At 34.7% G+C, this 124418-nt stretch overlaps 7 protein-coding genes across 9 annotated transcripts; 3 read left to right on the top strand and 4 right to left on the bottom strand.

Moving 5' to 3' along the window:
• Window positions 1–14775: 14775 nt before the first annotated feature.
• On the bottom strand, window positions 14776–36975 carry LOC111504421 (putative serine protease F56F10.1). 2 transcript variants are annotated; one of them, XM_023158967.2, is made up of 7 exons: window positions 36817–36975; window positions 34442–34682; window positions 34202–34386; window positions 29805–30040; window positions 21353–21805; window positions 15126–15428; window positions 14776–15032 (listed from the first exon to the last, which is right to left on the bottom strand). In XM_023158967.2, the coding sequence occupies exons 2-7, from the start codon at window positions 34655–34657 to the stop codon at window positions 14923–14925; spliced, it is 1503 nt and encodes a 500-aa protein (XP_023014735.1). In that variant the 5' UTR covers window positions 34658–34682; window positions 36817–36975; the 3' UTR covers window positions 14776–14922. The 2 variants fall into 2 exon arrangements, with proteins under 2 accessions (XP_023014735.1, XP_023014736.1); XM_023158968.2 differs by lacking the exon at window positions 36817–36975 and adding an exon at window positions 36450–36472.
• Window positions 36976–37268: 293 nt separating this feature from the next.
• LOC141483545 (THUMP domain-containing protein 1) lies at window positions 37269–38342 on the top strand. The gene has a single exon (XM_074178218.1). The coding sequence runs from the start codon at window positions 37415–37417 to the stop codon at window positions 38225–38227; it is 813 nt and encodes a 270-aa protein (XP_074034319.1). The 5' UTR covers window positions 37269–37414; the 3' UTR covers window positions 38228–38342.
• Window positions 38343–42645: 4303 nt separating this feature from the next.
• On the bottom strand, window positions 42646–45911 carry Urm1 (Ubiquitin-related modifier 1). Its single transcript, XM_023158963.2, has 5 exons — window positions 45726–45911; window positions 45097–45164; window positions 43075–43156; window positions 42833–42881; window positions 42646–42778 (listed from the first exon to the last, which is right to left on the bottom strand). The coding sequence occupies exons 1-5, from the start codon at window positions 45746–45748 to the stop codon at window positions 42710–42712; spliced, it is 291 nt and encodes a 96-aa protein (XP_023014731.1). The 5' UTR covers window positions 45749–45911; the 3' UTR covers window positions 42646–42709.
• Window positions 45912–47344: 1433 nt separating this feature from the next.
• On the bottom strand, window positions 47345–49765 carry LOC141483544 (uncharacterized). The gene is made up of 6 exons (XM_074178216.1): window positions 49319–49765; window positions 48867–49130; window positions 48645–48716; window positions 48445–48513; window positions 47699–47794; window positions 47345–47634 (listed from the first exon to the last, which is right to left on the bottom strand). Exons 1-6 carry the CDS (start codon window positions 49457–49459, stop codon window positions 47347–47349), a joined length of 930 nt encoding a protein of 309 aa, XP_074034317.1. The 5' UTR covers window positions 49460–49765; the 3' UTR covers window positions 47345–47346.
• Window positions 49766–50137: 372 nt separating this feature from the next.
• TH1 (negative elongation factor complex member TH1) lies at window positions 50138–58741 on the top strand. Its single transcript, XM_074178215.1, has 11 exons — window positions 50138–50369; window positions 50498–50720; window positions 50983–51200; window positions 51272–51421; window positions 52618–52748; window positions 52802–52989; window positions 55460–55712; window positions 56102–56312; window positions 56370–56510; window positions 58406–58535; window positions 58589–58741. Exons 1-11 carry the CDS (start codon window positions 50313–50315, stop codon window positions 58621–58623), a joined length of 1737 nt encoding a protein of 578 aa, XP_074034316.1. The 5' UTR covers window positions 50138–50312; the 3' UTR covers window positions 58624–58741.
• Window positions 58742–61092: 2351 nt separating this feature from the next.
• On the bottom strand, window positions 61093–77986 carry LOC111504419 (uncharacterized). Its single transcript, XM_023158966.2, has 6 exons — window positions 77461–77986; window positions 76160–76855; window positions 69893–70525; window positions 67122–67290; window positions 64450–64648; window positions 61093–62154 (listed from the first exon to the last, which is right to left on the bottom strand). Exons 1-6 carry the CDS (start codon window positions 77602–77604, stop codon window positions 61866–61868), a joined length of 2130 nt encoding a protein of 709 aa, XP_023014734.1. The 5' UTR covers window positions 77605–77986; the 3' UTR covers window positions 61093–61865.
• Window positions 77987–79048: 1062 nt separating this feature from the next.
• Window positions 79049–97765, top strand: LOC111504418 (probable RNA helicase armi). Of its 2 annotated transcripts, XR_012466148.1 has the most exons (6): window positions 79049–81678; window positions 84277–84474; window positions 88528–88769; window positions 88824–89072; window positions 94299–94499; window positions 97334–97472. XR_012466148.1 is itself a non-coding variant. In XM_074178214.1 (5 exons), the coding sequence occupies exons 1-5, from the start codon at window positions 79326–79328 to the stop codon at window positions 97655–97657; spliced, it is 3366 nt and encodes a 1121-aa protein (XP_074034315.1). In that variant the 5' UTR covers window positions 79049–79325; the 3' UTR covers window positions 97658–97765. The 2 variants fall into 2 exon arrangements, 1 of the variants encoding a protein (XP_074034315.1); XM_074178214.1 differs by lacking the exon at window positions 94299–94499 and having other exon boundaries at window positions 97334–97765.
• Window positions 97766–124418: the final 26653 nt, after the last annotated feature.

The raw sequence follows: 124418 nt of genomic DNA, 5'->3' as shown, positions 1-124418 counted from the left end.
CCCGAACACACCAACCTGGTTGGTGAAACACGCGTCGAGAAGAATATTTCATTTCTGATCATTGGGAAAAGTGCTTGTTTTGGATTCATTCTACGCGATAGGTACAAAAAATCATTTATCAGTATTATAAGTATTTTACGATGATGCATCAAAAGTTAAGCTACAGAACAATTTAAAAAATAAGCCCTTGCGTTAATAATGTCAGGGAAACCGCTTTCCTATTAAATGAAAAACACATCAACTTTACAAGAACAAATTGATTTTTTTAATCATATGTGTGGCATATGTGGCAGCCAGCATTTTTGATACAAATCAGTCCAGGCCAATACATGCAACAATTCACTGTGAGTAGGATTTATAAAACGTTACAAATCTATAAAACATAGTAAAGAAGTGTGCTTGGATGTAGTGGACAATGGAAAAAAATTGTTATCATCCTATGAAGCTGAAATTTGGTATATGAGCTGAAAATTCTATTTATAAAAACTTTTTCCCATAACTTTTTTGGATTTTTCGAAAAATAGCCCCACTTTCAGATTTTTTTTGCAAAAAAAAAGTGATTGACCTTCAGTAATCCAGGACGACAATTCGAGAACCCTGGTGGAGACTGACCTATAACAAACGGTGCGTAGGATGGAGAAAGAACTGGGCTCGCATGCGGTTTTTGATGGTTCAAAACGTATTGGAAAGGTCAAAAAGCTCAAAAAGTGGCTGCCCCACGATTTGAACCATCGACAGAAATTGTCACGTTTCGAAGTAGTTTCTTCTTTACTTTGGCGCAACCAAAACGATCCTTTTTTGGATCGGATCGTCATGTGTGATGAAAAGTGGACCCTCTACGAAGTCTACGGCAACAGGAACGTTCACATGAGCCACCCAAGCTCATCAGTGTCCAACCAAACCGTTCGAGAATTAAACAAAATGAGAGTTCTGCCTCACACGTCATTTCGATAACTTCACTAGCAGCAGGAGGTTGCATATATTAATAAGGATCTAGAAGTGATTTCAAATCACTGTGAAATCCTGTTTGGATTTCAGCTGTTTTATGGCATAATATGCTCTATTTAGCTTAGCACATATCCTATCCCAATTTAGATTGGCGTCTAGGTAGGTCCCTAAAAATTTTACTTCTTTAGAAGTTTGAATATCATAGCTAGAGCGTCTACCGATTGGAATATTTATTCTGAAGTGGAAGTTACCACTGATCGATTTTGAAGTATTTAGAATAAGCTTATTTCTTTGGCACCAGATACAGAACTGATCAGTAATGTGTTCAAATTTGCTGATGAGTTTCTCAGCTTTATTGCCTGCTATAGTTATCGTTGTATCATCAGCAAACATTGTGACGGAGCCTCCCTTTAGATGCTGAGGAAGATCATTGACATAGAGAAGAAACAGTAGAGGTCCCAGAACAGAGCCCTGTGGCACCCCTGAGTTTTACCGTCTTTGACTCTGATGTCGATCCATTGCAGATTACAACAATTTCGATGATTGTCATATAGGATTGTATCCATTTCATCAAATTTCGTGGAAACCCAAGCATTGACAGTTTTTTGATGAGAAATTCCGCACTCACTGTATCAAACGCTTTTGATAAGTCGAAAAATAATGAGATCACATAATTTTTTTATCAATCTCTGTGAGATTTTCTATAATGTTATCCAGTTTGGTACTGAACAGCCTTGGGGCAAATGTCTTAAGGCGAAACATCGATGTATACCAGTGAGGATGACAGTGTTCTATGTAAGTGCAATTTGTTACCATTCATTTAAAGTAGAACTCATGTGAATGATATCTGATTTTTATTCCACAATTCAATGTTCATATGAAAGTAGCTGTTTCAGGAGGACTTTCATTCAGTTTGTGTCTGAAAGTTACTTCTTTGCATGATCTACACATCCATGTATAGAGTTACTTATTTTCAAATTGATTACTTCCTTCCTTTCTTTGGAAGATTCCCTCATCCTTTTTTTGTATCAAGATGGAGTAGTAGAAAGCCAAAAACTTTATTTCCCAAAAATTAATCACTCCTAAAAATATAACCCTTTCAATTCAAATTAAAAATATATAATTTTTCTGACAACACTATAAAGTTGATCAACTCATACTAAGAAAACGATTTCAAACTGTGAAAGTGGGCAATTCTCTATCAACAAGAAAAAAAATTACAACTGGTGTACCGCAAGAATCTATTTTGGGACCTCTACTATTCATAATTTTCATTAATGACCTACCATATCGTGAGAACTCGTTATCATATATTTTATATGCAGACGATACTACAATCCAAACAAATGCTAAAACTCTAGATGAGGTACTTATATTATCCTCTAAAGCACAGTCACAAACTGAAAGGTGGTTCAAAGCAAACGAATTATATCTGAATAACAACAAAACCCAAAACATGGTATTCACTCTAAGAAATATGGAAAATTACTCAAATTCGCAAAGTAGTGTGAAATTTTTGGAAATTCATTTTGACAGTGAGTTAAAATGGGATCATCACATAAATGAACTATCAAAAAAGCTCATGAGAAATCTATTTTTACTAAGAAACCTCTCCAGACAAATATCAAAAGCTACTCTTCGAACGGCATATTTTTCCTTGTATGAATCCATTATTTCTTATAGTATTGTCGCCTAGGGACATGCAACAGATTGTGATAGAATATTTCGACACCAAAGGAAAGCAATTAGAATATTAGACAATGTCGACTACAGAGATGAATGTCGAAATTCATTCATTACATTAAAAATACTAAACTTTTCTTCTCTGTATATCATGGAAAATTTAATATACATAAAAAATAATCTATCTCAATATGAAAGTTATGGTGTGAAAATGTGCACGACCACAACACTAGGCATAAAAATGATTTGAGTACAAACCACTGCCGCTTAAAAAGATGTCAAAATGGACCAAATTTTTGGGCTGTGGAATTTTACAATAAATTACCACAAAAAATAAGATCTCTACCTATTAACATATTCAAAATAAGGATAAAACATTTTTTAATGAAAAACGCCTTCTTCAGCACCGAAGAATTCCTACAATGTGATATAAGTTCCTTAACCATATAGGCCATTTGTCGTTATTTTATAATACCCAATTTTGAATTTTACTGCTTTGTTTTTGAATGTGCTCGACGACATAACTCAGATATACTTATAAGATATAAATATTTTTTATAAAAAACCCTTGTTCTATGAATTGTAAGCATCTATTGTTTATGTAAATATTTTTTATAAAAAACCCTTGTTCTATGAATTGTAAGCATCTATTGTTTATGTAAATATTAATAGATGCCGGACATATGCTAATTTTATTAATATGTATGTATTGACTTGTGTAAATACTGATGAATGTATAAAATACCAATAAATTATCTATCTATCTATCTATCTAAAAAAGTCGATTCATTACAATGTAGGAGAACGTCATCGGTGATTTGAAAAAATTGTGATGGAAAATTTCGAGGTAATATTTTTCAGTAAACTGATATCCTCAATATTCGTACTGCCTTTATTCAGTACGTCTTCGAAGAAAAAAACTCTCTGTATTTTAATCATGGCTAAGATCACTTGGATTACGATAAAAGTTGATGTAGCATGGAAGTAGGCACCACCATACTTATAGGTATTTTTTTATTATAATACATATTAGACGTACACGAGGCTTTCTTTTTCCATACGGGTAATAACCAATAAATGTGAAATTCTAATGAAGAACACCGTGAAATTGAGCTTTTAATTATTGTTGTTAATGATGAATAACATATGCGCTGACTAATTGTTACCGGCATTCCCAAACTATGCGATTATCGTAATAAGGCCAAAAGTTTCAACCTTTTTTTAAATGTTTCGTTGTATAGCAGGTGTGGCCTCAAAACTGATAATCAATCTAGCGCATTTGTTTGATTAATTTATCATTCGTCGTTATTTCTTCCTTTTAAGTAGTTTTTGATTAATTCCTTCCAATTAGTAAGAAAATCATCATTAAAATTAGTAGTGAAACCTATGACACCGATGAAAATTGCTTTTTTTGTAACTTTGTATTATATATGATGTGTATTTAAAAAAACACTTTATTGTGAGATTTTCACTAAACACTTTTACAAAAACGCTACACGTGTTTCGCCATACAATGGCTTCTTCGGGCGTGTCTTTACAACAATATTCTACATATTCAATGCTTATTTACAAAACTACTTCTATGATCTTTAATTCTTTGGGAAAATGTTCTCCCTGTTTGGCCAATATACAGTTTTCGGCAAGAGCCGCAAGTCAGCTTATATACTCTTGATCTATCCGACACCGAAGTTCTGTCTTTAAATTTACCTAGACTATTATTCGTTCTGTAAGCTGTAAGAATGCGTAAACAACGTAGCTTTCAGAACGAATAATCTGTTTCTGTTTAAAATTTGTTTTTCCGTTAATCAGCTGTCGCCCCTTTACGAACGACAACTCTCAAAAGTTGAGAACTTGTGCGAGCTAAGGACTAACGAGGTCTTACCTTTTAACGTGTGATTCCTAACACGGTTGCAGAATCATTCCAGCTTCAACCAGATAAATTCTTTCGAGAAAAATATCTGGTCAAGGCGGGAATCGAACCCACGATCTTCCGATCGTGAGTCGGGCGCACTACCACCGCGGCCAATTCCAATAATAGTCTAAGTAGATATATTAACAACAACAACAATAAAGACAAAATTTCGGTATATTGGCCAAACAGGGAGAACATTTTCCTAAAGAATTAAAGAGAACAGAAGTAGTTTTGTGAATAAAAAGACCAATTCCACATTTGCAAACCACCTTTTAGCAAAAGGACATGAGTTTAATCATGAATACGACGTATTACATTTAGAAGAGAAAAGTTTGAAGCTCAATCTTCTAGAATGTTTAGAAATCATTAGATTCAACAATTCGGGTAATTCACTGAATGATCAATTAGAATTGAATAATTCCCCGTTACTAAATATTTATTCAAATGTGGAAACTGGGATATAAGCTCATATAATTTAATTCAATACAACTCGGTTAAAACTCGGGTACTTGAAATGTAGGCACTTCAAATTTTAAAATTAGGTATAATAAGCATTGAATATGTAGATTATAGTTAGTAAGACACGCCAGTGTATATCATTTTGGCCAACTCCATTCAGGTGGTAGGTGCATTTTGAGCATTTATATCAGTCCTGAGAGTTTCATCGTTCCACCTCGAATATTACGGAAAATACGAGGGCGTTTCCATAAGAAGTGAAACAAATTCGGATTTTTCAGGACTGAAATTAGTTCAGGAAAAAAGTGTAAACCTAGTAAATTGGTAGTCCTGATCACGAATCCGAAGGAATTTCGAGCCTATTTTGCTCCCTAATATGTTTTACCGTAAAAATGGGGTGTTCCATCGCGAGTGGCGGACAGTGTATATCACTTTGGCCAACCCCATTCAGGTGGTAGGTGCATTTTGAGCAATTCCATCAGTCCTGAGAGTTTCATCGTTCTACTTCGAATATTACGGAAGATACGGGGGTATTTCCATGAGACGTGAGACACAGTATATACTACATGTATAGGAATCGTCGAATTTCACACATGATTATTAGCTTACGCACAATAGATGTACATATATGTATATATAAATTAATACTTATGAATGATTATGAAACTGAGGATATATAAAACAGATCACTACAAAGCATCAAACAATCGTAAAACTACATTTACAAACGTCATACATTAAAAAAATAAAAAACTCCAATTAAGTACCTTAAATAAATTGTGCATTTATTATAGATAAATATGACCCTTAGAGCACGTAATTTAAATGAATATTTTCTAAGATATTACAGATTCAAAATGCAGGGACATAGCGGTTGCGGCGGTACCGGCCGGGGGCCGGCTACATGTGCCTATAAATAGCACTTTATGATTAGCAGCGATCGCAAGCGTTTATATGTATCTAGTTGATGATAAAACTTAAAAACTTTAAATAAACTTTGAGATGAAGGAGTGAAGGCAAAAAATGTTTGATACGTTTTACATGACAATGCACTGGGCTTTTCGAAAATATTTTCTGTTATACGAAGTATAACAGAAAATATGAAAACATGGTGTATCGAATTTAGATTTTTTTCAAGTTATGTCATATTGCTTCTCATATTCAGATTCCGTCAAAAAAGTTCTTTAAAAATATATATGATATGAGTGTATACAAAGCAATTTTGAAGTTATTCCAATAATATCGAGAGCTGATTTAATGAATCCTCATCACTTTCATTAAAATCTGTTTTTTATGAAGATAATTCCAAAGCATAGTTTTTTCATTATTGAATAATGATTTGACTACAATCTTTTTTTCTCCAATACTATACTCCTAAACATTTTTTTTGATTGTGACTTTATCGAAATTAAATAAATAGTTCCAAAAAAGTTTTCTACCGAAATGGCAGAAGATTCGTTATTCGTTATGGCCTAAACCAAAACTAGTACTGTTCCCAAACACGAAAAATGCAACACTCTTCTTGACGAAGTTGTCTTCTTCCTCTGTCATATTTTTCATCGGGAGAGTAGCAGTGTGATTTTATTCAGTTGCAAATGTCATCAAAAATTCTTGTGATCATCATTGATTCTGTAAGATGTAAGACTCTCTTCTTTCTCAAAGTGACTATAAATTTCTTCATTCCACTTTGTTAAATTCTTCTTGCTTTCTTTCTCAGCTTTATTTCTTGTATCTGCAGTCCCTTGTTCATTTTCATGTAATATTAATTTTAGCTTTTTTTTTCACGATCTCGAAGATGTCGGCTGCTTTCAAAATTACTTTCAGTTGTAACTTCCACTCTGCTTAATTCATTGTAACTCGATAAGTTCTGCTTCACCCACTTTACTTCCCAGACCTCTTGCCAGCCGACCACCATCTTTTCAGACTTAACTGAAATTACATGTTTGATCCAAAATATAACATCATATTATTGTTTTAATGTGATTAACAATACGTATCGATGAATGTTGGAAACTTCGAACTGTCATTGTCTAAAAAAGTGTTCAAAAAATATATTTACAAAATACATCTGCATCCCTGTATAGGAGGTATTGATATTTCCCAGTTGCGTGAAAGATAAAAGTGAATAGAACAAAATAACCCATTTGAGTAAATAATGTAAAAATGGTATTACAGTATTATTGCAAATATGGCTCTACCCCGAAACTAAATTTTACATACATCTCTGACCTCATCAGTCAAGAAACCGGAGGAACCCGAAAAATATTGCACAAGATATCCAAGTGAACGCCAATGTGTCTATAACATAAAGTATTATGTCTAGCCGTTTAACGCAATAAAGTAGATCAAAATTCTTGACAGTTTAGCTGAGTTTGGTGCCTCACTTAGAACAGACACGTACTTTCTTGAAATCAATACTGCCTACTTGAAATTAATACTTTTACTCAATACATTAAAGTCCAGTGTAGGAGCACACTTAAAATTCTTTTCGCTCTTGAATCTTAGAACCGAACGCAGTGGCAGATCTAAGGTGATCTTCAGGGGCCTATGTCTCATTGTTTTTTCAAGGATAAAACACAAGCAGTACGGGAAAATCGTTAAGGCGCAGTGCCTGTGCGAAAGTAGCAATTCACATTGGATTTGAATCGCTGGAGATTGACTCCATTTGAAAAAACGTTCTTAGGAAGTTTATTCCACATAAACGCACTTCTCCAAATTAAAAAATCTTAAACAGTGAAGTTCGAGCTGAACTGAGTTGAACCTCAAAACAATGAGGAACCATAGTCCGTTGCCTATTTCTGATATGTACCTCTCTTGGTGGAATCAAATTTGCCAAGTCACTTGAACACTTCCCGTGAAAGTATCTATAGAAGAGAGACAAATCTCCAACCTTTCGTCGATGTTCCAAGGTTGCAAGTGATGTTCGTGTCTCCAATCACGCGAATAGTTTTTTTTTCCAGATGGAATCTAGCAGCTTCAAGGTATGCTTGCTCCATACATGTGAACAATACTCCAAAGCATCAAAAGTTGCTGAGGTTCACACAGTTTTCTGGTTCGGAACAGTGTTCGAAGCTTTTGAGAAGAAGCCTTTACAATTCCAGCGACATGGTGGTACCACTGGTGTCCATTTTAACCACCCAACAAACTTATCGAAGCAGAAAGCGGAATTGTCTGTCCTGACTTTATTATATGCGTTTCGGAGATATTTGTCTTTTTGGAGAAAACCGATGCCTGGGTTTTCGTGGCATTGAATTGAACCTGGTTACTTTCACTAGTAAATTATATCCATTTTGTTTTCATAGAAGGATTAGTTGGGTAACAGAGTCACTTTTTCTAGAAAAAATAATTGTTTTTTTACAGCGCCACAATCCGTCGCGTATTTATGATAAAAATGAATATCTGCGAACACAAAAAATAAAAAAAAACATGGTTACTTCCTTCAATGCACAAAAACGATGGAAAATTTGAAGGACCATTCAAGTATTAATATCTTCAAAACCACACCTTTTACGGTAAAAACAGAAACTCTACCGATCGTTCCGAAATGATCTGAGATAGCTTTGAATGTTCCACGTTATTCCTAAACATTCTACCACATTACAGAATGTTCTGAAACTTTGTAGATTGCTCTCGAACACTCTCGAATGTTCTGGAATGTTCTTCGGATAAAAACGAGAACCTTCTTCACGGATGGAGGTTACAGAGCTACCACACCATATAATTCCTTTGATCGTTCTACACAGATTTGGGATGTGCCGGTACTTTCCCGAACATTCAACAGTGTTCTGGGATGATATGTGGAATGCTTTCGAATATTCTCGCTTATATCTTCAAAAGAAAGCCCTTCGGGTAAAAACGAGAACATTTTTCATTGACAAGTTGATCTGACACGATTACAATCCGGATTTGTTCGTTAGTCCAAATAATAATGTCTTCACTCTACTGAAGAGTGAAGACATGCCCGAAGAAGCCATTGTATGGCGACATACAATGGCTTCTTGGGGCATGTCTGACATACACATGTTCAATGATTTTATTAGATGAACATCTAAAGGTTTTGGTAATCCCGTATCACATCGCGTCTTGCATTTATAAGGTTTGTTTCTGACTATTTTTCGTACAGTTGAGAAAGGAATTTCGGTCAAATCTGATGTTGCTTGTAATAGTTTGTTTCCCTAGAAACCAAACTTGAAATGCAGATTCTCATATACGTTGAAACATAATCTTTGTGTTTCAATATTCGAATGCATCCGAATCTTATTCACTGGTATCTCTTTTTCGCATTGTTCACCATCGCTATTGGAATCACTACACAGGAAAAAGTATGCGTTTAAAAAAAAAAAATCTGTTTTTCCGTTAACCAGCTGTCGCACCCCTACGAACGACAACCCTCAGAAGTCGAAACTTGTGCGAGCCAAGGATTAACGAGGTCTTACCTTTTAACGTGTGGTTCCTAACACGGGTTGTCGGTAGCAAGTGAAGATCGATCGTTCAGACTAGGGCTTGAACCACCGACCAGCACGGCAGTCAATTCGAGTGAGTGAACAAAGCACCCACACCGAACCGCTTGGCTACCGACTGACCGTTGTTATCACACTCGTTATTACTATTAGTACTTGTCCAAGGACGCCACTTTTTGAACAGATTACAAAAATTTTACGGAATTATAACTGTACCAATATTGAATTTCAACACTCAAATCGCGATCAGTTCCTGAACTGAACATTGGCGACACAACGGCGATACTCATCCCCAAATTCTATTTGTCACCGTTACATGATTTCAAATTTAATTTTATAACTCTTCAGCCAATCATAAAACTCGGTCAGTAAAAATTATCCAATACGAGCTGCCAAGTCTACAGTCCACATGGACCAGTTCGCTGCCGGTTCATTCCTATGTATTGTTTTTTTTGCCTTTGAGAGTGCCGCCAACTTCAAGAGTACACATTATCGTTTACTTTGACTATAGTAGTTAGGCCACTAGCATATAAAAACACTAACATACTGGTAAAATTTAGTCACAATGATCTCCTGAGGACGCTAACTTGTTTAGCGAAACACGCGTCGAGGGACAGTAATTTTTGTTGTGGGGTTAATAAAATGTTTTCAATAGATAGCCCCTTCAATGTTTTCATCGTTTTTATGCAATGAGAAAAATATTCAAATTAAATTCACTTCTAAGAGTCAATAAAAGAAAATTACACCCTAGAATATCTTATTTCTCCACTGACAATAAGAAATCTTATTCAAAAGTCAAACACTACCATCAGTTTAAACTTTAAACTATCACCTAACTGAATTTCGTAAATGCTTAATTTCGCTAGCTAACGCTGGCAACACTGTTCCGCGGCTCGTGAAAAATATCAAATAACAAGACACCTCCTAACAAGGAAGATGGTGCATAGGCGAAGAAGACGGAACGAAAATCTAATAGCTCGACTAGGTCGATATCGGCATCCTGTGTAGTTTGGCATTTCGTGTTCCACCTGTAATTATATGCTGGGATTCCGAAAGGTGAAGCTTGGATGAGCACGGGCGGAGCGGATGAAGGGAAACGGAGTGGGTAATTGAGCGGATGGGAACGTTTGAAATATTTGTTTTAGTTCTAATTTGAAATTATGTTCTCTATGATAGGGGTTAACATACCTACGATTGTGAGAAAACCTTAATGTGGGAATTGAAGAAACTGCATTTTGATTAATGTTTTTGCTTTAGATATAATCCACAGTGTGTCCTATTTAAAATGAAAGCACCATTATAAAACATATATTTCTCATACGATTGAAATGGTTTTTATTTTCATTAGGTAGATTTTCGACAAGCGTATTAAATCACCAAATTCCTCGAATGAGTTTTCGTTTTCAGGGCCAACTTTTATTATTTCTCAATGTCAAAAATGGAAAAAAATATTAGCCATATTTATGAAGAATCTGGAGTACGAAGAAATGCATTCTCATTAGAACAGCTATAGGGACGTAAAGTCTGAAAATATTGCCATTTATTCAAAAATTCAGTTTTGAAACTTTCACCAAAGTTCTAACTATTCACTGGATTCGGCAGGTTTTGGTTTATCACTGGCCAGAATTTCACCAAAATCTGTCCATCACGTAAAAATTTATAAGCAAAGACATTTTGAAAAATATGTCATTTAAATACATTAATTGATGTAGCCGTTACTACGTGGTAGGAGATCATTATGAAAAATGAGTTACAAATGCAAGTGCTAAGAAACACAAAAAGTTTTATTTATCATCATAACAAAAATATATAAATATCTGTACAAGAATGTGAAACCTTGAATGTGTAGTAGTACGTAGTACACATGCAACGATTATGGGCATTGCAATTTTATATTATTAGAAGCAATGGGCTAGTGAATTGTGGAGTTCATATATTCTTCTATTGAGTAGAAGCAATGTTCAGTCAATGTTATTTTTCTTATGAAGGTACATGCTGAGATTTGATAGGCCTTCACTGAGTTTATTGTACAAATTTGAATTTGGAGAGTTTAAGGAAGATATTTTCAGTCTGAACCTGTTTGGCCTCAAATGTCGATTATTTCGGGTGGTATAGTTGTAGAAGTTGAGTTCAACTTTAGATTTCCCCTATTCCTGTACAATTCAATAAGAGTTTGACATGAATTAATGCAAGGAAGTAGCATTATTTGGTTTTTAATGAAAAGTGGCCTACAAGTTTGGTTGTAGCGCGTAACTTCGATTATTCTCAACGCCCTCTTTTGCAACTTGAATACTTTTGATGCCTGACTAGAATTTCCCCATAAAATGGTACCATAGCTTTTATATGCGAATGAAAGAGAGAGTGGTATGTAGTCAATAGCATATCTTTGTCCACAATATTACGCAACAAAAATAGTTGGGTACACAGTTTATTGCAAAGATGGTTTATGTGGCTATTCCACTTTAATTCATCATCGAGAGTTATTCCCAGAAGTTTAACAGTGGAATCATTCGATCCATGTGCTGGGTCTTATCGATTCTCATTTTAAGTTTATTTGTCGTAAACCACAGTTCGGCTTTAGATGCAGTAGTCGCCATTTGTTTATCGAGTACAAATCGACTATAGTGCGAATTTTCAAAAAAGTGTCATCATAAAAAGCAATACACATGTCCGGAGGCAAGTAATGGAATATATCATTGACATAAATGGCAAAAAATAATGCCCCAAGGACGGATCCTTGTGGCACGCCATGATCAGTATGAGTCCGTAGCGAAGTGGTTCCGTTGAGCGATACCACTTGGAGATTAGTCAAATAGGACCCCTGGGGTACCCCTTATCCCATAGTGCTCGAGCTTTGCCAGCAGCAGCTCAAGGAAGACACTGTCAAACGCCTTAGATAAGTCACAGAGTATAAGACCTATTAACTTCCCAGTATCAAGGTCCTCAACTATCCCTCTCACGACTCTGTTAACTGCTTGGACTGAGGAGTAGTTTGTCCGAAATCCATATTAACAATTGTGAATTGTGTCCTGTTCCAAAGAAACTAGTGTCCGACCGAAAGTTCGGTTTCGGTCGAGTTTCGGTAAAAAAACGGGCGTCAGTTTAGTCATGTTGTGATACTTTGTGATTTACTTTGTTTATTACATAAATATTAAGTACCTATTGGTAACAACTTAAATAAGTAATTTTATGTTATTTTTGAAAAACCATTAATAATATTCAAAAGAAGAATCTACACTTACTCAAATAAGCACCTCACCTATTTTAAGTATTTTTCAAGTGCAATTAATATATTTTTCTTAAATACGGGGTTGTTATGTTGATTATCAGTAAGTGAAAATGTCGAAGACTGCATAACGTTGTGATTTAAAGATAAAAAAATAAACACTGACTGATTATAATAACGTTTTTCTAATTTTTCCCTCAAAACATAATTCTTGTAAGGAAGTTTCGGTTTCGGCCGAAACTGAGACCGTTGCCGAAATTTGGTTTCGGTTTCGGTCGTAAAAACCAGTTTCGGTCGGACAGTAAGAGAAACAGTATAACCGATTTTTTTTAAGACGGTGCTCACATTTTGAATGAGTCACAATAAAAATAATGAATTTATATTTAAGAAGAAAGTAATACAAATCATGAAACAACAACAAAAATTAATTGGCGCTCCGGGGCGTCTTCATTGATTCCAGTGGCGCATTTGCTTTTTCATCTGCAGGAAAACCCTGAAAAACTTGCACCACATCATCTGTAGATCTTGATCTACCAATGCCCTCTCTTTCATAAAACACAATGTAGGGTGTCTCCAGAGGCTCCAATAAATTCAAGGCATCGCCAGAAAACTTAGTGACACGACTATCGTCAAACCTAAACCAGTCCGTTTCGTCTTTGACCAATACATAATAATGACCAGATTCAACGCCAAAACCACAGTGAACAATGACTGTATGAAGATTATAGTAGTGGTCTACTAGATAAAAGTGTTCATCTATTTCGAACCTTCGTAAGAGTTTGGTGCTTCCGTCAGAGGTCGAGACATGTTTGAAGATCATCAATGTTATTATTATATTGACTGGTCCCTTAGCCATAGTTGTTTTCTTATAATAATTAGTCAGTTTGGCAATATAGTTAATCGTCTACCGTTGAAAGTTCCATTTTCTGATGATTTAACAATAAGCTTTGCACGAACTGGTTATCAGTCATATTAGGAAACGCTAGTTGGAATTTTGTATATAATTTGTGATAAGTAGGCATTTGTGTAATAGTACTCAATTTCAGAACTCGGTAGTTGTCCAGAAAGGATCTACATGATACACTTTAAAAAGATGCTGAACAAATAAAAAACTGTAATAACTTCATGAAATTCAGAATATTGAAAAAAATTATTCTTCAGGAACCAAATGGAAGAAAATTAATATTTGTGATCAAAATTTTTCATAGTTGAATATATTTTTTTATTTACAATTTTTTTCTCTTTGTACTTTTAATATATTGGCAAGTGAATGATCTAGTCGTAAGTCATCAAAGTCTTGATTTTTCTGCTGTGATGAATTAGAAATGAGACAGTCATTTGAAAAAAAAAGTGCCATGTATACCTGTTTTTATTAATGTTTGTCTTGTACGTAATTTTAGGTGTTTATTTACTCTAATTATTTTAAAATCATATATTTTATGTACCACGACATTGACTGTATACATATAATCGGGTGTAAACCTGTTTGAAATGCAGTTTAAATAAAATCTATCTATGTTTTCATTTATATTAAATAATGAATTAACATACAATAGTTTTATACCAGCATAAGTGTTGTTTGACTATTCATGCCATGATAGGAAATATATGGTCTATAGACATGAAAACTTTTGTTATCGAAACACATTTTGTAATGTTACGTTCTGTTATCTAATGTTCCATACACATATGTACTATGTATATGTAATAATATTATATTATAATGTTACTTATACGGCACTTCAATAGATTGATAAGTCCAATAATCCGGCAACCTATGCCCGCGTCTCCCTCGCCCCTCTATACCTATGCGCTCGGTCGCCAAGACGTCGTCTAGCAGTCTAACCTCAAAATTTATCATTAGCACGTGCGTACGTATTCACCTGTTATTTTGAAATGAGAAAAGTGTGTAGTTGAAAATGTCAAGAAAACGGAAACACAAGACACAATTTTATTTATTATGATGTTTTCTCTATGATCCGGTAATCCAAACATTCCAATAATCTGGCACCCTCTGATTTTTGATAGTGACTCTACTGTATTTCGAAGTTTTTTAAAAGTCAGGTTTATATAATACATTAAATATCAAATATGTTTCGAAAATAATATTTAATAAATTCTCTATAACAACTGATCACAATATGTACTCTATGCCATGGATTTATTGTCCTTTCTTATGAAACTCCAATGTAGAAAAAAAAGGAACCCTACAATGGAAATTAACAAATACTTTTATCTTACAAATCTAACCACGATCCAATTAGCTGCTGAATTTGAACTCTAGCAGCTCGCAATTGTGGGGTATCGTTTTCTGACTTGGGATACATATTAGAACAATGTGCACCACCTAAAAAAAAATTTGTATTATCAATTTTTGAAGACACTACAAAATGAATAATGATTTGATTTCTGGATCAAAACTGAAATTTAATCGTCATACCTTCAATGTAGATAGCTGGAGCTCTGTTCTCTAGTGTTTTCGTGATTCCCAAGGCATGCCAAGGATCCACAGATCCATGTACGAAAACAACATTCGTAACATCTATATTCAGCGCGCCATACATAATATTTGTTCTTTCTACAGCATCTTGTAAAAACGTGAGGTTGTATCTGGGACCGAAGATGTCTGTACATTGCTGAACTGAGAAGTCTAGAGGGAACTTATCTCCAAATATTTGTGGCTTATAATCAGAAGTTTGATAAAATCCAAATTCAGTGCAGGTCTGATATGTCCATTGCCTACCTGTAATTTCATAGTACTATAATTACTCTTTGATATTATCAGACAACTTGAATGAAACAAAAATTTAACAATACAAAATCTCTAAACAAAAAAAGGGTGGAAAAATTAGAAGAAGCATACAATGATTATTATATTTGAAAATAACAATATACAAAACCTTAAAAAATTAACGTAGAATTGTAGGAAGCCTAGTTTTTGTGTCATAGTTGCTAAATATGGTCGAGATGCGTTTCTGGTTGTAAGTAGTTACTAATTAATGAAATAAAATTACTTTTTTATCTCTTGGACTCTGACATATACTTTATTAGTTTTTTTCTGAATTAACTCTTGTTATCAATTATACGATTCAATCGAGAAACAATTAGATTGGAGTGAATAACTCTAATTGACCCTAATGAAATATAGTTTTGTTCCTAACTTTATGAAGGGAGCTTCCAAACACACAAACTGATGGACATACTCACAAAAAAGGAAAAACATTATAATAGAAAATCACATTTTATTGAATCACTTTTCAAATTTTCTTTAATGTACTATGATGCAATATGTCTTTGTAAATATACATCTGTGGTTGATGTCACACCACATTATGGATTGAAAAAAATATACTTATGTTCAAAAGTGTGGCTGATTCATTTTCATCTATGTAGTATGCATTATATGTACTGTTTTTAATATGTATCCATCCAATATGTTTTATCTTTTGTGTGAAATTGACTATTGTTAATGTGTTTGTACTTGTTGTTTGTTTTTCATTTTTTTGACATATCTCATGTTGTAAGAACAACCTAAAGAGACAAATATATTATCTATCTATCTATCTATCTATCTATCTATCAAAGAAATGTGAAATTTGTCTGATAATCTGAAAAAAAAGGCAATAAATAAAATGAAGCATCATCTTAGGCAGATATTGGAAAAAAAACCTACTATAAACTATAGAAACCTTTTGAAGATAGTCCTCTAGTTTATATGTTATGTACCATAGCTAAAAACACATTTTAATGTGTAATCTTAGTTCATAAGCTATCAGATTTCCCTTTTTGGGTTTTCTTTTCATTTATCTATAATCTGTTTATATTGAACAAACAAAGAAACAATGAAACAATAACAAATAAACAAGCCCATTCCTTTTCGTTGTATCAGTAAGTTAACATTATATAGTTTTAATCAAATGAGAAATTCTGTTTTGAATTAATTATGCCTGTAACAATCACAATACAATATTCAACGAAAGTCATTTTTTGTGGAGGAAAAAATCAGTTTTTTATCGACCTTTTTTTGGGTATTTGTTACCTTCCACAATCTAAAAAATATAAAAATTATAATGGAGAACTTTATACAAGTGTATATATCTTTGCTGTTTGGAATAGAAACCATAATGACCTGAATGCTTTTTTGAACTATATCAATGAGGGGGGCCAACAATAAAGTTCACAATAGAGATTGAACAAGATGGTCGACTCCCTTTCCTTGATGTAATGTTGGAGAAGTCATCAGATCAATTTAATACAAATGTTTATCGAAAGAAAACACATACAAATAGATATCTTCACTATACATTAAATCGACATGCGAGTGTTAAAAAAGGTATAATAAATTACTTTTACAAAAGAGCTAAGACGATATACAATTCAACTGAAAATCTCAATAAAGAAATATCATTAATTGAATCTGTTTTGAAAGATAGCGCTTATCAGATTCGTTCATAAATTCAACGATAAATGCAATAGAAAATAAAGAGTCAATTAAAAACCAAACCTCTTCAGAAATAGACCGTACTTGGCTATCCATCTTGAAAAAAAATTTGGGTAGTGGCGAAATGGCAACAGACTGATATTGGAGAGTACCTTGTATTACATCGAATGTGTTTCAGTTGTCAATCAACAACATGACATAATTTCATATTTCAAACCTCCTTTGACATCTGTCGAAGAAGTAAAGAAATATATGCGAATATATATAATTTTTTGTCCATTTCTGAAGATGGAGGCAGATTTTGCCCTTCGAAAAGTAAAAGATAAGTATTGTATTATTTCTTAAGAAATTTTTTTATAGGCAAAGTTGTTAAATACGACAAGTTACTGATAAATAGAAGATTTTTCTTAGTGAAAAATACTTTGACTTTTACGCAGTTTGTCCTTGTACACTTGTATAGAGTTCTCCATTATAATTTTTCAGATTGTGGAAGGTAACAAATACCCAAAAAAGGTCGATGAAAAACACAATACATTATTTGTAAATTTTATATATATTTATTTTTCACATTTAACCATTTTGATTTTTACATTATTTGTATAAATAAGTATTGCCAAAGTTTATACAAAAAAAGAGAATGAATGTGTTTATAAAAGTCCTTATCTGTAAGTCACTGGACCACATACATAGGCGTAAATTGAAGGAGGGGGTAGAAGCCACATTATACATATATATTGTCACGTCAAAAACGACTTCTTTTATAACTTGAACCCCCGATAAACTTTGCCACCCCAATCGAAAAGCAGAATTTACGCCTACGAGCCTATGGGTTGTGAACTGGCAATTCTATAGAAGTTTTCTATTTACTTGTCCGGACTTCACAGCCATTGGGGGATGTGAGAGAACTGGCGAAAAGTGAGCATGAAACCATAAAATATAAATGAAATCAATACCATATTCAAAATATACACATATCGCCAATATTATTGGACCCCCTTATTTTTGAATATTACTGGAGTTTTTTCCCAACACCAAATCGTTATTAAAGATCAAGATGGAAGATCTTCCTCTTGAAGATGATCACTTGGTGATCGAAACGCGTGTCGAGATGTTAAAAATAACGATTTGGTGTTGGGAAAAAACTCCAGTAATATTCATTACTACACCAAAGGTTCCAAACAGTGCATCATAAGTACCCCTTATGTTTGTCTAAATGAGACATTATTATCATAAGTCAAGAAGTGTATTACAAAGTACATTTATTTTGGTTATGTAACCAACTCAAATTGGCTGAATTTAATTTTAACTGAACAAGAAAAAAAATACAAACAAAAAATAGTGCATAATAAAATGATTACCAGAATCTGAAATGTAGAAGAAAACCATTTTAGAGCGAAATAAAAAATGCATTAATATTCGGTGCGTCTTCCCCTGTTCTATAGTAAGGGGTAACTCGCCTGTGCATGGAAACAATAAGGGCGTTAATGGTATCCATTGAGATGTTGTTCCATTCTTCTTGGGCCGCTAGTGTGAGTTCCGGGAGGGTGCTAGAAGGATTATTTCTGTTTGAGATTGCTCGTTTAACGAAATGCCACATGTTCTCAATGGGATTCATGTCTGGTGAATTTGCTGGCCACGGTAATCTTTGAATATTCTCAACGTTTAGTGCATTTTGTACTCTTCTCGTGCGATGCGGCCTAGAATTGTTATCCACGAAAATTAAATTGGCTCCAATTTCATTTCGGAGAGGGTTCAATGATGTTTCGAACATATTTATCCCCTGTCATAGTATCTGTAATGGGAATAGGCTGTATACGACGACCATGCATTATGCCTCCCCAAAACATTACTGATCGTACTTGGTATAGAACGACTTCTCTAGCAAAAGATAGACTTTCTTGTCGCCCTGGCCCTCTCCAAACTCTGTGTCGTCGACTATCACTAACTAAACCAAATCTGGTTTCATCCAAAAAAAGGACATTTCGCCACTGAGCTAAAAGCAAATCTCTCTGTTCCTGTGCCCACTGTAGACGAGTGGCTATGTGTCTGGGAAGTAGCCTGGGTACTCTCAATAACCTCCTGGATTGCAAATTGGCTCTAGCAAGTTTCCGCCGCATTGTGGTACTGGAAATTATTCACCAAACGTTCTTCTTAAATGAGTTCAGACTGCTGAGACTGTTATGGTCCGATTCCGACGTACATATCCTGCTAGATACCGATCTTTTCTTGCATTAGTTACCCTAGGACGCCCAGTTCCACGTCTCTAGTCAACACTGTTAGTTTCCTGGTACAAATGCACTATTCGGATAACTGAAGCGTGGGAAATCCTTAGTCTATCCGTGATTTGATGATTCGGCAGACCCTTATCATGCAAAGCCACTATTCTTGCTCTATGGAACACTTGAATTCTATTGTCAGGCATAATTGTTTATTTAAAAGGATTTGGGAAAGCTGAATACACTTATTTGAATTAATGAATCGAAGAGGTTTTGTATTAAAGTGTATATTTTAATATATTATACACTTCAATACAAAACCTCTTCGATTCATTAATAATTGTTTATTTATTTACTTTTTACTCCTACAAACACAATATTGAATTGTAATTAAAAGTAAGAGAGATAAAACTAAAATAACAAAATAAGCTTAAGAACTACTAACTAAAATAAAACAAAACAGTAAATATAAAAGGAAACAACAAAGAAATCAAATGAATTATCACAATTTTTAAAATGTATACAAGTACCTATAAATTAAGTTACCCAATACCTAGAAATTAATCCGGCTGTGAGAAAAAGTAGGCCCTTATCTCTTTGGCATTTGTTTCAGTAAAAAGATCCACGGTGCTATTTTCAGTTAAAATGTTGCAATGATTTAGCATACGGGTGATTGGCGAGTTATCAGAAAGGCCGATGAAGAATGTTCTCTTGTCCTGTCTACGCAGGTTTACCTTAGGCACCAACAATTTTACATAGTTGACCAGAGATGATCCCTTGTACTTTACATTATTAATTATATAGTATACAAAAAGAACATCCTGTAATGCACGCCTGCTCTGTAAAGTAACAATGTTAAATTCCTTGAGCATGCTTCTGTAAGACACCATAATGGGATAGCAGCCATAAATTTTGACATAAAGATATCTAAGAAATCTTTTTTGAACTTTTTCAATCAAATCTGCGTTGGTCTCTCCCTGTGGTGACCAAATAACAGAAGCATACTCAAGATGAGGTCTAACTAGAGCATTAAATAACTTTACAATACACCCAACATCTCTAAAGTTTTTTGTATTTCTAGTAACAAAACCAAGAATCTTATAGGCTTTGTTGACAATATATTCATAGTGAGTGTTGAATTTGAGGTTACTTTGAAAATAAACACCTAAGTCCTTACACTCAGACTTACGCATAAGTGGAACGTTTTCTACTTTGTAAGAAGCAGAAATATAGTTAATTTTCCTTGTGAATGTTATAACTGAGCACTTATCGATATTTAAGAACATTTTGTTACTTTCAAACCACCTGCAAACCGAATCAAGATCTTCCTGCAATTTCATGCAGTCTTCTAGGCACGTTATTAGCTTAAACAGCTTAAAATCATCTGCGAATATAAGGCAAAATGAGTGTAAAATGCAAAGAAGAACTCAACAATCACTAAAACACGCTAAATCGATATGAACCACTTTTTAAACATTGGTATCTAAAATTAGAGAAAATGGTTTTTGTAAACATTTTTGCATACCCAGCACAGGTGAAAGAAATAAAGATGAAATGTACAAAAAACCAATTTACGAAGAGGGTCCAAGAATTTTGGCGATGTGTGTATTTTAGCATATTTGCACCCACTAAAATAATTAGAACATTAAGGAAGTCGAGAGTCTAGAGTTCAGAACCCTGAAATATAAAATTGGACTGTGATAAATTTCCAAATCTGGAGTGACTTTTTTGTTGTTTTTATGCTCTTTGATTTCTGATCCTTTTTCCATCTTTCATTCCATCTCAATCAACGAAATATTTGGAATTGAGTTGTGAGAAACTGCTTGTCAATTTTTTTTAATGTTGATGATTTTCAGTGGAAATACTAATTTTGTTCATTTTTAATGGAGGACAAAACCAAGACATCACAACCTAAACCAAAAAATTAAAAAATAATAAATATGTTGGAGAATCCGTGAACATCATCATACTGTGTTTATGAAAAGTAAATAGAAAGAGAAAAAAACTTACCCCCTTCAGATGTAATGCTGTCCCAGCTGATGTTCCTCAATTCCGAAATCATCTTATCATACTTATAATCCAGGCACTCCTGATTTGTTATACTCAGTATAAGATTGTTTACAGCACTCAATCTTGTAATCTGAGGACCAATAGATTGATTCACCATTATATTACACAACACATCTAGAGTGACATTGTGCTGCCTATTGGATTTTCTGTTGTCTTTGTTATACTGAGCTATACCAGCGAAGTTTCCAGCAAGAGTGGAGAAGAAGTTAGAAATATCCAGTGAATTTTCAACATTTCTGCCAATGGGATCACATAATTTGAAGAGGGTGTCCAAATTCCTCTGACCGAGCTTATGTTTCAGAAGAGTGTTTACCTGAATTGTGCCCTCCTGAACCGCATTCAAACAATCGTCACTGTATAGCCTCAAATCATCTTCAACGACTTTGAAGTATTCTGAAAAATATTTGATCTGTACCACCAGAAGGGTTACTTAATCATTTCATCAATTATAAAAATGTTTGTGTTCTTATCTGTTCAGATATTGAAGGCTAGATGATGACAGCACGACCAGCTGTCGAAAGCGCTCGCATATAATTAAATAGGAGTTATAAAGCTCCCACAAACAAAGTTTGAGGGTGCCTAGAAGATGACAGTACTACCAACTGTCGAAAGCGCTCGCAGATAATTAATAGAAGATATAAAGCTTCAAATCCTTTTTGTAGAATTTAATGAAGAACATGATGTAAAATTCATTAGATAATTAATTTAGGTTTAATTTAATTTGATTCAATTCAGGCAGATTCATTGTTTACTGAGATACTGGCGGATAAACTCCTTGAGCTTTATTTCATAATAAAAAATATGTGTTAGGTATTTCATAAAATCATAAACATTCATCTGCAGTCCCCTACATCAATCTGTGGACCCCGATGCCAGCAATAATGACATGGCCCTTCCCTAGTGACAAATGAAAAATCTCTGAGTACTTAGTAACTACAAGAGTGAAATGATAACTAGTAGTTATCATCTACTACATTATTGGACTATCAGTGGACAGACAACTGTTCAATTATATTTTGAATATTACATAATATATACATAATATATAATATCTTTATCATTTTTCATCACAACCCTTTAGAGACGCTACCAACAATAAACATCAACAACGAAATGGTAAGAAGCAGGCAATCAGTGAAATACTTGGGAGTTACCATTGACCACAAAATCAACTTGAACAGCCATACAAAAATGATTAAAAAGAAATACATCAACAGAGGAAAAGACTTTCGGAGTATGACATTTAAAAAAAGAGGAATCAACACTAAAACTGCAACTAACATATATAAAATGATCTGTCTTCCACTTCTAGAATATGCACATGTAATTTATTTAAGTTGTCGTAATCCTGCATTAAAAAATATCCAAACATCTAAAACGTCTACACTAAGGAGTATTACCAAAATGCGTCACCCTCAGAACATACTACACATTCCCTCAAACGCACTGCTATATATATATATATATATATATATATATATATATATATATATATATATATATAGATTGAAAACAGCAGCGGTCCTGATATTGAACCTTGTGGTACACCAAGCATAATATCTTGAATATGTGATGCAGTGTTATCCAGAGTCACAACTATTTTTCTGTCAGATAAGAATGACTTGACTGTTGAAACCATATATGCTGTTGGTATCCAAATCATCCAGTTCAGGCATGAAGAAGTTGGTAATCATCCACCTATAGTGCCAGCGATAGCCAAGCCAACGTCATTCTCAAAGAAATATGAACCGGTGACGCCGCCAGCCCAAAATCCACAATAACCAGTTATTTTTCCGGGATCCATAAGACGCTCTTAGATTTCACATGGATTGGTATCGTCACATATTCAAAAATTTTGTTTGTTCATACACCCATTCATTTCACAATAAACCCTCGTGGGTTGCGGTGGAGGGTCGAATAGACCCACTCACATTAAACCTGACCCATTCATTTTAGAAATGGGCCTCACGGCGGAAGATGATTCATCGATGAAAAGTAGAATCAGTCGCCAACTTCTTCAGAACCCATTCACCGAACACACGTCGTTGTGGTCGTTTACCTTCAGTTCGTGGATCAGTTGAATTTTATACGGTTGCAAGCCCAGGACATAACGAAAGTCATTTTTGTGGAGGAAAAACCAATAAATTACATTTATTATTGTTTATATAATATCATAATATCAAGGTCGGACAAAGTTTACTTAAGATAAGAAAAACAAAGTGTGGAAACAATGCCCAAGAATACGGTTCACCAAATAATTGTGCTCATATCCTAGCCAAACCCCTTCAAATCATCCTCAATTCTGCATTAAAAACAATCACCTTCCCACAGGTTTGGTAAATAAGTAAAGTCGTTCCCATTTTTATAACAGGTGAAGTAAATGACATGGAAAACTTTCTACCCATCACCTTGCTGTGTAACTTTGCCGGAGGGTTTTGAGATATGTATATCTCCCAAAGTACAAAATATAATAATTTCTAAATAACATGGTCTTACCACGAAAAGTCTACTATAACTGATCTAATAACATTTATACAAACGATAAGTTGTGCTTTAGAAAATCAGCTTCAGGTAGACACAATATATATATATATATATATATATATATATATATATATATATATATATATATATACAGACTTCTCAAAGGTCTTTAACAAATTGGACTACACCTTAATCATTTCATATCAATGAAATTGGTTTTGATTCAAATCTGCCAAAATTCTGTCATTCCTGTCTTATGAATCATTTTGTTGAATACAGAGGAGATAACTTTAATGAATATAGTGTTACCAGTGGCGCTCCACAGGGAGGCAACCTAGCTTCCCTTCTATTCTCCCTGTTCATCAATGACACAAGATTAAATATAGATAGTGAAATTCTATCATTTGCTGATGTTCTGAAGGTTTTTTGGTCATAGAGTCACCTAATGACAACCAAATATATTACAAAATGATTTGAATTAGCTTTCTGGTGTTCTTCAGACAATATTCTACTCAATTTGAGTAAATGTAAATGTAAATATACCACCTTTTGTACCATACATACTGAAAAAAAAATGTTGGAGCTTATATTTACAAATTATAAAGGTTTCGAAAACATGGAAAGTTTTATAACTCTCTTCAACTCGTTTATTAAATCCCAGTTAGAATGTGGCTGTCTTATACCTATATACACTTATATACACTACTCGTACATACATTCAATCGCTTAAATCTGTCCAACGACGGTTTATGAAATATGTTATCTACAAACTAGATGTCTATTATTTTCTATCTCTTGCTAATTCATAGACAAACTGGTAAACAATCTTGTCAACTCACCAAAACTACTGTCTCAACTACATTTTCATGTACCAAGAATCAGCAGTAGAACTGAAGAATGTTTTTTCCTACCAACACCGAGAACCAATATTTTATTCAAATCTTCCTTATTTGCAATGTGCTATAAATTAAATCAAGTCAGTCAGAAAGTAGACATATATCACATCACAACAAAGTTTTAGTTTCGGGGTTGAAATTAGATGATTTTAATGTATTTCCACGTGTTAAAACCGAAAGTGACCATAAAAATTATATATTAGCTCTTGTTTTCAAGATATAGTATCATTATATTATATATATGTATATTGAGTTTTCAACAAATGAAATATTTCATCACCAACAGTTGGTACACATGTTTGTTTACATAACACCCCTCTCATCAGCTGTTCTTAAGTAGTAAACATAACCTATGTGAGTTTGTCAATTGTACGCACGTGGTTGCTATTGAAATTATCGTGTGAAGTTGATTTTTAAATTAATTTAAGTGCTGATCTGAAATGCCTCGAAAGTGTGTGAATTCTGTCGATAGCTTTTGCTATATATGTGGTGAAATAACATTTAAGGCTCAGAAACGTAAAATGACACCTATCGTTAAGACAGCCTATGAACATTATTTTGGTGTGAAAGTTGGGGACCAAGATAAATCATGGGCTCCTCATATATGTTGTAATTCTTGTTCCGTCATATTGCGAGAGTGGCTGAAAAATAAAAACCGGGCAATGGCTTTTGCAGTACCTATGGTTTGGCGTGAGCCTACCAATCATACAGACGACTGTTATTTCTGCTTAACTCCTCCCATTAAGCAAGGTTTATCTATGAAGAAAAGAGGAACGGTTAAATACCCTAATCTCCCATCTGCTCTTCGGCCTGTACCACACTCAGACAATTTGCCAGTCCCTTCTCCACCCCAAAACTATGAAATTTTAGAGGGAGGTGATGAAGACTGTTTAGAAGGAGCAACCTATGACCCTGATTTTGAGGTAAGCGATAGGTCTAGTGATCCGCACAGAATTAGTCAAGCAGAGTTGAGTGACCTTATAAGAGATCTTCGCTTGTCTAAGGAAAAGGCTGAGCTGTTAGGGTCAAGACTACAACAGTGGAATCTTCTAAAACATGATGTGAAAATATCTCAGTACAGACAGCGTCAAAAAGATTTGCTTCCTTTTTTTGAGAAAAAAGAAAACCTCGTAGTTTGTTCTGATGTTAATGGTTTGATGGACTGCTTGAATTTGGATCACACTCCATCTGAATGGAGACTGTTTATAGACTCTTCAAAACTAAGCTTAAAAGCTGTACTTCTGCATAATGGAAATCAGCTACCCTCTATTCCTATAGGTCATGCAGTTCACATGAAGGAAACGTATATAAATATGAAAACACTTCTCCAATCAGTCAAATATGAACAACACAAGTGGCACATCTGTGGTGATCTGAAAGTCATTGCTATACTCCTAGGAATGCAATTAGGGTTCACCAAGTACTGTTGTTTTTGTGTCTGTGGGACAGTCGGGATAGAAAATCTCACTATAAAAAAATGAACTGGCCTACACGAGACCTAAACCCTAATGAGAAAAATGTAGTTTACGAGCCTCTTGTAGATCCTAAGGATGTTCTCCTTCCCCCATTACATATTAAGTTGGGACTAATGAAAAACTTTGTGAAGGCCATGGACCAGGAAGGACAAGCTTTCAAGTACTTGAGAGCAAAGTTTCCCAGGTTGAGTGATGCTAAAGTCAAGGAAGGCATCTTTATTGGGCCTCAAATACGTGAAATCGTAAATGATCCTGCTTTTGACATGATTTTAACAGGAAATGAAAAAAGAGCCTGGGAAGCCTTTAAGGGGGTTGTACATGGGTTTTTAGGTAACAAAAGAGATGATAACTTCACAGCATTGGTTAAAGAGCTTCTTCAAGCTTACCACCAACTTGGATGCAACATGTCCTTAAAAATTCATTTTCTTCACTCTCATCTTAATTTCTTCCCACAAAACTGTGGAGCTGTGAGTGACGAACATGGAGAAAGATTCCGTCAAGACATTGCCTTAATGGAACAGAGATATCAGGGCCGTTGGAATGAAGCAATGCTTGCAGACTACTGCTGGTCTGTGTGTAGGGATGCTCCAGAAGTGTTTTATAAAAGACAAGCTAAACGACAGCGATCTTACAATGAATCGGATGGACTTAATTGAAATTTGGTGGAACAAACTTCTTTTATTTGTCAAAACACTAAGAATAATGTTTTTTTTTATTAATTTTGTACTTAAAATATTCTAAAAGAAACATAACAATATTGTTTTATGTAATTTCACTTTTCACGTATAGTATAACTACTCTTTAAGAGTAGTACTGTGTATCTCAAAAACCAGAGCTAATGAAAATTTTTCATTGTTATTTTCGTTTTTATCACCCCAAAATTAGTAGAATTTGACTAATTTAGTGTAGGAAACATTCAAAAAATATTTTTTTGTTGTGTTGTGTCAACACCATTGAATATATTTAAAAAAGATATAAAAAAACATTATGTTTGCAAAGCAACAAATACTTTTTTGAAATTTGTTTTTTATTCCATAAAGATATTACTATTACGATATGTATATATTTCCTATATTGAACACTTTCATCCCAAAATTGTATACTGCGTCCTGTAATTGGGTCTAGTGCCTGTTTGGATTTTTTTTGTCTGCCTGTCCACCGGTTTCTATAATCAATATCCAGCCACTCTTGAACCAGCCCGTCATAAACGTAACTTCCATTGAAAACTCATTTCAATCATAAGCCTGAAAAATTTTTCAGCATAGCCAAATACATAGATCAACAAAACATCAAGGCAAATCGAGACTCATCGGAAAATAAACAAGGATGAGTCACAGGAACCTCCAGACCACGTATCACAAAATGAAAATATGGATACTGATGATGATTTTGAAAGAGTACAGACAAGAAAGTAGAAACGAAACCAAAGACTACCACCAAGTAAAACGATTGGACAAGGAGAAGAAATTAATACCCATGGTTTCAAAGCAGTTTTACCTACAGGGTGTTGCCCGAAGTCGAAACAACTCACATAAAGAGCTACCTGAAGGAGAAGTTAGGAGAAGATGATTATGTAGTGAAGGAGTTACCATCACAAATCCGCAAAAAATGCTTCATGCTAGGCGTAAAGTTGTCCAACAAGGATCAGATATATGTCCCAAGCTTCTGGCCCAGAGGGGTTGGCTTCAGACGTTTTGATTTCGCCAAGTACAACTCTTATATTCAGCAAGACTCCTCATCAAATTTTATGTAAATAAATATGACATACCAAATAAACAACACATCAAAACATACAATCCCTAGGAAATAGTGTAGATAAAATAGACACATTTTTAAAAAACAATGAGACATGCCATTTTTTATGTGCAACTGAACATTGGAAAACTGAGCAACAATTGAAATATCTAGGATTAGAAGATTTCAAATTAACATCATAAGTCTGTCGAGAAGTAAATGAACATGGCGGATCGGCGATTTATTGTAGAAAGTACACCCAATTTAAACCAGTGAGTATGTTAGTAAATCTTTCAGTAATACGAGAATTCGAATGTTCACCAATAGAAGTAAATATTGATAAAACTCATATCATAACTGTATCATTATACAGACCAAGTGAAGCTTCTATGGATATTTTCTGGGATCGATTTGAACGATTGTTGATTTTTTTACATAGTCAAAATAAAATTGCATTTATAGCAGGAGGTTTTAACATAGAGCTTAAAGATAATATTTTCACTAATTACCATGGAAAATATGAAACTAAAGTAGTCGAAAACTATGTATTGGACCATACTGCCCAAATAATCAGTTTCTATATAGACCATCAGAATAAAAGCCAATATCAACCATACTGAAAAATTCATTGATCGCATGAAAGTCCATGATTGGACATGTATATATAGTATAACGATGAGATTGGAACCTTTGGTGTGAAAGTTGAATAACTTTTTTCGAGATCAATTGCCGTAACACCAAAATGCATGTGGAGCATTTGTTCTGAAATAACGGGAAGAGTTCGAAATGAAGAGTGTTGCATAAAAGGTAACCCAAACGAAATAGTTAACGATTACAATAAATATTTGGTAGACATGGTACCTCAGATACTAGCAAATTCCTCAAATATTCCATTTCAATGTGATATCCCAGTAAATATGCAGTCGATGTTCGTGAACTTCGAATCGGTTGCTCGATACGGAATTATTTTTTGGGGTAGCAATCGAAATATCGCAAAAATCTTCATAGTTCAAAAAATAATAATAAGAGGAATCAACAATTTAAATTATAACCAAACTTGCAGAACAGTATTCAAATCCACCAATATAATGACAATCTACGCGATTTATATCTATGAATGCCTAATGTTCATTTATAAAAATTCACACCTCTTCACTGAGAATATACCTGCTCATAAGTATCCCACTAGAACAAATGAATATATGTATCCCCTTTATAGACTAACAGTAACTGAAAAAAGCGCCCACTATATGTCAATCAAGCTTTTCAACCATCTTCCTGACAGATTAAAGTGAACTAAGAAAATTGGAGTTTTAAAAAGAGAACTAAAAAAACTTCTCATAGACTTAGAGCCCTATGATTTGAACGAATATCTCACTGGAACATTCATTTAAAAATATTTAGAACAAAAAAAATCTGTACTTTCTTGCGTCTTTCATTCTATGTTACCGACCTTTTGAAATAAAAGTTTGTAATCTACTCTGAAATAAAGCTGTTTATTATTATTATTATTATTACAAAGGTCTGTATTAACATCTGAATTATTTTTAAGCCTGAGCAAAAACGTCTGACTCTACATAATAGCATGTAGAGTCCTTGATAAAATTTACAATTTGAGTTTTATGTAATAGTAAATTCTCACTTGAATTCAAAGCTTTGCAGCTATAGTATTCAATCAGAATCAATTTCAACAAAAAAAAATCGTTTCAAAATATTACCGATTCTCATCTGACTTATTGAAATGTGGATATGTGAGTATTCAATAACATCAGTCTAGATCTATTTCATTTATGTATTACTTACGATCAAAATTCAATTCTGCCAATAGAGGCCCACTAGCTGACATAGCGCCGTGAACTAAATGAGGATATTTTTGCCTCAACCAAGCTGCCAGAGATCCAGGATAAGATCCTCCGAATGCTATCCACTTGACATCTGGAGACAGTTCATACTGTATGTTCATATTTTCTATGAAATATGCCACGTCAACAAGGGCTTGTTGGCTAGACAAGAACTTCAAATTTTTTGTACGAAGATCTCTGAAAGAAACAGAAATCTACTTGGTAATTCTTGACGAAAACTAGTTGTTAACAATTTCCATGTAAGTTTACGAAAGATTTTCTATATAATGAAGATGAATAAAGCTCAGTAATTGTGGAACATTTGTTGATTGTATTCACTTTCACACAGTGAAACAGTGGAGCTATTGAAATTGAAAAATGTCCCACCGTCTTTGCGAGAGGATTTACAAAGATTGCCGCATATGTGGAACTGTCCCGATCCACATCTCACAACTTTACAAGTCACACCTCGGCCCTCACTTTTAATCTTACCTTTGTTGCAACATATATAAATATTATATGTATGTATGTATATGTATATATGTTGAAGTGTCATCCCGAGTGTACATCATTTCATCAATGACATTTCGGCCTTTGCCACTTGCCCGATGTTTGCACTTCTAGTACAGTATTCGTGGACCTCATGATCAAACTTGATGAATTGTTTGAAATAAGTTGGCATCAAACCATTGACAATTTTAAAAATGGAGATCATTGTTGAGAAAGTCAACCTTTTGGTTACTGATTGCAACTGTAAAGTCTCTAACATATGGGAATACATACATATGTATGTATACATATGGATATATGTTGAAGTGTCGTCCTGGGTGTACATCATTTTAACAAAGACATTTTGGCCTTTGCCACTTGCCTGATGAAACCCAAATTATGACTGAAATATGTCGACGAAATTTCCATAATTTGGCCTCATTGACATAAAGAACTGATGTACACCCATGATGACACTTCAGTATGTGATACCATCCGTGAAGGATTACGCCAGAACAGGAATCGCCATCTTATACAGCTTAAAAAGTGACAATGAGAAATTGTCGAAATTTCGATTTTTTCCAAATATCTCCAGCACTGATTTTTCATTCAAATAAGGTCTAAAATAGACAACTATTCTTTTATTGTTTGTTAGAACTTTTATTTTCATTCCACTATTATGAAAGTACTCAAAAGAAAAGAGTCAATGTTTGAATGAATACTATCAATATTTAAAATGAATGGGTATATTTTTAGGAGACATTGATTTTTTAGAAAGAAAGGTTCTGTATTTTTGCTTATCCTCCATATTCATACAAAAAATATGGGAATCTTCCAAAGAAAGGGAAAAAGCTATTAATTTTAAAGTGAACTCTTTACGAAGATTTGTAGATTACATACTGTCATCGATGACATGACTAGATTTAATTCATTCGTGACATAAAGTCGTTATTCAATGAATTAATTGAGTGCTTCATCTGTAATGTTATCCAAATTAGTGCTGAAGATGCAATAATGCAAATGTCTAATTTCGAAACATCGATGTCCGCCATCGAGGATGACAGTGTTCCATGTAATTGAAATTTTATCTCTTTCATAAACTATACTGTGTAGGAATCCTGTGAATGATATTTGATTCAATCCCATAACGAATTTTGGAGTACAAACTGAAAAGGGAAAAGTGTTTTTTGTATAATTCAATGTCCATATAGAGATTGAGAGAGAGAGAGTATGTACTTATTATGAAAGATACATGACCTTATTGACAAACACTGGTAAAAACAGAACATTTAAATAACTACATCCAGATAAATATACAATTATATAATTACATGAAAATAATACATTCGAATAATCACATCTAGGTAAAAGTACACATATATTATTACATGTAAGCACCGTCAATTTCATATTGTTTCGTCATTAAAATATTCTGTCAGATTGTATTTAGATGCCAGTCTTTCATGCAACTTTTTCCTAAAAGTTTTAAGAGAATCCACATTCTTTATATCTTCAGAAAGTGTATTATAACATTTTGACACCAACATAAATTATTGAGTCTTTGATTAGCGTGGATTTAGAAATGGTTAATGATAAATTCATTGCATTCTGTGCAGTGCGATTATTATTTTCATATAAAGATTCATTCTTGTAAATGAGACATATAACTTCTAAAACAAAGATTGAGCTTAGTGTCAGTATTCCGTGTTTCAAGAAAAGAGGTTTGCAGGAACTCAACCTATTTACTTGACACAAATACCGCACAGCTTGCTTTTGCAGCAAAAATACAGTCTCAAAGAGTTGATTACTACACGAACCTTAGACCTGGATTGCTTATCTCAAGTTTGATTCAATGAGAGCAAAATAAACATTTTTTGTCACAGCATAACCTTACCCTTTATCTGTAGACCTTATGGCAAAACAGCCGGATGATAATTTTTTGTTTAGAATGTTAATATGATTTGTGAATTTCAAATTGGTATCTATATTAAGTCCCAAGAATTTTATATTGCTGTAAGATGATATAGAGTCAGCGCCTAATGCTATATCCGAAAGAAAACATTTAAATGTAAGAAATTTTGTTTTATTGAAATTTAAACATAGAAAATTTGCATATCGCACGACTTGATTTTTTGTAGGTCTCTTATAATATTTTCTCAAAGCAAATTCACATCTTCAGAGTGCCATAGAATGGTAGTGTCGTCGGCAAATAAAGTGAAGGAACCACATATATCTAAGAGGGAAAGATCATTTATATACAGAAGAAATAGATATGGACCTAAAACTGATCCTTGGAATACTCTCCAACTAACTTTTAAGAAATTTTGTTTTATTGAAATTTAAACATAGAAAATTTGCATATCGCACGACTTGATTTTTTGTAGGTCTCTTATAATATTTTCTCAAAGCAAATTCACATCTTCAGAGTGCCACATAATGGTAGTGTCTTCGGCAAATAAAGTGAAGGAACCACATATATCTAAGAGGGAAAGATCATTTATATGCAGAAGAAATAGATATGGACCTAAAACTGATCCTTGGGGTACTCTCCAACTAACTTTTAGTAATTCGGATGTATGGTCAGTTTTAACCAGTTGGTTTCGTCCTGTCAAATATGATTCCATCCACTTCAGGGACGTGTCTCTTATACCGTGGCAGAGTTTTTGCAGTAATAATGTGTGATTGACACAGTCAAAAGCTTTAGTCATATCACAGAATGATGCCGCCACGTTTTTGCCTACATTGATGCTGTTGTATGCCATTTCTAGACAATTAAATATGGCATCAGACATATTCTTGTTATTTCTGAATCCAAATTGTTCATTGCCGATTAATTTGTTTGCTTCAAGATATTTTATCAGACGAATTTTTACGAGCTCAGGAAATGTGCCCTTTATAAACCCATCATTAATCAGCATTGAAAGTACTATTAAAGCCAGGAGAGGAAGTTTTTTGAAGATTTTTATTGACAACTCATCATAACCCACAGCATTTTGATTTTTTATCGATTTGAAGACTTCAGTCAAATCTGATGAAGTGGTGTAATAAAATATACAGGACGAGACAGTTTTTTTTCCTAAGATACAAAAGAGGTTTTTGGTCAGGGTTTAGGTCGTGTGTTATTGACTGCGCAATGTTGCAATAAAATAAATTGAACTAATCGGAATCTATGGACCAATGTGGTTCCTTGTGAGGAGATTTTCCTTTTAGTTCATTGACTATACTCCAAGTTTCTTTTTTGTGTTCTTCACATATTTATTGTAGTAGTCGATAAAGAAATCATCATTATAATACTTTCTAATGTATTGTAATGCCAACATGTTTTTACATGAATTTCTTATTCCCTTCGTTATCCATTGCTTTTTAGATTTCCCCGAATTTTTTGCTTGGGAAATGAACATTGAAAAAAAATTTTTATATTCTCATAAAATTCGCGAAACGGGTCTGCTGAAGACATAAAAAAGTAACTGTTTTAAAAGTTTTTTCCTTTGTGTAATTCAATGTTTATATGAAAGTAGTTGTTTTTGGAGGGCTTTTTTTTCCACTTCGTGTCTGAAAGTTACTTCTTTGCATGATCTACACATTTTTGTAAAGGGTTTATTTTGAAATTAATTGCTTTTTTCCTCCCTTTGGAAGATACCCACTTTAATTTGTATAAACATGGAGAAGTTGAAAACCAAAACCTGTCTTTATCAAACTATCAATATTCTTCTGAGCTACAAGAATTTGGGTTGTTTTTCAATGGTTTTTAAGATTGCAAAATACTTTCCCAAATCAATTACAGTATTGATGAAGGCTAAATTTGTTCCTAAATATGAAGGTCTTCAACCTTCAGAGTTTATTAAAAAAAATCTGTGAATGAATTCTCACTCTGTAGGATGACTTTTTCCATAGTATCTATGCTCCAATTGGAAGCAGATAGGTTTGAATTCTTTGGCATAGTCGATCCAAGCTCCACTCTCCATCCAGTCAGCAGAAGCTTCCCCTTCTCCTCCAATCATGAGAAAAGCAATGTTTCTTTGTTTATTCACAAATTCATCATTCACATAGTATCTCTAAAATGAAAGATGTAATTAGGAAATTACTAACTCAGAGGAGTTTAGTTTATACCTGTTTCCAAGTTCTTTCATCATTGGGGTTGAAGTGGTCCAATTTTTGAGTGAACCATCTTTCATATTTGCTAGGAGAACTTTGAAGATTCCAAGACTTTGTGTTCTGATAGTCTTTGTCGACAACTCTACCATTGTAGAAAAATCTCCAACAGTGCCCTGTTTCAACAATGCAAAGTAACACTGCTATGCTAATCAATACAAATAGTTTTGTCATTTCAATTCTTATTCCTGCTATAATTCTGAAAATAAAAAAAAAAGTTGATATTTCCAAAATAATTTCTGAAGTCGATAAGAATTCATTTTTCATTTTCAAATTATTACTTCACTGAATTTGGAAATCAATTGATAATGATTTGATTGAACATTTCTAGTTCAACATTTTATTTATTTCATTCAATCCTCACGTATCCGCAATTTCCATGTTCAATAACTTTCACAAAATTAGGTTTTAAGATTCAGTTACGAATATAACAATAATTCTATCTGATGGAATCGGCAGATACTTGATGAAAATCCATAACATATTCAAGAAACACTTTACTGTGAGATTTTCACTGAACAGTTTTACAAGCAGTATTTGTTTCGCTATGCGATATCTTCTTCAGGGGTGTCTATAATGACTAAAATCTACATATTGGCCAAACGGGGAGAACTTTTTCCCAAAGAATTGAAGACCATAGTAGTTTCTTGAATAGAAAGATTAATTTCACATCTGTAAACCATCTTTTAGCAGAAGTACATAAGCTCAATCATGACTATGACGTGATACATTTATAAGAGAAAAGTTTGAAAGTCAAATAGATAAAAGAATTCGGGTCATTTGCTGAATGACCAAATAGAATTGAATAACTCCCCTTTACTGAATATTTTTTCAAATTTGGAAATTGGTAATTAATTGATAGATAAGCTCAGGTCATTTCATTCATTAAATGTTTATCTATGTGACTTTGTACACTTTCTCTTCTCCTCTTATGTTAATCAATCCATTCTCAAATTCAGGTAAACATTTTTTACACTGAATAGGTAGGTGAAACTCAGGTACTTAATATTTAGTTACTTTGAATTGTAAAATATAGGTAGATTTTAGTTAGTATAGACATGCCCGAAGAAGCTATTTTGTTGCGAAACACGTGTTGCGCTTTTGTAAAACAGTCCAGTTGAAATATCACGATGAAGTGTTTCTTGAATAGAATAATTCCAATTCCTAGCTGAGAATTTTCGATTTAGCAATGTCAGCAAAATGTTTCACGATGAAGAAAAATTCTCTTATAAACTGGAAGACTGTTGTTCCGGTTCAAATATTTTTCTCCAACGAGGGGCTCTTGACACAATGCTCCATCCTCATAATGTGAGTAATGTGTATAATTTGATTAGTATTTGATGAACCAGTTAACCTAAAAACACTTTTTAGAAATGAATATTTTATTTGAATCATTTGTTTCAGTCATGTCCATGATTTAACTTTGTTTTTGAATTTCAGTCAGTTTTATTTTTCAACAAAAAATTCACTTCATTTTATTCTGCTACCATAGAAGTGTTGTCATATGATACATATTTGGCATGTTTCTTTAAAAAGCACCCATAGAGATGTGACAATGTTTGTTAAAAACACATAGATCTGCACTAGGAAAAAATCAGCTAGGACATAGAAATAATGAAAACAAATATCTGTGTTTAGTTTACTCTCCAGAAGAATGATTTGAATATCCTCCTATGGGCATAAGTAAACATTCGTGTAATAGTGTTACCTATACATCGTGATTAAATGTCCTTCTAAGGAATGTTTCAAGAATAAGGTTTTAGGTTGTCAACAAGCAAAATCTTACATATACGATGGAACTGGCCGATACTTGATGAAAATCCATAACTAACGTATTCAAAAAACACTTTATTGTGAGATTTTCACTAAACGTGAAGTGAAAATCTCACAATAAAGTGTTTTTTGAATATGTTAAAATCTTACATGTTTCGTAAATTATTATTTGAATAAAAAAAAATTAAATTACCATCAACATTTAATAGATAATAAAGCCAGGTAACAAACCCAAAAATTTCTGCAGAAAATATCTTAATTATTAAGTTAGTAAATTTGGAAAACGTATGTTCTCTAACTTCATTTTGGAATGTAGTTTGAAGTTTGTAATAAAATGATTGCAAAAAAGTACTTATATATTATTTGTGAATAGGGTGATAATTCGCCCTCTTGTCCTTTGGCCTCAATTTTCCTTTGTGTTCTTATCTAAAAGTAGCTAGGAATTAATTCTTAAACAAACAATATACTTATTGTCAACCTGTAATATGAATAGGTTTAATTTTTTTCTTTATATTATTTCCTAGGCAATATAATTCTTTCTTGAATTAAATAATACTTACCAGAGGGATGTCCGAAATAAATTTATATGAAACTCAGAAATAATATTTACAAAATGAGATAGTTTTAATCTTTTCAAACTGTTCTCGGTGACACGGAACACTTTTTATTATATAGCATATAACCTATAAGCACAAAACAACATAATATGAGAACCCTTTTACAACAGAACTCTAAACACATCTATATTTTATCTGTGAACTCGTCTTTCAAGTCTGTAGCCAAAACATTGATCGAAAATTCTGAGAAAGTATTCACCATCCTCTTAATAATTATTAATAAATAATAACCTCATTGCTGCTATTTATAAATTTGACAACACAATACATATCTTCATTACACCCTCAAAATAATAAAAGGCAATATTACTCTGAGATTACACCATTTCTTTGAGGTCACAGAATAATATTATTCTGTGCTCACTGTGCTGAGGTTTTGTGTATTGTATATTATTCACACATGTTGACATGTTTGCATTGCATGGTTACTTAATTTTCATTTTGTCGGCTTGTCACTTGCGGTTATTTGTAGATTTGTAGATCAATATTATTTGTTGTGGGTTATCAGAAAACGTCGCACCCGAGAATATAATATTAGAAAATGAATAATATGCAGAAAGCAAAATATAAATACAGCAATCGAAGTAAAAACAACCGAAAACCAGGGTTAGATATCGGTTTGAAAGGTTTTTTATGCAGTTGCAACAATAGAGAAAAAGACTGTGTAAGAGAAGCATACAATTTGTTGAATAAATATGCAGACATCCTTTATCCCTCCCAGAAAACGGAAGCCAGTGAACCTAAAAAATGTATAGATGGTGAGGAATTGAATATTGAAGAGGAATTAGAAAATGAATTACTTGAACTGAAATCTGAAAAAAAAAATGTAAAGAGATTTCAGGTAATAGAATCAGGTGCTAAGAATTTCCTGTTCATCAAAACTACAATGGAAGATCCAGTTCATCTAGCCCATTCCCTGATTTCAGATTTGCACTCTACTAAAATACAACAGACCCGATTTTTAATCAGGTTGACACCTATAGAAACTACGTGTAGGGCATACCTAAAGGATATTGAAGTGGCTTTTCTACCTCTTGCAGAAAAATACTTCAAAAACTCTCCAAGAACATTTTCCATAGTGTACAATCATAGAAACAATAATAATTTGAATAGAGATGAAATAATTACAGCTGTGGCAAATATAGTGGCTACAGTTAATAACAATAATAAGGTAGACTTAAAATCTGCGGATGTCTCAATAGTTATTGAAGTGATTAAAGGCATTGTCTTGATCGGTGTTGTTCCTGACTTTATCAAATTCAAAAAGTATAACTTGCTGTCAGTTACTGAAGAAGAAAAAGTGTGTGAAACCAGTATTGAAAAATCAGCAGACAGTGATGAGAAAACAACTTAAAACCATGGCATGGTTGTATGAAAGAAAAAAATTATATTTGAGTGATTTTGTAATACCAAAACTATTTGGTAGCAATTTGATGACTTGTATTAAAATTATTTAACAGTTACAATAACTTTTGATTTTTCCATTTATCAGAATCACTTCTCTTGTAGAAGTTCTGATAATTTTATCTTGAATTTTTATGGCCTCATTAGCAGGGTTTGATTCACTGGGGCGCCGTGGAACTTTTACTGGGGCGACGTGGGCCACGGGTGAGTCTCAAGGTACAACGTTTTACAACATAGATAACTGAGAGTGGAGGTAATACGTCGGTACCTATTGATAAAAATCTTCTGATAATATGATAACATCGGTAACTGCAAAATGCAATCCGTTCAGACAACTACCTACCTATTTTTATTAATTAAATATCTAGTGTAGTCTTTACGTTCGGGGCGCCGCGATAACCTTCAAAAAATATAAGGGAGCCGTGAATTCGAAAAGTTTGAGAAACACTGACCTATGGAATATATGTCTAGTCGATTTCTATAAGTGGGTAATATTTTGAACAGTTTTCAAACTATCCAACTATGTTTTCACCCAAACATTGTAAACTGATTTTTTTATCAACTTCTTTCAACTAGCTCTTTGATTTTTGTTTCACATCATGATTATTTTGTATACGAATTGAAAAAAGTGATTTTCATGAGCTCTGGAATAACATTTGTATTTTAGAATTATTAAAAATTCTGAACTTTAAATAAAATAATATTGCTGTATTGTAATGTACACTTTAGATTTCACAAATTCCCTCAAAAAATCTAAGGGCGTCATATCAGGTCATTCTGAGGGACCACATTTGCCTCTCCACCAGTTTGGTTAATTGACATCTAGCTACTTTTGAGCCAGCCTGTCGTAATATAGAGGTACCTCATCTTTCTGAATCGTAACATCAGTTCAAAACTGTTCACTTGATATGAAGCCTCTAGATGTTTTTGAGCAGATATGTGACATCTGAATAATAATATGATATAATAAAAGTGTATGACACCTAACCAGAGTTCAATCCAGAATTCATAGATAGAATTCGCAGGAATATTTTGTAATGTAGGAAATACATTTGTGATTGGACTTCATTATTGTTGGATAGAGAAATGAAATATCCATCAAACGAGTTTTCACATGATCCTTCTTTGCATTAAAAAAAAAATTGGTATTACCCTCTGCAACAAATGAGATGCAGTACAAAAAGTACTTGAAATGATAAATTTCGTTCCATTCTTAAGTCAACGGGGGTGGGAGACTATTTATGTCTGTTCTGTATATATTGCATTTTCGTTTATAACGTTATTTGAACGAACTTTCTCGCCACATAAATATGAAAATGTTTATACTTATATGAAAAAGTCCACAATCCACAAAAAAGAAGTATCACAAGGGTGATCCAGGAGAAGTTGTGGTCTGAGGTATAAACACAGTAAAATATGTGAGGACTACAAAATACCTAAATTAGGTTTATTTTTAACTAGCACTTCTGAAGTGGACTGCATACAATAGAAAGAAAGAAAGAAATTTTATTGACCTCAAATTACAATTTCTGTTACATTAGAAAATATCTGCAATAACAAAATTTGCTTAGGTACCTCATACTGAAAATATAAAAAATATACAGAGTACATAAAAAAATCTCACAATAGTTATGACTCACAATATAAATACACATATATAAACACATATAGGTACATATATTAGGTCCACTGACAATTGAATACCTCATCAATCTTATAGAAGCCTTGGTTGACAAGTGAATTTTTTACTTTGAACTTCAATTCTTTGATATGAAGGTCTTTCCACTCACTAGGCAAAGTGTTATATATTTTTATGGGAAGAAATTCCGTTTGTTTGGCTGTGTTTTGATAATGCATCTTCGGTAACCTGATGATATCTTTGTGTTTTGTATCATAATTGTGAATGCTGGAGCCACTATTATATTTATTTTTATGTACAAACAATACTGCTTCTAGTATATACATGGAAGGTAATGTAAGTATGACCCATTTTATGAAGATTGGTTTAGCATGGGTTCTGGAATCAACTTTTTCTAAATCTCTCATCTTTTTTTGGATAATGAATTCTTCACTTGCATGTGAGGATGCACCCCATATCGGTATTCCATAATTTATGTGGCAATGAGCCATGCCAAAATATGAAGTTCTCAGCCCCTCGTTCGAAACTAAACTCCTTAGTCCTCTCAATGTGTAGCGACACCTTGAGAGTTTTTTACATAATGATTTCGTATGTCCATTCCAATTTAATTTGTTGTCAAGGTGGAATCCTAATAGACACACCTCTTTGTCACCGTCAGACATTTGGGATCTATTTGCAATGGTTATTTCCTGAGTCTTATTTGCGTTCAAGCATAGAACATTGGCGCTAAAGTATGTTTTGCATTTTGCCAGTGTTTCACATGAAAACTGATTTAGTTTTCCCACTTGTTGGTTACTTATGACAAAAGTTGCATCATCGGCATATAAAAAACATCTGCTGTATCAATATATGTAGGAAGATCATTTATGTATACAATAAATAAAAGGGGACCAAGTACGGATTCCTGAGGTACTCCATGCTCATAATACGTATTTTTGAAAAGAACTCTTCTGGTGGGATCTGAATATGAGAAGATATATGACATTTTTTTAAAAAATCTAAATTCGTTACACCACGATTTCAAGCTCTTATTGTAAGCTTGATATGGCAAACACTGCATTTTTTTAAGTTTTATCATCAACTAGCGAACCGCCCAGCTCCGCGCGGGTGTAATTCTGATACTAAATATACCTACGATCGTTGCTATAGGGCGAAGCGCGGCCTTCGACGCGCTATTTATAGACAGGCGCCGCCGGTACCACCGCAACCACTATGTCCCTGCATTTTGAATGTAATATCTTCGAAAATATCCATTTAAAATTACATACTATAAAGGGATAAGGATTAATACTGTATTGCTTAAAATCGCTTCATAAATAAGCCATTATTTCTCGAGGATAAAAAATGGATAAGAATAGAAAAAATAAAAAAAGAAATTAACGAAATAAATCAAAAACTATGTTTCAGCATTGAGGAAGAACACAACTCAAAACTTAACTACCTGGACATAACCATAGGATATAACCACAACAAAACACAATTTCAAATGGAAACCTACACAAACAAGCTCCACTATACCCGAAAGTTCAAACCATCTACCATCACACAAAATGGCTGCCTATAACACATTCATATGCAATGAAGCCCGAAACAAAGAACGGAAAGTCATATTATATCAAATAGCGAACGAAAACGGATACACCCAAAAGACAATAGATAAACTAGAAAACAGAATCAAACAAAAAAAAACAGAACAGGGATCAAGCCACCCCAACAGACAAAACAACACAACGATGGACAGCATTTACGTACGTAGAACACCAAACCAAAAAACTAACAAACATCTTCAAACCACTGAACATCAGCATCACATACAAGCCGAACACGAAGATAATACAAAAAATAAACAACTATGAAAAAGAAGAAGACAAAGACCAAAACGGGATATAGAGTATACAATGCTCGGACAGCAACAAATTCTATATCGGCCAAACCAAAAAAAAACTGATCCAAAGGTACAATGAGAACAAAAAGGCATACATAAATCCAATAGTATATAAATCAAACCTCGCAACACGCGCCATACAAAACAAACATAATTTTCCCCCACCAGAGAACATAAAACTCGTAAAACAAGTCAACAAGGGAAACCGCATGGACATTTGGGAAAACTTGAACAACCATAAATTTAACAGTCATAAATCACTTATCGAGGAACGAGTACAAATCAAAACACAAGACCTCACATTCAATATATTAAACAAAACCATACACATTCCTAGAGAAGATCTAACACAAAGAAGAGTAACTGATGCAGTACAAATACAGGCAAATTTACCTAAAGTACCTGAATATCTGAGTTGAGACGCTCTGAGGCAGACGACAGGATGACAAGTTCAGTTTTAGGAGTGCCTAGAAGATGACAGTACTACCAGCTGTCGAAAGCGCTCGCAGATAATTATTAGAAGATATAAAGCTTCAAATCCTTTTTGTAAAATTTAATATTGAAATATATATATACCTCCCCCATAAATCACTACATCTATTCTAAAAACCCGCATCAAAATCCGTTGCCCAGTTTTAAAGATCTGAGCATAGATAGGGACAGACAGCAGGAAGCAACTTTGTTTTATACTATGTAGTGATTAGATATGAACTTAGCATTATGAATGAAATTTTTGAAAGCAGAAATCGTAAATAACTTCAAGTCACAAACCTAGAAAGTTAAATTTCACTTTGCAAATAGTGTTTCATGTATGAATAGAAAATAAGCAAATGAAATGTAAACATAAATATCAAGTTTTTATTAAACATAAGTTACATTAAAAAAATAACAAACTTATATAGTAAATCTCATCCCCCATGTAGAGTTGATATGAATATTATCCTATCATTAGGTTGTATGGCATAGTTGACAGTATCCTGAAAATAAAATTTATAATATGGCATGTAATACTAGGCAGAAAGTTTAATTACCACCAGTTCCCAATCAGTATCATTAACTAAAACCAGTATTCCAGGACGTCTAAAAAAAAAACAATATTTAATGCATATTATTATAGTATTCAAACAAAAAAAATCGCCGAATCCTAATTAACGGGCTTATGAAGTACAAAAAAAAGTTTTACCTAAAATCCACACAAGCATTTCAGCTTACCATTTTTACAACTACTACAGTTTTCTGATTCATTCCACATTCTCATTTTTATACTACTTACACCGACTTATCCTGCAAAAACAATTCTGGCCTCTCTTTCAACATATTGTCCTTCATCCACAATAATAAATCGCCAAGTATCCCTAAAAAAGATTCAGTATTTCAATTGTGACTTATAATATTTGAATAGCAGAATGAAATTATATTTTTCTGGATAGTTTTAGAAATCCTTTCTTAGGGTAACTGGCAAGCACAATAAAATTCAAATCCCTCATTACTCCAGCAAATTCTACACAATTAGCTCAAGGAAATGACTGTAGTATGCTAGTCATAACATAACAGACATGAAATGTCTGTTATGACTAGCCTAAATATAAACTACAAACATATAAATGAAGACATCATTTATATGTTCCTCCTAGGTGTGCCTTCCTTGTATACACCTCATTTCATCCAGCTACAGGAATTTTTCAAATTCTAATGAACGATTCCTTATATATTGATTCAAAAGTATGACTCACAATGTTCCCTGCAAGGCAACTAGTTGCAATCTTGTCCAGAAGATCTTCCTCTTGAAGATGATCACTTGGTGATCGAAACACATGTGGTGTTAAAATAATGGTTTGGTGTTGGGAAAAAACTCCAGTAATATTTGTTAGATCAATAATCGAATACAACTCTACAATTTGGTGCCCCTCATATAATGTAGATATTGATATGCTTGAAAGTGTTCAAAACAATTCTTCCTCTTGAAGATGATCACTTGGTGATCGAAACACATGTGGTGTTAAGATAACGGTTTGGTGTTGGAAAAAAACTCCAGTAATATTTGTTAGATCAATAATCGAATACAACTCTACAATTTGGTGCCCCTCATATAATATAGATATTGATATGCTTGAAAGTGTTCAAAACAATGTTTAAGGTACTCTGCATATAAACTGAGATAATATATTGGTATGAATATTACTGGAGACATCATTTATATGTTCCTCCTAGGTGTGCCTTCCTTGTATACACCTCATTTCATCCAGCTACAGGAATTTTTCAAATTCTAATGAACGATTCCTTATATATTGATTCAAAAGTATGACTCACAATGTTCCCTGCAAGGCAACTAGTTGCAATCTTGTCCAGAAGATCTTCCTCTTGAAGATGATCACTTGGTGATCGAAACACGTGGTGTTAAAATAATGGTTTGGTGTTGGAAAAAAACTCCAGTAATATTTGTTAGATCAATAATCGAATATAACTCTACAATTTGGTGCCCCTCATATAATGTAGATATTGATATGCTTGAAAGTGTTCAAAACAATTCTTTCTCTTGAAGATGATCACTTGGTGATCGAAACACATGTGTTTGTACTCTGCATATAAACTGAGATAAAATATTGGTGTGAATATAACAATGAAATTATATTGGATATTCTTATCTTGAATACTCTGGCTCATAGAAAATAAGAATCAAATCTTACACTAATTCACAATATTTTGTCAATGGTAGCATTAATTCCCCGGAACTTGTTGAACTTCTAATTTTGAATGTGCCTGCATGTTGTCTTGAGTTCATTCAGGTTGGAGCCCAGCTCCCTTACCCTTATAGCTGATTTTTGTTGAAGAGGGATAAATGGGTTCATGACTGAGGGGGTATTGGCGGTATGAAGTCCTCAGACATCACTAACGCCTTTCACGGTGTACCCCTACCTGGCTGGGGTGGGATAGATGAAAAATCTATTTGTACGTTAACAAGGAATTTTGAATGTGAGTCGAAAGAGAACAAGAAATACAGAAATATTCAGAGTATCGTTTTATCATACCAACCATGGCCAGAATGAGTCGTAGGTAGAATTTTTAATTCTTTGGTATCATTTAAAAAGAATGAAAAGATAGTAATTGACTGGCTTATTTTTGCTTTTTTTATTTTTTTCCAACATCTAGCTGATAGGACGCCCTAAATAAATAAATAAATGTTTGCCACTGTTTAAATCTAGGTTGGCAAAACTGTAGATGAGTTGAAATATATAAATCCAGAATTACTAGTATTTACTGCAAAATAAAATATATAAATATTTAATATTCTTACATTTCTTATCATCTTGAAGATCAATATCATGCTGCTTTTGGTTGCCAAATAAAAGTTCTGCTCCTCCTCTGTAATTGAGAACAAATAATTATTGAATGCAAGTCCATTTCTAAGCAATATTGAGGATAATACACCAAAGTTTGTCCAAGAACTTGCTACGACAATCAGACTTCTTAATAAGTTTGGCCAGACTCTGAAAACCTATATAACTATTTTAAGAATACACAAAAGTACCGTGAATTGTATGATTTTTGGTTTAGTATTATTTTGGTATTAGTTTCATTTTTGTGAACATTGTGCACTGAAATGAATTTGACTTTAATTTTTCCTAACAAAAATTGAGTTATTCTCATTGAAAGAATATTGTTAAAAATTGATATAAAAGTCATAAATTTTTGTTGCATTTCTGAAAAAATTCCAATCTGCTATAAATATAAACAGGAAAAGCTTAACATGATCAAAAATAATATGTTATCTACAGTTGTGGTGTGTGATAAAAGTGTTGAATTTTATTATAAGCCAAAAATATCTTTCAGTCAATTCAACCTCAAAAATTGCTGCAGGCCAGATTAATTTTCAAAATTAGAAAGATACACAAAGTTAAACACTCAAATAATTGGAAATCTCACCCTAATTCAATATTTACTTTCATTGTGAGTTAGACGGTGTCTGGTTTGTACATAAAATTTCAATAAACTACTGTGCAATACTCCAAAAATTTCCTAAGATAATAAAATTTTGGAATGATAAAAATTGAAAATAATTTTTTCAATGGATCCTAGTGTTGCTACTGTTATTATAAAAAATTAGGTTAGTTGGAGTTCTTATTCTTCTCTTCTTTGATACATTTACGGCCGATTTCATAAAGAAACATAAAGGTTACTTTAACTTTAAATGATACTTTAATAAATATTTTTGATTTCATAACCAAGTTAAAGTGTCCTTTAAGCCAAAAACGTCCTTCAAAGTTAAAGTGTCGATTTCTCTACTTCAACTCGCTAAAGTGTCATTTAACTACAACATAACCTCAATTTTAATAATTGTTATTTGTTGTGCTACTCGCTACGTTTGCTAGTTTTGTGTTCGTTTAGCCATAATAATCATAAAAATATGAATAATTTTGAAACGTCTAGCTCAAGTTCATCTGATGAAGAATTTATTTATACTAGAAGACCAAAAGTGTATAGGAAAAGAACAGACTGCTTCGAAAAATATGATGAGCTTGACTTTTACCAACGTTTTCGCTTAAAAAAACAAACTGTTTTGTATCTACTAGATGAAATAAAAGAACAAATTCAGTTACCTACTAATAAGTAAGTTGTAAAATTTGTATTATTAACAGAATTATAAAAAAATTTATTTATTTTTTAGAGGTGGGTGCATTACACCATTACAACAATTATTGTTGACTTTAAGATTCTACGCATCAGGAAATATGCAAATAATCGTATCAGATTTTATGGGAGTGTCTAGAAGTTCAGCTAGCAGGATTATCAAAAAGGTGTCTATTGCTATTGCCTCACTAGCCCGACAACACATTCGCATGTATGAAAATAAAAGGGAATTGGAAGAAGCAGTTGAAAAATTTTATGAAATAGCTTCATTTCCCAAGACCATTGGAGCAATTGATTGCACATTAGTTAAAATTGATTCTCCCGGTGGAAATGATGCAGAAATATTCAGATGTAGAAAATCTTATTTTGCATTAAATGTTCAGACAGTAAGCGATGCTAAATTGAAAATAAGAGATATTGTTGTGAGATGGCCAGGATCGGTGCATGACCAAACAATTTTTAATAATAGCAGTTTAAAGCAAAAATTTGAAAATGGTGTATTTGGTCAGTATATGCTAATTGGTGACAGTGGATATTCTCTAAAGCCATATCTTATGACTAAGTTACAACAAACTAGAACACCTGCTGAAAATTTATACAATGAGTCTATAATAAGGACTCGAAATGTAGTAGAGCGTCAATACGGTTTATGGAAAAGACGATTTCCCGTTTTGAGGTTTGGCATGAGACTAAAACTAGAGACCACAATGGCAGTAATAGTCGCAACTGCAGTTCTTCATAACATTGCCATTGATATGAATGATAACTTTACTGAAGAAGATGAAATAGAGGAAGACGATGAGGATGTATTACCCCCCATGGAAAATAATCCAAATATAGCAGAAAATATAAGGAATTTGATAATTAATGAACATTTTGCTAGATTGTAAATACTAATAATAATTAAAAATCAGTTTTATGAAACATTTAATTTATTTAATTGTTTTTCTTTTAATTTGATTTCTAAATCCAATAAAGTCATTTTTTTTAAATGTTCTTCTTCTTCTCTCTCCCTTCTCCTTGATCTCTCCTTCTCCTCTGCTTCTACCGTTTTTTCAAGAAGCTCCTTTTTCTTTTTATAATAATCTTCTTTTGCATTATATAACGGGTTTATTTTGGTTGGGTGTAGTTTTCCGTTGGCTTTTCTTTTTAAATTATTAGGTGCATAACTACTCCAATCGATTTTTTTCTTAATATGCGTTTGCTGGGAACAGACAAGAGTTATATAATAAAAATTACAACTGTACCACACACAATTCAAAACTCACTTTTTTACTAGACATGCTCCCTGAGGGTGTCACTGATGTAGGAGGTGATATCTGGTTCTCCTCCAATACAATTTCTTCAGTAAATTCAGGTACTATCTAAAAGCAAATGTACTATTACATTTTTTGAGGTCCTAACTTAAATATTAGCTTTAATCAGCATAACAAATTAAAAGGTTTGGGAAAAAAAGTTTTTGGCTTTCTACTTCTCCATCTTGATACAAAAAAAAATGTAGGTATCTTCGAAAGAAAGGAAGGAAGTAATCAATTTGAAAATAAGTAACTCTATACATAGATGTGTAGATCATGCGAAGAAACAATTTTCAGACACATACTGGAAGGAAGCCCTCCTGAAACAGCTACTTTCATATGAACATTGAATTACACGACAGAAAAAAATTCTTTCGAAACAATACTGAATACTGAATTATACAGAAGATACTTTGTAATGTAATTCAATGTTTATATGAAAATAGCTGTTTCAGGAGGACTTCCTTCCAGTTATTATCTGAAAGATGTTTCTTTGCATGATGTACACATCCATGTATAGAGTTACTTATTTTCAAATTGATTACTTCTTTCCTTTCTTTGGAAGATTCCCACATAATTTTTGTATCAAGAAGAAGTAGTAGAAAGCCAAAAAATTTCTTTCCCAAAAATTAATCACTCCTAAAAATATAAACCCTTCAATTCAAAATAAAAGGTCTTTCCGAACTATGGATTAGTAGTGAAAAAAATCTATAACTTACTGATTGCGTAGAAATCTCTGACATTTCATCTTTGGCTTCTCCTGCTGCAATTATTGTCATTTCTGAATCCTGTAACAATATATTCAGAATAATTAATATTATACAAGTATGTTCCCAAGACAAAAAATAACAAATTTATCTTGACAACTATTAACAGGTTGCTAATATATTATCATTTAAAAAACGGTTTATTTACTTACAACAAATTGTTGAGGATATTCTTTTAGAAGTTCTTCCTTTAAAACTGAAGATGATGCATCCATTCCAAGATCCTATAATACCACATACAATTAATATTTAATTTTATTGCCCTAACCAATACAGATAAAATCATGAAAGAAATAATGTTTTTAACCATTAACCAAATTTTAGTTTGGTAACTGTTAAAACAAAATGATTTGGTTATAAAAAAATGTAATTACATTTATGAAATCGCTATCCAAGCTGTTATTCAAACCCACCACCGTTTTCATATTTATTATATTTAGGGTTGCTTCTGTTACAGGATCTAAATCAATTTTTATTGCGGGACCACCCCCTGTTCCCGTCATATATGATTTTTGTTTCGCCACATCCTTTCTAGCTTTTGTTTTCAGATTATCAAATTTTGCTTTAATCTGAGATATACTTCTCACTTGTATATTTCTGGAGTTGAAGCTGGAAAGTACTTTGCGCCATGCCTCTTCCTAAAATCATATTTAAATTTATTAATATTGAGGTATCTAACTACATAGATATATATAGTTTTTAATTTATTATTTCAAGCTCACACCCTTCACCCTTGATGAAGTAAAATTAGGTTATGATTACATTAACATGTATTCTACAATAAATAAAATACACACAAAAAATTGCTTGTACTTGTAATACATACCTTTTCTGCATTCGTTACTTTATTAGTAGTTTTGCATTCTAAAATATGCTTGAATTTTTCAATTTCTTGTATTAAATTCATTTCTTCCTCCCGAGAAAAATTTGACGAGCGAACTTTCTTATTATTATTTACCATTTCCATTTCAGTCCAAATCAATCGTCCTCACAAATACAAATAACAAAAACATCAAACACCACAACTCTTAACCTTACTTATTCAAACACTGAACTTAAATACTCGTCAAATATGACAAATCTTGTCAAAATCCATGAATTCCAGGTTGACCAACATCTTAAAAATTACTTAAAAGATACTTTATGGAAAGGGCACTTTAATATTAATTATGAAACCAAATGACGGCAACAGCTACTTTAAAGGGGACTTTAGTGTAAAGTCTCCTTTCGGTAAAGTGGACTTTAGATATTGATTATGAAATCGGCCGTTATTACTTTTTGGCCATAGATACTAAAACTATCTAACAAAGTATCTATTTATTACTAAGCTTTACAATACATGGCACGCTACACTTTTGATCATGAGATACATTTTTTCTTCGGAGAGTGACAGTTTTTCAATTGGTCACACGAACATGAACCGTATTTCAGCGTCAAAGCTCAATAAAATAAATTGTAAGGGTCAATAATAGATTCTCCGTGCAACTCCCAACTGTGTACTGTATTTTATTGACTGTATTTTAGTGACGAAGAAACGATACTAGAGCTGACTGTATTGAGCGATATTGCACCCTAGTCAGAGTATGTCAAAAAATACTGTGGTTAAACTGTCGTTGACGTTTTTCCCTCTAACGAGACGGTCACGCCGATGGTGGTCTTCATCGTCTAACTTACGGTAGTAGTTCGTGCCAATATAATAAAATAAGAAGTTTGAGGTTGGATTTGATAAACAATTTTTTTGAATGTTTTGGAGTATTTGGTAATTCATGAGGGACAAAATCTGATAAATAATACATTATAGTATAGTAATTGACAATAACATGGATGATGAATATGACGATCGCCCTTGGGATAATGGAGACAGAATTGATAATGAGGTGGGTATAGATTCAAAGTTTCTTTTTGCAAATATAAATTTTTTCCTTCATTTATTAATATAGTTACTAGTTGATTTACATTAGTTACGTCTGAAAGATATATACAAAATTGATCGCTTCCCTTTTAGTCAGAAGGTGGGGAAGATGCCGAGAATCCAGAACAAGTTTTGGCAGAATGTGCAGAAAAGTTTTCAACTTCAGATTATATTATGGAACCAGGAATTTTCTCACAACTCAAACGGTATTTTCAATCTGGAGGAAATCCATTGCAGGTTATCGAAGAGTTGTCACAAAATTACACAGCTGTTGCTCAAATGGCTAACTTGATAGCTGAATGGCTAATAATTGGAGGTAATTTTTTTTCGTACCTTAATTGGGGAGAACTTCATTGAAAATTTCATAAAGCAAACTACAAGGAACACAATAGGGACTCAATATACTAATTTATCTAATTTATATTATATGTTACTATTAATAAACATGCCTGCAAGCTCTTTACACTTTGCAAGTTTCATTGCCTACAATTTCATTTTTATTGGGTGCAATTAGTTGCTGCAATCTATTTCTCTTGTCCTGTTTTATAAGTATCAGTATTCATAATTTTTCTGTGTAGGGGTAAAGGTTACTGATGTTCAGGCAATGGTTGAAAACCACTTGAAAGAAATGATACTTAAGACATTTGACCCTAAAAAGGCTGACACAATTTTCACTGAGGAAGGAGAAACACCAGCCTGGTTAACTCAGTTGATAGAACATCCAACATGGAGATCTTTGATATACAGATTGGCAGAGGAATATCCAGATTGTCTTATGTTGAATTTCACAATAAAGGTTAGGTACAGTTTTGAATCGACTTCCTTAAGTTGTATTGAATGACAGCAAATTTTGATTCCTGTTTTCAGCTCATCTCTGATGCTGGATTTCAAGGCGAGATTACGAGTATCTCTACTGCTGCTCAACAGTTGGAAGTATTTTCGAGAGTACTCAAAACATCAATATCCAGTTTCCTAGTCAATCCTGAAGAATGGCAGAATACTAGTAAAGAATGTGCTGTGAGTTATTATTGCCTTTCATCAAAAATGAATGACTTCCTAGTTTTTGCTAGATGGTGCCTTTAGTCAATATTTATATTTATTTCTGTGTGTGTTCTAAAAATGATAATTCAAGTAGTATTTTATTTGCTTCCTGAGAAAAGAATTTCAAAACTATTCAATTTGGTAATTTTCCAAAAAAAACATGTTTGTTCACACCATACCTACAAACAAAATAAAACACATAGACTTGATAGTTTTAATTTAGTAGACAGTCATCATTAATTTAGAATTTTGTCAGAGTCTTAATAGTAATAGGATTTATTTACTATTATTTACCTTTGATATATAGAGTATATTAGGTAGGTCACAAATGAGTAAAAGAATAGTAAAAATATGTATAAATTAAAAACTTTTCATGTTTATACAGTAAGTTACTTGATATGAGGATCATTTTGCAAGTAAGTACCAATTGCGCATCTTGCCATGTGATGTCCTTTTGATTTTGGTCAGTCTTTGCCAGTCCTTCACTATGCTGTGTGTACATTTCATATCTCTTCAAGTGTAAGTTGTTTGGTTACACTGCTTTGTTTATCATCATGTCAATCAGGAATCCTGCCTATTGTGAAGTACGCTCAGTTATTCGGTTTTTAAATGCAGAAAAATTTATCGTGAGAAATTCCCCAAGTTAATGGTGAAGGTGTGGAAAGTTGCATATAAGATGTTAATTTTTAATGGTGGAAAGACAAATGTTCATGATGAAGAACGATCTGGATGACAAATGGACTTTGGAAATTGCAGGACTATCCCCATATAGCCCTGACTTAGCATCATCAGACTTTCATTTTTTCCATCAAGCAGTTTTCGAAGAAATCTTAACTGATAAACAAAACCAAGTAAATCCAAAAGAAGCATTTTTCTCAAACATCAAAACTGCAATACTCTTTTTGACACGAGTTTCACCAATCAAATTGAGCGTCTTCAAAAATAAAGCTCCTCATCCTACTTTATTCTACGCCAGAGGTTCTAGTTTTACCTTTTGAAATCTAGTAAACCGTATTGGTCGTCTGATTTGCAAAAAAATCTACATATATGAGTCGCTATACCAGTGTATAGGCATCTTATTTCAAATGATTCGTCCACAAAAATTACTCAATTTCTGTGTAACACGTGTAGTAATTTCATATATAATACATAAAATATTTGCTTGATTCCAGAAAATGGTTTGTCACGGACAGCATACATATGTTTACAGTCAAGTGATTATACATATTCTGGCCCGGGAATCTAAAGGAGGCAGCAGTATGAAGAGGCTGTCACAGGAAATAACAAAATGCGCTCAGAAAAAGTGAGTTTTTTTTTTCAGAATGAAACTTTTGTTTATATTTTCAATTTTTTCAGCGGAAACGACATAACCCCAATAACAATGGCATTGAACAGTGCATCTGCATATCCCACAGCTTGTCAAGCTCTAACGGCTATGCTGTCAAAGAATAACTTGAATCCTGCTGATATTACAGTACTTTACAGAAATTATAACGCAGCAGATCCCCCGCCCATAGATTTGATAAGGACACCACAATTTTTAGGTAAATTATTGAATTATTTATCAAAATATTGGTGTTTGAATGGTAGTTATTTGGTTATTGTGAGTGGTTTGTTCTACGCTTTTAGTAGTAATAGTAGAATATGTGTGATTGATGACTTGCTTATTTTGTGATAATTGGTGATCACTTTAATGAAATGAATATCAAGTATAATGGGGTCAAACCCGAAACAGGTCGTATACATAAAATCAACTAGTGGTAATTAGACAAAAGTGTTTTTATTCATTTCATTAAAGTAATAGTTGAAACGATTTATTTTCCCAAGAAACATACAATGTTCACAGCAGGGAGAAGAAAAAACAATAATTCAAAAACTAACTATACATAACTAACAGGAACAGAGCCTACCCCAAAAAAATTATAAATCTGAACTGAAATTTAAAAAAATATATATGATTGAATATGATTATCAATATACACATAAATCTAATAATCAGAGAATATATTTATACAAAAAAAATATTTTTTCAAATTAATTTGGAATTTTTGGACATTGAAATTTTTCAAAGCATTCGGTAGCTCATTGTAAAACTTGATACCTTTATAATAAATCAAATTTTGACCATTTGTTTTCATTTATTTTAGAATTCCTGAATATCTTTTCAAATGGTTGTGTTGGTCACAAATTATTTTAAAAGTCAAATTTGAATGATTGAGCATATTTTTGACCATATGAATGAAGGTACATAATTTGAATTTATGTAAGGATGACAAATCTAATATTTTTCTTGGTTTATACAAGTTGACAATAGGCTCCTTGTAGTTTAATTTAAATATACACCTTATAATTTTGTTCTTAAGTTTTTTAATTGGTTTCAATAAGGATATTTTTGCCATTCCCCATATCTACTAATATTAGATATTGAATTGTGCAATATACTAATGAAAAATAAATCAATTTAAGGTATTTTAGTAGTATATTTCTCATTTTGAATAAAATTCAAATTATAGGGTTTCAATATGTTGTCTTCATGATACATTTTCATCCATACTATAATTTCAAAATAGGTACTGAATTCTCAGAAATGAATGACGTTTTTGCCTCAATCTGTCTTGCAGGGGCGTACGGAAATTATACTAAACAGATGAGGAAAAATGATGATAAAAAATCACAACCTTGACAATAATGTTTTCGTTTCAATGCAGTATTTCTGAGAATTTATTGCCTACTATTATGGAATTAACTGCTATGTATCCATCCAAACTGTAGGAAGATTGATGTTCACTGCATATCTTTTGACCCGTGCTAGGAATTGTACTTTGAAAAGTAAGATCTTGTCAATCCTTATCTCGCAGTTTCGACTTCTGAGGGTTATCATTCATGAGGGGACGACATCTGGTTAATGGAAAAACATATTTCTTCAATATATATATATATATATATATATATATATATATATATATATATCAGTAATTGAAAATATTTGCATTTGAGAATATTTGCAAGGGTGCAATTTAGAGTTGTAGTTTTATTGTGAACCATCAAGTCCATGGTTTAAAGGCTTCATAATTTTTAGCTCCCCCTGTCCATTATTTATCGTTACTGCAGTTATCACAGTTTTTTTTATATACAAAAGCTTTTGCCCATTACTTCATTTATGTGAACCACAGAAAAATTCATCTACATAGATCATTCACACCATTGTGTTTTTCTCAGTGGTAACATTTTTATGCCTTTCATAACTTCTAAATGAAAGGTTCACTTCAAACAATTTAATTTACACGTTCATAATCAGCCTGACTTTCGATGTTTTGAACTGTTGCAGACTTTTTGTTGGAAATGATGAGTAATATAAACATTTAGTACATTATTTTATTCATCTTCAATAGTTTTCGCAGTGCATGTCAAATAATGACTTTTATTTATAAGTGATTTTTATGCCTTGGGTTATATTAGTCGTTTCAGTATTCTCGCTGATATTGCAGCTTTCTAAAGATGATTTTTTCAAAATTGGTTTAGTAGTTTTTGAGTTTATCCATAACAGTAAAAAAACAAAAAATCAAATAATTTCCTTGTAAATCCCCGAAGGTCCGACAATAATGGAACAACTGTACCATTAAACTCAACTTTACTTTACTACTACACTGACAATATAACACAACATTTCTAACTTTACTTCAGACTAATGCTCAAATGTGTATTGCCTCACTAGTTCAATTCGCACTGTACTTTCCGAACTAGACTGCATCTCCTACGTCGCGGTAATGCTTATAAAAACCGATGGAACTCTTCGGAAGCTGGCGGAACAACTCTCGAACAGACCCGGCGTTCTAGAAATTTTGCAAGTGACACAAGTGGGGCTAATGATTCCCTTGATTAAGTCACAGTCGATCGGAGAATACCAGCGTCGGCCGACGTTATTTTTTTTCAGGGGATAATTTACAACAATGTTGTAGTACTCAATATTTGAAGGTTGTTATTATGAATCCTATCTTTAAGTTATGTTTTTAGAGTTGCTGATTGATTCTCTCTTCAAGCCTGGTGTGAAACTCAACCCAGATTATAAACCTAAATATATTCATCTGTTGGCATATGCATCTAGCGTATCCGAAGTTCAACCGAAAAAAGGCCAGAAGAGAATATCGAATAAAGATGAACTTCAAGCTACTGTACGTGCGATAGAAACTGTTCATAACATTTGTAATGGAAACAAGGGGAGTTCTGAACTCATTGCGGAGCTGTCGACAATCTATCAGTCGTTGAAGTGAGTTTGAAAAAGATCTGTAATAGTAATCTGCTTTTGAACTATATGGCATGTCTAGTGCCGATAATAGATTATAATAGGCTTTATTTGTTCTCACTTCCATTCATTTTATTTCAAAATTTAATTGTGAAGAAAAACAGATAGAAGTTACTGAAAAAAATTCCAGGATGATTATAATCATGCAGCAAACTTTGATTTGCAATCGAACCTACCTGTTGTCACATTATTGAGATTAACTATTAGACTAGTGCTTAAGCCTGATAGAGAACGCAAGAGGGAGAAAAAAAAAATAGCATACATTTATTAGAGAGTGAAGAAAATATTGGGAAAGGTTTTGGTTTTCAATTTCTCCATCTTTATCAATTCTTCTTGATTCCTCTCTTTTGCAGATTTCCTGTAGTATCTATTGGAATTATTCGCTGGGTAGAATGTACCGTTACTGAACCCAGCTACTTCAAGCTATGTACAGAACATACTCCCATACACTTAGCTTTGCTGGATGAAGTTGTAACGTTACATCCTCTGCTGCATAATCAAGTATTAGATTTGCTGATTCGTTTATTTGAATCCAAACAAGACGACCTTGAAATTTTAGTGCAGGTAGATGAATATAGAGAATTATAGAATACACGAATGAAAAATCGATATTTTTTTTAGTTGGAGATGAGAAAAATGGTTCTGGATAGAATGGTAAATCTTTTGTGTTCTGGATTCGTAGTTCCAGTTGTGAAATATATAAAACAATGTTGGCAAAAGGGTGATACTGATATTTCCTTGATCAGATATTTCGTAACAGAGGTATGTATTGTAATTACCATTATACTGACATCCAGTTTTTCGATATCATGGTACAAAATGAGCCTTTGATTCATTGATTTACATACATTTATTTCTTAACAGGGTTGACCTGATTTAAATCAAATCATTCAAGTCACGATTTGAATATTTTTTAAAGTTTAATCATTGATTTGAATTTGAAAAAAATAAAAAATGTCTGAAAATGACCACCACTATGATGATGATTTTTTGTCATAATGTTTCGATGACGACCATATTCCCTTGATTCGTCACCACTTGTGACCCTTTTAAGCACATTTGGATCACCGTTGACGTCATTCATGAATTCCTGAGCGATGCTCATGTGACGGTTTCTTTTTGTCACAGTGTACTAAAGTAAACAACTACATTTCAACAAAAAAAGCCATCAATACCGGTGTTCCACAAGGTAGTGTATTAGGTCCGTTACTATTTATTTTATATCTAAATGACATCAATCATATTCAGGACTGTGAATTTATAAACCTCTTTGCAGATGACACTTTGCTGACAGCAAGCGATATCAGCTTAACGAATGCTGTCAATTACATTCATAACAAAATTATTAAAAAAATATTCTTCTTTACAAGAATTAGTAACACATCACTAACAGTCTATAATACGATAATTCGACCTCATTTTGATTACTGTCCAACACTTCTCAACCTTTTTGATGCAAACTCTATATCCTCTTTGCAAAAACTACAAAATAGATGTATGCGTATACTCCTAAAATGTAATAGATACACCCCTATAATGACCATGCTTCAGGTTCTCGATTGGCTATCTGTAAAAGACAGGCTTTCCTATTTTTCCATGATATTTATTTTCAAAATTATCACTGGAAAATTTCCTACCTATTTCAACCAGTTCATAACTTATCAAAATGAAATCCATGATTACCCTACACGAGGAAATAAGAACTTATATGTTACCCCAACAAAATATAATGAATTCTCTTTTCCACAAGGGTCTCTTGGACTACAATAAACTTCCCAATGATATTAAATGTAGTGACTCCATTTTAATTTTTAAAAACTGTCTAACTAAATATCTGAAAGAAAAATATGTTTGAGTTTAACATATCTTTTACATTTATATCAGCTTTTCAGTTCATTGGTCTATCGAGAGTTGTACACTCCATCCTCTGATTTTATTTATTTTTATTATTCTTGTTATACTTTTGCTTGTATTTTCAAAATGTGATTGTTATAACAGTATTATGTATATTAGGATTCCTATATTAATAAATGCTCTCTTCTCTTCTTCAAAAATTCAGCAATTTTGGAACGAACTTTGTTACCACACGCTTCACACCCAGCATTTCAGAAAAAATTGCATGGCATGATCCATCCGATAGACCGACATCCTCAGCAACTTTTCTAATAGTGATTGGATGATTGTCTATAACAATTTTCTCCACTTTCTCAACATTTTCATCGATTGTTGATGTAATATGTGTGATTGATGACTTGTTTATTTTGAGGAAATTCATGATCTTGAATTGAAAATACTAATTTTTTTTTATTTCGTTATTTTCTGAGTAATTTTAAAATTCTGTCTCACTATTTCTATAACTATAAATTCAGCTGAAAATTTGATCATACTTCAGGGGCATGTATACCAACATAATGATAAAAAAGTTGACAAATGGACTTTTCAAACCCATGGAATTGAAAAATTCAAGTTATTTTCTGAACTCACCTCGTTACTCAATAAAACATTTTACGGAAAATACCATAGAAATGTGGATAACCACCAATTTTGAAATTTAAACAAAAAAATGCCTTTGATGAATAATATAGTATGAAATCATGAATGTGGTTTTTATTGTACACTATTTTTGCATAAAAATGTTATTTGTTAATCATTTGAAGGTATTGGAAACAATAGGACCACCGTACAGTTCCGAGTTTGTTCATTTATTCATGCCTATGGTGGAAAATGATGAAATTACAGGCACCATGAGAGGGGATGGAGAAAACGATCCAGTTTCTGAATTTATTGGTAAGTAAAAAAAATAAGTGAGCCCCGAAACATTTTAACTTTCTTTTTTTCAGTGTATTGCAAAGCCAACTATACTACAGTAATTTAAGTTTAGGATAAGTTCGTCTTTTTATTGTATGACTGTATTAGTTTCCTTGTTATTTATAATGTGATACTTTAAATATATTTAATATTTGATCAACTTCAAAATAAATACTAGTTTTTAATGTTGTAATGTCTCTTCAAAACCGATTTCCAACCACAGATTATGTAAACATTCCAGAATGAATAATCTCTCCTCCACAATAAACTGGGATTATCTTATAGGTGAATATAACTATAAAATCATACTGGACATTCTTAACTTGAATACTCTGGCTCATAGAAGCAACGGAGTGCTCCAAAACACTATCATGCATAGTGCATGTGATCTCCCAGACAAGGCTGCTTGTACAGAGCCGCACTAAGGAACGACCAAAATTTTATTTTATGTTTTAGTTGGTTTCTGGGTTTTGCCATGGCCTTCTTTGGTTACAATCTTCGAACATTTCAACTGCAACTGCTCAGTCATCTTCAGTGGAGATTGTAACAAAGAGATCACAGCAAAACCCGGAAACCAACCAAAACATTGACGCCAGCTGTGGGTATAAGGTATAGGTAAAATTTTTAGGCGGAGTGTAGAGACACAAATTAGCAGTTTCTTCAGTACTTGAAATTTTGAAATTTTTAAACTCTAAAATACTGTATATGTACACACCAAGCATTAAAACGTAACTGACCTCTCCAACCTTGTAACAGTGAATTCGGCCGGTCGATTGCAGTTAAATCTGATTGGCCAGAGCAAGGAGGCTTGTTTATTTTACCCAATAGATGCAAATGTGCATGGTAATCATGATTTGATCACGCATCTATCATTGTTTGGGTTGCTGTGTTTGTTGAATGGACATATGTAGCTTATAATCAGATCTTATACTAATTTACAAAATAATGAATGGTAGTTTGTTGAATTTTTAACTTCAAATGTGAATACAAAAAGAACAAGAAATACGGAAATCTTCAAAGTACTCCTTCATCATACCAAATATGGCAAGGTGAAATTTTGAGACTTGCTAACACTTACAATGTGGATTTAGAACTTTTTAATTATTCTTTGGAATCATTTAAAAATATTGCAATTTATGGTTCTCTACATCCAACTGATAATTATAGATTATCGTTACAGTATATATGTCAGAATTTACTGATTATTTTGTAAAAATAGGCAATGCCGTAAATAAATAAAATTGTTAGAATCCTTTTTTGAAATGTCCGGCTTCTCAGTACCTATGAGACCACAGAGTAAATAACCCTAATCTATGCTGATACTTTAAGCGAAGTTATCAGTTTCCTAGGAATAGATCTTGATATCACAGGGCCTCACTGTTATCTCCTCAAGAAACTCAAGGTCCTTTGCAGATAAGAGCAAGTGTTATGCAACCTTTGTGGCACAACCGCAATAGCAAAAATTCTTACTGAGGCAAGGCAATGTCCTGTTAGGTATCCTATTACCAAACCCAGATATTTTTTGTTCAAACCTAGAAGCTGTTTATTTTTCTTCGGAGAGAGCTAATCAACCTTTTGCCCTTGCACGATTCCAAATTTTTATTTACTTCCGAGCACATGACTGTATAGCATGCACCATGAATATGATGGATGGAAGAGCTGGAATCTTGTCTCTATCACTCTCATTTCAACCATTTCCGATTCATCCACCTCAGACCCATCAGTATACCAAGTATACCATACCATTAAATTCCTACCCTACACAATGCTCGCATGATATATCTATGACCATTTTGAATTTTACCTCCAAATTTTAACTCAACAGTGGGCTATGCTTGAATTTCAAACATTCAAGCCAGTCTCCGATATACCTACACAGTAGGTTGAATGGACTGACGCCTATCAGAAAACAACTACTCCCCTGGCTAATACCATGAAGGGCGTTGGATTATATCCGACAGGCGTCAGGCAGTAATCTTCAAAGAAAATTTCCTGCAATTGGCAATACAACTGAAATAGTCGACCTTCAATTTTGGAATGGGTACACTTGCAGATCGGTTTCTGGCTTCTTAGCCACTCGTCAGTGCAGGGCAAATTTCGGATATGCAGTTGGTTAGTACCTCGTCCACTAGATGGAGTGACATTTCATTGTTCGCTCTAACTTAAGATGAGGAATGAAATACTCTGAAAGCATTCCGATTTTCAATTATGACTTTAGGTCGGTGATGGCCACTATCTTGTACTGACGAGTGGCTAAGAAGCCCGAAACCGGTCTGCAAGTGTGCCCGTTTCAAAATTGAAAGTCGACTATTTCAGTTGTATTGCCAATTGCATATGCAGGAAATTTTCTGTGAAGATTCCTGCACTGACGCCTGTCGGATATAATCCAACGCCCTTCGTGTTATTAGCCAGGGGAGTAGTTGTTTTCTGATAGGCGTCAGTCCATTCAACCTACTGTGTAGGTATATCTGAGACTGGCTTGAACACTTAAAGTTAATTTTTAGCTCTTGCGTTACTTGATCAAAAATAAAACAAAAAAGTGTATTCAATTTATTATTGAATTTCTCTGAAAAACAAATATATTATTAAATATGTTATTTTTTCAAAACAGTTTAGCCTCAATCTTATACACTCATCATTTATTCCTATTTATCACACTATGAACTATTACATATGAAGCCTTCAGAATAAATTAAAACTAACTCTGACAAGAAGCAAACAAACAATAAAATCACATTTTGAGCTTTGGTCTGAAAAATAATTGCACGTCTTGAAAATAAATACATAAGAAAATAAATGAAAATTAATTCATAACGTAGGAACTCCAAAGTACCAAGAAAGCTGTATTGTGACATAGAATACTAAACCATCTTTCACCAACAAAATCACAATTTTCAACACACCAGACGAATGTCAAATGATTGATGATGTTAAATATAGATTAACATGCAGAAAGAATGCTTTGGCCCTTCGAGCCGGATACGATAGAATTGTATACAGCTCTCTCTTCATATAAGAATTGTTTAGTTTTCTAATGGTTTAGCAAGTATGTAACAGATTTAAGCTACTTAAAAAAAGTGGCAAGAATGTTAGAACCATCTAACTCACAAATAGAGTCAGTTCACAATTTCCACAACCTTTTCAGTACCTTAGTAGAAGCTAAGCAACTTAATAATTTTTAGGGAAAACCCTATAGCGCATATTCTGTTGGGTTGACTAATAAATACAAAATAAATACTTATCTACATAATATATGTAATGTCTATCAAAATTCAAAGTATTGCCAACTGCACCTGGAGAAGTAACAACCTAAGATTGTCTGGTGTCGGATGAATTCGTATCGTTGATCATGATATAATTGTTAACAGGTACACTGGGATCTACAACCAACTGGACGTTCTGTTGATCACTGTCGGTTCTGGGGACTGATAAGGTAGAACTTCTACTGTCATTACTACTATTATTATTTTGTTCGCCTTCTGAAATATCGATGAAATGCTCGGAATAATAATAAGGAGTGTTCAAGTAGTCTATCATCCTTCTCGGCAAGGGAAGGCTCGGAATTAGGTCGCGCCTGACGTTTTTGTGAATAACAAATCTGTGAAATCAAATGAATATTATGTACTAGAGGAACATGTTACATCAGAAGTTTCAATAATTTTAGCTAAGGTGGATACCTTAGCTCGATGACTACAAACACTATTTAATCATATGTGATGAAATCTGCCAAAATTTGATGAAAATTCATAACATATTCAAGAAACAATTCATTGTGAGATTTTCCTTAAACAGTTTTACAAAAACGCAACATATGTTATGGAGTTTGTTTCTGGCGGAGCACCTGTCAAAACTTAATCAGTCAAGTTTTCACAATTCAAAAAAGAGCAGTGGGATTCATGACCAGAGCAAAAGTCCAAGATCCCTGTAAGCCCCTTTTTTCAACTCACCACGTCTTAACAGTCTATTGCCTCTTCATTTCAGAAACAGTCTGCCCAATTCACAAAAAGCATAAAGATAACATCTCACACTCAACTCGAAGTTATGCTACTCGTCTCACATTCAATATTCCTCTTCCTATCCCATCAACAGCACAAATTAAAAACTCGATTCTTTATAACAGCAAAAAATATTTCAATAATCTCCCCCTTTCACTCAGAAAGTTAACCTGCTACACAGTTTCGAAAAAAGAGTGAAAAAACTTCTGCTAGATAAAGCTGAGGAATTTCTTTCTGATGACTTCGCAACTTATAATTCAAACTTATAATGCGTCATATAATTTTTAATCACAAACTTTTACCATAGACTTTTTGGAGTGGGCTTGAGCGCAAGCGCCAAACGTGATGGCGAGCCTGCCCCTATTTCAACACCAATCTTTATTTTGTATTTCAATAAGAACCATTGAAAGAGTGGTTAAAGAAGGGGAGCAATTAATTTCTGCGAATAATGGAGAAGTACAATTTTCCATGCTAAGAAAGAAGCGGCCTAGAAGAGCGCTAATAACTGATATTCCCGAGTATGAGTATTCCAATGTTAGACGAATTATTTATGACTTTCATAAGAAGGAAGGGTGTAGTATTACGGTAAAAGAGTTCCAACACAAGAGTAATGATGTTTTGGGAATTGTGGCGTAGAATTAAAAAAAAATATATAGGTTTGAGCATTGAGTATTTACAAAAAATCAATTATTTTCGTAGCCAACAGCAACCAATTGTGTTTCTTGATAAAACATACTTTCACAGTGGACGTACATCTTCCAAGAACTAGACGGATGAATCAACCACAGGGTTATTTAAAAATAGTGCGAAGGAACCAAGACTCATTATTGTCTATGCAGGAGGTGACATGGGCTTCATACCTAATTGTCATTCAGAAATGAATTCTGAAAATTATGGTAAATGGTGACAAAAAATAACAATCCCAAAGGTATCTGTGAATATGGTAGTCGTGAACGATAATGCTCCATACCATAATATTCAAATTAATCCAGCTCCCAACACAAATTCTAGGAAGGCTGATATGGTGAAGTTGCTGCTCGAAAAAAGCACTATGTTCACCCCTAACATGTTCAAATCCGAATTATACGAGTTGATCAAGGTAAATAAAAAGTATCATATTAGATACAAATTTGATGAGATTTTGCTTGAACACGGACATAACATTTCTCATTGAACTTATTTGGGCTACTGTTAATAACAACGATTCCCAAAAAAATATAACTTTCAAGTTGAAATAATACTCCTTATTGATCATACGATCATGTGGCTAGAACTCCTAATGCACGACATTACTGTAATCGAAGAAAACAGTGACATTGCTCTTTTTGGTCTTGTCCCTTCTGGGCTCTTTCATTGGGACGACTGGACTTTGGTTTCGATGTCATAGCTATGTAATCATGATTCGTCACCAGTTATGACCTTTTTAAGCAAATCTACATCTCCGTTGACGTCATTCAACAATTCCTAAGCGATGATAATGCGACGACTTTTTTGGTCAAGGCAATTTTGGAACAAGCTTCGCTGCCACACGCTTCAAACCCAAAATTTTCGAAAAAATTGCATGGCATGAGCCAATCAATATGTCAAAATCCTCAGCAACTTCTCTAATAGTGATTCGACAATTCTCCATAACAATTTTTTTCACTTTTCCAACATTTTCATCGATTGTTGATTTGTTGGGGTGTCGTCATTCACATCTTCTTGACATTCTGTGAAAAACTTGTACCACTTGTTAGCGTTTTTCTGACTTGGAGTACAATCACCGTATGCTACTGTCGACATTTCAAGTGTTTTTGAGCACTTAATTCCATTTTTACACAAAATTTGATTGATTTGAACAGGTCATCTTTTTCATGGATGAAAATTTATAATTAAGTCAGCAAAATAAGTTCATTTACCTGCACATATGCTGTAGACTCTGAACCTGCTTGAACCTAGATACAGGGTGGAGGAGTTGTACTCGAACTGGTCCAATCACAGGCCTCCGATGAAGGAAAAATAAATATCTACCACTACGCGAATGCTCTACTGCATTCTCGATGAACTCCACGATAGTTTGAGATTTGAATTTGGTACAGCTGCCAAAACTAAAATTACCTGAAATATGACATAAATGTAAAACAATGTAATGATGATGATATTGAATAATTTTAGGATATCGGTAATAACGGATATCGGGAATATCGATAGAGCAGTGATCAAAATATGGATAAATATTTGAAAATGAATAAATTGAAGTTAAACTTAAGTAAAAGTTAGGCAATGATAATTACTACAGCTTATAAATATAAATAGTAGTAACATTAACATAGAAATAAACAATGAAAAAATTTAAATTGTAAAGGAATTTAAATATCTGGGATTTATGTTGGATAATCATTTATTATTTAGTAGCCACTTTGGATATTTAAAAAAAAATCTTGAAAAAACTATATTTCTTTTATAAAGTGTCCCCAAACTCCAGTCTAAATTCCAGAATAACTGTGTATAAGACTAGCTTTCAACCTCATTTTGAATATTGCCCTACATTACTATATTGCTTTGATCTGAATAAAATATCCCAATTACAAAAGCTACAAAATCGAGCAATGAGAATGGTATTGCGATGTAGTAGGTCAGCTCCTATCTCATTGATGCTGGATACTTTCAGGTATTTACTGTGGAGCGAAGACTGATTTACATAACTATGATCTATATCTATAAAATGATACATGAACTGACTCAAACATACATGGGTAAGTTTGTTATAACTTTTTGATCATTCCCATATTGATTTCAATTTAAGAGCCACCGGTATACAGCTGTTTCAGCCTATTGGGCATCGTCAGTACCGGGCAGGCGGTCCTCGATTGAAGACAAAATGAGAAAAACCAAGAAAGTATTCGATAAAAATAGCTGCGTAAACGCAAGCGAAACATAAGTGGAACCACCTATTGGTGTGACACCCAAGTCAACTTGCCAAGTTTTTTATGTCAGTGTTGGTGGTTTGACCAATCAACCGACAACTGCGGTGGCAGAAATTTGGGATGACATTTCCGGTTAGCTTCCATCCATCGAGAAAGGTTAATGTAGTCAAGCTGCTGGAAAATAATTCCAGGAAAATCAAAATATAAATAGTATATTGATTTCAATTTAAGAGCCATCGGTAGACAGCTGTTTCAGCCTATTGGGCATCGTCAGTACCGGGCAGGCGGTCCTCGATTGAAGACAAAATGAGAAAAAACCAAGAAAGTACTTGATAAAAATAGCTGCGTAAATGCAAGCGAAACATAAGTGGAACCACCTATTGGTGTGACACCCAAGTCAACTTGCCAAGTTTTTTATGTCAGTGTTGGTGGTTTGACCAATCAACCGACAACTGCGGTGGCAGAAATTTGGGATGACATTTCCGGTTAGCTTCCATCCATCGAGAAAGGTTAATGTAGTCAAGCTGCTGGAAAATAATTCCAGGAAAATCAAAATATAAATAGTATATTGATTTCAATTTAAGAGCCATCGGTAGACAGCTGTTTCAGCCTATTGGGCATCGTCAGTACCGGGCAGGCGGTCCTTGATTGAAGATAATATGTGAATAGCCAAGAAAAGTACTTAATAAAAATAACTGTGCAAACGCAAGCGAGACATAGGTGGAACCACTCGCTTGCGTTTTCGCAGTTGTTAATTCAATCTTCAAACATTATCAGCAGAATATTTCAAATAATGAGGACACATCTGAAAGAAATATCATCTGCGTTTGACCTACATATTTTTCCAAAGAGTTTAAATTGATAATTTTTTAGTTTTTTTATATCTTTTTTTAAGTTCCCCCTTATCCAAATTCTAATGAAGAAGTGGAGAGCCAATACATTTTTCTCAAAGGAAAATAATTTCTCCTTGAAATTTTGTTTTTTACTACATTCACTTCTTATGGCTGGAATTGAATTAACTGTTTACGATAAAGTTCTTTACAATAAATATGCTAAATTATTCTCAACACTAAAAAAAACTTTCATTGTCCAAACAGGAATTAGACCAAGTTACAGGACACAGTATAAAATTTTGCTATGAAAGTGTTGAATATAGGAAATATATACATATTGTAATAGTAATACATTCATGGTATATTTAAAAGAAAAAAGAAAAAAAAATAAATTTCAAGTAAATGAAATGTTGCTGTCACTCATGAGAATGAAGTTAGTTGACGCGAGCCGAAGGTAGGCAATATGAATCATGATGACTATTTCTGCTGCGAGTAGAATACTATACTTTTTCTATTAGTTAAAACAAGAATATTTCAAAAAAAATTTTTGTTTATGGAGGAGGAAAAGGATACAATAATAAAAGTATGTGTTTTATCACATATTTCATTGATGATACATGTGTATTTTTTTATTGCCCCAACTATTGTTAGAGTAAACAATTTTTTTTTCTATTTCTTCACTATTATTTCTGCACTATCACTGATATTATTTATATTATATTGTTAGTAACATTTCAAAAAGAGTGAAGATGCAATAAACCAGCTAGTTCATAAAATAATGGTCAAAGAGTAATTTTTCAATAAACTAAGGTGATTTTTGAATTTACTTACCCTGATCATGATCTATCCTAACATGTCTTACACAGTTATTAAGTTTAAATGTTAATGAAAATATGTAATGGTCATCACTGCTGTCCCTCACTATGAACGATCCATCTGGCTCATTGGATAATATTTTTTCAGCTGCCTCGCTTGAAATTGGACCCCAGTACCATCCATACTGCAAAAAAAAACAATTTATAGCTTCATTGTGAAAATATATAATACAGAAAGGAATTTAATATAAAAAACACATGTTTTTTGCCACTGTATCAATGTGGCACAAGTAACAAGTAATTTGGTTATTGTTAAGAATGACTAAAAAATCTAAAATGTATCTTGCTTGATACCACTTTTCAAGAACATAGCAAATAAGGACTATATTTCCTATTGTTAATTATTCCTTGCTCACACCTATTCATACTCAACCGAATAAACTCAGGTCAGATAATAAGAGTACGGCTCTGCCGAACTCTAGAAGCCTTATTCGATCCCCAGCGGGGCAGGCACAAAGTATGTGCTCTGATGTTTTATCATTTTCCAAACAGAGGCGACACTGTCTTCTGACAGTCCGAGTCTCTGCATATGATGATTCAAATGGCAGTGATCTGTAAGAAGGCCTGTTAGAAATTGTAGTTCATCCCTTAGCTTAAAAGGGTGAATAAACGCCTTGGAGTGAGCCAATGCTGGAAGACTCTACCAGAAGTTCACAAATCTTCTTGCCATCCGGGTGTTCAATCTTTGTTTGGCAAAGCCTAAAGCAATGCCAATGACAGGTTCTGGTCCGCTGAAGCTGCTTGCCGCGCCCTCCTTTGCAAAGGAGTCAGCAGGCTCATTGCCTTCCAGGCCAGTATGGCCAGGAATCCACACCAGACATAATCTGTTAAGTCTTCCTATCGAGGAAAGTCGTTTTTGGCAATTTGCTATCAATTTAGACATTGCTTGGTAGGAGCCAAGAGCTTCCAACGTCGATTGACTGTCCGAGAATATTTTTATTGACTTGTGTACTTGTGTGTGAGGTTGGCTTTTTCCAATCTCTCCGTACACAATTCAATAGCGCAAATTTCTGCTTGAAATACAGTCGCATAGGTTCCTAGGCAGGTTGATATCTCTGTCCTGGGTCTGCAACCAAAACAATACCTGCACCAGAACCGGAAGGTGTTTTGCTCTATCTGTGAACCAACAACCATCTGCCCTTAATATGTCCTTCTCTCAGAGGATCCAGTCTTCTCTACTCGGGAACAGTTCGTAGTTGACAGTTGGGGGCATAAAGTCAGAGGTCATTAACAGAATGCTGTGACTTCCAGTGTCAACCAACAGTCTGTTGCACTCTGCATTAAATTGATTTGTGCAATTGGCAATGTGCACAAGTCTATATGCAGTCCATCTAGCCTCTCTCTCCAGAAAAATGTGGAGAAGAGGTAGATCTAGAAGGATATCCATGGCCGTTGACGGTGTGGTACTGACGGCACCACTGATGGCCAGACAAGCCTACCTCTGTAAGCCAGAGAGCTTCGCCTGGGCCATTTTCTGTCAAGCACTTGACCACCAGGCAAACGCAACATAAGTGATCATTGGTCTGACAATCATCACATAAATCCAAAGGATTTGTTTGGGACCTAAACCCCAAGTTTCACCACAAAGCCTTCGGCATGTCCATAGGGACAGACTGGCTTGTGTAAAACTTTTTCCAAGTGAGCATTCCAGGTGAGTTTTTTATCAAGGACAATGCCAGGATATTTCACCTCTGTTCCAAATAGAATGACCTCACCATTGAGGGAGAGTGGCGTTAGATAATCCAATTTTCTCCTCCTGATGAATGGGATTATCACAGTTTTGCTGGGGTTGACAGACATTTGCTCCCTCAGACACCAACTGTGAACAACGTCCATCGTGCTTTGAAGGATATTACAAGCTACCTTCCCGACGTGGACCTTGCCAAGATGCATAAGCTTGCAGATCTACTTTTCTTCTGTCGAGGGCATCAAGCAGACTATCATCAGGAGCGACCACAGAAGGGGAGATAGTATCCCACCTTGAGGGCAGCCTCTGGTGACCCTGAACCCAATGGCTTTGCCTTGAAGAGTCGTAGTTGCACTTCTGTATACCAGCATAGCATAAATCTGCCAGTTATGGATTCTATACCTTTCCTAGCCAGAGATGATCCAATAGATTCAGGTAGTGCATTGTCAAATGCGAATCAAACCGGCAAATCGACAGATTCATATAATGCCACCCTCCTGATGTGTCCTTCTAGAATCCTGTCAACTCCTTTCAACAGGAAGGATGTAAGGCTGATTGGTCGTACCGATTTAGTATGTGGTTCTTTCCGACCCACTTTAGGTATATATACGACCCTTGCTGCCAACCAACTAGGTGGTATATGATTCCATGCCAGACTATCTCTATACAATTTTATGAGAATAGGTAAAATTTTATCCAGTCCGTTTTGAAGAAGAGCTGGAAGTATACAATCTTCTCCAGGAGATTTGAAGGGCTGCAACGACTTGATATCCTATTCAACACGCCGGTGCTGCGATAACATTCTTGACCAATCGTTCTTTTTTGAGCATTTAGCGCCATTGAAGACGGGAGTTCAGTTGTTATCAAGAGTCAGATTTACAGGAAAGTGTTATTATATCAAAAGCTCTAACGTTTCTTTATAGAGGCAGTGAATGTTCCATCGGGTCGTTTAAGCGACCCACTTTCAGCAGTCAGCTCTCTAGAGAGAATCTTGTGAATTCAATAACTAACATTTATTCATGAGGCAAGTGAATACTTACATCTTTAACCCTTTGGATGCTTGTTGCAAAATCTAAAGTCTGCTCCTCGTCAATCACTTCTCCAATAACTTCCTTCATCGGCAAAGGCGGCAAAGCTCTGCTACTAATATTACTATGTACATCGCCTACAATATTGCTGTTACCACCATAATTTTTCTCAGTCCCACCGACCTTCATGTGTTCCGGCGAGAGGAACCTTTTGAATCGAAACATGTTGCACAAGGTTTGCTTGAAGGAGAATATTTTTGCAGGTTTCCTCCTCTTATCGTCTTTTTTCGTCGGAGACGTGTTGATTTGCTTTCCGATATTATCACAGGAATCTTTCACTTTTTTATTCTTGATATTGATCAAAAAAGTACTCTTCTTCGATCTAACATTGGTGTTCGAAACAGTGCAATCTCTGTTTATCAGCAGACTAGTATTTGTAGGATATTTATTATTATTTGTAACTAAGATGGTGGCTTTGGGCTTGTATATTTTGTCTTGTACTTCTGAAGAGTCTGAAGAGCTTGAATATAATGTCTGCAAGTATTGTCGCACTTCCTGAAGGGTCATGTGAATCGGCTCAACCTGTATAGAGGCCGAAGTACCAGCTAGGCTGTGTCTTTTTGTGTCAGATTTCAAGGCTTGTGTCTGAAAGTCAATGAAACAACTATGAGATAGATCGTGGATAAGAGTTTGGAATGAACAGTTTCGCCATATCTTCATGGCATCCCAAAATATGTAGGGACATATATTTTTCTAGAATAAGTTATTAAAATGAAATGTGAACTAAAATGAATAATTCTACGAGGATGGTCTGAAAAGTTTCCGATTCAACATGAAGATAGCAGCACACGTAAATAAAAGCTGGTGAATTTCGTTGTTCATCTGTTGACAGTTACTCACCAAAGTTTCAGCCATTTTGGAGGCACAGTTGTTATGTAACAGTCGTTTGAGTGAGTTGATGTGATTTTATGAAAATGAGCTGTCATCAAATATTTGTTTTTGAAAGCTTACGCAAATGAGTTGGATTCTGTGTATGGGGACTCTGCACCTTCAGTCACCACAGTGAAATTTTGGGCAGCTAAATTTAAACGTGCCCGTAAAAGTTTGGGAAACGATGAACGTTCGAGACGTCCAAAAACAGCAACTACCGAAGAAAACATGGCCAAAGTTCACTGAATGGTGCCAGACCACCGTCGAATTAAAGTGAGAGATAGCAGAGGTTATAAACATGTCAAAATAACGTATTTGTCACATATTAAATCAACATTTAGAGATGAGAAAGCTGTCCGCGCTTTTGGTGCCGCGTTAAAACGAAAACGTGTTCAAACGAACATTTCCAAAGCTGTTGGCGCAATAAATCCCAGTTTTTGCGTTAATTAATTACTGTATATGAAACTTGGATACACTCTTATACGCCTAAAACAAAAATACACTCCAAACAGTGGACTGCAGAGGGGGAATCGGCTCCAAATAAAGCAACTGTTTTTTCGGCTGGGAAAGTGTTGGCGACTGTTTTTTGGGATAGTCATGGAGTTATTTCAATCGATTATTTTCAAAAAGGAAAAACCATTACAAGAGCAACCATACAAGAGCATCATTACTCGACAAGCTGAAGGCAGAACTTGGGGAAAACGGCCACATTTGCAGAAAAAGTAAATCCTGTTTAACCAAGACAACTCACACTCACACCTCAGCGGTTGTATTGGCAAAAATCCACGAATTACGGTTTGAAATGCTTGACCATCCGCCTCACTCACTAGATCTAGCCCCAAGCGACTTATTTTTGTTTGCTCATCTGAAAATTGCGCTCAGAGGACAGAGATTTTCGTCAAACGAAGGGGCAATCACCTTCGTGAACAATTATTTTGCAGAGAAAAACGCCGAATACTATTTGGAAGGGTTACAGAGATGAGAGCATCGCAGGGAAAGTGTATAGAGTTGAGCTTGTCGCATACTTGCCCAGCACAGCATAGCACGGCGCTGTCCGTCGCCTGATGGTGACGGGTAGTAGCATCACCCACTTGTCCAGCTACAACCAACATATATTCTGGATATTCTAGAGCCTGCCTTAACAAGCAACTCAATTTTTCCTCGTCCATTTTCATAGGTACCGTCTGAAACTGTGCTGTCAACTGATGGAATATTAAACATAGAGACAGAAACTTCCCAGGTACGTTTGGACAAGTTGATGCTGGCCGGCGACTCGCTCACTTGGCACGTACCGTTTCCGGACAGGATCGGAGAGCTGGAATCCTTTCCGGTGACGGATGCTCATGACTGTGACGTGCCGGCTAGTGAACGGTTGTCCATTCTTTTTCATTGTTCCAATCCTATCAGTATTTTAACGAGACGGGCCGTGCTGTGCCGGACAAGTGGGCGACAAGCTTCAAAAGGAGACTATGTTGAAAATTTTTTAAAAAATCTGAAGAAACTATCTTTGTTAGGTCGGAGACTTTTCAGATCACCCTCGTAAATGCAGATACTTTTCATGGGCAAACATATTTACGCTAGATTATTTACTTCTATTTATTAATTTTTTTTTCTTTTATGCATAGAAACAATAAAAATGCAAATAGCTAACTGAAAACATTGGCTTGTGGATGAGTGTCAATACTATGTATACATTAAAACTGTAGGGGCTTCAAAATTTTGAATAACTATGTGGCACAACAATTCCTGAGGGTTGTATTCCCCATCAGTTTGGTAAAACTGGGTCAGATTTTATTATTCCTCTTTGTTGTAATGTTGTGTCAGTTAACGTTATTATGCTTGTTTTTGAGTGTATTTTAGTATTGAGCTATTGTATTTTAAATACAATCAAAGTTGTGCAATTTTGCTGTAAAAGTACCATCTGAAAAAGGCGCTCATGAAAGTCTCATATCAAGGATTCACTGCTATAATGATAAATGTTCAAAAATTTTAAAATTCAAACTACTACCGTCATTAGGTCACTTGATATATGCAGTTTATAATCTCGTTCAAAAACTTAGCAATATCGCTTACAGCTCCTAGATAATTTAGTTTTTAATATTTTTCTACACGGCTAGAACGCTCAATGTCACAGGTATTATACAAAATATTTCGAAACTTTTTCAATGAAAACTTCAACAACTTATTCGGTTAACCCAAAATGGGCCCATGTTGGACTTGCGACAAATTCCAAGCAGAAAAAAAGCATTTAAAAATTAAAATTGCTTCTCTTCCTGATGGTTATGAAAAATCTCAAATTTTGTCTCAAGGGGCAATTCAAGGATTACGTAGACATATTTATTACATCATTTACCCCTCATCCCCTTGTCAGCAATAGTGAGCAAAGCTCTTACCCCCCTCCCATGCTTACGTAAACATTGTTATTTATTTATTTATATATACACGGGCAAGCCCAATTCAGATATAAGTAGTACAGTGACAGTGCTATGTACTTGATGCAATACAGTGGATTGAAAGTAAATTATAAGAATAATACAATCCCGAAGTAAGATAACAAGTAGATTATTTAAGAAAAAATTAAATGTATAACAATATGAACTACTATAATTCTTACAGGCAAGTAACACTAGACACAATAGAACAACACAAGCAGAGAGTATTTGATGGCTGAGTGAAGAATATGATTTTTAAAGTTGGAAACTGATATATTAAAGATTTGAAAGTTATTTAAAGAGTTAGCCAATTGAAGAGTTCTGGGAATAAAGCTCTTATATGAATAATTGAATCTGTAAAAAGAAACGTAAAATGTTTGCACCTGTTGAACGACTGGAAACATGTAAATATATTTTGTAGAGAAGTTCGGGACTGATACTCAGTCCGTTGATAATTTTGCGTAGAAGTATTAAATCTCTATGTTTTCTGCGAGCCTCAAGAGAAGGTATGTTCAAAAATGCATTCCAATGCAGTATAGTCATAGTATACACGTATTTTGAAGGGAATATATCGCAGGAGAGGAGAGGAATATATCGTAATGAGGGGACCAAACTGTGGAACAATAATCGAGATGAGATCTAACCAGGGAAAAATAAAGAGATTTAATATCAGTGATGTTGGTGAAATCACGAGTGGTTCTATTTATAAAGCCAAGCACCTTCATAGATTTTTGAATTACATCGGAAATGTGTGGAGTCTAGGATCACATCTAGATCTTTGGTTTACACTATATTCGAAAGTAATTGGGTGATGTGTTCGATGAAAGCAAAGAATTTGGCATTTGGACGCATTCAAACACATACCATTTTGCGAACACCAGTTAGATAGGCAATCTATATCGTTATGTAGACACAATGTATCAGCTTAACTTTTAATTATTTTAAAACATTTTAAATAGTCAGGAAATAGCAAAGCTTCGCTTTCAGGGAAACAGCTGATTAGATCGTTGATAAAAAGGTTTAACAACAGTGGTCCCAAATGTGAACCTTGTGGAACACCCGATGTAACGGCGATAGTATGAGAATAGTAATGATGTTTTTTCCGTAAGATAGCTTATTACCCCCTGCAATATTTGCCCATCAACACCATATAAACAAAGTTTATGGATCAATAGCTCATGATTAACTTTGTCAAAAGCTTTGGAGAAATCAGTGTACACAGAGTCAATTTGCAAACCCTTAGACAGAGCATCAGACAGAAAATGTATATGCATTTTTCATACATAGACAATGTGTGGGTTGCCATATTATTTAATTTTTAATTAATTAAAGATACCTACGAATACTGTGATATATGTTTTTAAACTTAAAATAAATATTATTATCTCTAAGTCTGAGTTTTTTTCACTGTTCATAAACTTAAAACCCCATTATATCAGAACAATAAACAAAGGTCATTCATCATTATTGCAGTGGACCCTTCATATGAAGTACATGGCAGGAAGCAGCAAGGCATTATACCAAAGAGATATTAACAAATATAATTTGTGAAGACCATTTCAACGTACGTAAAATTTGCAATGGTTCTCAGTACTTGCAGATAATATAGCACCATCGACTAATTAGTTTTCTACTTTTCCAACTAAATAAAATAATGTGACGCATGTTTCATTCATAATTGAGCTTTCCTCAATCACAAATACATCTATAAAACTTGTGACATCAAACAAATGGAATGGTTTTCAATGTGACAAACTCTGAAAAGCATTACAATGTAGTAGAATCAGTTCTAATAATTTCAATAATTCAAATAGGAAAATGAGTGAGTAGATCGGAACCATGAAATGAGAGTATAATACAATATAAGTATGGTGATAATAATTTCAATGTGACTGAAGAAAAAGATTAAATTTTAAATAGAACAGTTAATTATAAAGTGCCATAATATTTTTAACGCTTCAATAACAACAAACAAAAAGATAAAAACAAGTTTTTTCCATCCATAATAATATTTCAAGTTCACAACAGGTTGGATTTCAAAACAATAGGAACACAAATTATGCAGTATTAAATTTGTTCAACAAGTTTTGTAGTGAAGTATAAATGAAGGAATGGTAGAAATCAAACTGCCTTCATTAAATTGGAGAAAACAAATATTACTTTCAAATGAGATTTGCCAGTCATACAGTAATATGATAGTGATATTCTGGAAATAAAATCTCCAACAAAATTCTTGGGAGTACACATTATGAAAATTTACATTTGGTGAGCATACCCTAAGATTAAAAATGAAACTGATAAATACTATGTTATCAATATAGTTTCAGAATAAATTGGTGTGAAATTTACAAAAATAATATACCTTGTCTATCTATATCCATATTTTTGAATTATTCAAAAAACCCTTTATTGTGAGATCTTCACTAAACAGTTTTACAAAAACGCAACATGTGTTTTGCCATACAATGGCCTGGCTTCTTATATATATATATATCTTTTATTAATTATCTGCGAGCGCTTTTGACAGTTGGTAGTACTGTCATCTTCTGACATTCCTCAAACTGCAGTTTGAGGAATGCTAATTAATTGGAAGAAATAGAAGTTATAAAGCTTCGAATCCTTTTTGTGATATATATATATATATATATATATATATATATATATATATATATATATATATATATAGATAGATATATATAGATTTAGTTAGTAAAGACACGTCTGAAGGAGCCATTGTATGGCGAAACACATGTTGCGTTTTTGTAAATCTGTTTAGTGAAGATCTCACAATAATACATTATAGATTTTCATCAAGTATCGGCCAATTTCATCAAATATTTTTAGATTTATGACTATGTTTTAAAATTTACCATCATTCATCTCCGAAATGAAAAAAAGTGTTGAATGAAAGAATCACCTTTTCCGATTTAATTGTGCTTTTCTTAGTGGAAATCATCCGATAGTGCCTAACTTCAAGCTCCCTGCACCCCGAGGCAGTGTTTCGTCTTTTCTTCTTGGGTTGGGTCCGTTTGGGTTTTAGAGGTGGTTTGACCACATCAAGAGGAACAGCATACATATCACTGTCAAAAGGTACATTATACAAATCACTGATCTGGTTCGAAGACAAGGTATCATGAGAAACAGCTTGAGTGATAAACGTTGAATCATCCACTTTTTGAGCCGTTGGGACAGACAGAGAATTGTGGGAACTGGTCAGACGGGAAGACCCCAGGGAACTTCTGGAGTTAGGTCTGCCAATGTGGCATGGGCTGAAAGACACAAATTCTGATGTAAAATAAGATCTGCCCAATATCTGGAGTGGTCTTTGTAATTGGCTCAATATTCTCAGCTTTTTAAGTTCGCCATCTTTGTATTCGTAAATAGCTTTTCTTATTATTTGGGCAGCAAATTTTTCACAAAAAAAATCCAGCATTGAGATTCTCGGTTTGTCTTGAAACTCCAGTGGAGGTGCTATTGGGGAAAAGTTTTTGGTTGAAATATCAGTCCAATGGGGGCCTTTCTTAAGAGTGTTGAAATTCTCTCCACACATGATGTCTGACATTCCATCCAAAGAGTCATCCTGGGACAAAGACCTCTCTTCGCAATCGCTATCCTGAAATGTTTTCAGATACTACATGTAAGAAAACTACTGAGAAAGGTGTTGTAAGGCTTTGTTAAAGTGACAAGTGATTTATGATTTTACGTGTTATTATTTTTCAGTATTTATTACTATTTTTTATCTGATTTTAGATCTTCAACTTGAAAATAGTAGATTATTTTCAATATAATGCTTATCAAAATTTATATTTGGAAGCTACTCTAAAGAGTAAATGTTGTGATATAAGAAAAACAACTTGAAAAACTATATATATGAAATAGCTAATATTTGCTCTTCATAATATCTTAATTTGGTGAATATTAATTTCAAATGCTTGCAATACTTTGAATTCCTCGTCTTGAGTTGGAGCGAACATAAATAATGTCACTCCCTCTAGTGGACGAGGTACTAACCAACTGCATTCAGAGGAATCGGGCAAATTTCGGATATTTCCGAAAGGATTTTGGAGAGATTTCTCATGATTGTAGATTTTCATTGCCGTATATTATGGGACCAGTTTGTACACGTATTGAGAGAGTAGTGAGCTCCTCAAATTGATTTCTTTCTACATGGCAACAAAATGAAAATTTATCCATACAAGAATATTATTTAAATCTCACTTCAAATGGAAAATATCTTCTTTCGTGTCGACCATCTCCATTTGCACTACCGCTAGAAGCTGATCCATTTGTCAGAAGAAGACCACTGTCATCACTGAGAATAAAAGCTTCTGACCAAGTTGAGCTTGATGGAGGTGATTCCATAACTCATGAAATGTTATTTTATCGCTGTTATGATCGTCCATATAAAGTAATGTTTTACGAACATCCTTAAGTGAAAACAGACTTCAGAAAATCACTCAAGAACAAGGAAGTGATCCTAGACATTTCCAATTTCGTGTCCCTTATATTCGAAGATCTATTTTTAAACAACTTTTGGAGCATTCATTTTCGTATCCTATAAGGAAACCTCCTTATATATTTAGATTCCAGCACTAATCAATCATTACTAACACTAACAACTAACAACACTTAAATACACAAAATAAAACAACTTTAAAATGTCAATATTAACTTGTCAATGTCAACACCATAGGAATGATGGAAAATTTACAGAACAGGTATTTTGTCACTGCTCCAAGATGAAATTTATTTCCATCTTGGCTTATTGCGCCTTAATGAAAGCAAAAAAGCCATTATCAGAGAGAGAGAGAGAGAGAGAACACTATACAGTAACACTATACAATAACAATTCAGCTGAAAATCTATAATACAATATAACTACATTCATAACAATTCTAGATATTTAGAGAGTTTTTTCTTAAACGCTACAAGCGTATCACATTCTTTAATTTCATTTGGAACGGTATTATATTCAACTAAACCTTGCATGAATGGTGAGTTCATACCTTTTCTGGTATTAGTTTTACCCACATGAAACTTGTTTGCACTTCTAGTATAGTATTCGTGGACCTCATGATTGAACTTGATGAACTGTTTGAAATAAGTTGGCATCAAACCTTTGACAATTTTAAAAATGAAGATCATTACTGAGAAAGTCAACCTTTTGGTTACTGATTGCCACTGTAAAGTCTCTAGCAGTCTAGCATATGGGTTATATATATTACATTTTAGGATTAATCTCATCCCATGATTTTGAAGTTTTTGAAGAGGCTTTCCTGTTATTGTCTAATAAGTATAGTATTGTGGAACAATAAATAAAATGTGGTTTAATGATATCATTAATAACTGTCGATCTTGTTTTCAAAGATATGTGAGCAGCTATTCTTGAGAAGAAAAGGAGTTTTTTAGATTTTTTTTCTGGATTGATATAAAGTATTCCTTATGTGTTGAATTTTCATCCAATACAACCCCAAGGTACTTGGATTCTTGTTGAATAGTCCCTCGCCTCTAAACTTTTAAAAAGAGACAATGTATTGAAGTTGGACAAAATTTTTGTAAAAGGGATTCATTTTTTAGTTCTATCTGTTGAAAAACCAATAGTATGACATAACTTGCCGCTATTAATTTCTTTTTAATAGAAATAAGACTAATACCGGTTGACAGCACAGTCAAAAATTCAAAAGTGCATTTATTTCTGTATTCCTTTATTTATTACTTCACAGAACACGAATTCAGAATGGTAGTTCTCATCATAGTACTGATTTTATCAATGGAATACTCCATTTGTTTTTGTTTTGAAGTTTTGGCTATTGTGATTTAGGCCTTAGGGGTTATGACTGTACTCTTTGGTTATGACTAGTCCTACTAGACTATAGCACAGATTAAATATCTGTGCATAGTATGTGTATGGGTTACCATTATTTTTGTCCATAGAGCTAATTATTTTTTTTAATATTCGGAAATTGCATAATTTAGGAATTCAAGTTCAGATATCCTTGTCAAGACCATCTTCATGATGCTCCATATTTCTATTCTAAATTGAGATCATATCAAGTAGAAATATCAAATTGTTACATACTAGGATGTGGGGGTATATCAGTTCCTTTTTCAAATCAAATCCCGATGAAAACGATTTGTCATATGAAAAGGCCTGCAGTATATTGAATACCTTCGACAAAGTTGAGGAGAAGGGAGAAACAATTACTAATCATTCAAAAAGTAATCTTGTTTCCAACAAAATCGGAACCATAACAAAAATCAGTGGAAACGAATATATCATCGATGATTTGTACACATTTCAGGAAAATGACTCAATATTTGAACTCGGTTCGAAAGTATCATATCACCTTGTAGAGTATAACGAAATATTGAAAGTATTGAATGTGAAACTTGTAAATGAATGGGATTGCCCGAGAAATGATGATTCTCTGTGGCATAGTAGAGTTCTCATTTGTAAGGTAGAAAAGAGAATGGGTAGAAAATTGATCCTTTCACCATGGGATGTAACTTTGAACTTGGATGACATATCTTTAGAATTTTTACCTCTAGTTGGTGATTGGTTGGAGATCCATGCAAAATGTACCATAAACGAAAGTAACTTCGACTTGAGTGGCCAAATTTTGGAAATTAATAAAGTATCGCCTGTTCGTTTACATATAGAGTCTGGTAAGGTGACCTGTTGGAGAGCGGCAGAGCAGACAGGAGTTGTGAATAATAATATTTACTTCAACAAGCAAGCTTTATCTATGGGTTACATTCCTTTTGTTGGGGATCGAATAATCGGGGAAGTTATCGAAAGTGATCAGGAAAGATGTCGGTGGAGAGCCATCAAAATTTTACCTGAACATATTTCTACAAAATTGGGGACCACTGTTCAAAATAACTCACTACTTCCTGACTTTCAGGAGACTTACCCTGGATTAACTGTCTCAGATGTAAATATTTCAGTTGAAAACTTGAATGATGTGAGAGAATTTTCTGTTATTATTTCAAATGAATCAGAATGTAACTTTGATTTTTCTAAAGCACATTTCTCAGACCCAAAAAGCAACTGTATAATTCTGAATGGATCAGAGAAAGTTGTGATTCCTAAAGGGACTAAACACGAGGTTACTTGTCAATGTACATCAAGAAATATGGGTGTAACTAGAGAGTTATTGTTACTGGAGTTCGATAAGTTCACAATTGGAAAATGGATCAACATCACGGTATTATGTCAATTCAATAAACAGAAAAGTTCCTTCGAATATAAGTCCAAACTACCACTTCATGAAAAATCCACTAATGAATTATTGAGAGGTCACAAATTAGGAAGCACATCTCGATTCACTGCTGCACAATTACCGTCGTACTTGATTCCTCAAAAGTTGCTTAAACTCTTTTCCAGTAATGATAGGAATGATGATATCGACTACAAAATAGAGCAGTTGAGGGTCGTGAAACCTTCAGTAGTATCCAATTTGAGTTTTATGAACTATGAAGACAAATTTCACTCTCTTTTACACCTTGATGAAATTGCTAATTTGATAGCTATTAGAATCTATGATCAAGAAAAAGCATGTTTCATTTCCAATGGAGATCTTTTAATGTTGGAAATAGAGAATTTGTCTGAACGTAGACCGTCAATTGTGATAGGAGATAAAATAATTGCAAATGATCCATTTAGCAAAAACAAATTGGATTTTGAGGGAATTGTGTCCAAAGTTGGTGCAAAACATGTATATATGAGGTTCAATAATTTATTTCATGACAAGTATAGAGGGGAAGATTATTCAATTAAAGTTATTCCCGGACGTACTGCCTATCGGAGATTACATCATGCAGTTCATTTGGCAGTGAGAAACTTGGGACAGGAGGTATTATTTCCATCAAAAGTGACTGAGAAAAGTGCTCAAATTCTGTTCGATTATGAGTCTTTTGAAACTCCAAATGGTATAACAAAAAGAAAGGTGCAAAATGTTTTAGATAAAATGAAACAATATAAAGCTAAAATGAATTCATCAGCTGATAGTTCCACTTCAAGTCAGGTCCAGAAACTGAAATTAGAGTGGTATAACAAAAAACTGAATCCGGTGCAGAAATTCGCCATTGTTAATATATTGTGGGGTGAAGCCAGGCCTCTACCTTATATTATTTTTGGTCCTCCCGGGACAGGAAAGACTGTGACCTTGATAGAAGCCATTTTGCAAATCATTCGTCTGCTTCCTCATTCTAGAATACTGGTGACAGCACCATCGAACAGTGCTGCAGATTTGATCGCATTGAGGCTTATAAATTCTGGAGTTCTAGTACCAGGCGATCTCGTTAGAGTTATATCTCATAATTATGCCATGAGTGAAGCCATACCCATTGATCTCATTCCCTACTGTGCAACAGGAAGCAATGCAAAGGAGGGTACTGCTATGCCTGAGATGTCGAGTTCAGGAATCCAATTTGGTATGATATTTATGATTTATTTGGTTTCTATAAAGGTTTTTTTTTTTAAATTTTTGGGTAGTTTTTGAAGTTTCTACCAGTGTTGCCTGACTGGCGCTATACTCTGTTTACTGAACAAAAAAAAACAATAATTTATATATAAACAGAACAAAAAACAAAAACATCATGAATTCTTTGTTTTTCAGGGGTTTTTATTGGTTTAACAAATCATCAAATGTAATTAAAAATAGCCCATCTCTGAACATGCTCCACAATAAACTGAAGAAATTTGTTTTCAATGTACAAATATGATATGTATTATGTGTTTGTTAGTTATAGCTAGAGTTTTCTGTCTTGAGATCATATCATGCCTATCTTATTGATCAACTTTATAATGCATTCATCTAATGTTTGTCATATATTTTAAATAATAACAATTTATTTTCCCAAGAAATATACAATGTTTATCCACAAATATTTTGATTGAGTTATTGAATTTAATTTTGAAAACATAAAAAGGTGTGTAGATATGCCTACAAATATGCCTACAAATACAAGCAATATCAGAACCATCCTTCACATAACTATACAACCAGAAGTACTACAAACCATCACTTAAGAATTCCCAACTGCAACAAAAATATTGTTCATAGATGTTTAATATATGCTTTACCTAAAGCATTCAACCTTCTTCCATCCAGTATAAAAGAAAAAAAAATTTCAAGAAATTCAGTGTTCTATCAAAAAAATATATTTTTCATAATTATTACACCTTTCTAAAAATACTGAATAAATAAATTAATGCAACATTTACACTTCTTTGCTGACATACGCTTATGAAGTTTTCATTATGTTTTAATATTATTCCTAAGCCATTTTGTTACAAGACTTATTTGAAATCCGCATATATAATAGAGTTGCACAATACAAGTGTTCAATCACTTAGGTGCCAAACTCAGTAATGTAATCAGAAATTAGTATAGCTAACCAAATCCTCGATTAACTTGCTGAACTATAAAATGTATATTATATTTCCTAGTAAAAATGTATGGTATATGTATGTATATATGTATATGTATATATGTATATGTGTGTGTGTGTATATCATATCATATTTATCATATTTATTGTATTGTTATCATTTTCAATTGTATGAATTGTATAAAAATTGTATATTGATTTTGAGAATCCTATTGTTACAGTGCTTTTGTATAATATGATTATATTAAATATTAAATTAAATATTAAATACAGGTCTTATTCAGCACCTTTCATAGTAATGTAATCATGCAAAAAAATCCCCATTAACGAATATTTTGATGGAATTATTGAATTTTATTTTAAAAGCATATAATAAGGCTGTGTGAGGGTAGATTTTCTGGCCGGCCAATTATTTTGAGCACCTTTCATAGTAATGTAATCATGCAAAAAAATCCGTATCCACTAATATTTTAATGGGGTTATTGAATTTTATTTCAAAAACATATAAGGGTGTGTGAGGGTAGATTTTCTGCCCAGCAAAATATTCTGAGATACAGGTCTCATTCAGTACCTATCATAGTAATGTAATCATGCAAAAAATCTTCATCCACGAATATTTTGATGGAGTCATTGAATTTAATTTTGAAAACATATAAGGGTGTGTGAGGGTAGATTTTCTGCCCGGCAAAATATTCTGAGATACAGGTCTCATTCAGCACCTTTCGTAGTAATGTAACCATGCCAAAAAATCCCCATTCACGAATATTTTGATGGCAATCGAAGAAAATAGTGAGCAGTACCTTGATATTTGATCAAAGCATATTTTTTTGGTCTTGGCTCTCCTGGGCTCTCTTATTGAGACGGCTGGACTTTGTTTTCGATGTCATAACCATATACCCATGATTCGTCACCAGTTATGACCCTGGGTCGCCGTTGACGTCATTCAGAAATTCCTGAGCGATGCTCATGCGGCGGTTTTTTCGGTCAGAATTCAGAAATTTTGGAACAAATTCGCTGCTACAAACTTCATGCCCAAAATTTCTGTAAAAATTGCATGTCATGAGCCAACCGATATGCTATCATCAGCAACTCCTCTAATAGTGATTCGACGATTCTCTATGACAATTTTCTTCACTTTCTCAACATATTCATCGGTTGTTGACATGCTGGAGCGTCTAGGGAGAGCGTCGTTCTTCTCATCTTCTCAACCTTCTGTGAAAATCTTGTACCACTTGTAAACATTTTTATTACTCAGCCTACAATTACCGTATGCAATTGTCAACATTTCAAGTTTTTTTGAGCAGAATTTGATGCAAATTTCGATAGCAAAAAATCTCTGAACACGCAAAACACTCCTAACTTTTATAACCGTTACCAACAAACTGAACATTCTGAACAGCTGAAACTGTGAACATATGTTCGAAGGGAGTGTCCCAACATACAAAAATAAAAAAAATCGCTAATGGAATGTAAGTAGCCTGCGAAATTTGAACATTCACTTTTTTTTAAAAGACCTCAAATATAAAAGCTGGTATTTGCGCTGAGGTGTTGCCTATTGATAATTTAATATTCTTCTTGGCATATTTTTCTCACACTATTTCTATGTTCTGACATTGATGCTTCAATTTTTGTTTTCAGATTGCAGCAGAACAGTTTTGGGAAGGCATCGTATCACAGTAGCTACGTGCAGTGCAGCAGGACAATTTTTCTCAATGGGTTTTCCAAAAGGACACTTCTCTCACATAATTGTTGATGAGGCTGCTCAGGCTGGAGAACCTGATGTAATGATACCTCTGTCGTTTCTGGATAAAAATATAGGACAAGCTATTTTAGCAGGTGAGTAATATTTCATTATGATTATTCATTTGCAATCAGCGTTTGTCATAGTATTATCTAGAAACATGTTTTTTTCATAATATGTTTGACACAGTCATCAGCCTTTTTTTGATCTCTTCTTCTCGACTTCCTGTTTTGTTTGCAACATTCAACTGCTACTACTTTACTTAAGTTAAAACACATACTGTCTCAGATAAAAGTTTCTTATATCTGGAGAATCACTAATGAAGTCAGGGAGACCAAACAGTTCCACTAACTTATATTACATATTTTTATTTTAGTATTTGAAAACGCTCAAAATTTGTCTATACAGGTAAATCAAATTTTTTTCTTATATTTGACGACTGTTTACAATTTTGAACGAGACCAATACGAGAATAAACTCTACCCTTCACTAACAAGGGCCATTTCTTCATGAGCACTCGATTGATTTCGTATTAAATCTCACCTACGATATGGTATTGCTTTTTGGTGGTTCTGCAAAAATCAACTGATGATTTTAGTTAACTGATGATTCTAATGTTTGTGTCCCAGAAAAGAGCAGTTCGGCAAATTTGTGAGTAAGCGCAGGGCTCACTGCAAACCTCTTTTCATGAAACATGGAATATTGACTGTGTACTCCATATCCAACCTAAAAAGAACAATTATCCAAGGAGGGTACAATGCACATCAAATTGATAATATGTATCTTCCAATACCTACACAATACCACATGAAAGCAAAAAGATTTATAACCACTTGCCTGGTCTCTTTTAAAATATTACAAACTATCTTTCATTTCGAAGGATACTGAAAAGTGCACGTGTGGAGGATTAAAATACCTGTGTATCCGGAGCAGCCAGAAGCTTTCATCCTCATGAAAATGAAAAATAATATATTTTCAAGAACCTTGAAGGCTGGCTATATATTAAATCATCAAAAGGAACAATTCGTTCAGGTTAGTCTCAACTCCCTACACTGTAGGTTGATGGACTAACACCTATCAGAAAACAACGACTCCCCTGGCTAATACCACGAAGGGCTTTGAATTATATTCGACAGGTGTCAGTGCAGGATTCTTTACTGAAGTTATTCCTGCATATGCTGTTGGAATAACTTTTTTTCAATTATTGGAACACACTTTCAGACCGGTTTCGGGCTGTTTGGCCACTCGTCAGTGCAAGGTAGTATCTGTGGTACCATGGAAGTATTGTTTTTGGCAGGCATTCGCTACATCCTACTATGTAGGAAAATCGGGACAGGTGAATGTTTCAGATTTTAATTCCAAATATTTATCTTCTTAATATTTTATAACACCCTATTGGTTAATGAAACCCAACAAATGTTTCGTTGAAGGAATGAACAAAATAATTCTTCTGTTTCTTGGTATATAATCTTCAAAATCTGAAAAATTAACAAACCTAAATCATTAGAGAATCTGCTGAAATGTAAATGCAAACTGAAAAGTTTACCCCGAAAACTTACTGGATAATATAAACTACCAAAGAGTCTATTTAGTTAGTAAGTTGTTGTATTCATTAATATTGTCTACAAACTAAATAGTCAATGAAAATAATGACATTCCTTTACTTTCTTTAGATGGTTGACATTTATAAAATCATCCTTTTCCATTTTCAAAACCCAGAAAATTCACTTTTAGAAACGCCTCAATTGCAAATGGCTATAGTCTTTGACATACGTAAAAAAAAATAAAACGACAAGATGTAAATTCGATAGTCAACCTACATGAATACACACACAGGATGTTTTCAGAAGATTCAGTATAGGTTTATATTTCTATTTTCAGCTACGACAACCAGTTACGATCCATTTCCACAGAGCTATTTAAAATACATATAAAACTGTTTGCCATACAAACATTGAACGCCTGGATGGCAAGAATCAATCAATCAATGTACTTTATTGTCTAAGAGGAAAGACTCTTGTTGACAAAGCATGGTTTACATGTACAATACAATAGTATATGCCTATTAATTTGTCAGTGATTTATATAAAATGGTTAAAATTTGCAGATATAAACAATAGATAATACATATATCTTTGGTCTAGTTGTAAAAAGAACAAAACATAAAAATAAAAATATATAAAATTTTTTTCATCTCCCGATGAAATCACACATAATTATAGAATACTGATAATTTAATCTTATAGATAAAATGCAAAAAGTTACAGTTAGCCCAAGATACTGTCACTATAATACTCCTGCAGGCTGTAGTATCCTTTAGTTAAAAATATGCTTTTGACGGTTTTCCGAAAGATTCTCGGGCATGATATATTTTTTACTTGGCTCGGCAGATGATTGAAGAGTTTTTTACTCTCAAATATGAGAGAGTGTTTGGTTAATGTCGTTTTTGGTAGCGGTAGGGGTAAGTCGTCTTTTTGACGAGTATTATATGGTCTTACAATTGTCATATTGGATTTTTTCTTATGCATCAAGCACACTGTCTCAAGGATAAAAATACTGTATAGGGTCAGAATTCCATGTTTTATAAAAAGCGGTTTACAGTGATCCCTGGACTTAGCTTTTGATAAATATCTGAGAGCTCTTTTTTGTGAGACAAATACTGAGCTCATTAGCTGATAACAGCAAAAACCCCAGAACGAAATGCCATACATTAAGTGTGATTCAATGAGAGAAAAGTAAGCCATTCTGCCTGCCTTTGTTCCGAGTTCCGTAGTGATAACTTTGATTGCATAGCAGCTCGATGCTAGGTTTTTGTTTATGGTCCTTACATGGTCATCAAATCGTAATTTATCATCAACGTATATAACTAAGAATTTTATGCTGGTATTGTTATTTATGATTTGTTCATTCAAGGTCAGATTTTCATAATTGAACTTAAAGGTCAGGATTTTGGTTTTATTTCCGTTGAAGCAAAGATAGTTTGAGTCATATCAGGTTTTAATTTTCTGTAAGTCTAGAAAGATACGCTCTTTCAGAATTTCTATATCACTTCCATGCCATAGTATGGTATCGTCTGCAAACATGGTAAAGGTTCCATGTATATCAATCTTACTAAGGTCATTAATGTAAATAAGGAAAAGAATTGGACCAAGAACGAATCCTTGGGGAACTCCCCAGTTTATTTTAGAGATATCAGAGGAACAATTCGGCAATTTGACAATCTGATAAGAACATTTATGGACTTCTGGCAGAATCTTCCAGGATTGGCTTTATTCACCCTTCGAAGCTTGATACCAAACAGTTGTTGGACTACAGTAGGGATGAACTATGATGTCTAACAGGCCTTCTTACAGGTTACTGTCATTTGAATCATCATATGCACAGACTCGGACTGTCGGAAGACAGTATGTGCCGCCTCTGTTCGGAAAATGAAGTAACAGCAGATTGCATACTTTGTGCCTGCCCCGCTGGGGACCGAATCAGGTTTTTAGAGTTCGGCAGAGCCGTACTCTTATCATCTGTCCTGAAAGACCACTCACCATACAAACTAATCAGCTTCGTTAAGCTGGGTTTATTTGGTCGAGTGTGAAAAGGTGTGAGCCACAATAAACCCTTGCGGGTTGCGGCGAAGGGTCGAATAGACCCACTCACTTTGGACCTATCCTAACCTACATTACCTAAATATTACTGAAGTTTTATCCCAACACCAATCTTCCTCTTGAAGATGATCACTTGGTGATCGAAACACGTGTCGAGGTGTGAAAAATAACGATTTTGTGTTGGGATAAAACGCTAGTAATATTCATTACTACACCGAAGGTTCCAAATAGTGCATCACAAGTATTACATTACCTGATTGAATATAACTCAAAATTCAGAAAAACCCCCCTTGATTATAATATTTTCAAACACCATAACTATGATTTGTTAACCAATTGTTAACACATTTAGTGTTGATTTTATTGTTGGATTCTGTTAATCATTTAATTGAGATAATTGATATTGCATATAAACTGCTAAAAGTTTTGTAAATTATTTCTGAAGTCGCAGCTGTAACGCAAGGAATTGAAAGGACATCACTATAATAATAATTTATTAAAAAAAATCAAATTTCCATCAAAGATGTTCTTACCATTGAATTTTTTAAGGGGATCCTCTGCAGTTGGGACCGGTAATTTTATCTAAAATTGCCTCAGAATGTGGACTCAATGAGTCCTACCTTGAAAGGCTGATCAACAGATTTCCATATGTGAGAGACCCAGAAGGTTTTCCTGATACTTTTGGTTACGATCCTCGCCTTGTTACGAAGCTTTTGTACAATTATCGATCTCTTCCTGATATCCTAAGTCTATATAACTCATTGTTTTACGAGAATGAGCTCATTTCAACGGTAAGTACATCTATATAATCAGTTGAAACATAAAACTTGAAATTTCATTTTCAGATTGATGATGAAAGCAGTGATGAGGCTAAATTAGTCGAGAAATTGAGAGATATGTTGCCACAGAATAATGACGGTAAATTGCCACGTATGATTTTTCATGGAGTGGATGGAGAGAATCTACAAAATAATGATTCGCCATCTTGGTATAATCCACACGAAGCTGCGCAAGTATTTTACTATATCAATGAATTTTATCGACTAGGACTTAGTTCTGGCAATATTGGAGTTATCACACCTTACATAAAACAGGTTTGTACTTTTCAATACATTCTGACAGTAGATAAAAAATATTGAATATTAATTTCTGAAATTTTTGAGAAGGATTAATTTTGTGTTAGACTATTGTCTGACAGGTAATTGAAGAAAGTGATCAATAGACAATTACATGATCAGCAATATTTGTCAAAAATCACGGGATGATCAGCCAAAAGCCTCAAACATTCTCATGTAGACCAAATTACTTACTTAATATTGTGAGTAGTTTTCTTTACAACTGGCTCACTGTACTTTCGTAACCTGGGACAATTCCACGCTGTTAGGGTTTTGTGACTTGACACCAGAGTCTCAATCTACCTACTATCCATGTCTCGCCACTGGTCTTTGGCGAGACATGGATAGACTGTTGGTCTTTAGCAAGACCAACAGAAAAGCCACTAACAGACCCTTTGAATATGAGCTTGCTGTAAATCGCATCCAACCTCATCCCTCTTCAAACATCACTGTGTAATAAGCTTCTAAAACACTAAAACCATTGTCACCGAAAAAAATTCTCCAGGCCAGGATTTTTTTTTGTACCTTGGGAGCTGTAGGACTTATCTATTTAGTCCAAGTCTCCAGAAAACACTGCAGCCTCTTGGGCTTATTGCGTTTATTCTCTCATCTTCTCATGACACTCATTCCATCAGTCTCGTTCCTTGTACTAGTTTGTCATTTTCTTCTGGGCGTAATTTTGTACGTCCATATATTGCCTGCTTCCTGTGATTCAGTGCCTCACATTCGCATAAGATGTGTAGAGCTGTTTCTTTTCTTTCGTTGCATAATCCGCAGCTGAGTTCCCCATTGTACAGCCCCATTTTATTCAGGTGTCCTCTAAACGGACAGTGACCGGTTAGTAACCCTGTAATCATTCTGAGCTGATCCCTACTATATTGAAGTAGTTCTTCGGTTCTTTTCTCGGACGGTTCCCTAATGAAGGTTCTACTGTGTTTGTTGCCAGGTACTTTTGTCCAGAACTGTGTACTTCTTATTGGTCCATGTCCTAATCTGGTTTCGTACCAATCATTTTGGTACCTCCAGAGCTGGTTCAGGACCTATATATGAAGTTGATGATCCGCGTCTAGCGCATTCATCAGCTTTATCATTACCTGTGATTCCTGAATGCCCTGGCACCCAGTACAAAGTTAATTTGTTCCTGTTTGCCAATTAATTCAGTTCTTCATGGCATTCTCAGACCAGTTTTGATGTCACCTTCGGGTTTATCAGAGCCCCTAGTGCGCTCTTGCTGTCTGTAAAAATATTGATCCGCTCATTTCTTTGAGGTCTCAATTCAATATGCCTTGCACACTGCAAGATAGCATACACTTCCGCCTGAAAGACGGATGTGTATAGTCCTAGCGGATAGCTGTAGTTTAGATTTCTATCCGCTCGCTATATTCCAGCTCCCGTTCCATGTTTGGTTTTTGATCCATCTGTATACCAAGTGTTTTTCCCAAACATGTTTTCGGGATGACTAATGGTCTTCCACTCTTCACGGCTTATGATTTTGGCCGTGAAGTTTGTGTTAAAGGTGTACTTCGGTGTCATGTGGTCCGTGCACATATTCAATATGTGCTCCTTCACTTGTTCCGAAATTTCTGTTCTGTTCGATCTTTTGTAGTTCGGTGTGTTTTCCAGTCTGAATTGGCCCATCCTGGCCTCCCCCATCATCACAAAGTGTAAAGGAGGTAGATTCAGGAGTGTCTCCAATGCAGCTGTTGGGGTAGTTCTTATTGCTCCCGTCATTCTCAGACATGCAAGTCTTTGCACCTTGGCTAGTTTGTTGATGGCGGTCGCCTGCTTTATCTTTGGCCACCAGACCAGAGATGCGTATGTTATCATGAGTTTAACCACCATCGTGTATAGCCAATATACAATGTCTGGTTTTAGCCCCCATGTTTTTCCATAAGTGCGTCTGGCGAGCATCAGTGCTACCTCCGCTTTCCTCTTTATCCTGTCCAAGTGTTGGTTCCAGGTCAGTTTGGAATCTAGGATTACTCCCAGATACTTAACCTCCCCTGATACTTGTATTTCTTCACCTCGAAGTTTTGGAGGTCCGAGACCCTCCGTTTTAGTCCTCTTGGTGAATGCTACTATGGTCGATTTGGATGGGCTTATGTTAAGCCCTTCTTCTTTGGTCCATCTTGTTATAATGTTCAGGGCCTGCTGCATGCATCCCTTCACTACATTATTGTATTTACCCTGGACTAAGATGACTAAGTCGTCTGCATAGCCCAGTGCTTTATACCCATTATGGCCCAAGAGACATAGTAGCTCGTCCATTACAAGGTTCCATAACAGAGGGGATAGAACCCCTCCCTGAAGACAGCTCCTTGCTACCCGTGCCACGACTGTTTCCCCCATAATGGTTGTATATACCAATCTTTCCCAAGCATTCCACCTACAGCATGTCAATCCCTCTTCTCCTCAACGCCTGGATGATTGATTCTAACGACGTGTTATCAAATGCGCCCTCAATGTCCAAGAAAGCAGCTAAAAGTACTTCCTTGTTTTTGTAAGTATATACTACTTTTTCTGTTACCCGACATAGATCCGTTTCTGTTGACATACCTGACCTGTATGCATATTGGTCTCGATGTAATGGTCTGATAGCCAGTGATACGTCCCTGATATGCCTGTTAAGTAGTTTTTTTAGCTTTTTCAACGCAAATGACATGAGACTAATTGGTCTCAAAGCCTTCGCCGAGTCCCATCCGATTTTCCCAGGTTTCAGAATGAAGGTGGCCCTGATCAGTCTCCAAGTTTTTGGTATGTGTCCCAGTGCTAAGCTTGCCCTGAGAATTATGCACAATTTTTTGAAAAGTACTTCCGGTCCCTTTTGAAGCATTACTGGGTATATGCCATCAGGTCCCGGCGACTTATAGGGTTGAAATGAGTTTACAGCCCATTTAATTTTCTCCATATCTGTCATCTTCTATATCATTTGCCAGTCCTCCCTGGACTGGCAAATGGGGTCTCCAGTTCTGAATTCGCCCAGGACTCCGGTGTTAGATTTGTAATTTCTGACCCGGGAAAGTGTACCCGGAAAAGCTCTCTGATAGTCTCTTCTCCGGTTTTTGTATACTCCCCCGTATTTGTTTTCAGATTATTTATTGAGACCTGAGGTTCCTTCGAGAGTATTTTGAAGAGCCTGTCACATGCTTGGGTCTGTTCGACCTCCTCACATTGCCTTCTCCACGTATCTCTCTTGGATTTTCTCAGGACTTTGTTATACTCAGTTAGGGACTTTCTGTATTGGTCCCATGAACCTGATTTCCTTTCATATTTGAAGGCTTTTCTAGTTTTTTGTCTCATCCTCGCCAGATCTTCATTCAACCAGGGCACATTACTGTTTGATCTTTGATTTACTATGGGACAATGTTCGTTGTACGTAGAGATGATAGCTCCCTGTAATCGATCTGCTGCCAACTCTAGGTCTATGGAATCTCTGATGTCAAAATACATGCGGTCTAGACAGGTTTCCAGGTCCACCGTATAGGCTCCCCAGTTTGTTTTCCGAGGATTTTGATATGTTAGGATTGAGGTCTGAATCCCTCCGATTTCAAAGTTTATGTGTCGATGGTCTGAACAACTTTCCTCATCGGACACATTCCATTTCTGAACATAGTTACTTACAAATGTAGTTCCTATCGTTACGTCTATCACTTCACTACTTCTCGCATTTACGAAAGTAATTTTGTTGCTTATGGTTAAAATGTCCAAGTTATTTGCCATGATAAACTATAGTAAGTGCTCACCTCTTTCGTTGGTGTTGGTGTTTCCCCAGGTTAGGTGGTGTGCATTGGCATCGCAGCCAATTGTAGTCCCTCTGCTTGGCAGGCCCTAACCAACTCCTCCACTTCCCTGGTTGATGGTTGTTCCGGATTGTCGTAAGGGAGGTATGCAGATCCAATGATGATTTCCTCAGGTCCGTCCCCGCCAGTCGTCTTTATTTTGCCTGCCGTCAAGTCTCTTCCAGGCCAGGATAATCCGCGAAGCTATTGAATTTGAAAAACGTCCCAACTGCCTCAACATGGAGGCAGTTGAGACGTTGGTGGGTGAGGCAGAACTTCGACGCTCAATTCGTTTAATTATGGGACGGTGATTTGTGAAACATGCGGGCGGACGTTGTAGTGGAGCAGGATCGGACCTCTTCTGTTGACTAGTACCAGCTACTGTTGACGCAATTTTCAGAACATTTCCTCGATTTCCTCAGAATGAGACTCTGCTGTGATGGTTTGGCCCAGTTGCAGAAAGTTATGGTGAATCACACCAGCCGCCGACCACCCTACAGTAACCATGTTTTTTAGTAGGTTTTCGCCTTTGGGACGTGCCTGGATGACTTATCGGTGTCCAACCAATGTCCTGAACGTCTTCTGTTGTCGTAGAGGATCTACTTTTCATCACACGTGACGATCCGATACAAAACATATCGCTTTGGTTGCGCAGAAGCAAAGAAGAACACACCTAGAAAGAACAATTTCTATTGATGGTTCAAATCGTGGGATACCCACTTTTCTAGCTCTTTAACCTTTCCAATACGTTTTAAACCACCAAAAACCGCACGGGAACAGAAACCCAGTTCTTCCGTCATCCCACGCACCATTTGTGATGGATCAGTCTTCACCAGAGTCCTCGAGTCTTCGTCCTGGATTACTGTAGGTCGACCATTTCGGGACTCTTCTTCGAGGCTAAAATCTCCGGAAAGAAATTTCGCAAATCAACGTCGAAAATTACGTCCATTAACACTATCATTGCCAAATGCCTGGTTAATTTTTCAGGCTGTTTCAGCAGGGCTTTGGTTCAAAATTGAAATTTGGAAAATAAATTAACAGCATCATCATCAACATGGTTTTAGAAAAGCTAGATCAGTTGTGACTGCTATTGCTAGAAAATTCGAGTTTATTTACAATGAAATTGATAAGGGGAAGTACGTAGTTTCAATATTATTTGACTTGGCTAAGGCGTTTGATACAGTAAATAGTGACATACTGGTTAGTAAGTTATATAACATTGGCATCAGAGGGTTCCTTCTGGAATGGATAAAATCTTTTATGAAAGATAGGAAAATGGTAGTGACTGTGAATAATACAGTATCTGATATTCAAGATATTATCCTTGGGGTACCACAGGGGTCCATTTTAGGCCCACTGCTCTTCTCTATCTATATAAATGATCTTCCGAATTATATAAAACAAGGTTTCATTATTCTATTCACAGATGACACTACCATAACAGTTTCCGGATATACTGCGGAGGAGCTAGAAAACAACATTAATTCAGTCATGGATGACCTGATTTCTTGGTGTGATAGAAATCAACTAAAACTGAATGAAAGTAAAGCAATACATTTAAGCTTCGCGTTAAGGAAAACAGTGAAACTTAACAACATCCAACTCTCGGAAACAGCAAAACTCCTTGGTATGTTTATAGATAAAAACTTGTCTTGGGAGCCCCATATTGATCATGTCTGCAAAAAATTGAATCAAGCGATATTTGCAATACGACAGATCAAAGATGTGCTTAGTTTAGATTGTGGTTTACTCACATATGGCTTAAAATATATTAATGTGGGGTTCTTCTGTGGGGGCAAAACGTGTTTTTATCGTTCAGAAAAGATTAATTAGAACTATCTTTAATATTGCACCCAGGGATAGCTGTATATATATATATATATATATATATATATATATATATATATATATATATATATATATATATATATATATATATGTATATATAAATAGTCATTTATTAAGTATCCAAAAACATAAAACATCGACATTCAAGCAGGGCCGTAGCGAAAAAAAAAAAAAACGATAACTCCGGGGCACTCGCACAGGACATGCCTGACAGTCTCATCTTCTTGTTCACACATCCTACATAGAGGTGTGTCCACCAGCCCCATATTATGGAGGTGTTTCCTTAGTTGACAGTGACCAGTCAGAAATCCTACTGTTAGGCGTAGATTTTTCCTGGTCATTACCAAATATTTCTTCGGCGCCAGCTTCCCAGGGTCGCCCAAGGTGATCCTGGCAAGGTTACATCCTTTGATTTCATCCCATCTTCTTAAAGATTGAGCATGGGTGTAACATTTGACTAGTTCCGCAATTGTCGAAGTCATCAGGCCATGGGTGCCACTGGGTCCTAAAATTCTTAGTCCAGCCGCTTCCTTGGCTAAAAAGTCGGCAATACGATTACCTTTACTCCTGTCGTGCCCTTTAACCCACCTCATGATGATGTTATTATCTACCGAGGCTTTGGCTAAATCTTGGTGAGACTGTAGTACTAGCCCTGAGGTTATACGTCGTCTGTTCAAGGCTAATAGGGCTTGTCTGCTGTCAGTGCAGATTGTTATGTTTTTGCCAGAAATTCCTTTCTTGGTTAATTCTTTTGTGGCGATTGAGATACCAGCTAGTTCTGTTTGGACCACGCTGGTATTTCTTCCCATTCCCCACTTAATTATTAGGCTTAGTGATCTGGAGTACACTCCACACCCTGAGCCTTCTTTGGCTTTTGAGCCGTCTGTGTAAATCCGTATTGCATTTGTATCATCTGACTTTATGTTCTGCTTCATTTGTATTTTGTAGGGTTTATTAAACACAAACCTGGGTTCAACTGCATCGCTTGTTGCCCGCAGCAGAAGTTGCGCAGTAAGCGCTTCCCGCCACAGGCCCAGCCTCAGTTGACCCATTCCTACTTCGAGGTTTACACCAGCCGTGCGCAATCCTACCATGACCATCAACGCAACCTCCTTAACGTACAGATCAAGAGGGGTCAGACCCGTGATTAATTTCATTGCTGCGGTTGGTATTGTTCTCATGGCTCCTGTGATTTTTAAACAAGCCATTCGCTGCATTTGGTATAATTTTTGGATAGCCGTTGCTTGTAGAACTTTCGGTCCCCATGCAATGGCTCCATACGTTAATATAGGTCTTATTATTGCAGTGTAGATCCAGGTGACCACACGGGGTGTAAGACCCCATGCGCGTCCCACTGTCCTCCGACATTGCTCATGAGCCACGTATGCTCTTTTTGCTCTACTCTGTAGATGAGAGTTCCATGTTAGCTTCTTGTCGAGGATAGTACGAAGGTATTTTACCTCTTCAGAGAAGTTTAGTTTGCTTTTGAAGATTTCGGGAGGTTTTAAGCCCGTTAAACTTCTTTTTCTGGTGAAAAGGACCATCTCAGTCTTCTTGAGATTGATCGACAGTGAGTGTTCCTTACAGCATGTTTCTATCAATTTGAGCCCATCCCGCGCTCTATCGCACAGTGTGTTTACAAATTTACTGGTCAGCAAGATAACTATGTCATCTGGGTATGCAATTGTGTAGAATCCATTTTTGTTAAGGTGATTAATTAGGGTATCCAGAACTATGTTCCAGAGAAGGGGTGATAAGACCCCTCCTGTGGACATCCCCTCATGACCAGTTTTTTCACTGTAATGTTTTCTACATTGATACTTATTGCTCTACTAGAGAGCATCTTTAGTATCCATTCTCCTACTACTAGGGGTACATGCCTGGAGTGTAGTTGCTGGGTAATTGTTGGAAAGGTTATTTTATCAAATGTTCCCTCGATATCTATGAATATACCCAGGGTGGATTCTTTATTGTCCAATTCGATTCTGCCAACCACATGGTGAAGGGCCGAATCAGTAGACCTTCCCGGAGTATATGCATGCTGATTTGGATGAAGTGGGTTGTGGATAGTACCGCTCACATAGCCTGTCCATGGTTTTTAAGAAAAATGATGTGAGACTAATTGGTTGGAATGCTTTTGGTAGGGTGTAGTCCATCGTACCTGGTTTGGGTATAAATACTACTCTTACTTCTCTCCACTTACTGCGAATATATCGCCTTGCTATATAAGACTATTGCTGAAAAAATACTTTCTAATTGTTTTCGTGCCAACTTATCCCCTTCTGTAGTATTTTGAGGCAGTTTCGGTTATTTTATTAAAATCAGACGTCTAATTGAAATCAGACAATGTACTGGAATTTTATTCTCATCCCGAACCTGTCCATGGTCGAATGGAACATGAAGTAACAAACGTTTCGTCTACTGCTGCGGCAGACATCCGTGCGTTGACTGCGAGGACGAAAGTTATACCCCGAGGTCAACGCACTGATGATGTTTGCCGCCGTAGTAGACGAAACGTTTGGTACTTCACTCACATGACTTCATGCGTGAAAGCCTACGTTCTTATATAAAGGGAACGTCACAATCAGTGTTTTTATATTGTTTTTTTTTCAGGTCAGAGAAATCCGCTCCTTGTTAGTTGAAGCTGAATTCGACTTACCAAAAATTGGTACTGTCGAAGAGTTCCAAGGTCAAGAGTTTGACATCATTCTGCTCTCCACTGTGAGGTCATGCGAGGATTATGTTTCATCTGATATTATTCACAGTTTAGGTTTCGTTGCCAGTCCAAAACGACTTAATGTCGCTATTTCAAGATCGAAGTGTTTATTAATAGTCATAGGCAATCCAAGTTTATTGTGTCGGGATATGTACTGGCGTTCGGTTGTTAAATATTCCGTTGACAAAGGAACCTACATAGGCTGTGACTTTTCTAGCTAATATTGTGAAGTTTCATTACTTTTTTTGTAAAAATATCAGTAGTTGTAAGTGATTTGCATTGTTTTTTTACTTTGTTTTGTAAATAAAAATTTTTCTACTAATTTTAAACTAGTTGTTTGCAAATTCATTCGTGTAGTTTTCAGACAAAGATTCATTTTTCAGAAAACCGCTTCTTGTGAAAACATGGTATTTTGAAAACACCATTCTCCCAAAACCGACGGGAGCATTCCGTGGACTTTTAGTTTGGAATGTCTACATGACAGAATGGTACTGGATACAGCCTGTAAAGTCGCCAGGAGTTCATATCCCCTTCTCTGCATGGTCCGTGACCATGAGAGAGCAGGAATTGGAGCATTTCTCCTTAGGGCAGCTGCTCGAGTAGCTGATGAACTCGGTATAGTTTTTGACTCTGAACGAGGTGACCACAACTCTGTCACCGAGTTGGAACCCGTTCAGCAAAAAGCTTAGATAAAACCAGCAGAGATCACCTCACTTCTACGGAAACACAAGGATAAGCCAATGCATGGGGTCTTCTTCAATAACGTTGGAGACCTTGGCTTATCAAAGTGCCTGACGTTCGCTTTCCTCAAGTCGAGTGGGCTGAAGTCGGAAACTGAGGGGTTCATCTTGGCTTGCCAGGATGGTGTCTTCAACACCTTAGTCTACCGCAGTCGCGTGATGGGTATAGAGGTTCCTGACACAAGGTGCAGGGCCTGCCGCGAGGCGCCCGAGACCCTTATGCACTTGCTATCAGCATGTCCAGCATATGCGGTCTCGGCCTATATCCATTGACATAACGTGGCCCTAAAAGTGCTATATTACCATTTACGACACTCTTACGGTATTGACGAGACACCGGTGTTGCTCTACGCTCCGGGGGATATCGAATCCGTTGTGGGGAACGAGAAGTGACGAATTTATTGGAATTATTCGTTCCCCACCCTCAGGCTCATACAAGCTAATAAACCTGATGTTGACGAATATCGTCCGAAAAGAAGAGGAAAAACGGATAAAATATCGAGATTTTCTCTTCGAACTCCGCAGACTCTATTCATATCACTCTGTCAAGATGGTTGTTCTGATTACTGGAGTCCTTGGTGGAATGATGCCCTCTCTACTCTCGAATCTTGAAATCTTACCGGTTTGCCGCACTAAGGCAGAAATCTTAGCCGCACAGATGCAGAAGGCTGTCATTCTTGACTCACTGCGCTTGCTCAAGGCACATGATTCTCGGACCCAATGATCACTTACTCTACGGTGTGGGGAGTGGTCATTGGTTGATAATGCTGGGGCGCCCTCTCGAATGTATCGGGGTTTCGGGGGATAGGGCCTGACCAGCGCATACTATGGTAAAAAGTTTATTCATTCATTTGAATCCGTTAATCAGCTGTCGCCCCCATACGAACGTCAACTCTCAGAAGTTGAGAAACTTGTGCGAGCTAAGGAGTAACGAGGTCTTACCTTTCAACGTGTGATTTCTAACACGGTTATTCCTAACACGTATAAAAGGAACAATACAATTTTAAAAATTTATTAAAACAAAGATATACTATATAGATATATAAAGTTAAACCGATAACATTAATGATAGTAAAATGGATACATAAGAGTTCAAGATATAACTATCGTTAGTGGCAATTTCAGTTACACAACGTAAAGTACAACGTAAATAAAAGTTAAACTTTTAAATAATGGAAAGAATAATACATACCTATATACTAGTAAAAGAAAATGGCACAATAATTGGAACACAATAAAATATATAATATAAATAAAACGATGTAATGTGTGGTTTCCTAATAGAAATGATAGTATCTAATCATGTAGGTACATTGAATTGAAGTATTTATTTTGTCAACAAAATCGGAAACTACTATCCTAGGTGGAGAAAAAATGAATAGTTTTAGTTTTTTTTTAAACATCATTCGGAAAGTACAAATCTCCTCAGGAATAGTATTATACAGTTTCAAAGCCAGGTAAGTATAAGAGTGTTGGAAAGTTGTTTTTTGTCTGGAGAATAATATGATCATTTTTTCTGCAGGTGTTGTGCAAGTGAGACGGTAGAGCGAAATTTCTGTTCTTATGGTAATGGATGATAATATTATAATAAAAGAGCTGGCGAGTATCTATTTCGTTGAACAGAGTTTCAGTTGAATAATAAGGCGGTTTGGACAATATTGATTTCAGGAACCTGTTTTGGAGCACCTCAAGAGGGCGAAGGTGCGTATTGTAGGTTCCTCCCCAACAACCAATTCCATAGCTCAGGTGACTCGCTACAAGTGCATGGTACAAAATTTTGAGGTTAGAGTTCGTTAATATTTTCACCAAAATTTAAATTTAAAAAGTATGCAACGCAACTTACCTATTACAAATATACTGAATATGAGCATCCCATTTAAGATGTGAATCTATTATTAATCCTATTATTACACTTTAGCTTCGGGAAGTAGGTATTACATATTGATCAATTTTCAGTTCTGAAAAACAAGGTTTGCTGGAATTATTGCAACTGAAAGGTATATAGTGGGTTTTCTCCAAGTTTACTGTCAATAATCGATGTTCGAGCCAATTTTTAATCAAAACCAGATCCGATTTAATTATATGTTCCAGTTGCTCCCAGCTATTTGCCTTGTTAAAAAATGGCTGTATGATGAATTTCACTAGTTCGGACTTCCATTGTCTACTATATAAAATGATTTGAAATCCCTGAAACAACTAAAAAAGTAATTAAAAATGAATAGCTGAAAATAACAATTATATTAAGCAAAATAAACCTGAAATGAAATAATAGTGAAATAAAATATAAGTAAAAATAGAACAATTGAATAAATAAAAATAAAGAAATAAAAAAAAAATAAAACTGGAGATATTTCAAGTCACGTTAGTTCACGACGTTTCGATTGTTAGTATCTACAATCGTCTTCGGATGATTACTGGACTGATTTCTCCTAGAGATGACTATTTATAGGTCGTTCGAGTACTTTCACTTATCCCCGCTTTTCATTTTCCGCTTCACTGGTTCCGTGGGAGATGACCGTTTGGCGGGAGATGGCCATTTTTCGCTTGATAATGGGTTTCCATATGTTGCGTATGTCTACGCTGGCTTGGCTGAATACGTTGTTGGACAACATGTATGCGGCTTCCTTAAATTTTCTCCTAAACCAATGTTCCTCTCTGTGCAAGATCTCAGCTTGGGACCACTCGATGTTGTGTTGATAGGTCCAAACATGGTCTGCTATTCCTGATTTGCTGGTTTCCCCTCGCTGTGTGTGTTTCTTGTGCTCGGCAATGCGAACATTCAATGGCCTCTTAGTTTCACCAATATAGGATTTTCCGCACTTACAGGGTATCCGGTAAATGCAATTCTTGGAATGGCTGTCCGTGTTTGGTGACCTTCAAACAAACATGGCTGTATGATATTTTACCTCTGCTCCTGATGGAATATAGTCCATTACCATATATGTTGAATAAAGTTGGCCCCAGAACTAATGGGATTATTTTAAAAAAATTAAATATGAAGACTCAAAATTATTTTTAGAAAACTACTTTTCGTATTTTGCTCTTTGAAAGATTTTATACATTTGATACTCTTGTGGAAATATCATTTTTCCAAACCCATGGGACCAATTAAAAGAATAAAAATAACTTTCATAAAGACGGAAATTTATTTTTCAGGAAACTATTCTTTGAGACATCTTGGTATTACGCTCATCGAAAAACTTTGCTTGTTGATATGATATGAGTACTCATGATGGATTCTCTTTTTCTTCTTAGAGTTCTTTTTTTGTGTTTTAATGTCTCACATCCCAGAAAAAAAACTGTTGTCAACAAGGGCATGAATAATAACTGAATTTCTGAAGATGGTTCCCAGGAAGGAAAATATCTAAGGTATATGTCCCATCTAGTTTCAATAGATCGAGAAGTTGACCATAGTTATGTAGCTGTATACAAAGTTAGGCTGAAAGAACACAAGAATAATGTTGGCAAGCCAAAGTAGACCATATAACTTTTTTTGAAATTTAACAGCTTTTGATGTGTGCCTAAATCAGATGAGCTACCTACAGTTCAACAACAAATTTTATAAATAGGATTCAGGTTTACCAATGGGTTCACCCCTTCGTCCACTTTTAGCAGACATGAACAGCTTGGAGACCACTATAGTTAATTCCGACCTGGGTAAAAAACTTATTCATTTTTCTTACAGATATGTAGACGATATTCTCGCCTGTTTCAGAGATACTAGACGACAGCTGAACCAATTTTAACATTCATGAATAATCTCAAATGCAACATTTAGTTCACACTCGAAACAGAGATAGAGCTGACCATTACACACAATCAGAATAAATTTGGGTTCAATGTTTTCAGAAAACCTAGCTATACGGACATCACCATCTCTAGCGATTCTTTACATCCAGACACTCATAAACTAGCAGCCTACGATTCATTATTGCACAGGGCATTCTGATTGCCTTTTTCTGCTAACAATCTAGCTAGGGAAATTGAAATAATTCCACAGATAGGTTATAATAATGGTTTCAACGCAGATACAATCCAGAAGTTAGTCAGAAAACAAAGCGGTAAATTAACTTACAGATTAATATAGGTACTTACCCCAAATCAAACAACCAGAAATTAAGAAATGGGTAACTCTTAACATATTTTGGTAAAAGAACAGAGATCATTGCGGGTTTCTTCAGAAAAAACAATGTGGAAGTGGCATTCAGACCACATGTTATGTTATCTGATTTCCTAGAAATATGGAGTTCATAAACTAAGTGTCTGGAGTGTAATGTGGAACAATGAGGTCGAAATTTCTCAAAACGGTATGCTGAACATGAAAGGTCTTTCAGACTAGGTAAAAATGATTCGACGTTTTCAAACCTTTCCTTGGCATGCAACCACAACTTTTCGAATCTAAACGATACGGAAATTCTGCACTATGCAAGAAAGGGTTGCAAACTCAATTATTTGGAATCCTTGGAAATTCACAAGCATAAACATTGCGGGTGCAACCTGTTAAATGATTAAATCGATTTAGTTTACTCATCGGGTTTCAAATTAGCATATCCACATTGTCACTAGTAAACAAAATGCAGGTATTCGATCAAGCTGAGTACCTCTATTATTACCTACAATGGTGTTGTATAAGGGCTAATGTAATCAATCATTGTTAGTTCAATGTATAAGTTTGAAAATGACCTTATAGGACGAAACTGCAGTAAGTTACAAATAAAAGTGGAAAAAACATGGAAAGTTTAATTTTTTCTCCTTCATTATGATTTCCTACCACGTAGTAACAGCTACATCTATCAATTTATTTAAATTAATCTCTCCTAAAGATGTAGGTATGCTTTCAATTCAAATAAGATTCCTATGGCTGGGATTTGTTCAAATAAGCAAATGAAGGATATTTACGTACAGTCATGGATCATTGGTCTCCCACCACATCCACCATGTATAGGAATATTCAATACAAATGAAAGGAAACAACACTTAAATAATATTGTGCTTATTGTTTTCTACTATTATTTTTTCTATATTTCATCAGTGCGGACTTCCATTGTCTAATATAATATGAATTGATTTGAAATCCATGAAAAAAACCATTCCAAGGTAAAACATCATCTTTTGTGAAAAATTCAAGACATTTCGTTGAACTATTAGGGGAAATCGAAGTCAAAGAGCAGGATCAACTGGTCAGTTTCGACGTGAAAAGCATCTACACCAACGTTCCTGTCGAAGAAGCACTTCAAATCATACAGAGGAAGCTATCCGAAGATGGGGACCTGAAAGATAGAACAAACTTACCGATACAAGTAATCATGGAATTACTAGGATGCTGTGTACGAAACTGCTACTTCCAACTGAAGGACGAATTTTTTACGCAAGATGAGGGACTGCCAATGGGATCGCCACTTTCACCGATTATAACTAATATATATATGGAGTGGTTTGAAAATCTGGCCATTGAAGAAACCCACAAGAAGCCCCGAATATGGTTGAGATACGTAGACGACACTTTCATAATATGGAACCATGAGAATGCAGAACTAGACATTTTCCTGAAGCACATCAACAACGTAAGTCCTTCCATCACTTTCACAATGGAGAAGGAAGTCCACAACGAATTGCCTTTTTTAGACGGATTGGTGAAGAGGACCGACACTAAATGGGAAACATCTGTATATCGACTCACATAGGACAGTATCTGAACCAGAAATCCAACCACCATCAGTCGACTAAGAGAGGAATCATCATGACTCTACTAGACCGTGCTTTCGAGCTCTGTAATACAAAGGAAGGTCTCGAAAAAGAAATAGGCATAATCAAAAATGACCTTCAACGGAATGGATACTCCAGAGTGATGGTAGAACAGGCTTTAGCTAGAAGACAGCAAGAGCTCCACAAGGAAGAGAAGCCGCCATAACCAGTACTTGTACTTCCCTATATCAGAGGATTATCGGAAAGGATAAGAAGGATTGGGTCCAAGTATAATATCAGGACCTGTTTCAGATCTGGAAATACTATCCGTAGCAGCCTCACAAAAACCAGGCCACCAAACGCGGACTGCGATTCCATGAATTGCATTTACCGGATACCCTGCGAGTGCGGAGAATCATACATCGGTGAAACTAAGAGGCCATTGAAAGTTCGCATTGCTGAGCACAAGAAACACACACAGCGAGGAGAAAAAAGCAAGTCCGGAATAGCAGAGCATGTTTGGACTCATCAACATAATATCAAGTGGGCTCAAGCTGAAATCATCCACAAAGAGGAACACAGGTTTAGGAGAAAATTCAAGGAAGCCGCGTATATGTTGTCTAACAACGCATTTAGTCAAGCTAGTGTAGAGATACGTAACATATGGAAACCTCTTATCAAGCGAAAAACGACCAACTCCCGCCAAACGGTCATCTCCCGCTGAAACCAATGAAGCGGAAAGAGGAAAGAGGCGATAGGTGAAAGCACCCCAATGACCTATAAATAGTCAGATCTCGGAGGAATAAGTCCAGTTATCACCCAAAGACGATTGTGGATACTAATAATCGAAACGTCGTGACGTAACTTGGTTTGGAATCTTTTAATTTTGATTTTTTCATTTTCATTTTTGTTAATAATATTTTTTAATTTTCAGCTTTTATTGATATTTCAATTTTTTATTTTCTGGTTGTAGCTTGTATGTTATTTTCTTGTAATTTCAGTTTTTTGTTTTGATAAAATTGTTATTTTCGGTTAATCTTTTATTTTTTTCAGGGATTTCAAATCAATTTATATTATATTAGACAATGGAAGTCCGAACTGATGAAATACACCACAACATTGTCAACCACCTTCATTATTTTTTCTATCTTCACGAAATTCCCCAACTTTTCCTAGTCGAAAAAACAGCGAAACGTTGGTAATTTAGTAAAATTGTCACTTAAAAATTTGTGGACTGTTCAGGACTGTTCTCTTACTTGGGAGAAACTGAACTTTTTTGAAATTTTCAAACAACTCAGAATTTCAACGCATGTTGGGAAATCCCGACCTTCTCCTGGTTCTTTCTCTTTTCTCATTACCTCTTCCTTTCTTTTCCCTCATTTCCATTTTTTAGATTTTTATTAATTTTTTTACTATTATTTTTTTCAATCTTCTTGGCCCAAAATTTCCCAACTTTTTCCCAAGTCGAAAAAGCAGGGGGGGAGGCTCCCTCCCTCCCCCCATGGCGACGGCCCTGAATGCAGTCCAACAGTTTTTATGAAGATTCAGTGACTGGCCCTGGATTCCAAGATTTTACAATTTCTACGTCTTACGGCACTCCACTATTTGTAAAGAAACACTCGATCTACGATACTCTTCACTCTTCATGCTTCGTAGGTACCTACTTTGGCATTCCAGTTAGAGATGCGCCAAGTGCACTCCAATGTTTACTTTCGGAAACAATTCCTGTTCTGTATATCAACATGTGTACAAAGTTGGGTCAATCTCATTTCTCGCGTCGAAAGTTTTTGACAAAACAAAAGGAAACGGTTTGAATATCATCTTTCTATGCATCTTTCTGTTCGTGAATTTGGCATACGAGCTGTCAGATGTTTGAAAGCGGAAAACTTTGAGGAAATACCTTTTGTAATGATAGAAATATTTCTTTCTGTGATTATATTCTCTCGACATTCGTATTAGTGACAAAAGGAACGTTATATGATGTTTTAAATGTTTTAATACCTTCCCATGAAAATTCATGGACACAACACTCCAAAATAGTGGGCAAACCGCGGACACGTGTTTCTGGCTATTGGCCTCATCAGCGCGGTGCAGCCAAGTGCAAAGATGGGCAACACTTGTTTGCCGAAAATAGGAAGCAACACATACGTACGGAGCCAACAACAGGAGCCAACCGCACATTTGTGGTTCCAGTCAGACTCTGTTGTGTCCATGAATTTTCATTTTTGATTTATATCATACACACTCAATAACATCTATATCTTTATATATATATATATATATATATATATATATATATATATATATATATATATATATATATATATATATATATATATAAAAGATAAATAGATTAGTACTTTTTGATCATTCCCATATTGATTTCAATTTAAGAGCCACCGGTATACAGCTGTTTCAGCCTATTGGGCATCGTCAGTACCGGGCAGGCGGTCCTCGATTGAAGACAAAATGAGAAAAACCAAGAAAGTACTTGATGAAAATAGCTGCGTAAACGCAAGCGAAACATAAGTGAAACCACCTATATATATCCTATCCATGTATACAGTTACTTATTTTCAAATTGATTACTTCCTTCCTTTCTTTGGAAGATTCAGTCATCCCTTTTTTTTGTATCAAGATGGAGTAGTAGAAAGCCAAAAACTTTCTTTCCCAAAAATTAATCACTCCTAAAAATATAACCCCTTCAATTCAAAGGAAAGGGTTATTTTCCGAAAAGTTAACAACTTAAGAGAGCTAAGTATCGATATTTGTTTTTTTTTTCAATTTGTATGGAGACGACATGTTACTGACTGATTGGACTTTTCAGTCTTTCCTTCAATTCGAATGATGATTATTATTCCGGAGAGGTGCATTATGAAATGCTCAAGGTTGCCCCTTTCCTCTCATGCAGACATACGACTTTGTAGGTACGTGTGGCAGATACCCAACGGAAAAAACAACAACTAATCCAGCTAATGCCGCGCAGAGAGTTGAAGTAAAACTATCAGGCACCTGTGCAACGTCTTCCACTTGGAAGCAAGTTATTTCCCACTATGGAAAGCAGACACTAATTTCGTTTGGTCGATCCGACCAAACGTTGCACGTTGCGGCATTAGCTGGGTTAGTTTTTGTTTTTTCTGTTGGGTATCTGCCACACGTACCTACAAAGTTGCAGGTCTGCATGAGAGGAAAGGGGCAACCTTAAATTCCTCCTCGAATCGTCTGATCCCATTCCCATTATCTGGCTGATATTTTTGTTCATCTACTTCATCTTCATACTTAACCTTTGTTGGATCAAATGTTGGAATCGGGAAGTTTGTATAGTTGACAATTTAAAAAAGGATTGTCGATTTAGTATACATTCGAATTCAAAACAGGTGTGATATATGCAATATTTTCATTTTTTATTGAATATCAATATTTGCATTTATCATTTTGAACACTAAATATGAAAAATATATAATAAATTGTTCAAGATTTACCTATACTACCATACGGCCAATACTTAAAGGCTGCAGGGCCTTATGCCTCGTAGATAAATGTTGCATACAGTTTGAACTGAACCAAATACATCTTGGTCAGTCAGCAATTAAACTGAAATGTATATCAGAACTGCTTGGAGGATTGAAAAAAATGCTGGCACAAGTGTATTATATCTGACGGGGAATATTTTGAAGGGTACAAAATAGAAACTAATGAATAAATAAAATGGAAATTTGTGAGAAAAATTAAAATTCACCTAATTTTTTCAACAGAGTACTATGAACTCTATAAATTGTGGAAGCTATGGCTTAAATAATTCTGGTTATATTTCAAAATATGTAATGACTCTTCCCTTTCTCAGAATATGAATGCTTTCACAATTATTCAATCATTGAAATTACCGGCATCTATCTGTCATTAGCTTTTTCCTTCCCTGTGCTCCGGAACTTTCCTTTATCGCTAAATTATTATCTGTCAAAGGAACTCAGCTACACGATTTGCTTCGCCTGAATCTCTCGCTTGGTCCCAGTGAACACATATCCAGTTCGCATTTAAAATTATGTCAAAAAGAATTCTTGCTACCTCTGAAGTATCACGGCGATCAAAGGGCATTTTTGTAGAAAATTTTTACTATAAAGGGATCCAGCGCCGAATAGCGAAGCATTCAAATTATACCTTCTATTCTTTTGAACTCGAGAAGCACAGTTAAACCGGAGTTCCCAGAAATTGCATAAACGACATTCGATGCTGCTCACGTAGACATCTTTTTGTGAACATGACGGAATTACCGAACGAGTATGCCAGAATTTCAACCAAAGAGAGAATCTGTCCGATATTTCGAGTATAGGAGACGGATATCGATAAAGTCAACAAGTTGTTTGTTAATTGAAGAAAATGTGGTAGAGGAAATATAGACAATAGAAAATTGAGTTTTTTTGTCGTTTATGAATATGTTTGCGAATATAAAGACAAGCGACTTTGTATAGTATAGTCCTTCACGGGTGATATCAAATACTGAAGTGTCATTACAACGTTTATATATATACATATATATATATATATATATATATATATATATATACACACACACACATATATATATATATATATATATATATATATATATATATATATATATATATATATATATATATATATATATATTTATATATACAGGGTCCTGCAACAGTGGCGCGGTGGCACACTTGTAGTTTTCCTTGAATACTGATGACAAAAGGCAATTTTATTGCGTATTATAAAGAGGGCCATGAATAAGTCAAAATAAATGCAATAATGTATTTATCGATCTGTCAGACAAGTAGCAATGCATTATAACATTTCGAAATCGTCAATACAACGTATTTTGTCAAAAAACAAATTCTATCCATACAAAATACATTTGGTTCAAGGACTACATCCAAGTAATAATCTTCATATTTCATTTTTAATAACTAAAATATATTCCCATATTCAGGTATGCTAATAGAAGATTGAACTTCAATGCTTGGTTGTCCACTCGTATTCATGATGATGATCAGTTTCTGAAAAAAATATTATGGAGTGATGAAAGCCGTTTCCATAACAACGGTATAATAAACAAATATAATTGTCACTATTGGTCTGACGTAAACCATCATTGGGTGCAAGAAACGAGATTTCAGTCTGTGTGGGGGGTTGATGTTTGGTATGGAATCATTGATGGTTATTTGATAGGAACTCACTTTTTCGAAGAAATTCTCAATGGAGAGAGGTACTTGGTTTTACTAAAACATGTGTTGCCGAATTTCTTGGATAATTTACCAATACAAATCCGACCGAATATGTGGTTTCAACAAGATGGGGCAACTCCACATAATAATAAAATAGTTACCCAATATTTGGATGATATTTTTAATGAGAAATGGATTGGAAATAAGGGACCAATACCATGGCCAGCTCGAAGTCCAGATATTACTCCACTAGATTTATTTTTGTAGGGATATATCAAAGACTAAGTTTATATGCGACGCGACGTCCACAAAATGTAGAGGATTTGAAGAATAGTTTCACAAATGTTTGTGCTTCCATAACGCGAGATACGCTATTAGCTGTCCCAAATCGGGAATTACTAAAAAGATGCAGTATGTGTGTTCTACGTGAAGGGAGGCAGTTCGAACACTTACTAAAATGATTATTGTTATCATTAATTCATTTCTTTATTATAATGTTAGTCGAGTTATGGTCAAAGTAACATATTTTTTGGTAATTCGAAACATTTATTTTAATTTGTACAGAAATACGCAACTAGATGAAATTGAATAGACAATGAAATCATAACTGATGGATTCATTTTGTGAAACTCGTATTATTGCATTAATTTTGACTTATTCATGGCCCTCTTTATAATATGCAATAAAATTGCCTTTTTTCATCAGTATTCAAGAAAAACTACAAGTATGCTATATGGCTGAATTCAGAATTTAATGCAGAATCCAAAAACGAATCGGAAAATCTGGGATACCACTTGAAAAAATTGACGTCGGTGTCGCGACGGGCTTTTGACCCATCATCAGTATGGTGCAGCCAAGTGTAAGGATGGGCAACACTTGGTTACCAAAAGATATAAATACAAATGGCTCTTGCTGGTGGCTTCGTGCATTTGTATTTATATCTTTTAGTACCCAAGTGTTGCCCATCATAACACTTGGCTGCACCATACTGATGATGGGCCAAAAGCCCGAAACACGTGCCTATGGTTTGCCACTTTCTTGAGTGCTATATCCGATTAATAACTTCTATTTCTATATCAAGACACTCAATAACTTTCATATTTGTATATATTTATATATATCCTATATTTATTTATTTTTATATTAACATATGTCACAAAAAGGGTTTGAAGCTTCATAACTTCTATTTATTATATGCGAGCGCTTACGACAGCTGGTCGTGCTGCAGGTACTGTAGGTTGCTTGTATTTGGGTTTCATCAGGTAATATTCTTTGTGTTGGATTTTCTCTAGGTTCACTGTGTTTAGGAGTGAGCCCTTAATATCAATATTAAGATATCTTGGCGAATTTCAATTTCTTGTATGTATGATTAATTAACATGGGAAAACTTGTGTTTTTGGGTTTGGAATTTTATAACTCTTCATTGGTTCATCAAAAAGGCTGGATTTTCTTGTATAAAATTGAACGCTCTTTGAAAAAGCTCTCTTATAAATTTTTGATAAACCGACGCGTTTCGAAGTTACTCAGCTTCAAAATATAATTTATATTTTCTCACTTTTTTTTTCTAATTTTTTGTCGAAACTATCAAGTTCATCAAAAAATTTCAACCTTGTCAAAGTCAAATTAATGTTCATTTTTTTTTATGCTTGGACAAGGCTGTGATGTCAGTTTTCGAATATTTGTGGGATTATATTCGTTTTTGTAGGTATTGTTTTGACCAATTTAGACCAAAGAACGAAATCTAAAAGTTAAAAATTTCCTTGAAATGATCCACATAAAAAAGATAGTATTAATAATAGAAGCAATATCAAGAACCTCAATCAAGTTTATAATAACTACCACTATCACTGAACCGCTATCATTCTAAACGAGATAATGAAATAAGAACAAAATAGTAAACTTGTTCAATCATTTTGTAAGTAGAAATCATAAATGTTTCCTTCACATTAATTTCTAGTCATATTTGATATTATGTAACGAATTATGTTTTTAACCTTTTAACTTCAATATTGTACTATTTTTAAGATTTTAAACCTGATGATGACATAGACAATGTCGAAACGTCGTCGAATGAAAATACATAGACTGAATACGACCCTTATTCCAAGAAACTGAAAATAAAATTATTTCGAAGAATTACGAGACTAACAAAAAAGTTCATTATCGCTCTTCTGCTATTACCACAGTGTATTGGGATCAAGTAGGTATATTCTACTGTTCGGTGCAGTTCACGTTAAGTTTAACTGCAACTTCTTAAACAAACATTTGTTTACAAAGTATGTCATGTTACCGTTTTGCATACTGTAAGTGTGTTGAAAATACATTTCCAACTGGATAACTCTAATCCCGAAAATCCTCCGCCATTCTATGAACGTGGTTATTCCCGGTTCCTTCGCCATATTATCGAGACTCATTAAAACTGTCGGGTCGGTCATTGTCGATGGGATAAGAAGTCCTTAGAGGTTGCATAGGGTGTGCCAAAGTATACAGGCTTTCCAAACTACATGGAAAATATAATAGTTCCGACAAATATTTGGATTCCCTTTTGTACAGTATTTTTGAATTAGAGTTAGGGTTAGAGTTGTTGAGAGAAAGTATACAGCACAGATGTAAATAGCTCCCCACTCTTAAATTTTGAACGGGGCAAGATATCAAATTCGGATATTGTGTGAAGAGGAATCATTCTTAGTAATTTTTGATAAAAAAGCCTATGGTGTGATATCGCTCGCCGCAACTAGAGTACTATCAATTTTTTTTTCTAATCGAAAGTGGGGAATTGTGACTAATCACTCGGAATGGTATTTCAATTGTTTATACAACGACCTGTATTGTTTTGTATTTGGATAGTTTTTTGTGGAGTTATTGGTGTATGAATTGGAGACTAGGAAAAATGACAATTCGTAACTATGCAACCAAAAAAGGATTAAACAGCTACAAAGTTAGTTATCACAGGTTACCCAAAGTTTGTAATGTGTAAAAGAAGTGAATTGTTTACGGAAATGATTTGTATTTAGAATAAAATTGAACCAAATTATTTGACAAAAAGCGTATTTTTGTTTTAAATCCGATTCAGGTTTTTTATGATCGATTATGTATACAGTGTCATCTCCAAAGTATGCACCATATGGAAAACTTATTTATTAAGGGTTTTTCGACAAAATGTTGTTTGTGTATCCCCTAAAACTCACGTAATATACGAGGCGCCTTCAAATATTTGATTTTGAGGCAAGAGTAAAGTACTCTTATTTCGAAAAATCTCGGGAAATGTTATTCAAAAAAGTTGTTCAGATTTGAAAAATACATCTAGATTTCAAGTCATGGCAATCTAAGCGAAGTTTTATCTTTTACCCATCTTTTTAAAATGGGAATTACAAAAAAAAATTGCTAAAACGATAAATAGACAGCATCCTGTATACGACAGTTTGAAAGTCTGTATTATTACACAACTATGCTGTTAACCACGGGTGAAATAATTTTCAAATTTTTTGGTGCAAAGTTATATTTATTTTTTGTTAACACCAGAAATTACTCAAAATTATATTGTATTGTAACAAGAACTTAATATTCAATAATATCATATCACAGAACATCAAAATAAAATAGGTATTTCGGAAGAAACTCATTGACTTTCTGAAGATTTTCTTGTCTAAAATGATTCTCCAAATTAATCTTCAGAATATCAATGAGTTTGTTCCAAAATATCTATTTTATTTTGATGTTTTGTTATTTGATATTATTGAATTTCAAGTTCTTGTTACAATACTCTATAATTTTGAGTAATTTTCGGTGTTAACGGAAAATAAAAATAACTTTGCATCAAAAACTTTGAAAAATATTTTACTCTTCAATAAAATTGACCGTGGTTGACACCATAGTTGTGTAATTTGTGATATTGCAGGCTTTTGAAATAAACCGTCGTATACAGAATGCTGTCTATTTATCGTTTTCGCAAATTTTTATTTTCGTAGTCCCCATTAAAAAAAATGGACAAAAAAATAAAACTTCACTTAGATGGCGATGACTTGAAATCTAGATGTATTTTTCAATGGTGAACAACTTTGCTGAATAACATTTCCCAAAATTTTTCAAAATAAGAATCCTTCTTTCTTGTCTTAAAATGAAATATTTGAAGGCTCCTCGTATATTACGTGTCTTTTACTATATTTTGTTGGTGCATGTTTAGTTTTAGAGGATGCACAAACTTTTATCAGGAAAATCTTTTTGTTGAAAAACCTTGATAAATAAGTTTGCCATATGGTGCATACTTTGGGGATGACACTGTATAAGAATCCACACCGTTTTACCCCAGTAACAGAGAGTATTGTGTTGGCTTGGCAGATGTCACTATTGATAATGAGAATTCGCTTCATTTCATTTCATTTGAATTTTCTAAAATGTTTGCGACAGATATTTAGAGGAAAAACAGAAGCAATCCTAATTTACGTCGACGCCAGCCATGATTTTTATGATGTGGAAGAGGTCTACAATAATACCTCAGGAAAATGGTTAAAACCTTCAAACAACCGTAAGTGTAGCTGGAGTTAGAGGATCTGGAAGAAAATATATCTCGGACGAGAAACAATTACAAATCATTGTGTAATAATATTAATAATTATGCATTCATTATTTACCAATGAATAAATTTCAAAGAAATATTTTTCAATACAAAAACATCTACAAGATAAACAAAAGTAGAACTGTTAGATTCTGCAACCCATTCTCCCACAGTCCCTTTGAAAAACCAATAAATACATACACATACGAAAAAAATTATAAATTTCCTAACCTTAAAGAAACATTTTGTTCCCCACATATGCTTATTGAGTGAAATTTCATAATCATAATCGAATGGTACAGACAATAAACCATTGTTGAGCGAATAAGAATTGTTCATACCTAAATTTAAATGCATCAAAACAAAATGAAAAGTCAAGTACATCCGGGACATCGTCCAATGTCGCTATATTATAGGTAGGTAGGTAGGAAGATCTAAAGTGAGTGGGTCTATTCGATCCTCCACCGCAACCCATAAGGGTTTATTGTGGCTCACACCCATTCACACTCGGCCAAATAAACCCAGCTTCTTAACGAAGTCGATTAGTTTGTATGGTGAGTGGTCTTTCAGGTCAGATGGTGAGAGTACGGATCTGCCGAACTCAGAGAACATGATTCGGTTCCCAGCGGGGCAGGCACAAAGTGTATGCTCTGCAGTTTCATTATTTTCCAGACAGAGGCGACACACACTGTGACATCGTAGTTCATCCCTACTGTAGTCCAACAACTGTTTGGAATCAAGCTTCGAAGGGTGAATAAACGCCTTGGAGTGAGCCAATCCTGGAATATTCTGCCAGAAGTCCATTACTCTTCTTGCCATCCAGGTGTTAAGTGTTTGTTTGGCAAAGCCTAAAGCTATGCCAATGACAGGTTCTGGTCCAATGGAGCCGCTTGCAGCACCCTCCTTTGCAAGAGAGTCAGCAGCTTCATTGCCTTCCAGGCCAGTATAGCCAGGAATTCAGACCAGAGACAATCTGTTTAGTCTTCCTATCGAGGAGAGTTTTTTTGGCAGTTTAGACGTTGCTCGGTGGGAGCCAAAAGCTTCCAACGCTGCTTGACTGTCCGAGAATATTTTTATTGATTTGTGAGTGAGGTTGGATCTATCCAATCTCTCCACACATAATTCAATAGCGTAAATTTCCGCTTGAAATACAGTCGCATACGTTTCTAGGCAGGTAGATATCTCTGTCCTGGGTCTGCGACTGAAAACACCTGCACCAGAACCGGAAGGTGTTTTTGATCCATCTGTGAACCAACAAATATTTGCTCTTAATATTTTCTTCTCTCGCAGGACCCAGTCCTCTCTACTCAGGAATAGTACTTTATAAGGCAGTTCGTAGTTGACAGTTGGAGGCATAAAGTCTGAGGTCATTTTCAGAATACTGTGACTTCCAATGTCAACCAACAGTCTGTTGCACTCTGCATTGAATTGATTTGTCTGCAGTTTATCTAGCCTCTCTTTCCAGAAAAACGTGGAGAGGAGGTAAATCTAGAAAGATCTCCATGGCTGCTGACGGTGTGGTACTGATGGCACCACTGATAGCCAGACAAGCCTGTCTCTGTAAGCCAGAGAGCTTCGCTCGGGTCGTTTTCTGTAAAGCCTTCGGCCACCAAGCAATTGCACCATACGTGATCATTGGTCTGACAATCATCACATAAATCCAATGGATTTGTTTGGGACCTAAACCCCAAGTTTTACCACAAATCCTTCGACATGTCAATAGAAACAGTCTGGCTTTGTGTAAAACTTTTTCCAAGTGAGCGTTCCAGGTGAGTCTTTTATCAAGGACAATGCCAAGATATTTCACCTCCGTTCCAAATGGAATGACCACACCATTGAGGGAAAGTGGCGTTAGATCGTCCAATTTCCTTCTCTTGGTGAAGGGGATTAACACAGTTTTGCTGGGGTTGACAGACATCTGCTCCCTCAGGCACCAACTGTGAACAACGTCCAACGCGCTTTGGAGGATATTACAAGCTACCCTTCCCGACGTGGACCTTGCCAGGTTGACAAGGTCATCTGCATAAGCTTGCAGATCAACCAGATCCTGCCAGTTATGGTCGATTCTATACCCTTTCTAGCCAGAGACAATCTTATATATTTAGGTAGTGCATTGTCGAATGCTCCTTCAATATCAAGAAATACAGCAACCGTAATCTCCTTGTTATCTCAATGAGGTTATTCAATGCTGAATCTGTCGATTTTCCGGTTTGATAAGCATACTGGTTGTTATTCAGTGGGGATGCATATAATGCTACCCTCCTGATATGTCCGTCCAGTATCCTCTCAAGTCCTTTCAGCAGGAAGGATGTAAGGCTGATTGGTCGTACATCTTTGATTCCAGGAAAAACAGTTTCAAGATAGCAAGATCATAAAAAATAAAAAAAAATATTTAAAAATTTTTCGCTATATCCAAGGTTTAGCAATTGAATAGCAACTGAATATTCTGTAAAGATCAAAGGGAAAGTATATAATTTATTGAGTTACCTTGCTACCTTGATATCACGATAGCATTATTTGCGATTTCTAAGGATCGGCACGAGCAATAAAATCGTTGTTTTGGCAACTAATTAGCTACAAATTGAAGTATTTTTTTTGCAATTTTGCTGGATTCGCCTTGCTAGCCTGATAGGGCTCGAACCTCGGGACGCCAAATATTGTAATGTGTTATATACCAAGTATAAATTAATACGTAGTTAAGATATACTATACCTTTATCAATTAAAGTAATATTTTAAGCCACATAGTATTCAACTCAGTATGTACTTATTTTATTTCAAGTTGCCTAGTTTATCTGTTTTACAAGTTCCTGCAACTGATATGGTTTTAATAGTTTCTCATCTATCCTGTCTGTGTTTGTGCGCGCCTGCGACTGTTTTGTTTTGTTGAAACACTCGTGAGCGAGTATCGAAATCGGGGGTGCGGGCGAGTGAGCGGGAGAAAGCAAACTCATTCATTTGTTTTGTGATTTTTCGCGTTTTCATAATATGTTCGTACCTATGCTAAAATGGAAGCATAAAGTGGACAGTGAAAATTAGATATTTCTGGCAGAATGGACTGAACAATATTGTTTTATGCTGCCTGATAGTCCTCAAGCGGTTCCAGTGTGCCTTATCTAATACATAAGAATGGATGTTTGTTGGTTGGTTAGTTGGTTGTTAAGCGATAAACTTCTACATCGCTCAACCGATCGTGATGAAACTTGACATTCATAAGTATTTTTTCATAGAGAAGGTTTATAGGCTATCAATTTTTCTGTAACTCGCCACTAGATGGCGCTGTAGAACAATTTTTTTTGAAATCACTGTTCTATAACGCTGCGCACGCCTAAATTCGTTGATTCTGATTCTCTCAAAACATTGAAATAGCAGCGATACAGCAACATAGTACTAGTATAAAATAAAACTTCCGCTATCGTTGAGAGTGGTAACACTACGACGAAACCACTCAAAAACTTTCTTCTTGGCAGTGAGGTTCATAAAGAACTTCATTCATATCTCAGGTCTTACAAAAAAACCCACTAAATTACTAGTTCGTTGCATAAGTGAGGAAGAAAAAATCCACAGAAGCAGAAGAAGAAGCAGTGTTACGTGTGTAGTGGACACTTAATAAACACCAAAAACCATTTTCAGATTCTGAGATGGTGAAGGAATGTATTTTGGAAGTAGCCACGGTACTTTTCGGAGGAAAAAAAGATGTCGCTGCATTTCAAAGTATTCCACTATCAATGAGAAGTAATACACTAAAAACGGAAATTTTAGCTGCTGACATTACAAACACTCTTTTGAACTCTTGCAAAAGGCACTTTGCTACGCCATAACATTTGATGAATCATGTGACCATTGTTTATGATGAACAAATGTCTATTTTCATGAGACTTCTTGATATTGAGTGTCAGATTTTCAGGAAAGAGTTGCTAGCAATATCGCTGTTGAAAGGTAACACTCGAGGAGGAGATTTATTCAAGGTCATTGATGAGTTTATTACTAAATCTAACATTAGTTATGATAAAATGGTGTCGCTCCCAACTGACGGGGTCCCAGCAATGATTGGCAAAGAAAAAGGTGTAGTTGAGTGAATCAGGGATACAAACCCGGGTATAATATGTATCAGTGTACAATTCACCACACAACCCTTTGTGGAAAGCTTAGTGCTACACTGAAAGAAGTGATGGACAGCTTGGACAAGTTGATTGATTTTATGAGGTCTCATTCAAGTCTTCAGCACCGACATTTCAAGAAGTTACTTTCTGAATGTGATTCAGTGTATTCTGACTTACTGCAACACAACAATGTTCGTTGGCTAAGTAAAGGTCAAGTTATTGAATGTTTCTGGTTGGAAAACTTGTGGCCGATCTCAAGAACGAATTTGCTACAAGATTCCAAGACTTTGCAGAGATGGACAAGCTATCTCCGTTTCTTAAATCGCAGCAGACAGATGTGTAGAGCAGAGTTGTTCAATCTGTCAAAGGCATCACTTCAAATAGAGATAATTGATTCGCAAGAAGATGTGTCTTTGCGAATGTATAAAACGGTATCCACTGAAGAATTTTTGGCCAAACATACCACTATGTTTAGCTCGACATACGTATGTGAAATATATTTTTCAAAGATGAATGTTTTGAAAAACAAATATCGTTCGAGATTAACGAACGCCTACCTAGAACACAAACTTCTAATTTGCTGTTCTTCTCGAGAACCAAAGTATAAAAAAACTTGCTCAAGACCGTCGGTATAATTTCTCCATTAATTTTAGGTCTTGTGTTTTATAATTCAGAATTTGTTTTGAAACTAAAATGATACATAGGTAACACTTACTTTTTATCAGTTGTTTTTTTTTTCTGTGGAATTTCCTCACAGTATCCGGACCCCACCTAAAATTACTTGCCGACCCCTGTTCTAGGGTATCTATGCCTAAACATTATTGATACGAATTTGGATATAATTTCAGTACACAAATATCGAAAATTGGAGCTTGAACCAAAAAAAACTACCAATATAATACAGTACAAAGTGAATAGGAACACCTTTGTATGATATTTTTTTTTTTCATTTCGAGTGATTCAAAAATTACATTTTACTAACGAAAAGGGATGAGTGAAGAAAAATTTGCTTAGATTTAAACGAATCAACAACCAATATCGAAAAACCCACTTCACATGTTATACCTCTCTTACATTGAGATTATGTTCCCCTTATCCTCGGATATTCAAATTTCAATATGTTTCCAACAGCAGACTATGTATACCAATTTTCAGCTTTCCCGCTTCAATGGAAATGCGATGCGAGTGGTGATAACTCTCACTCCATCGATGTGGAAGTGAGGACTCAGACTTCAATTGATTGCATTGCGCCTGAGATTAATTGGACATTTGCAATAATTCGGTTGATATGGAGTCAAAGTGGAATTGAAAAGTGTGGAATTGAACCATGATGATGAATAAGTAGGGAATGGGGAATAAATGATGTGTTTTGTCAAAATATTATCATTATTATTATATAATTTTTGTTGGTACCCTATTCTACTTATTTGAGAATTCAACAAATATTCATGATAATTATTATAGAATTTTCACAATAGATTTCATTGAAGACGCTTTTCGCTACACGGTAGCTTCATTATTTGATTTGGTACTTCAAATTATTCTATTAGGTTGGTTTTTGAGTATTGCCGTGGTCTTCTTTGGTTACAAGTTCCAAACGTTACAAGTGCAAATGCGGCAGTCATCTTCAGTGGCGTATCATCTGAAACTGAAGCTCTCATTTCTTCTATGTTATTTATAGTGCTGATTTTTCGCGCACTTTCTGTAATGGCGGGTTGGCGCATACTTGCCCCCCCCCCCAATTCGGATGACATGGCTTCATTTTGGCGCCTATTAATGCTGTGTGCCAGATCTTTTGTAGATATGTTCTCCCTTCCTTTTTGCTGAAGTTCACTTGGTGTTTGTGTTTTTCTATGGCTTCTAAATACATTCTTGTTGAATGAAGATTCGACGTTGCTAGCCTCTCGAGATTTTCGAACAGGATCTTGTGTCACAATACAATACAATACTTTATTTTTCCTGAGACTTTTTTACAAGCATGAAAATCGTGACACACACAGTAAAGATTGGAGTTGAAAAATATCAAGTGATGAAATATGGAATATACATAAAAAAATTAAATCAATAGAAGATGTAGGGGATAATTATATAAAACAATTTAAAAAACATAGTATAACAGTAGAATGGTAAACAAGCAAACAATCGTGATGTCAAGCAGCCAGATCAGTTCGAAAATTTTCATCAAGTGAATAAGAGGCATTTTTGTAGAGAATAGTACATGGTTAGTACAATAGTACAGGCGGTCAAACGCCTTTGAGTAATCGAGCAGAATTAGAAGGCAAAGTTTCTTATCATCTATTGATTTTTGGATGTCATCAACTACTTTTAATAATGCAGTTGTGCAGCTAAAATTTGCTCGGAAACTAGATTGACTAGGTGGTAGAATATGGAACTCAACTAGATAATTTTTTGTTTGTTTACTTGTTATTTTTTCAAAAACCTTGGATGTCGCACATATTATACAGATAGGACGGAGATCGCTCAAATTATCTGGGATAGGTACTTTAGCTAAAGGCAGAATATGTGATTGTTTCTATAGAATCGGATATTCATTACGTTCTAGACAATAATTGAAAATATGAGTGATATGAGGAATAATTATAGGGCAACAATGTAATAGCATCTTGATACTCAGTAGGTCTGGACCAACGGAATCAGATTTAATGCTTAAAATCGCTTCATTACTATTATTGGCATGGAAATTAAATGTGTGTTCATGTTTTTTATTTTGGTTAAAAAAAGAAATACATTTCTCATCAGGAATCAAGTTGTTATTGTTGATACCGCAGAAGTATTCATCAATTTTGTTAACATTAGACAAGTGATCTGGAAGCGTCATGTTTGATTTCTTACTGTATATGTCAAAGTCTGCTAGTCCTTTCCATAGTTGTTTTTTATTTCGTAAACTGAATTCTAAGTACGTTTTTTTCTCAAGGTTTATCGTTTTGTTCGTGAGATTTCTCAAATGCTTATAATAATTCCACCGATGTACAGTGTTTTTTTTTCTGTATCTTACTGAAGCCCTATCTGTTAACTTCATCAAAAGTTTTAAATTTTCTGTTTACCAAGGAGCTTTATTTTTGGAAATTCTCACGGTTCTTACTGGTGCAAAAATACTAAAAATGCGAAGGATATTTGAGTTGAAAAAATCAACTTTATAATTCGAATCCTCCATGTTATACATTATATACAAATCGATCTCTTCTAAAGTAGTGCTAAAATCAACTTGGTTAAACCGTTTGAAGTCTCTATATCTATACATGAAAGTCCGATTTTTCGTTTTAGGAAAACCTACTTTATATGATACCAGGCGATGATCAGTAAATACACTACAATCAACCGTAGTACAGTCGCTTATATTCAGTGTTTCAAAACAAATGATAAGATCTAGGAGCCTACTGCTAGTCGCACTATATCGAGTCGGTTCATCAATCATTTGCTCCAAACCGAATGAATCCAAAATATTGTTCATTCTAACGCACGAAATACTCACTGGATCTAAATAATCTATGTTGAGATCACCAGCACAAATAATATGGTCAAATTCGGGACTAAGAGTAGACAGGCACTCTTCAAACTCGGATGAAAATTCAGGCACGGGAAAATTGGGCAGTCTGTAAAGCACCGCTACTGCGAACTGAGATTCTGTTGGCATCATACTGTGAAGCCAAGTATATTTGAGAAATGAACAATGCAATGAGTTGAGACTTACGAATTCTACATTAGCTGATATCAATGAGAAATGGTTCTGATACAGATTCTGTGAAACATGTTCTTCCTTACGAATTCGTAGACGTAGACGAAAATGTTTCCTACTTATTCACCAAACTCAAACAATTGTTCATGCAGTTGAAGTTTCGTAAGAATGTATCATCTCTCCCACCAAGCGAATTCCAGGAGTCTTTGAAGGTCACTAGATACTCGTTAGGACAACAAGAGGTTTGTTCCGAATTCTTGGGGTTCTTGTTGAATACTCTTCGTGAGCAAAACAATAGCAGAATAAGTACTCCTGACCGCTCTGGATTGAATGATTCCGTACAGTCTATCTCGTCTTGTGTTTGTAGATCCATTGCTGGAAAAATCTTCACTTGTTTATTTTGTAATGAATGTTCAAGAGGTAGCAAAAACACATGTGATTTTCTGGAACTTCAACGAGCGTTTTCTAATATAACTGAAAATGGAACTTTTAACGAGTGATGATAAACTGTATTGCCAAACATGCGCCAAACTGACTGACTATTATAAGAAAACAAGTATAGCTCAGGCACCAGTCAATCTTCAAACATGACTCAACCTCTGACGGACGCACTAAACTCTTACAAAGGTTCGAAATAGATGAATCTTTCAATCTAGCAGACCACTATTATAATCTTCATGCAGTCATGGTTCACTGTGGTTCTGGCGTTGAATATGGCCATTATTACGCATTGGTAAAAGACGAAACATACTGGTTTAAATTTGACGATAGTCGTGTCGGTAAGTGTTCTGGCGATGTCTAGAATTTATTGGAGCCTCTAGAGATACCCTAAATTTTGTTTTATGAAAGAGGGGACATTGGCAAATCAAGATCTTCAGATGATGTGGTGTTGCAGGCTTTTCAGGGTTTTCCTGTAGTTGAAAAAGCAAATGCGCCACTGGAATCAATGAAGTCGCCCCGGAGCGCCAATTAATTTTAAATGTTTCATAATTTCATGATTTATATAACTTTCTTCTCAAACTATCAACATAGGTGTTTTACAGGGTTCTATTTTGGGTCCTGTGTTATTTCTGCTAGATATTGATAATATTGAAAGACTACGTAGAAATGTTCAAGTTACAATGTATGCAGATACTATCTCTGTTCTTTTGTCGATCATTCTAATGAAATTCTTCTAATATTTGAAATGAGCTAATCCGGTCTTTGGCAACAATTTGGTTTAACAACCATCAAAAAATATGTACAAAAACCTATCTCACTGTAAACGATATACCAGTTTCGAAGTCTGCCACCCATGTCATGGAATGTGTATTGATGAACATCTAGATTGGAAAGTACATTGTTTGAGTTTGATATCAGTGCTCCATTCGTAGTGCGATCTTCTGAAAAATTTGAGAACGGTACTCACATATTCTCAATTGCTGATGGTTCACTACGGGAAAGTGGAGAGTCATATGCGTTGTGGTTTTAGATTCTGGGAATTGTCAACCACGTCTCAGGAGGTGCATCATGAATGCATCTAGTACCGAGAGCTATGAAAGTTTTTTCAGCAGATATGAAATCTTAACACTTCCATCCTTATATATTTCTGAATTGTGTCTTTATATTTTTAAGAATAGACTTGATGTACATCAAGTGAATACTCGTTCTCAAAATCACTTCCATTTACCAATCTGTAAAAATAGAGTACATATCTGCTCTCTTACTAGATTGTTGAGAAATTGTTATTCGTTATTGACTCTCAAAAACCAACTCAAAAATGTCTTGTTACAGGATGTCTTTATTCAACACATGGTTCTTTAAAAAAATGTCTCATAAAGATATTGTTATCAATATTTCTAATATGTTTAGAAATCTTAATGGCAAGTTTTTGAATTCTAAAGCTCTCAATGTGAACTTGTTTGATCTACATTGTACGTGTTTTTGACTATCCCAATTCAATATTCTCTCATGGGAAATGAATTAATATACAGTGTGTAAAAGCCAAATGGAATAAATTCATTATTACGGTTACGGTATATATTTTAACAAAATCCGGAAACATTTCAACTTAAAATTATAATTCAACATGCTTCAACGGAAAACTGCTACCCCTATCTTCAACCCCCGTCGAATGACAGGTACAAACCCCAATTTTTCGAAAGGAAAGTATAAGCTTGTCGTTTGGAAGGTCTCTTTATTCTCTATTCAGAAATGATATCGCTTTCAAGTTTATTGCAACAATCAAGATAAAATACATTAAAATCATGTGTTACCGAAATTCGATAAAATACACTCAAAACTTATTGCAATATACTCAAAACTTATTCCATTTTGAGGTAAAGATAGTAAGAAATTAGGCTATAGCATAGCTATTAGGCAATAGCAAAGTTTTTTTATATGGTATCCTTGAAAAAATGTAAATAATGTCCTTGGCAACGTTAGTTTAAAACGCCTTGTCAACTTGTTTTGTATGTTTTACAACATTAGTTGTCAGTATTTTAATTTAGGTTTAAAGTTCGTTAACTTCAAGTCTGATAAATGGTTAGTTTAACGGAAATGCATAAAATAACAGTTTCACAACAGGAAGTATCTCGTCTTTTTCATTTACTACATTTATTACTAATTTACCGCCCATATCTCACGGAACAATAAGCAAAATAGAGAAGCAGTTTCACGAGCTTAGTCATGTGGGGCAGATAAAAAAAGCAGCTGCCAATGCAGTGAATAATGAACTCAAATTAGATGTGATGCTTGAGTTTGAGGAAAACCCACATACATCGAGTAGACAGGCATCCGCTATTTTCAATATTAGCCATACATCGACAGTAAACATATTGAAAGAAAATAAAATGCATCCCAAAAAAAATGATACTTACTGAGGAGCTCGTGGAAGACGATTTTGATATAATAACTTATTTTTGAGGGCAAATGGTGGACATGTTGGATAACAATATCAGCCAATTACAAGACGTTATGTTTTCTGATGAGCTTACTTTGTCTTTTAATGGTCATGCCAATCGGCAAAATTG

The sequence above is a fragment of the Leptinotarsa decemlineata genome, unplaced genomic scaffold, assembly GCF_025532065.1.
Source record: "Leptinotarsa decemlineata unplaced genomic scaffold, Ldec_3_MD MMD2_tig00003736_RagTag_RagTag, whole genome shotgun sequence".
Lineage (NCBI taxonomy): Eukaryota > Metazoa > Arthropoda > Insecta > Coleoptera > Chrysomelidae > Leptinotarsa > Leptinotarsa decemlineata.
This window is presented reverse-complemented; position numbering and strand designations above follow the sequence as displayed.

What these genes read in the sequence shown, in the direction of transcription:
- LOC111504421 (XM_023158967.2), bottom strand. Translation starts at nt 34,657, where the DNA reads ATGACAAAACTATTTGTATTGATTAGCATAGCAGTGTTACTTTGCATT. An exon ending in CAGCATTACATCTGAAGGGG is followed by an intron (nt 15,429 to 21,352) that starts GTAAGTTTTTTT and finishes ATGAAATTACAG; the next exon opens with GTAGGCAATGGACATATCAG. An exon ending in TCCAGCTATCTACATTGAAG is followed by an intron (nt 15,033 to 15,125) that starts GTATGACGATTA and finishes ATTTTTTTTTAG; the next exon opens with GTGGTGCACATTGTTCTAAT.
- LOC141483545 (XM_074178218.1), top strand. Translation starts at nt 37,415, where the DNA reads ATGAATAATATGCAGAAAGCAAAATATAAATACAGCAATCGAAGTAAA.
- Urm1 (XM_023158963.2), bottom strand. Translation starts at nt 45,748, where the DNA reads ATGAAAGTAAATATTGAATTAGG. An exon ending in TCTTCAAGATGATAAGAAAT is followed by an intron (nt 43,157 to 45,096) that starts GTAAGAATATTA and finishes AATCTTTTTTAG; the next exon opens with GGATACTTGGCGATTTATTA. An exon ending in ATACTGATTGGGAACTGGTG is followed by an intron (nt 42,779 to 42,832) that starts GTAATTAAACTT and finishes TTTTATTTTCAG; the next exon opens with GATACTGTCAACTATGCCAT.
- LOC141483544 (XM_074178216.1), bottom strand. Translation starts at nt 49,459, where the DNA reads ATGGAAATGGTAAATAATAATAAGAAAGTTCGCTCGTCAAATTTTTCT. An exon ending in AAGTAACGAATGCAGAAAAG is followed by an intron (nt 49,131 to 49,318) that starts GTATGTATTACA and finishes ATATGATTTTAG; the next exon opens with GAAGAGGCATGGCGCAAAGT. An exon ending in CAGAGATTTCTACGCAATCA is followed by an intron (nt 47,795 to 48,444) that starts GTAAGTTATAGA and finishes ATTTGCTTTTAG; the next exon opens with ATAGTACCTGAATTTACTGA.
- TH1 (XM_074178215.1), top strand. Translation starts at nt 50,313, where the DNA reads ATGGATGATGAATATGACGATCGCCCTTGGGATAATGGAGACAGAATT. An exon ending in GAGACAGAATTGATAATGAG is followed by an intron (nt 50,370 to 50,497) that starts GTGGGTATAGAT and finishes CTTCCCTTTTAG; the next exon opens with TCAGAAGGTGGGGAAGATGC. An exon ending in ATACTAGTAAAGAATGTGCT is followed by an intron (nt 51,422 to 52,617) that starts GTGAGTTATTAT and finishes GCTTGATTCCAG; the next exon opens with AAAATGGTTTGTCACGGACA.
- LOC111504419 (XM_023158966.2), bottom strand. Translation starts at nt 77,604, where the DNA reads ATGGAATCACCTCCATCAAGCTCAACTTGGTCAGAAGCTTTTATTCTC. An exon ending in GAAGATATTTTCCATTTGAA is followed by an intron (nt 76,856 to 77,460) that starts GTGAGATTTAAA and finishes AAAACATTTCAG; the next exon opens with GATAGCGATTGCGAAGAGAG. An exon ending in GCACAATTAAATCGGAAAAG is followed by an intron (nt 70,526 to 76,159) that starts GTGATTCTTTCA and finishes ATTGACTTTCAG; the next exon opens with ACACAAGCCTTGAAATCTGA.
- LOC111504418 (XM_074178214.1), top strand. Translation starts at nt 79,326, where the DNA reads ATGTGGGGGTATATCAGTTCCTTTTTCAAATCAAATCCCGATGAAAAC. An exon ending in AGAATGAGCTCATTTCAACG is followed by an intron (nt 88,770 to 88,823) that starts GTAAGTACATCT and finishes TTTCATTTTCAG; the next exon opens with ATTGATGATGAAAGCAGTGA. An exon ending in TCACACCTTACATAAAACAG is followed by an intron (nt 89,073 to 97,333) that starts GTTTGTACTTTT and finishes TTTTTTTTTCAG; the next exon opens with GTCAGAGAAATCCGCTCCTT.